Source organism: Mytilus trossulus, chromosome 3, assembly GCF_036588685.1.
Source record: "Mytilus trossulus isolate FHL-02 chromosome 3, PNRI_Mtr1.1.1.hap1, whole genome shotgun sequence".
NCBI classification, from domain to species: domain Eukaryota; kingdom Metazoa; phylum Mollusca; class Bivalvia; order Mytilida; family Mytilidae; genus Mytilus; species Mytilus trossulus.
In genome coordinates, this window is record NC_086375.1 from 21,872,674 (window position 1) to 22,016,852 (window position 144,179).

At 31.2% G+C, this 144,179-nt stretch overlaps 7 protein-coding genes across 12 annotated transcripts in view; 4 read left to right on the forward strand and 3 right to left on the reverse strand.

Annotated features, from left to right (window-relative positions):
• Positions 1-10,875: 10,875 nt before the first annotated feature.
• Positions 10,876-21,635, reverse strand: LOC134710433 (proteasome subunit alpha type-3-like). Its single transcript, XM_063570792.1, has 10 exons — positions 21,496-21,635; positions 20,140-20,222; positions 19,651-19,774; positions 19,195-19,296; positions 17,056-17,202; positions 15,749-15,814; positions 15,244-15,290; positions 12,003-12,070; positions 11,568-11,632; positions 10,876-11,053 (listed from the first exon to the last, which is right to left on the reverse strand). Exons 1-10 carry the CDS (start codon positions 21,514-21,516, stop codon positions 11,009-11,011), a joined length of 768 nt encoding a protein of 255 aa, XP_063426862.1. The 5' UTR covers positions 21,517-21,635; the 3' UTR covers positions 10,876-11,008.
• A 20-nt stretch (positions 21,636-21,655) lies between these two features.
• Positions 21,656-49,637, forward strand: LOC134710432 (2-aminoethylphosphonate--pyruvate transaminase-like). The gene is made up of 8 exons (XM_063570791.1): positions 21,656-21,956; positions 22,542-22,679; positions 23,376-23,476; positions 26,789-27,029; positions 27,933-28,097; positions 29,206-29,365; positions 32,492-32,652; positions 49,442-49,637. The coding sequence occupies exons 1-8, from the start codon at positions 21,812-21,814 to the stop codon at positions 49,582-49,584; spliced, it is 1,254 nt and encodes a 417-aa protein (XP_063426861.1). The 5' UTR covers positions 21,656-21,811; the 3' UTR covers positions 49,585-49,637.
• A 2,686-nt stretch (positions 49,638-52,323) lies between these two features.
• LOC134710435 (sodium-dependent phosphate transport protein 2B-like) lies at positions 52,324-72,656 on the reverse strand. Its single transcript, XM_063570794.1, has 9 exons — positions 72,375-72,656; positions 69,292-69,345; positions 66,905-67,004; positions 66,305-66,433; positions 65,755-65,898; positions 65,143-65,334; positions 64,262-64,377; positions 54,625-54,820; positions 52,324-54,247 (listed from the first exon to the last, which is right to left on the reverse strand). The coding sequence occupies exons 1-9, from the start codon at positions 72,405-72,407 to the stop codon at positions 53,364-53,366; spliced, it is 1,848 nt and encodes a 615-aa protein (XP_063426864.1). The 5' UTR covers positions 72,408-72,656; the 3' UTR covers positions 52,324-53,363.
• Positions 72,657-90,640: 17,984 nt separating this feature from the next.
• On the reverse strand, positions 90,641-106,945 carry LOC134710445 (trafficking protein particle complex subunit 6b-like). The gene is made up of 6 exons (XM_063570804.1): positions 106,807-106,945; positions 102,583-102,644; positions 100,879-100,996; positions 99,781-99,864; positions 91,391-91,484; positions 90,641-90,879 (listed from the first exon to the last, which is right to left on the reverse strand). The coding sequence occupies exons 1-6, from the start codon at positions 106,885-106,887 to the stop codon at positions 90,848-90,850; spliced, it is 471 nt and encodes a 156-aa protein (XP_063426874.1). The 5' UTR covers positions 106,888-106,945; the 3' UTR covers positions 90,641-90,847.
• A 174-nt stretch (positions 106,946-107,119) lies between these two features.
• On the forward strand, positions 107,120-127,447 carry LOC134710449 (pinin-like). Its single transcript, XM_063570807.1, has 9 exons — positions 107,120-107,348; positions 110,783-110,857; positions 113,214-113,273; positions 115,084-115,198; positions 121,358-121,455; positions 122,378-122,453; positions 123,090-123,245; positions 124,075-124,213; positions 125,172-127,447. The coding sequence occupies exons 1-9, from the start codon at positions 107,227-107,229 to the stop codon at positions 126,137-126,139; spliced, it is 1,809 nt and encodes a 602-aa protein (XP_063426877.1). The 5' UTR covers positions 107,120-107,226; the 3' UTR covers positions 126,140-127,447.
• Positions 127,448-136,059: 8,612 nt separating this feature from the next.
• The window catches only part of LOC134710453 (actin maturation protease-like), an 11,492-nt gene continuing 3,372 nt past the window's right edge, over positions 136,060-144,179 (forward strand). Inside the window, exons 1-6 of one of the 6 annotated variants that reach the window (XM_063570812.1) lie at positions 136,060-136,153; positions 140,063-140,295; positions 141,157-141,231; positions 141,677-141,795; positions 142,279-142,402; positions 142,907-142,977. In XM_063570812.1, the coding sequence (XP_063426882.1) occupies positions 140,138-140,295; positions 141,157-141,231; positions 141,677-141,795; positions 142,279-142,402; positions 142,907-142,977 (547 nt within the window). In that variant the 5' untranslated portion in view covers positions 136,060-136,153; positions 140,063-140,137. Of the gene's footprint in view, positions 136,154-138,409; positions 138,534-138,656; positions 138,936-140,062; positions 140,296-141,156; positions 141,232-141,676; positions 141,796-142,278; positions 142,403-142,906; positions 142,978-144,179 lie in introns of those variants that run through there. The other 5 variants (XM_063570813.1, XM_063570814.1, XM_063570815.1 and 2 more) reach the window with 5 other exon arrangements.
• Positions 136,298-137,541, forward strand: LOC134710454 (uncharacterized). The gene is made up of 2 exons (XM_063570818.1): positions 136,298-136,444; positions 137,025-137,541. The coding sequence occupies exons 1-2, from the start codon at positions 136,366-136,368 to the stop codon at positions 137,405-137,407; spliced, it is 462 nt and encodes a 153-aa protein (XP_063426888.1). The 5' UTR covers positions 136,298-136,365; the 3' UTR covers positions 137,408-137,541.

Below are 144,179 nucleotides of genomic sequence, written 5' to 3' on the forward strand. Positions count from 1 at the left end.
CATCAAATAATTTGTGAAGTTTTATGTCTCTATCGATGTCTATAGTTTGCGAATACACCTAGTCCGGGGTTACTTCAGGTCACCATCCGGACTCGGCTAGTACATGTAATTGTTTCGTTAAATGTCGGATAAATATCTTATAATTGTTTTCTGTATTACATGCTTGATCAAAGGTCCCGTCAATATACTTTACGACAATAAACAGTGTACATACAGTTAGTCGTCGTAATGCAATACACGCAGGTATAGTAAACTTCAAACTAGTCCGGGGTTATGTCAGGTCACAGTCCGGACTCACCTGTTCAACATTGTGTATTACATGGGTGATCGCTGCTTAAATGTCGTTTATTGATTTTTCCGATGACTATCGAATAATTTAAGAAATAGAAAAAGGAATAAAGGAAAAGCCAAAAGCAAAACGGGACTAAAAAATCTTTCAATTTAACAAATAATTTGGTATATTTATATACAATCCGTATACTCCCAGTCCGGGGTTATTTAAGGTCATGGTCCGGACTCGCCTAGTATTATTTTGTTGATTCTCGGGTAAACGTCTTTTATTAATGTTTCAGACGATAATCCAGTAAGCAAAAAAATGAATGACTGAATAAAAATGATAAAGTTCGTTTCATCAAATAATTTGTGAAGTTTTATGTCTCTATCGATGTCTATAGTTTGCGAATACACCTAGTCCGGGGTTACTTCAGGTCACCATCCGGACTCGGCTAGTACATGTAATTGTTTCGTTAAATGTCGGATAAATATCTTATAATTGTTTTCTGTATTACATGCTTGATCAAAGGTCCCGTCAATATACTTTACGACAATAAACAGTGTACATACAGTTAGTCGTCGTAATGCAATACACGCAGGTATAGTAAACTTCAAACTAGTCCGGGGTTATGTCAGGTCACAGTCCGGACTCACCTGTTCAACATTGTGTATTACATGGGTGATCGCTGCTTAAATGTCGTTTATTGATTTTTCCGATGACTATCGAATAATTTAAGAAATAGAAAAAGGAATAAAGGAAAAGCCAAAAGCAAAACGGGACTAAAAAATCTTTCAATTTAACAAATAATTTGGTATATTTATATACAATCCGTATACTCCCAGTCCGGGGTTATTTAAGGTCATGGTCCGGACTCGCCTAGTATTATTTTGTTGATTCTCGGGTAAACGTCTTTTATTAATGTTTCAGACGATAATCCAGTAAGCAAAAAAATGAATGACTGAATAAAAATGATAAAGTTCGTTTCATCAAATAATTTGTGAAGTTTTATGTCTCTATCGATGTCTATAGTTTGCGAATACACCTAGTCCGGGGTTACTTCAGGTCACCATCCGGACTCGGCTAGTACATGTAATTGTTTCGTTAAATGTCGGATAAATATCTTATAATTGTTTTCTGTATTACATGCTTGATCAAAGGTCCCGTCAATATACTTTACGACAATAAACAGTGTACATACAGTTAGTCGTCGTAATGCAATACACGCAGGTATAGTAAACTTCAAACTAGTCCGGGGTTATGTCAGGTCACAGTCCGGACTCACCTGTTCAACATTGTGTATTACATGGGTGATCGCTGCTTAAATGTCGTTTATTGATTTTTCCGATGACTATCGAATAATTTAAGAAATAGAAAAAGGAATAAAGGAAAAGCCAAAAGCAAAACGGGACTAAAAAATCTTTCAATTTAACAAATAATTTGGTATATTTATATACAATCCGTATACTCCCAGTCCGGGGTTATTTAAGGTCATGGTCCGGACTCGCCTAGTATTATTTTGTTGATTCTCGGGTAAACGTCTTTTATTAATGTTTCAGACGATAATCCAGTAAGCAAAAAAATGAATGACTGAATAAAAATGATAAAGTTCGTTTCATCAAATAATTTGTGAAGTTTTATGTCTCTATCGATGTCTATAGTTTGCGAATACACCTAGTCCGGGGTTACTTCAGGTCACCATCCGGACTCGGCTAGTACATGTAATTGTTTCGTTAAATGTCGGATAAATATCTTATAATTGTTTTCTGTATTACATGCTTGATCAAAGGTCCCGTCAATATACTTTACGACAATAAACAGTGTACATACAGTTAGTCGTCGTAATGCAATACACGCAGGTATAGTAAACTTCAAACTAGTCCGGGGTTATGTCAGGTCACAGTCCGGACTCACCTGTTCAACATTGTGTATTACATGGGTGATCGCTGCTTAAATGTCGTTTATTGATTTTTCCGATGACTATCGAATAATTTAAGAAATAGAAAAAGGAATAAAGGAAAAGCCAAAAGCAAAACGGGACTAAAAAATCTTTCAATTTAACAAATAATTTGGTATATTTATATACAATCCGTATACTCCCAGTCCGGGGTTATTTAAGGTCATGGTCCGGACTCGCCTAGTATTATTTTGTTGATTCTCGGGTAAACGTCTTTTATTAATGTTTCAGACGATAATCCAGTAAGCAAAAAAATGAATGACTGAATAAAAATGATAAAGTTCGTTTCATCAAATAATTTGTGAAGTTTTATGTCTCTATCGATGTCTATAGTTTGCGAATACACCTAGTCCGGGGTTACTTCAGGTCACCATCCGGACTCGGCTAGTACATGTAATTGTTTCGTTAAATGTCGGATAAATATCTTATAATTGTTTTCTGTATTACATGCTTGATCAAAGGTCCCGTCAATATACTTTACGACAATAAACAGTGTACATACAGTTAGTCGTCGTAATGCAATACACGCAGGTATAGTAAACTTCAAACTAGTCCGGGGTTATGTCAGGTCACAGTCCGGACTCACCTGTTCAACATTGTGTATTACATGGGTGATCGCTGCTTAAATGTCGTTTATTGATTTTTCCGATGACTATCGAATAATTTAAGAAATAGAAAAAGGAATAAAGGAAAAGCCAAAAGCAAAACGGGACTAAAAAATCTTTCAATTTAACAAATAATTTGGTATATTTATATACAATCCGTATACTCCCAGTCCGGGGTTATTTAAGGTCATGGTCCGGACTCGCCTAGTATTATTTTGTTGATTCTCGGGTAAACGTCTTTTATTAATGTTTCAGACGATAATCCAGTAAGCAAAAAAATGAATGACTGAATAAAAATGATAAAGTTCGTTTCATCAAATAATTTGTGAAGTTTTATGTCTCTATCGATGTCTATAGTTTGCGAATACACCTAGTCCGGGGTTACTTCAGGTCACCATCCGGACTCGGCTAGTACATGTAATTGTTTCGTTAAATGTCGGATAAATATCTTATAATTGTTTTCTGTATTACATGCTTGATCAAAGGTCCCGTCAATATACTTTACGACAATAAACAGTGTACATACAGTTAGTCGTCGTAATGCAATACACGCAGGTATAGTAAACTTCAAACTAGTCCGGGGTTATGTCAGGTCACAGTCCGGACTCACCTGTTCAACATTGTGTATTACATGGGTGATCGCTGCTTAAATGTCGTTTATTGATTTTTCCGATGACTATCGAATAATTTAAGAAATAGAAAAAGGAATAAAGGAAAAGCCAAAAGCAAAACGGGACTAAAAAATCTTTCAATTTAACAAATAATTTGGTATATTTATATACAATCCGTATACTCCCAGTCCGGGGTTATTTAAGGTCATGGTCCGGACTCGCCTAGTATTATTTTGTTGATTCTCGGGTAAACGTCTTTTATTAATGTTTCAGACGATAATCCAGTAAGCAAAAAAATGAATGACTGAATAAAAATGATAAAGTTCGTTTCATCAAATAATTTGTGAAGTTTTATGTCTCTATCGATGTCTATAGTTTGCGAATACACCTAGTCCGGGGTTACTTCAGGTCACCATCCGGACTCGGCTAGTACATGTAATTGTTTCGTTAAATGTCGGATAAATATCTTATAATTGTTTTCTGTATTACATGCTTGATCAAAGGTCCCGTCAATATACTTTACGACAATAAACAGTGTACATACAGTTAGTCGTCGTAATGCAATACACGCAGGTATAGTAAACTTCAAACTAGTCCGGGGTTATGTCAGGTCACAGTCCGGACTCACCTGTTCAACATTGTGTATTACATGGGTGATCGCTGCTTAAATGTCGTTTATTGATTTTTCCGATGACTATCGAATAATTTAAGAAATAGAAAAAGGAATAAAGGAAAAGCCAAAAGCAAAACGGGACTAAAAAATCTTTCAATTTAACAAATAATTTGGTATATTTATATACAATCCGTATACTCCCAGTCCGGGGTTATTTAAGGTCATGGTCCGGACTCGCCTAGTATTATTTTGTTGATTCTCGGGTAAACGTCTTTTATTAATGTTTCAGACGATAATCCAGTAAGCAAAAAAATGAATGACTGAATAAAAATGATAAAGTTCGTTTCATCAAATAATTTGTGAAGTTTTATGTCTCTATCGATGTCTATAGTTTGCGAATACACCTAGTCCGGGGTTACTTCAGGTCACCATCCGGACTCGGCTAGTACATGTAATTGTTTCGTTAAATGTCGGATAAATATCTTATAATTGTTTTCTGTATTACATGCTTGATCAAAGGTCCCGTCAATATACTTTACGACAATAAACAGTGTACATACAGTTAGTCGTCGTAATGCAATACACGCAGGTATAGTAAACTTCAAACTAGTCCGGGGTTATGTCAGGTCACAGTCCGGACTCACCTGTTCAACATTGTGTATTACATGGATGATCGATCGTTGCTTAAATTTTATTGGAGCAATTTCAACTTTGTATCATCCAATCAGGAGCTGCATAATATTTTATTCAGAGTACCATCTTGGGGTAAAAAATATCCCGGATAATGGATACGGCCTTTGTAATATGCCATTCATTGTATATAACACAAGACTATTTCTGTCATTCTTACCAAAGGAATACTACTGATACGGAGATTACGAGTGAATAATTCTTAAGCGAGGTATCTTAGTTCATTTTGACAATGGATGCTCAAATAAAATTATTTCACTATATTGAACATTATTTAACTTCTATACGTGCTTGATTATGATTGATAGTGTAGTCTTTGACACCTTTTCACATCTGATTGTTTAATTTTTTTATAGACTTTGTGATGACAATCCGAAATAAGCAAGTATATCTTTTTTTTGTTTTACTGTAGAAAAAAATGGAGTAATTATATACTGTGTTATTGACCAGTGAAGCGTTATTTGAGATGTTGATATAAGAATAAGAATGATGTGATGTGATGTGATTGCAAATAAGAGCTGACAAAGAAGACCAAATGACACAGACATATACAACTATAGGTCACAGTACGACCTTCAAAACTGAGCAAATTACATACCGGAAAGTCAGCTATAGATGGCCCTAATAATTACAAAAGGAAAAGAAATCGCTATAATGAAAGATATACAAATGTATTACACATCAACAAACGACAACCACTAAATTGCAGGCTCCTGACTTGGGACAGGCACATACTTAATGTTGCCAGTTTTAACTCGTTTGAAGGCGACAACCCCCTCCCCCTTAACTTGGGGCAGTGCTGTAAAATAAGAACAAACTATTAAAATCAGTTGAAAAAATATTAACTCATCAGATGGATACAAATAGATTTACAAAAACAGAGTATACTTGGGTTGGTACTAATACTTGGATGGGTACCTATACAACTTATACAGCCACACAGCATAACGACACCAACTACAAATATGAGAATGCTCGCAGTTACTGATCACAGCTAGTACATGGCCAACAACTAAAGGTAAAAAGCAATCCATCATGGTTTATATTTTGCTTATTTAAACACTGAATTACCTTAACGTATCTTGTAAGTAATTCCTGGTTGTGTCTTCTTTTTTCGTTTTCTTTCAATTAACCCAATATCCTAAAGCGAGTCTGTGTAAAACTTTGTCAATAATACAATATGAGGGACAGTAAAAGATCATAAGAATTAAGAGGAACAATTAAAAGACATACAAATTCGTAGGAACGATAAGTCTTAGAGATTATAATAACTCGGATGAACAATAAAAAGTCACAAGGCTTCTGAGGAACAGCAAGAGGTCATAAGAATTCGGAGGAAAAATCAAGTCATAAGAATTCGGAGGAACTATAAAAAGTCATAAGAATTATGAGGAACAATAAGATATTATAAGAATTTGGAAGAACAATAAGATATCATAAACATTCGGAGGAACAATAAGAAATCATAGGAATTCTTATGATACTAGTTGACCATTCTGATATGTACAACTCGCTAACGAAAGAGGTTTATATTGATGAATAGAAAGTGATATTCACCTGCAATTTACCTGTGCACAATCGGCGCAAATGAAAGATCGAAACTTTTAAAAATCGGCGTAAATGTCAAACACCCAATAAAACACGAGACTTTCATTACACAGTGACATAACAACGCTTAATTAATGTTCTCATGAAAGTGAACTAATATTAAAAGTGATTAATTAAGACTGCCAAAACAAGAAAGATCTAATTTCTTGTCCAATTGCATGTAAAGCACAAGTTAAGGCTAAATTCGTAAATTTCGATAAATATTTATGAAGAGGGAGAAAATAACCGTCATATATCATTTATAGAAGTAAAACATTGAGTCATAAGACAAAAAAGTCGTAATAACTCAAAATTTATTTATACAGTTTCTTAGAGAAACGATATAAACACACGGGCGCAGTATTTAGAAAAGCAGGAATTCTATTTTTCCCTTTATGTCTAGAAGAAGAAAACAAACAAAGAAATATAATCCTCGAATGTTTCAAACTGTTGCGCTTCACTCTTCCTTTGAATAAAAATTTAATTTGCTTTCATTGATAATAAAAAGATTTTATTAATTTCCATAAAACAATAACGACAAGGGATTTATTTTATCTCTTCCTTACTTTACTTTAATCTTTTTGGTCAATTTTGCCGTCGGAATGTGGATTTTTTTAAACTATACTATTACTTATTATATGACAGTATAAATCTTAAAAAAATATTTCTGAAAGTGGTAAAAAAAAACACAGTCCGGGTCCGGCATTCAGTCCGGGTCCGGCGACCAGTCCGGGTCCGGGTCCGGGTTTCATACCCAAGTCCGGGTCCGGAGTCCGGTCCGGTCCGGGTTTCAGTGCGTACCGATAAGTTGTCAAATTTTGGATGGTAATTCAACACAAAAGGCACCCTCTTGTTGACCTTTTTTTCTTTATACTATAAAAGCTCATCTCGGCTGATGTTGTTAGCACGAGGAAAACCTTTATCAATGTCTTTTCTTTTGTAGCCCCGATGTTTAAGGTGACCGCGAAGTTCTTGTAGACGTTTTTTTGCAATATCGTTGGTGGAGCAAATCCTTTTTATTCGTATGGCCTGGCTGCAGGGAATGCTCTTGGTGCAGTGTTTGGGATGACAACTCAAAGGAGATAGATATTGATGTTTGTCTGTGGGCTTGCAATACAGATCTGTTAATATGTTTCCATCCCTCAATTGCGTTGTAGTGTCAAGAAATGTGATCTTAGAGTCAGAGATTTCATATGTGAATTTTATTGAGGGATGGGCATTGTTGGCATGATGAATGAACAGATATATACACACAATTTACCGTCGAGAAACCAAATTTCCTAGGATTGCAACATCATCGCCAAACCATTACAGGGCAGCAAACATTGTGCTATTGCATAACAACAAACAGAAAGATAAGAGTTTGAATCATGTAGATGATCAATGTGCCTCTCTAACATACTGAATGCAAATATTTTCTTGCCTTGCTTGCAATGAAAGAATAAATTATGAGACAAAGGGATTACAATTAGGCAACAGCAGCAGTGGAAACTATTTGTAAAAAGCTTTATATTTAGAACGTAGGGAACCAAGATGCTTCATACCATATATGCTAGTACCTTATATAACAAGGTTTCTGTCTGTCACATTGTCTTATCCATTTTCCTTCACCTCACTTTCAGTGAAAGCTTTAAAAGGTAATAGTTTCTCCTTGTCATTTGAAATACTTAATTTATGATTAAAATTGAGAATGGAAATGAGGAATGAGTCAAAGAGACAACAACCCGACCATAGAAAAAAACAACAGCAGAAGGTCACAAACAGGTCTTCAATGTAGCGAGAAATTCCTGCACCCGGAGGCGTACAGATGTAATAGGACAAGAGTGCACACACTGAAATGTCTCGCCTTCCTTACTAATCCTTGATACTATCTTGATAGACTTAAATATATTAAAAGCTGTATAACATCTGTCACATAAACTCACCATTAACCAAGAAAATGAAACATTGATCAACGAACCATGAAAATGAGGTCAAGGTCAGATGAACCATGCCAGGCAGACATGTACAGCTAACAATTCTTCAATACAAAAATATGGTTGACTTATTGCTTTTAAATATAGAAAAACAGACCAAAACACAAACACTTAAAACTTAGCAATGGACCATGAAAATGAGGTCAAGGTCAAATAAAACCTGCGTAACTGACATATAGATCATAAAATATTTCCATACACCAAATATAGTTGACCTAATGCATAAAGTATTAGAAAAATAGACCAAAACTAAAAAACTTAACTTTGACCACTGAGCCATTAAAATTAGGTCAAGGTCAGATGACACCTGTCAGCTAGACATGTACACCTTAAAATCATTCCATACACCAATTATAGTAGACCTATTGCATATAGTATAAGAAAAACAGACCAAAACACAAAAATTTAACTATAACCACTGAACCATGAAAATGAGGTCAAAGTCAGATGACATCTGCCAGCTAGACATGTACACCTTACAATCATTCCATACATCAAATATAGTAGACCTATTGCATATAGTATAAGAAAAACAGACAAAAACACAAAAACTTAACTATAATCACTAAACCATGAAAATGAGGTCAAGGTCAGATGACACCTGCCAGTTGGACATGTACACCTTACAGTCCTTCCATACACTGAATATACTAGACATATTGCCTATAGTATCTGAGATATGGACTTGACCACCAAAACTTAACCTTGTTCACTGATCCATGAAATGAGGTCGAGGTCAAGTGAAAACTGTCTGACAGGCATGAGGACCTTGCAAGGTACGCACATACCAAATATAGTTATCCAATTACTTATAATAAGAGAGAATTTAACTTTATAAAAAATCTTAACTTTTTTTTCAAGTAGTCACTGAACCATGAAACTGAGGTCAAGTCATCGGACATGTGACTGACAGAAAGTTCGTAACATGAGGCATCTAAATACAAAGTATGAAGCATCCAGGTCTTCTACCTTCTAAAATATAAAGCTTTTAAGAAGTGAGCTAACACCGCCGCTGCCACCGGATCACTATCCCTATGTCGAGCTTTCTGCAACAAAAGTTGCAGGCTCGACAAAAACTATTTGGTAAATGGATTCCTTGCATAGTCTACATGTTTGTCAGACGAGACAAAAATTGCTTCTGGCAGCTGCCATTTTTCAACTGATTGGATTGAAGTAAAATGACAATTTTATGATGACAACGCTTATCCTTTACTTTTCGTTTTGTCTGGTATATATGTAGAACTCAAATCTATGGTGGGTTCCAAATCTATGGCAGATTCCTTATCTTTGGCAAATGTGACGTCATGCCATTCCAAATCTATGGCAGATTTTTTACAATCCTAATCTATGGCAAGTTGTGTTATTTCCTTATCTTTGGCAGATTTTTGTTGTGTCCAAATCTATGGAAAATGAATTGCAAATGGAACATTATACTGGACAAAAAATAAGACCATTGACTTGCATTATTTCAACAAGTGAACATGTACGACAACATAAGCATGTCTACAAACATTTTTGAAATAAACATTCAACAAAATCATGGCAGCAAAAAAAACAAACATAAATGATGAATTCATAACATAAATACAGACTTTAAGATTGAAATGATGTGCCCTGTAAAAATAAACATTTTCTAATCAGTGCATTCATTTAACCAACTAGTAATTAACATTAAGTCCCTTAACAAACAGGATAGTAGATTTTTTAATCTAAAAGAGGGATAAATAAAAATGAACAGTTTGAATGTTGAAATAATATGCAATTCATCATTATAACACCTTTATTTGATGATGATCTAAATAAAATTGGTATCCGTTAATTTCATAATTCACTTTATAAGCTTTGCCAACCGTAGACAGTAAAATGTTTACTATAATAACTCCTTTTCTGAAATTACTGAAAAAGCGGTGTCCTTGTTCATCGGGGGCTTCAACCGGTACACCACATTGTGTCACTCTTTTGGATAATAGGTCACATCTTTTTGTAAACCATTCTCAAATTGTTGTTGAGGGAAATACCTTCATCTAGAATGGTGTTCAAATCTATGGGTTCAGCCACCGTTTGTGGCGGCGACGATGTAATATGGTGTTATTCAATTGTGACGTTATATGTTAGATCTGCCATAGATTTAGAGAAAACAAAATTCTGCCATAGATTTGATTTGTTTGACGTTTGTAATGTCACATTTACCATAGATAAGGAATCTGCCATAGATTTGGAACCCGCCATAGATTTGGAACCCGCCATAGATTTGAGTCCTTCATATATGTGATTGAGTTTTATGAACTTCTTTTTTATTCAAGTACATAATTCATTCATTTTAAGTATTTATAAAACTGAAATGGTATTTCCAAAAAAAATGCAAGTTTTGGTTTTCCATACTTTTCCTACCATCATTGCCCAAATGTTCCATCGGTTGGGAATCGTGGTCTTCTTGAAATAAATTAACAATACAATGGATGCCAAGTAATAGCTCACCTGGTCTTACAGGTGAGCCAAATATTCCTTCATACTAGCTAGTCGGGTATTCAATACCCTTAAGCATTTTAAGGAAGAACTCAAATATATTACTTGAAATTTAATGGACACAAACGTCACAATTCTAACAACATGAGTACAAATTGGTAACTGTTTATGATATAGATGATGTCAAAAGCACTAATTTAACAGTTAATAATGATACAATAAGTCATTTATATCACAGATCTTCTTCATCTGAATCGTCAGATTCTTCCAGAGCCTCCTGAAAAATAGAATCATTCATTATTAACCAGCACCAATATAAAGGAGGCTCATGAAAAATGTCAATGGTCAAATTGAGGCAGTTATATATCTTTTGGTAATAAATTGCTAAAGGCAACACCTTCATTTCATTCTACATTTGATTAATAAGTTGTTGCAATTTAAATGCATTAAACATTCATGATGTCACAGAATATTTAGTAACATTGAACCTAAATGTATAGATAAGCAACTTTTTGTGAAAAATTTGGCATGAGTACTAAACAAAATATCACATTTTCTGAAAGCAATTCTAAAATGATTAAAATTGCTCCTTAATACAAGAATTGATTTGAATTTGTTACAGCTAGGCTAAAAACTCTGATTTGGCTACGCTTTGTTCGAACATTTTTAGCTAATTTTTTTTTTCTAGAATGGAAAAAAACCCTCCAAATATTATTTTTGCATATTCAAATATATCTTTTTTTCTCTTTTTTGACTGGAGAATAGAACAAATATGGACTTAATATACTCACTTTAGCGAATTTTTCTGCTTCTGCATAAACGTTTTTTGGAACAAATTCATGTTTACCACCAGTCACTGAAAAGGTTAAACATTATCACTCATTAATAATAAAACTTCTGAACGTTAAAAACAATAAACTTGAATTAAATTTTACCACAAAATATTCCTTTCCTGCAAATACATTCACATCTTTGAGAATTTTTTTAATATATAAATCATATACGAGTAATTGACAAATTATCTCCCTTTAGATGCATTTTCAGTTTCTTAAATTGATTATTGCAGACCTTTATATAAAATTCTATTTCAATTAATGCTGTGAATGATTTTCAATAAATCTATCAAATAATATGACACTGTATGAATGCTGCAGCTTTTCAGATGCAGAATACACATATAAAGATAACTTTAAAATTACACAGCTACACATGTACACAATACTTACTTTCTCCAACCCAACTTAATTCTAGCTCAAAGTTTTTATCTTTCACTTCATCATGAACAATATATATTCTAGAAAAAAAAGAATAAAGAAAATCAATAAATAAGTTTAATAAGGAGCTAAGTCATAAGAACATCACACAGTGTTATTGTGCATAATGAATAATGGGATATTAAAGGCAATTAATCAAAAGTAAATAATATGGATGTCAGAAAAAGATGCATTAGGATACACTTTGGTGTAGAAAATTATATTGTGTCAATCTATATATAAACCAGATGCTCCGCAGGGCGTAGCTTTATACGACCGCAGAGGTTGAACCCTGAACGGTTGGGGCAAGTATGGACACAACATTCAAGCTGGATTCAGCTCTAAATTTGGATTGTGATTAAAAAGTTGACACAGCATAGGTTTCTGACACAGAAATGTGTTTTAATGAACTTAAATTTTTTGTTTTCTCTTAAAGCAATTCACTATGCTGTTGAATATTAATCCTCTCAAAAAAATGTTTGAAGAATTTTTTTTTTTATTTATGAAATTTCAAATGAGAAAAATTGAACCCAATTTTTTTAATCACATCCCCCTTTCCCTTATTCCAAAACTAATCTCAATTAAAATTTCTAATGGAGTTTGCAACAATAACTTCTCATTTAAATACATCATAAAATATTAAGATGTAAAAAAACTGCTTGTTATCACTGAATGGTAAAGATTATTTTAATTTATCAGTTGGTAGTAAAAAGTGAATATACATTGTATATTGTATATAACAAAGATTTTAAGTTGATTCTGGACAAAGAAAGATAACTCCAATTAAAAAAAAATCTTGCTATTGCACAATATTGTGCAATTAGATATTTCTTGCTTACTATTCTGGACAAAGAAAGATAACTCTAATTAAAAATAATTTGCTATTTCACAATATTGTGCAATTAGATATTTCTTGCCATTGCGCAATACTGTGCAATTGAAAAGATTTGCTATTGCACAATACTTAGTATAATAATTTTAGATCCTGATTTGGACCAACTTGAAAACTGGGCCCATAATAAAAAATCTAAGTACATGTTTGGATTCAGCATATCAAAGAACCCCAAGATTTCAATTTTTGTTAAAATCAAACTAAGTTTAATTTTGGACCCTTTGGACTTTAATGTAGACCAATTTGAAAACAGGACCAACAAGAATGTGTGCATAGTACACGGATGCCCCACTCGCACTATCATTTAACAGGTTCACTGGACCGTGAAATTGGGGTCAATACTTTAATTTGGCTTTAAAATTAGAAAGATCATATCATAGTTAATATGTGTACTAAGTTTCAAGTTGATTGGACTTGAACTTCATCAAAAACTACCTTGACCAAAAACTTTAACCTGAGCTTCACACTAACTTTTTCTTTGTTCAGTGGACCGTGAAATTGGGGTCAATACTTTAATTTGGCTTTAAAATTAGAAAGATCATATCATAGAGAACATGTGTACTAAGTTTCAAATTGATTGGACTTCAACTTCATCAAAAACTACCTGGACCAAAAACTTTAACCTGAAGTGGGACGAACGAACGGACGAACGAACGAACGGACGAACGGAGGCACAGACCAGAAAACATAATGCCCCTCTACTATCGTAGGTGGGGCATAAAAATGAAGAATCTACATACACAGTTAGATTTGGCATATCAAAGAACCCCATTTATTCAATTTTTGATGAAATCAAACAAAGTTTAATTTTGGACCCCGATTTGGACCAACTTGAAAACTGGGCCCATAATAAAAAATCTAAGTACATTTTTAGATTCAGCATATCAAAGAACCCAACAGATTCATTTTTTGTCAAAATCAAACTAAGTTTAATTTTGGACCCTTTGGACCTTAATGTAGACCAATTTGAAACGGGACCAAAAGTTAAGAATCTACATACACAGTTAGATTCGGCATATCAAAGAACCCCAATTATTCAATTTTGATGAAATCAAACAAAGTTTAATTTTTTGGCCCCTTTGGGCCCCTTATTCTGTTGGGACCAAAACTCCCAAAATCTATACCAACCTTCCTTTTATGGTCATAAACCTTGTGTTTAAATTTCATAGATTTCTATTTACCTTTACTAACGTTATGGTGCAAAAACCAAGAAAAATGCTTATTTGGGTCCCTTTTTGGCCCCTAATTCCTAAACTGTAGGGACCTAAACTCCCAAAATCAATACCAACCTTCCTTTTGTGGTCATAAACATTGTGTTTAAATGTCATTGATTTCTATTAACTTAAACTAAAGTTATAGTGCGAAAACCAAGAAAATGCTTATTTGGGCCCTTTTTGGCCCCTAATTCCTAAAATGTTGGGACCAAAACTCCCAAAATCAATACCAACCTTCCTTTTGTGGTCATAAACCTTGTGTTAAAATTTCATAGATTTCTATTCACTTTTACTAAAGTTAGAGAGCGAAAACTAAAAGTATTTGGACGACGACGCCAACGTGATAGCAATATACGACGAAATTTTTTTCAAATTTTGTGGTCGTATAAAAAATCATGTTAATAAAGATCACTCTTTTCTCACTACATTTGACAACCATTGGTTACAATTCTGACCAAATCAACAATAGACTTTAAAACAAGACTAGCCTAAAACCTCAGTCATAATAATATGTCATGGTAATGTTCAAATGTCTTTCTGCAAACAGTTATCTGGGGAACTAGCATGTTAAAAACTTGCTCAGCATTTAAAAATTAACTTATTGTTCAACATATTCATGTACATATCTTCTATCCATGTCACTAAAGCATGGAATGAAAATGTAGGAAATTTTAATCTACCAAGGGTTTATTATTTCAATGTCTTGTTTTGGAGTTTTTGTCAGATTTTCAGAATCCTCTTGTTTTATCCATTTAAATGCCTTGAAAAAATTTGCTCGGTGACCTTTATTTTTCTTTTTGAAATTCTTTAACATGTATAGTGATAAGCCATCTGTAAAAGTCTTATAAAATTTTAATTACTTTTTAACAGTTTTTGAGAACTTTAACTTTTCAATGATAAAGCTATGAAAAGTCAAGAGAGAATATTTTCCCGCAAAAATTTCAATGGCTCATATCTCGAAAACAAGCTCGGTGACCTGTATATTTTTTTTGCTTTTTTGCTTCCTTTATTAATTCCTTATCAATATAAACTAGTGTTTTGAAAAGTTAATGACTTTGGAACTGAGAAGCGAGCTCCCTTTATAATATCAAAGATACATAGTACTTACATTTTTGCTACCTCCTTCACCAAATCAACTATTGGCATGTCTTTCATCTGAAAAATATTATAAATATAATTGAAAAAAATATGAAATATGGAAATACTGTTCCCTTGAAAAACTGCTCATTTTCTAATGTTATATGACTTTATTTTGTCATGTGTATACATCCATTATCATATCTTATTCTCTTTGTAAACACAGTAATTTCAAGCATATTTAATAATTATTTGTTCAAAATAACATTTATATTTACATCAAAAAGATCTGAATGGGCAAAAATTTTATAAAGTGTTAAGTCTCTAGAAAACGTTTACACATAGGAAAATCAGAAATGCAGAAACTGTAAATTCAGAAATTATAGTGATGTTTTAATTAATGCGAATAAATTGACTGGGTGAGTATCGCAAAAATAAGAACTCTCATTCTAATAACCAAAATATAGATTTTTTTTGTTCAAAATAGCAATAATAAATGCACACAATAATTTTTGAATTACAGTATATAAATGTACCTTTAATTTTTCTATTTCTGTCTTAGCTGCCTGTCTTGCCTTGCCTGTGGCACATCCATAGTATCCCTAATTAATTATAATAAATATAAATCATGTTTAACAGATGAAGGAGATGTTAGTTCAGTGAATAAATGATTTTATCTTGCCATACCATTAAAGATTATTGTGTGTATGGAAATACCATTGATGCATCATGAAATTTATATTAAAGTCTATAAGGGTAAAATGTAGGTCACAGCAACCTAATAATTATAGAAACATAGAAAGTACAATGTAAAATGGAGAGATAATATAGTTTTGCATCATTGATTGCTGAGAAATGGAACTTGGTCATCTCCAGATGTATCTATAAGCATGAAATGTTAAGTCAAATATAACTACAAAGTTCTCGTTTTTACCAATGGTCTTTTGAGACTTTACTGTCATTTTTTTTGCATTTTTCCGTGTCATGATCATGAGCATTTGAAAGTGGCGTAGCTAGGTCATTTTAACGTGTACGCCCGAACCTCGGTCAAGACATAAAGGCCTTTTTGTGTCCAGGCCAATGAACCAGCTGATGAGCAGGTGCTAAGCCTCCAGATGTTTAAAAGTTATCGAGAATGACATACCATTCCTATCATTGAAAACTCATATCAATAACAACATTCTTTTATTTATAATTTCGTCATGATGCGCTTGATACTCTTTTGACCATTAACAGTTTTTGTCTAGCTATCGTAAAATCATATGATGGTTTAACAAAGTTATTAATATCTTAAAAACTTTAACCACATACTGAACCTACATCTACAACACAGTTATAAATAAAAAAAAAAATGCAAACCAAATTTCGAATCTAAGTACATAAGGAATTGCTTTAAAAAATGAAAGCAAGTATAGCGGAATTTACGGTAGATTTAGACTTTGACAGAAAATGAACAAATATATAAATATGACACCAATTTTGTCATTTTTATTCAAAATTACAAGCCATTGAAGAAAGACTTAGAAGGTTGACCAATCGTTTTAATAATATTTAGATGGAAATATTTTGTTTTACCAAATTCAAGTGTATGCCCGGGCGTTTTGGTGTAAACGTAGCTACGCGCATGTTTGAAACAACACTTTAATTCAACTTTCAAATTTATATATTTTCCTTCAATTTATATTATAAGATAAAACGTTATCGGATCATGTATACTGCAATACAGCAGTTTAAATTTTGGGTCTAAATAAAACAATATAGCAGTTTGGAGAATTTTTACAATCAATTCTTTATGTTTTGTTGTTTTTAGTCTTCTTTTTCTTTAATCAATAATCAATTTTACCCATGAAACACCAGATGGATCTATAAGGTACATCTGAGGACCATCTTGTTGATCATATGAACCAAGGATAGCACTAACACCAAATGGACGTACTGAACTGTATAATGTGTGAGCATGAACATACATGGCAACTCTGTCTACTAAATGCTGTAAAGAAAAATAAATATTTGCCCAATTAAACAGCTCATTACACAAGAAATAAGTATGATATGTGTTTTTAAATGTTTGACTATTTCTTTTATTTTACTAAAAGTCTCTGATGTCTGCCTCTAAATGACCAAGGAGAATAATGGGACTCAAATGATAAACTATTAATTATGACAAGTTGAAAAATGTAACTGTGATTTTGCTACAAGTTAAACTATCTGGCCTACAGAAAGCAGAATTTAGGATCTGCTCTTTAAGCATGTTGAAATTATTGATTAAACAATCTTATTCAACACTATCATCATGACACAGTTGGTGACTTTTTTGGTTTGGAAATTAATATTATAGAAATTATAATATTAATATTATACAACATTTAAAGGGGCACTACATGTAGCTACGAGATATATAAAAAATATATTTTTTGTTCAATCAATAATGAAAATGAAATAGTGAAATAATAGTTCGCTTTTAGCAGCCAGTATGGGTTAATTTTCTCTAAATAAGCGAAAACGCATTGATAATGTATTATGCACTTGCAAGTGAATAATTCAACCTCATTAAATCCGTATTCATGTGAACTTCAATTTTACCCCTTAGCTAGTGATGGATAACACGTGAATTGTGTGTGTATAGTTATTCAAAGGAAAAGAATGTCAACATTGAAAGTGAAACAAAGGTAAATCATTTCATTGTCTTATTCCATCCACAAAACTCATTCTTATACAGGTTAAAATGATGATTAATATACATTTGTAATCTATAATATAAAATCAAACAGTCATAGAAAAATCCAATTGCATGAGTTCACTTTTTCTATTTATATCTTTATTTATGTTTATATCCCTAATATGGTCATCGGAAGTATTTGTACACACGAAACTTAATCAAATACTAGAATTTAAGTAAAATCGGTGACCATTAATTTGACAGCTAGTGTCCCTTTAATGTAACTAACTTAGTCTTTTAAAGTTTAGTTATAAATGATACAAAATCTTTCACCATTTCTTGTTTTTGGTAACCACTTAAAAGCATACCAAAACAAACAAACAAATATTTTATTTGCCAATCACGGCGCCCAAAATTAGCAGAATAATTACCGGTACAATATAATTTTCAAACATAATGTAAAGTAAATTAAAAGTAAGTCAAACAAAGTACATACATGTAATATGATTGATATTGATTTAATTGATTAACATAAAATATTAAAGCAATTGAAGTAAGCAATAAAAATATATATTATAATATGACCCATTGTATACCAACGAGTTGACACCATTTATTGTTTTTGACCAACCTTTAAAGGTATCAATGACTACAATCAGTGCATATTTGTTTTGTTTTTCTAACTTACTCTTAAAGGTATAGGTGAACCATAATTTGATTTCTAACTTACTCTTAAAGGTATAGGTGAACCATAATTTGATTTCTAACTTACTCTTAAAGGTATAGGTGAACCATAATTTGATTTCTAACTTACTCTTAAAGGTATAGGTGAACCATAATTTGATTTCTAACTTACTCTTAAAGGTATAGGTGAACCATAATTTGATTTCTAACTTACTCTTAAAGGTATAGGTGAACCATAATTTGATTTCTAACTTACTCTTAAAGGTATAGGTGAACCATCATTTGTTTTTATAACTTACTCTTAAAGGTATAGGTGAACCATAATTTGTTTTTATAACTTACTCTTAAAGGTATAGGTGAACCATAATTTGATTTATAACTTACTCTTAAAGGTATAGGTGAACCATAATTTGATTTATAACTTACTCTTAAAGGTATAGGTGAACCATAATTTGATTTATAACTTACTCTTAAAGGTATAGGTGAACCATAATTTGATTTATAACTTACTCTTAAAGGTATAGGTGAACCATAATTTGTTTTTATAACTTACTCTTAAAGGTATAGGTGAACCATAATTTGTTTTTATAACTTACTCTTAAAGGTATAGGTGAACCATAATTTGTTTTTATAACTTACTCTTAAAGGTATAGGTGAACCATAATTTGATCTGTAGTTTGATGCTTCATCTCTTGATGTTTCTACAATTGATCTGGCATCAGCCAGTAAACCAGCTACAGCCTGAAAATAAACATGATAAAAGTAATGGAAATAAATCTAACTTAAAACTTAGATGTATTAGTATATGTTCGATAAGAGTATTCTATGTGGTTAGTGTTTACTGGAAATTTCAGATTTAAAATTCAACAAGAAGTCAAAACAAGATAAAGTTCAAACTTTGTTTTTTATTTCACACATAAACCCTTAACTTTTCAAGGGACCACAGTTTCTCTCTGGTTTTTACAGGTGTTATATTGCTCAACCTTTATTGGTTCAAACCAAAACTTTCTAAACTTGCATTACTATCACATATATCAATGGTCATAAATTTATAAAATATCAATGACAAACTTTTATACATCAAGACAAACATACCATTCCTATATGTCTGTCTATGTTGAAGATTCTTTTATTAGCTCCAGCTTCATAAAGTTTAGATGTTACTAACTTCTCTACACCAAATACTACACCATCTTTTCCCTGTATTCCTATTGCAGTGCTGAAACAAAGCAAAATAACCCAGTAAATTGAAATTTCCTAAGTGAATACTTGTAATTGTACAATAGTTAAAATCTCTGAAGAACACCAACAAAAACCAAAGTATGTTTTGGTATTTTTTTCACACAATGCTTAAAGAAATAATATGTTGGTTCATGTATATAAATGCTGTATAGTCTGATTCCAGTTCTGATTTCCAGTTTTAAACAATTTGAAACAGAGTTTGCCCTTGCAGGCTTGCACTTTGCAAATCAATAAGCCATCAATGAATGGTACTGTTTCATAAAATTCTCTCATGAAATTTTCCAATGAACCAATAATCTTTTCAAATCCAGATTATGTTTGGTATAACATAAATACACTTACCCACTGTTTTCAACAGCCTTTAATGCATATTCCACCTGAAACACTCTTCCATCAGGTGAAAACTGAGAAGCTGACAAGTCATACTGAAATATATTCATGTTTATTTAATTAAAAATTAAAAATAAGACATCTAGTCAATAGATGTTAATATTTTGTTTTACTTTACAAAATTCATATGCTTCATGAGCATATTAAGGAAGAACTACAAGAATTAGTTACATGTAGGTGGCTAATTTAATTCAGTGCTAATTGAAGCGTTAACAAGGAACCGAATAATTACAATGAATCATACATGTACAGAAATAAAAAAAATATTTATATGTCAAATACAGATATACAATGATTTGTACTAATTTTTCTCGATTTTAATAATAAAATAGTTTTTTTGACACTCCCCTTCTATAAAGAAATATAGATAATAATATAAAAAAATAATGGAAATACATAATGGATACATGTAACATTTCATCATGTTTATTGATCTGAAGATCTTCAGCTTGTACATTGATAATATACAATGTATTTCTTTTCTTTTTTTCTTTCAAGAATTGTTGATTTTTAACTTATATGAGAACAGTTCTCAAACAAAGCTACCATTTTAATTAATTTAAAGGTAATAATTATATCCACATGATCTTGTCCATAGCAAAATTTTTTCTGAACTGAGTGTTTTAAATTTATGCCTTTAAATTATCACCGCTCTTACTACATTTGTACTAATGGATTTAATATACTTTGTCATTACTGTTGAAGACAGGTGCAGTCTGTGAGGAAATTTACTTTGTGTTCATCAGATTTAGTCATCACTAAGACTTTGTAGTGAGTTTAAACTGAATTTTCACCAAGTTTCTTCATCAATTTATTGATAGAGTTTGAAATAAGCTCTTTTAATATTGGCCTCAAGGTAATTTGCCATACTCTTTAATCTGGTCTTTATATTTATCAGATATGATTATTTATTTCGTTAACATACTATAAAACTAACAACCTTGCAGGACAAACAAGTCACAGACCAGCCTCTTATTTGTTGTCATGGTTTTCTGTTACTGTGCCTGAATTATCCCCCCTTAAATTTGAACTATCATTCTGTGCATTGATCACCCATAATCTTGTTTAGAACTGACATGAATTATGTAATTAATGACATACTTTTTTTGTATTTAACAACTTTATTTCAAAAAACTTAGATGTACACAGGTAAGGACAGAAACTTGTACGAAATTGAATAAAATCTTATTTATTCTAAAACCCAAATAAGATAAAGTACACGCAGAGCTTGAAAAGGTATTTCAGTGAGAATTTTGAAGATGTACACTGCAGTAGATAAATCACTAAATGGTGTGGTTTTTAACTTACACCAGTTCCAATTGAGCTCATGTTGTTGCTTTGTCATTTACCGACAGGAAGTTCCAATCTAACGTGGTCCCTCGGTAGTTTTCTTTAAATTTCAATGAAAAGAACCGAGAATTGATAAAAACTAAATCCCAAAATCGGGAAGGACATGACAAATATTTGTGTAGGTAAGTGCTTCAATAGAAAAGTTGAGTGGAGTAGTCACCCCTTGTTATACAAGATATGAATAGATAAAATTCAATATATATGCAATGTGTCACTGAAGCTGGTTGTTATCTTGGTGTCATTATCATTAGCACCCTGAAACTGTTCAATTAGGATGAACAAATTCACTTGCAATACATTGAGAAGTTATGTTGCTTTTACTAAGTTTCAACATAAAAGTTACCAGATACCAAATTTCCTCTCTGTTTTTAAGATGTCTCATGTAAATCATCAGAAGTGTTACACAAAAGATGCACCAGGTATGTGTACACCTGTTCGCATTTATTTATTTGTTCAATTATATTAACATGCTGACTAAATTGGTCAAAAGTATTCCTATATTCTCTGTTGACCATGTTGACTCTTTCTAGGAAATATTGCCTTAAAATAGGCCTTTAATGTTATTTTTACCTATTTGTTGTAATATATGTTTGCATATTATGCAAAAACTTTAATAGATAGAAACTGAAAACAGAAAATATCATCAGCATAAAATTATAAGTTTTTATCTAAATTCTAGTCTTTAATTTTGGAAAGAGGCCATTGTTGAACATCAACATACATCAAAGTTTGTCTGTATGACACAGGCTTTTTTGAAGCCTCTAGAGGGTTTTGACCATGGTGTCTGTCATCCTTCAGCACATGGTTTTAGATTGGCTACTTCATATTTCCATACTCCCCCTATAGAATAACAAGATTTCAATAGCATTAATGCACACTTAAATCATAAAATGGAAAATATTTTCAAGATAATGGTTATGTAAACAAATGCTGAACTAACTTACTTTGTAATTCTAATGTACACATAGTATAAAAAATAACAGAATGAAATATATATTTTTTAGAAAAAAAGTTATTTACCCCAGGACCATTATCGACCTCTCCAACAGTCAGACAAGCAGCATTTACAGAATATGGTTCTAGAGATGTGGCATTTATAGAAGCAATTAAAACTCTCAGAGCAAAACTAGTAGAGATAGCAGGTATAATAAAATATGGGTAACCATAGGTTGCCTCAGGAGAATATCCAAACATAGCCATTAATATTTATTCCATCTGTTTTAACTTTAAAAAAGAAGATGACACAGAAATTAACAACAATAGATTACTGTACTGCCTTCAACAATGAGAAAAACCCATACCTCATAGTCTAGTTCAATTTCTAAGCAATCTTATTGAAATACAGACTATGTGTCCACCATTTGCCTACAAGGAATTGACAACTCTCTACTTTCTGATTTAAAGAGCTTTCAGGATCAGCTGGTTTTGTCCTAATGTTACACACTTTCAAAAATTTGATGGCAGAAATTTCATTGGCTGTTGTAATATTTACCAGAACAGAAAGTACAACAGAGAGTTGTCAACTCCTTTTAAGTGAAGTGTGGACACTGGATCTATATTTAGGTCAGATTGACCATTTAGATAAAACTTGTAAAAATATCCCTTCATGTGAATTATATCAGCTGATCAGAATCAGAACAAGAAAAACATGAAAAGAAGACATTAATAAAAAAGATTTGACCTACAAATATGTTAAAACTTTGTAAAAATAAAGCACTTATAAGAAATGAAAATAATAGTTTTAAAATAACAGTACATTGTATATATTTGTTGTGGAATATGCTAAGGAAAAGACAACTCACTTGCCACAAGTTTTACTTGGCTTTTTTTGCTTGCAGAAGTATCCAAAGACGAGTTCACATGTGTTCCAATACAGGGCAGTGGAACCTTTGCTGTGGAGGCTGTATTCCAAACAGCTGTCCCCAGAAAGGGAGGCAAGGTACCGTAGTGTATAAGCTTTTTTTCACTTTCATGTTCTTTACTGATCATTCAATTATTATTTCTTTATCATCACTCAGAGGTACATTTTTTTATTATTTTTATTTACATCACAAACATTCTCTCTACCATTACAGTCTTGCAAAATACTACTTTACATAACCAATAGTTTCTCTATGGAAACAGTTTAGAATAGCACAATAAAACCTTTATAAGATTATGCATCTTAATGTGACATGTCTCTTATAATTCTTGCAATCAATCCTTATTTATTGAGTTAGTGAAAAAATGGAACTAACTGCAATGGCAAAGTGGCAATCACATTATACCTTTGCAAGTGCAATGCAGGTTATATGTCCACCTTAGTTTACAAATCTCTTCAGTGTTTGTAACTGTTTTTTTTATGTCCCATTTATGGGCTCTATGTTTTCTGCTACTCTCTTCTCAAATAATCTTAAGAGAAAAAAATAGTTATAAGTCATACATATTTCAGTTAAATGTTTGATTTTTTTTGTGATAAGAGTCGCTGGTCTGTGCATCTGTTCGTCCATTTGTCGTCCGTCTGTCTGTCCTGCTTCAGGTTAAAGTTTTTGGTCGAGTTGTTTTTGTTGAAATTGAACTCCAATCAGCTTGAAACTTAGTACACAAGTTCCTTATGATATGATCTTTCAAATTTTAATATCAAATTAGAGTTTTGACCCCAATTTCACGGTCCACTGAACATGGAAAACGATATTGCAAGTGGGGCATCTGTTTACTATGGACACATTCTTGTTATTTCATGTGTTCTTGGCTTTTAGTGTTTATTCCATCTCTATTTGTTGTTGTATTCCCTAACTCTTCTGATCTAGGATTTTAATGTAATGTCAAATATGTTTGTTGATGTCTTTTCAATCTCATGTGTTCTTGACTTTTAGTGTTTTTGCCACAGATATATTTTTTGTCTTATATTCTTGTGTGTTCTAAGCTTTTGATGTGTATAAGTCACATATGTTTGTTTCTGTCTGTTGTATATCTTTTTTTATGTGTTATTGGCTTTTGGTGTTTATGTTACATATGTTGTTGATGTATTTTCTATCTCAAAATTTTATAAAAATTGAAAAAGCCAAACTAATTTTAGTGAAGGTGTTGGGTACCACCTTAAAACAACAAAAAAAAACCACCAAAAATGACATTGAAATTAAAATGAGTTTTATCCTTTTTCATTAGTAGCTCATTGGGCATAATGAATGGACACTTGAACAGATAAAGATATTTAAGTTTATAAAACATGGCCCCAAAACATATGTTTCACTATTGATTATTGAAATGTAGCATTCTTTTATTAAACAGCTTAGATAAATTGATCATTGATTAATGTTGAAAGCAATTAAGGATTTATTTTGCCTTATATTGAATAAAGCTGGTGCACCACAATAGTTAAATGATTACTCAAAAGTTGTTTTTATCTTCCCTCACTTTTGTTATATCAATTAAAAGTTAAATAACTATAAATGAAACAAGAATGACGTAACATATTTGAACTGTAAAGGAGTAAGTTCGGTAAAGGCAATTATTGGCCCCGATTATCAAGTTCAATGCAACAAGATGAAAAATGGGCGAAAGTTAAATAGAACTATTTTTGTTAAAGTTTTATTCCAAAGCATTTGCTTTTTACATTAAATCAGAGATTTTGGCAATATTTGACAAAATGGGCCGAATTTCAACCAAATTTAGGAACAGGAAACATGGAGCAAGTGTCGACAAACCAAATATTCAATATAGACATGTAAAATATCTCTACAAACATTATTGTAAAAGATCTTTGTTGTCGATGTATGCCCACTTTGTTTCCTGTCCGATGGGAATTTATCCATTTTCATTGACTTTTGCGGGGAAAATCAAAATAAGTACTAATTGTGACGTCATAAATAAAACGCAGGAATGTAAATTTTCAAAAAATGTCTTATATATTTTGTGATTTTGGTCAATAAATCCTAATTTGAAATTTAAGCTAAAAAGGGGGGCCGTTTTAGGACCATACCGAACCTACTCCTTTGAATTCTCTCTGACTAGTTTTAAAGTTAGGGTCAGTTAAGAATATGACAATTATTTGCAATTGGATTGTTCATTTTAAAGGAAAGAAATTATTTTTGATGTACTTCTTAGATTATTGTAAACATGTCACAAGCTTTCAAAACGTACCGAAAAATCAATGGCCTTCACAGATTCACCTTTGTTTTCAGTGATGAGCATTATTTTGTATAATACATTTGTAGTTGTCAGATAGACAATATACAGATATTAATAACATTTTTAACCCATTTTAGATATACTTTTGTGAATTTCAGGATGTGTTATAGATATCTACTATGAATATATTTAATGCTAGTTCTATGTGACCAAAATTAGCCAGTCATTCTTTTAATTGTAGAGTACTATGAAAAAGTTTTATGATGGGTCTCAATTTTTGTCGAGCCTTCGACTTTAGAAAAAGCGAGACATAGCGATCCTACATTCCGTCGGCGGCGTCCACAAATATTCACTCTGGTTAAAGTTTTTGAAATTTTAATTACTTTCTTAAACTATCCTTGAATTGTACAAAACTTGGACAGAAGCTTGTTTATGTTCATAAGATAGTATCCAGAAGTAAATTTTGTAAAAATAAAATTCCACTTTTTCCTTATTTTACTTATAAATGGACTTAGTTTTTTCTGCCAGGAAACATTACATTCACTCTGTGGTTAAAGTTTTTAAAATTTTGATAACTTTCTTTAACTATCCTGGAAATGTACAAAACTTGGCCAGAAGCTTGTTTATGATCAGGAGATAGTATCTAGAAGTAAATTTTGTAAAAATAAAATTCTATTTTTTCCGTATTTTACTTATAAATGGACTTAGTTTTTTCTGCCAGGAAACATTACATTCACTCTGTGGTTAAAGTTTTTAAAATTTTAATAACTTTCTTAAACTATCCTGGAATTGTAAGAAACTTGTTTATGATCAGAAGATAGTATCCAGAAGTAAATTTTGTAAAAATAAAATTCCATTTTTCCCATATTTATTACTTATAAATGGACTTAGTTTTTCTTCCAGTTAACATTCCACGGAACCCTTACAAATTTTTGGTAGGTTATTGACAAATCATTGATTCTAACTGTACCTTCCTGAATTTGAGAAATTTGGTTCAGAATTGAACAAATGTTTCAATGTACTTGATTTCTCTCATAGATCAAAACCAATGAAAAATAAAATGATAGGTAAAACCATAATCTTTAGATTTTCCATTATTTATTTGATGTCAATTGTATGTCTTTATTTTTCATTTTGATAGGTGCTGATACTGCAGAATGGAGCCTATGGAAAGAGGTTGGCAAAGATTTGTGATGTAATGAGTGTACCCTATCAATTAGAAAGTTTTTCAGAGGACTCAAAGGTTGACGTCAGTAGGGTCGCAGAAATTTTATCTAAGGACAAATCCTTTACAATGACTAGTATAGTTCACTGTGAAACAAGTTCAGGTGTTATAAATCCTGTAGAAGATGTAGGGAAAATTGTCAAACAAATCATTCCAGGTATTTTTATATGTTTGCTCCTCAAGCCTTATTCTAGTTAATAAAATTAAAACAGGTCTTCTTTTTTATAAAACATTTTTATTTGCTTGAGAATCTGTAAGACATGTTACCAAAAATTTTATTCCACCATGTTACATTTTGAGTGTTCAGGGTAATTCTTATGATTGCACACCTTGGAAAGATCTTTTGGTTGCTTACATCAATGTCATTTGGATAATGGCATAAGGGTAAGCAGTTCTTTCTCCATTGTATGACAAACAAACATCTTTTGATAATTTATATTCTATGTTTTCCTAAACAAGGAAATGATAATGAGATTGAAGCTATTACAATGGAACATATCTTTGTTGTACTGTGACTCAGGTTTCCCATAATAGTCAACTAAATCAAACGTTGTGAAACAATCACAGAAAATTTCTATATTCTTGCTGCACTAATGGCACCAGTTGCACTTTTATGGACAGGAAAAATTCAGTGATAAATTATATTAGATAATTGTAATAACTAATTGATAAAAAAGGAAAGAAGAAAGGGCTATGTGTAAAATTTTAATTGAAGATTTATGAAGGATTGAAGATTTTCTGATGATTTTCAGAAACACTTCTTAGGTCATCTTCTTTTTGAAGTGCTCACAAAAAGAATTCACAAGCTAAAGGCCGAATAGTAAATTAAATTACCATATAAATGTACTGGGGATTCATTATTATTAGTTGGATACCCATTTTCGTGGGTTTTGTGGGTACAGATACACCTCAAAATTTAATGTTCAATGAATAGCAAATTTTCTATAAGATTTAAAATATTTGACCTTTTCATGACAAAATTTCGCTTTATACATGTACATTATTTGTTATTATACATCAAATTTCATTATTGTAATTCTTCTTGCCTTATATTTTTCAGATTGTATATTCTTTGTTGATGCAATGAGTAGTTTTGGTGCTGTACCACTGGACTTGGTAAATGGAAACATTGATTTTCTAGTGAGTTCGGCCAACAAATGTCTTCAAGGAATCCCAGGATTTTCTTATGCTATTGCTAAGAAATCAGTTTTAATGAATTGCAATGGTAATTTTATGAAACTTGTTTAGCGCCAGAAATTTAGAATTCAGCATTTTGGTGAAATTATTTCATGATTTTAAATCAGAACTCTATGTGTAAAATTTTAATTGAAGATTTATTAAGGATTGAAGATTTTCTGATGATTTTCAGAAACACTTCTTAGGTCATCTTCTTTTTGAAGTGCTCACAAAAAGAATTCACAAGCTAAAGGCAGAATAGTAATCTGGATATGTCCAATACATTTGTAATATGTTGAAGAGTTCATTTTTATCTTTATAGTTAATAAGGACTAAAATGCTGAATAAAAAGTTAATTTTAAACATTCTAGACTCACTGAGTTCTTGAACATTAGAGGTTTTTTTTTTAATGTAAAACTAGAGTACCTTACTGGTAAACCATAGACGGAGGATAGCAGATCAGGCCTTGAAGGAATAAAACTTTTCTCAGTGTTGGGAGCACAAAAATCATGCTCGAAATATGAAATCCAGCAATTTGATTGGTTGATTTTCCAGTCTGAGTACAAAAATCATGTTTGAAAGTTTTATGACCGTGAGGCCTGGCCTTGCGGTCATACATCCTTCGAGTATGATTTTTGTGCTCTGAGCACTGAGTAAAGTTATATGACTTCAACCCCAGGTCTTTGTAAATAATATTATATGTATGATATTCACACCAAGAAAACTAAAAGTCCTTAAGATGTCCTATATTCTTTTTCAACAACAGGAAGGGGTCTATGCAATTTGTCAAGCTCTTAGTCCCTCTGAGTCTAAAATTGTTGTTAATAAAAATAAAAGATATCAACACCAAATTTAGCAAATGAAAAACAGTAGTTTTGTTACATCTTTGCTTAAAAACTTCATCATAAGTTGGAGTGATGTTATTAGATAAATATGTAAGCATGTTGTCAAAAGTTATTTGGTTGTCACACAGATCCAAAATGGTTGCTCTGAAACAGTCTGCTCAACTTGTTTCAGAATTCGTGTTTTAAAAAGTAAGTATTTCTTTATAAAATTATATAGTATTAGGGCATATTAGATACATTTCAAATTGTTTTTTTATCAATTTAGATTGTAATTATCACATTTAATATTTAATATACAAATTTGTTTTACAGGTAATTCTCGTAGTCTTAGTCTAGATTTATTTGACCAATATGATAATTTGGAGAAAACGAATCAGTTCAGATTTACACCTCCTACACATACAATGCTGGCATTTTTACAAGCTGTGAAAGAGTTTGAAGAAGAAGGAGGAGTTAGTGGAAGAGGAGACAGGTATGCAGTAAAATTCAGAATGAAGTTTTTTAATGTCAATAATGTTTTTGGGGAAAGAGGGCTTCAAGCCCTCAATCCCCTATGGGGTTGACCAGAGTGACACTCCCTCACATCATTCATTTTGATTTTATACATGTTAAATTGTGGAAAACCCCCCAACAAAACTTACCTAGATTGAAGAGAAGGAGACCCAGAAATGAATAGTTTGACTTTAAACACTTTTTTACACATTTCCCTTCTGTTTCTCACGAAATTATCGTCTTTACACTATTTACGTTTATTTTACAATCCGGAAAAATTAGTATGACGAGATATTCTAAATATATCCAACCTACATTGTATTTTATAGTGACGTCATTCTTGGAAGAAGCAGGGATATCCTTCACCAGTTCACTGGTTATTTAAATCATTCTTAGAGATCGTGCACTAATTACAAATTTGTATTTGTTAAATCTAAACATCATATTTTTTACTGTAGATGATTAAAACATCAACATGCAATACTTTAATTTGTAGGTCAACAACTTTCAAATAAACAAAGATCGTGGGGTTACATGAGACAGGGGAAAGAAACGATTTTATTACTTTTTTCGGGTCTCACTAGTTAGAGACAAAAAGCGTCAAGAAGCGTCAAGAAGACTATTTATCGACAAGAAAAAAATATTCTTCTTGTCGCCTCTTGTCGCTAAATTTCTTCTTGTCGCTAATTAGTGAGACCACTTTTTTTCTGTAAAAATTCTGAGAATCTTCCTCCAATTCATGAGCACCTCAATTGATGAGTAATTATCCACTTAAATAAAAGTTAATGTATTTAAACACTTCAAATGTGACATTTCATTGGATTAGTAGTCTTCTATTAAAACAAAATTTTTGTTTACCTACATAATCATTGTAATGGTAAAAAAAAAATGATATAAATTTGCATTTTATAGTTTAAACATATTTATTATTTACAAATATTTCAAAATTAAGATTTGGAAACAAGCTTCACACAGTTTACATCACTCATATTGTTTTTTTATTAGTACCTGTTTCTCTGTGATGAGAGTTGTAACTCAGAACTTTTACAATGGAAATTTAAAACTGAATAGATTTTTCAGTCCACACTTTCTAAAGAAAAAACTTAAAAATCCAAGAGTACTGTCACAAAAAATGGAAAATGGCCCATGCCTGCAGTTCAGTGGTACACAATCAAGATTTAAAAAAATATTGTAGTTGTGAAATGACAGAATTCAGTTGAGTTTTAGATAATTAGCTATCAACTTTAATCAAATGTTTAGATTTAGAAGATGTAGATCTCTTCCATTGGTCAAAATTGAATCCTAAACTAAGGAAATGAAATTACATAAACAACAATTGATTTCAATATTGTCAACATTTCTTCATGTTCTAGCTGTTCTCTTTTTCATATGAAAACTATCAAAAGATACCCCCCTTTCCAAAAACATAATTAAATAGAAACAAGGGCTGTCTTTCTCCTCAGAGCTATTCAGCTCTTTGATTTTTTTTTGTGATTATGAATATTTCAAAATGAGAAAAATTATTGAAGTGTTTTATTGATATATACTAGATAGAACATGTCGAAAAATGACTAGAGTAAGCTGTGGATCAACTTTCAGCAAATAAATTTGAAATAGCCATGTAATAATCTAATGCAGAGTGATGTCACATCATCTTTTATATGTTGACACACAACACCTTAGATCCTCTCTACTTCAACCATCTGCAATAACATTGTGAGAATCTTTCTTTGTAACGTTATCTTATTTGAAACATTTATCTTGACAATTTAGTATTTTCACAACTAGCTAGTTTACTGTGTGTGTTTTTGAATGCATTTAAAGTCTTATACAGGTAACAATAATGGTTTATTTGTAACCCATGATATTTTTATATTTACTGAAATTTGTGATAAGAAATCTCAAAGAGAGAATGCAAAAAAGACCATTGTCACCAGGTTTGTGAGAACAATATTTTCACAATGACTATGGTAAACTTTAAGTTGTCTCCTGTAGTACGCAGGTATTTTTCAGGTGCTTTGGTTGATAGTTGATTCATTTTGATGTCATATCATTGGTCAGTTCCTTAGAACAAATGCCATTATTGTGCTCACAATCACAAATGTGTTCCTGGGGTCATAGAAATACAGGGTGATTGTTGGTCTGTCCAGTCTAGTTTGGCCTTTCATATGTAAAATTCTTGGCAGATTTTAATATGTTTAAATAAGTAATGTCTGTATCAGTTCAAAAATCAGTGCCAATGAAGAATTTTTTAATGACTTCTACCCTTAGAAACATTATTTTATGGAAAATTGCATCGCTAGCACTTTTTTGTGTATAATTCTTGCCAGAATTTTATGAAATTTATATTGTAGCATTATCTCCATTGAGTTCCAAAAATCAGTGCCAACAATTTTTTTTAAAGAGTTGTGCCCCCTTAATAAAAACATGCATCATTACTGATCTCATTTGTACAATTGTTACTAGATTTTTATAAAACTTATGTGATAGTTGAACATGATTGTGAGCACAACAATGACATTGCTTCTCTCAACCTATCACAATGTCATGTACGAATTAAAAAAAACAAGGTTGATTAATTATTTCAAAAGAGTTATGCCCCTTGAAAATTTTTGATTATTTTGAAATTGACTTGCCCTTGTATTTTGGATAGTTTAAATTATTGCTAGTCAGGAGACTTTGGAACTCTGTTTTTTAATTGCACTGGAAAAACAGAACAAATATATGGGAGAAACAAATGCTACTTCTGTTTCTTTTCTCTTGATAGTTAAATATATTTTTAGTAGATTTTAACATACTTGTAAACACTTACAAATTTAAAATTTAAATTAAACTTTCTTTATTGAAGAAATGGTTTTACCCATTGGCAACAGAAGGAAAAGCTATGTTTATTAATGTGCATCTGAACAGTTATATTAAATCAATGTCCTGAAGATATTCTCTGATATTACATGTGCCACAAGTTTCAGCATTTAATAATTACCTTTAAAAAAGACTGTCTTGCTTACACTTGTAGAAAATATCTGATCTTCAATATCAGTTTTTGTGAAAATTTATTTATGTATATTTTTGGAAATCGCAGCATTTTTTTTTTCTCTCTCAAAAGATACAAAAAGAACAGAACCATTCTTAGAGAAGGAATGAAAGACTTTGGTTTTGAGGAATTTCTGGACAATAGCCATGAAGGTTATATTATCACATCATACAAATATCCTCAAGATCCAAACTGGAATTTCACTACATTCTACTCAAAACTGAATGATAGAGGTATGTTCAATATTATTAACCAAACTGAAAAATGTTCACACTCAATGCTCACAGATATTTAAACATAGGCTTATTGAAGTAATTTTAAACTTATATAAATCGTGATGGCCATAAATATCCATATATAATATAACCTTTTAGTGATCTTTTGGTGTTTATTGTCCATCTATAGTTCTTTTTTAACCTTTCAGCATTTTATTTACTTATTTTTTTACAGGGCAATGCACCATTTTGTACCATTTTGCAGATTTTAGAACTTCTTATCAAATGGCAAAAGGTTTTACTGTGAACAATTTAAATAAAATTTGACATTATTTTGTTTGATATCTCTGTTCCTGTAGAGTGCCTTTTTCCATACAGCCAAATGTGTTTTGTAATTTATAGAGATGATAGATAAACTCCCATCATAGGACAAATTATTACCAAAGATGCCTTGGATGAGGTTATAGAAATTGAAATGATAAAACAATGAATTATTTTCAAAATTATCTCCCTTGCAATGTAAATTTAACATTAGAAAATTGTTCTATGTATTATCTACCTTACTTCAAGAATAAGTTGTTGAACTTTTTCTTCCAGTCATTTAATATTTTATGCAAATAAAAAATACTTTATTAAATTTTAATGGGCAGAACTAAGTTGGCATATGATGTTTTTTAATAGTAGTTTTCAGTGGCGGATCCAGGAATTTTTTTAAGTGGGGGCCCACTGACTGACAAAAGAGGGGGCCCGCTCCAGTCACGCTTCAGTGATTCTCTATATAAGCAACCAACTTTTTTTCCAAAAAGGGGGGCCCGGACCCCCTGCCCCCCCCTAAATCCGCCTCTGGTTTTATGACATATAATTATCATTTAAATTTAAATTTAAAAATAAGGCAACCACCTGGTGGAATGATTTTATCTTGAGATTTGCTTTAATAGCAATTTTTTTTTTTTACCGTTCTTTAAGTTACATTTTTTAAAGTAAAAGATTTATAAAACATCAATAATAAATAAATTAAATACTAGTATCTAAAAAAAACTTTTTAGTAGCGTTATGCACTGTGTAATAGATAATATTTTGACCTGAATATGTTCACTCCACAGAAACATTAACATATTATTTTCGAATTCAAAAAATGGTGACTGCAATTAACTGAAGCAGAAACCAAAATATTTGATCTCCTTCCCATGAATCTTGACCTATGATTGAACGATATCTCCATTTCTGAAATAAAAGGAATTGAAGCTTTTTCCAAAAGCTGGAAAATTGAAATTTATGAATATAAAACATATGGTGATTGAAGGTATTTCATTATCATTGATTTACTAGTGAAATAAAATATTAGATCACTTTCAAAGTGAAAAATCACCTTTGCAATATATTTTCACATTCTATGGATAGTCTCCAAGCCAAAAAGACAATTTCATAATTGTAACTTTGCTCAGAGCAAATGATAAAAAGGGAAAAAGTAGCTTATAAGACTACTACACATTTATTGTTTTGGTTAGGAGATGGAAATCAGAAAATTTAGCTCTTTGTATATCATGATTTGAAATTTTGTCTCTGCTCTTGTTCATTATTTACCTCTTGTTAAAAAACTAAACAAAACAAAATAATATTGTCAGTAGATTAGAAAAGTGAGTAGATTTAGTCAGTTTTTGACAGTTTTTCATGTTAATGTCACACTTATTTGTCATGTCAAATTGGTCTCTCTTAAATGGAAAACATCTGTACTTTATTCATAACAAATTTAGAAGAGGAGAAGATGGCTTGAGATATGAAGATTAATGAAGCACACTTTTTAAAAGTACTGTTGTATAACTTTTCAAATGAAAATAGGTAATGACCTTGGTAACATTTTTTAAAAGGTGTAAAAGGTCATTGACCTTGTTATGTCATGCATGTCCATTAAGGACTATATACCATGTGGAACAATCATGTGTTCTGTGCATGATGTTTATGCTCACTTCCACAATGCTGTATTTGTTATGACGCATTTAGTACATTTTTTCTGTAAATAAGTTTGATATGATCTTCACGTGGATGCATTGATAATTTGTTGATTCATTGATTTGTTTTGCCATTCATAATAAACAAATTGTTATTTTATTGGTACAAAACATCTTTTTGATGATAGAAATTCTCTTCACCTTACTGTCAATTCAATACACCCTATGACTATTAAGTAATCAACACCAGTTGAACTATAGCTGAGAAAACGTAGCTCTATTGTCCTTTGATTTTTTTTTTGCCATAGGTCTATGGTCCGCAAATATCAAAAATCATCAAAAGGACCTTAAGAGCTACGTTTTTCGCAGCTAGTTGAACTATTGACTCATACAACAATTACTTTTACATTGTGGTGTCATATATTTTGTTTTATGACGTAAAAAAATTACGGGAACCTTTGTGTTATCCTGAAATGGCGAACAAATAGCGATGAGGTGTATTGAAAATCTTAAAATTAAATCAAATTCCTGAATAATTTCTTAGAATAAATTTGAATCCAAAATATGAGAAGTATATAATTATACTTTAAATCATTGGGACACATACAATACTGTAAATATAAAGTCTTCAAAAATCATATTTGGTTTATATTTCCCATTTAAATAAAAAAAAGTCAGGTAAAATACCATTACATGTATTTCTGTATACGAAAAAAAATAATGAAAGTCCTAAATAGTTTCTTAGAACTAAATTTGATACCAAAAACTTTAATCATGTTTGAGTCATGAAAATTGGGACATTACACATCATGACATGTACTGTGAATCTTAAGTATTCAAATTCATATTTGGTATAAAGTTATATTTGGCATTTATTAATAAAATAATAAAAATATTTTAGTCATAATAAAATAAACATATTCCAATATATGTATATGAAAAAATATCTTTATTTTGGGGAGGTTGTGTTTGGGGGGATTCAATACATAGCTACATTCAGTTGTGCTTCTTTTAATATACTTCACAAAGTTTTAGTTTACACTTCCAAATAATAAATGAGAAACAGAAATTTCATTACAAAAAGGCAAATTGTTCAGTTTCTAATGAATCATTATAAGCTACAACTGCAGATTTACATAACATGTTTTAAGTACTTGTCTAAAGCCATGCATTGTCTCAGTGGTTGAATTTCTTGTCATGTTTTTGTCTGTTTGGTATTGATAATTTTATGTTTATACTTAAGGGTCAAATATTCGACCTGTTTCTGATGAATTTATTTTACAATTTATGTTATGTCTGACAAGAAAGAAGACCTCATACCTATTAACCTGTAGCACGTGTGTAGAGGGAATCTCCCCCAATTTCTCTTCTCCAGCGGTGCAATTTATTCACATATAGGTACATTTGATGTTTATTGACTGAGCATGTTATAAAATTAAGTTACATTATTTACAGAATGTCTATCGTTTAAATTGATTTTATTAGTGGAGAAGAAACTGTTTTAATAATGATAATAATAATATCTGTATCATGTAATTATGATAATAACTGTCGAGAGTGATATTATAATATTAATTCTTTTTCTTCTTCATATAAATGATACCACAGTTATTTGTACGACTAAATTCAACTCTTCCCTCAGGCCCACAGGAAATACAATAAGTTAATCATAACATGCAAAAAATTCAAGAAAACTTAAATAAAAAGTTGTAATAAATGTTAAGTTAACAATGTAAAATAATAGAATTTATACATAGTATACATTTTTTGTACATATATAAAAGGGACATTGATTTAATTATGTTTTCTATTTATATTATTTGTTCTGTTATGTAATGAGGAAAAAAGTTTCAGTGTGACAAAATACATATGATAATTTAAAATGTGTAACATTGTACTATTATCATCAATAAGATATACCCTTTTTAAACATTTTTGTATGAATGGGGTCATTGGGGGGGGGGGGGGGGGGGGGAGTCATATAGGACCTTGTGACGTGAAGGTTTTTGTTGTTAAACTCAGTTTTCTTCATTAAGATGTATTGATTGTGTTTGAGGTTGATTTCTTCAAGGATGATACTATGGCAGTGTTCTAGAGAGAAGATCCTCTCTGATTTGGGTTTTTGGCTATTTCTAGTGATTGGAAGATCTTGTATTATGTATTCCATGTAGTCTCCACCCACTATCACCTATCATTCTAGAATGTTTGTATATATATATATATATATATACATTGAAGATGTACATCTGATTTTGTGTAACATTTTGATAATATTTGCTTGTTTCCATATGGTGAAATTAGTAAATTTTCTGCAGCATTTTTTGATTGAGAGTATAATTAAGCTCCTAAAGATTTCGACCAAGAACTTTCAAACTTTCTAGATTGGTTGTATATATACTAGTTTTGAAAAATGGCATTTGATTTTGTTTACACTTTTTGATGATTTTTGTCAAATTTGTCTGTCCCCCTAATGCATCAAATACTGGATCTTTGCCTGCTAACCTTTCCTTACTATTATTTCAATTGATGTTTCTTAGATCATATCACATACCAGACAGTATTGCTACCAATGTCACTATCTTAACCATTTAAGGTGGTACCTAACACTACAGGGATATAACTCTGTAAAGTCAGTCAAACGTTTTAATTACGTTGTGTTGTGAAAGGAATTTTAAGCTTCTTAATGATCAAAATTGGTGTTTGTCAAACTGCTATATAACCAGTGTAATTTTTCTGACAAAACGGTTGGTTCAACCTTTTTTATTTTTTTTATATTTTTGTTTAAGGGTCAAAGTAAATACTTTGGCAAAATTTTATGAAAATTAAACGAGCCAAATTAATTGTAGTGAAAGTGTTGGGTACCACCTTAAATGGCCTTATTGCAAACCATTAGTATTGCATTCAGGCCAAATTTTAGTCTTTGATGATTTTTTTATTCAAATTTGTTTAGATTTTTTATCTGTATTGTCTGTATATTTTGTGTGTTGTCATCATGCATGAAGGTCAGGACACATTTATTTAGAAAGTTGAATTTTTTTTGGAGGTATAGAGCACATTTGTCACCATCAAAGACCTTTTCACATAATGTTTGTTATAACATTTTACATATCTGAATTGCATATTTATTATTAAGTTTATCTTTGCCTGTGTACTATGTTTCCTAGGCCTTTAATTTGAAAGTATCAAACTATACATGAATTTTAAGGAAATCAACCAATAATTGACAAAAAAAAACACTGTTTTTTGCTGAGTTATCTCCCTTTCCAATGTTCATTTCCATAAGAAATTTGAAATGCTGATTTTGAGTTTTCTTCAAGTTAGATTTTATGGGACATTTTTCTGTGAGTATTTTGTTTTTAATGCTAAAGATTAGAACTAAAACATTTTCTGTTGCAATTAATTAGAGGTTCAAACTTAGAATGACTGCACTAACTATATATGTGTGGACAACGGACATCATAGGACAATAACTGAAGTCTCAGACTACTTTCTATGCACTCAGTAAAAAAATAAAGGATAAAAATCATCACATTTTGACAATATATCCAAATTGTGATATATGAGCCCTTTGTGAATTATGTACTTAGAAATTTGTTATACCTTGACTAATCATACATTTATATATATATATTTTTTTTATAAATTTGAAATTCAAGGCCATACTTGGCCAAAAGTTAACCTTGCCCTTCACTTTCCTTCTATACTATAATATATTCATAATACCTAGAATACCCTAGGTTAAAATGACTACGTAATGAGGAGATTGAATTTAATTTGGGGATGGTTTACAGATATGCAAGGAGATCTGTTAAAATATTTTAAAACCATAGTCAAACGTTCTTTTGTTGCTGATGAATAAGATTGAATAGATTCTCAGTATGTCAATAATTAATAAGAATATAATGTCTTTAACAGAGAAAGGGAAGGATATTTAGTTTTATGATTTGTAAGTTAAATTTTCCCCAAATGTTTACCTTTTTACATTGTATTGAACCTACGAGAACTACTTTTATGACAAACATGGATTTAATTTGAGTTCATCTTTTTTTTATTATATTTAAATGTGTATTCTTAAAGCAAATACATAATACTTTCCTAATATGAAATTTTTCAATTAAAAGTTTATTTTTTAACTTTTTTTTATAAAACCGTTATGCCAACATGATGTAGTGTCAATTAGTCTAAGTAAACACATATTATACAACATATTTCAAGATTTTATTCATAACCTCAAACACATACTTGTGTACAAGAGGACATGAGATCTTTTAAGAAAAACTTATTTTGTTACTGTTTACATAATCTTTAAAAATATCAATCAAATAGGCGACACATCTAAAATATTTGTCAAATTAAGGTTTTGAATCTGATTTCAAAATACCTTCTTGTTAGTATGTTCTCTTGTTTTTCAACTGAAAGGTAACTTCCAAAACTTGGTTGCATAAATGTTATTGTGCCTGTCCCAAGTCAGAACACAGAGGTTTCACAGTCTCTTCCTGATTTGGAGGGGGTACTGAGATTTTGGTATTTGTCTTATCTTCTCTGTAGACCCAGGAATTTTATGTTTTATCTTAAGACCCGAGCAGTAGTCCTGTTTAAATCTAAAAAACTTTTTTGAAAAAAAAAAATATTCTTAAAAAAACAAAGTTTTATATTACTACTGTATCAAATGTTAATTCATCCAAGTCAAACTTTATAATGTAAGTGTTATAAAAAAAATTATTCTGAACAATAAAGTAATGTTGGGAAATATGTTAAGCAAATAGTTTTAAGTCCATTGTGAAGACATTTTCTTAAAATTATGTGTCCTTTATTCTTTTTGTTATGTTCTCATTTGAATATGCAAAATGTTTGTTCACAGCTATAAAATTACAAAAAGGATAGGGCAGTAGGTCATTTATTCTTAATATTTGTAAGTTAAACTTTCTAAACTATTGCGACTTCATTCTGTTTGAAACTCTTTGAACTGTAGGATAATATTTAATTTGAAAGACAAAAGTTCTATTTGAATTTATCATTATAAGAGTATGAAATTGCGGTATGATTACCAATGAGACCACTATCCATCAGAGTAAGAAAAAGTGGATATAAGCAATTATGATTTCTTTTCCCTAATGTATTTTTCACATCAATGTCTACTCATAAAATTTAGGTCTTTACCAATAGATAAAAATTCGAACAGGATATTGGTTATACCTCATGTTAAAATGTCAGATTTTGATTGGTTAATATAAGATAAGTGTTATTTATTTAAAAAATAATGTAATTGCTATTTTGAGGTTTAAATGGAGATTGAAATTGATTTTTTTATAAGACTCCTGTATAATAAGGATCAATAAGGGTTTTTGATAACGATTGGTTAAAAGAAGATTATTTACTACCATTTATGAAGTCTCCAAGGAAATTTTATGATAGGAAGACAGACAGCATACATTCAATTTTGTACAAAATATGACAGAAATTGCATATATTAACATATTTCATATGAGCAGGAATTTCAGTTAATAGTCATACAGGGGTGGATAAGTAATATTCAGTGAGTTCCTGCTGGAAAAATGTCAACAAGTATGTTTTATAAAAAAAAAAGAAGATCAGGTATGATTGCCAATGAGACAACTCTCCACAAGAGAACGAAATGACACAGAAATTAACAAATATAGGTCACTGTACGGCCTTCAACAATGAGCAAAGCCCAAACCACATTGTCAGCTATAAAAGGCACAGAAATAACAATGTAAAACAATTCAAACGATAAAACTTAGGCCTTATTTATGTACAAAAATATGTATGAAAAACAAATATGTAGCACTTAAACAAACAACAACCACTGAATTACAGGCTCCTAAGTAACTATCTGAAGTTATCAAAATATTTTGTACTACGCAGTTCATTTAGCATAACCATATCATATGTGTCTTGCATTTTTAGTTAATTCCTTTACAGTAATTTAGTTTTAAAGTTCATCTTTTATTTTATGTTTAAAATGAAGGAAGTACGTACTTAAAAAATAAGCTTCTTTGGATTACATCACAGAAGATTCATTGAATTATTTGCACCACGATTCTGAGTGACATTACCAAATGCAATATTTGATATATATATTGAATTCATAGCTGAATACAAATTGTACATGTTTTTGAAATTCAATGGAGTTTGTCAATTTTTAACTCTAATAGGGTGTAAACATGCACTTATGACATGCTTTCTTTGATTTTAGTGCAATTTGTGGTTTAGATATACTTTCATAGATCAAAGATCATCTATTTAAAAGCTTCTTTATTGCACTTTATACAAACTGCAGCTTTAAAATTCTTATATTGATATGCACTATATTATTTAGGAAATCAAGCATCCAGAAATTTGTTCATTTGAATTTTTTTAAAGAATTAATTTTATCCTCATTCGTAAAGATTTCATGGTTTTGAATTCTGCATAAAAGGCTAAAGGAAATTTCTGTTTAATTGTACACTTGAAAGCCTGGTTCATCTTTCCTTATAATATCCACAAAAATTAGTAGCCTCAGAATGATAATGAACTCTGCAGTATTATCTAGGTGTTATTTAAATATATTTGACAAGGTTAATGTGAAAAATATGATGATAATTTAACATTAATGTTTCTAATCTGCTTTTACTGTGACTGGACTGTAACTTGTAAATGTTGACGTCAACTGCAATTATTGCAGTTGACGTAAACAATTTGACCAAATTGTTCTACTGGTCAGAAATTTGAGCAAACTGCCAAAGAAAACTGTCAAGTCAAGTTGTGAAAGTGCAAAGTGATAAAATAAAACAGTTGAACATATAAAAAAGAAGATGCATTGCAGCAATATGATTGTCAATGAGACAACTGTCCACAAGAGACCAAAATGATACCTGAACATTAACAACTATAGGTCACCATAAAGCCTTCAACAGTTTGGTTTGATAATACAATTAGCAATTTGGTCCGAATTTTTAGTAATTTAACTACAAAAAGTGGAGAGTAGAACACTCACAGTCATTTCACAGTAAAAGTTATTATTATTTTCTGTATTCACTTTGATTAATTGAAAAATCATCAAAAGGTTTTTTGATTGTGAATAGAAGAACAATAAAATTCACTATCCTAGAAACAGTATACATTTAATTTTGACACAGAAATTGATTCATATGACTTGGTTTTAAATTGAAGGCTAAGAAGCTGTTAAATCATCTAGCTAAATGTTAATTAATTCAAGCTATCTATATAGAAAAAAACTTTCTGGAATTCTTCATATTTTAAACTTCTTTGTAGTTTCTTTGCAGTTTAATAATGTAAGGTTTTCTGCTTACAAGACATATTTAGTAAAACATTTCATGAATTCTAATAAACTTACAGTAACTTTGATAAGTCAGTAGATATGAACAGTTGAACTAATTTCTGAGATGTGACAGTTTTTACATGTTCTGTAATTATATACACTTCTTTAATGAATCTTTTCTCACCCATACTAATTGTGTTTATTTTTTATTAATATTCTAAATTGAGGTAAATGAGCCGAAGCGAAGTTTCAGAAAGCTACATTCATACAAAGTGAAACCTTGGAAAGATTGTAACATTCCAGTATATATGTACTGGCCTGTAATGAAAGTGACCCATGTTACAAATTTATGTATATGTGGTCACCATGAATAATTCAAATGTGGTTAACATATTTCATTAAGGCTGTTTCGTAAGAATTATATTTATCACCGAGGACATTCATGTGTCCTGTAGTTTACATGTTTTATGTTCAGATTCACAATGTCTTGCTTGTTGTGTAATTTGTTAAATGTACAACTACCTTTATATGTGAATTCCAGTTTTAGTATGGGTCAGAAAGGTTGGTTCGTGGTTCTACTTGTGTGGGGAAAACACACTTTTAAGATATTTCTTTGATCGAAACTACAAATTGCACTAGAAGCAAACATGTCATGTCAAAAGTGCATATTACATGGGCATAATTACATATTTGTAATATACATATCAATATTTATAAAAGAAATATCCTTAAGGAGAAAAATTGATTCACCATTGATGGTTTTGTCTTGACTGAAAAATGAATCACAGAATCTGGAACATTAAAGTGACATTATAAATCTGTCAGTGTTGACCGCCTTAATTAAAATATCAGAAGAGCTGGTTTTTATATACTGCATGTGGATTCATTTATTTTAGTGGGTATCAATTTTTGTGGATTGAAAATTGGTATCCAACAAATAATAATGAATCCACAGTATGCAAGGCTTATTGTCTAAGTTTCTATCTGGTATCTGTTGAATGTCCTAACTGGTATGACATCATTTTTGTCGAGCCTGCAACTTTTGTTGCAGAAAGCTCGACATAGGGATAGTGATCTGGCGGCGGCGGCGGCTGCTACAGCGGCGCGGCGGTGTTAGCTCACTTCTTAAAAGCTTCATATTTTAGAAGGTAGAAGACCTGGATGCTTCATACTTTGTATATAGATGCCTCATGTTACAAACTTTCCGTCAGTCACATTTCCAATGACCTTGACCTCATTTTCATGGTTCAGTGACTACTTGAAAAAAAAGTTCAGATTTTTTGTAATGTTAAATTCTCTCTTATTATAAGTAATTGAATAACTATATTTGGTATGTGCGTACCTTGCACGTTCCTCATGCCTGTCAGACCGTTTTCACTTGACCTCGACCTCATTTCATGGATCAGTGAACAAGGTTAAGTTTTTACGTGGTCAAGTCCATATCTCAGATACTATAAGCAATAGGTCTAGTATATTTGGTGTATGGAAGGACTGTAAGGTGTACATGTCCAACTGGCAGGTGTCATCTGACCTTGACCTCATTTTCATGGTTCAGTGGTTATAGTTAAGTTTTTGTGTTTTGGTCTGTTTTTCTTATGCTTTATGCAATAGGTCTACTATAATTGGTGTATGGAATGATTGTATGGTGTACATGTCTAGCTGACAGGTGTCATCTGACCTTGACCTCATTTTCATGGTTCAGTGGTCAAAGTTAAGTTTTTAAGTTTTGGTCTATTTTTCTTATACTTTATGCATTAGGTCAACAATATTTGGTGTATGGAAATATTTTATGATCTATATGTCGGTTACACAGGTTTTATTTGACCTTGACCTCATTTTCACAGTCCATTGCTAAGTTTTAAGTGTTTTTCTTTATTTATAAGCAATAAGTCAACTATATTTGTTGTATTGAAGAATTGTTAGCTGTACATGTCTGCCTGGCATGGCTCATCTGACCTTGACCTCATTTTCATGGTTCATTGATCAATGTTTCATTTTCTTGGTTAATCTTGGGTTTATGTGACAGTTGTAATAAAACTTTATATTTAGGTCTATCAAGATAGTATCAAGGATTAGTAAAGAAGGCTAGACATTTCAGTGTGTGCACTCTTGTGAAAGTTCATATGACAGGGATAGGTTTATTAATTACTTTGAGAAATTGGTCAAATCAGGAAGTGTTATACTCCTAAAATGCAGAATTTTCATTTTAGGCAAGATTTTTGGGGAATTGTTTTGATGGAGACTTTTTTTTTTTAGTAAATCCTTTTTACTGGGAAAAATCATACATGGTACCCAATTTCTATTCTTACCCTTAATTATCATTTATTATTTTGCAGACCTAGAATTCAATATGTAGGTCATGAGGACACATAAGAAACTAAATACCAATGAGGACTCTACTTCTTCCATTTTAGTTAGTATAACCATGCACCAGAATCCCCTCCCAAAAATCCTTTTAAATTCTTATTCTGTGAAGAATAATGCATGAACCCACAATAACCTTTAAGTTTCTTTGTGAAAATTGAACATAATGTTAGCTTTTGCAATTGTTTGATCTCAAGAATATTTGTTTTTGTTAAACATACTTAAAAAACTTTGAAAAGATCTATTTAAATTTTTTTAATTTAGATTATGTTGAAACTTTTGATTACGTAATAGCAATTGTGTACATTAGTGTCTAACGATAAGCTTAATACATTTAAATCCATTGGGGAGCATAATCAGGGTGGACAGTCATGAGTGTATAAATTCACTTTCACGATGTCATTTCTTCTTTTGGATAGTGAATACAATTTAAAGAAAAGAATTGTTTAAACTTCATAGGAAGGAGGGGCTTGATATAGGATTTGGATGTTATGGCATGATAGCAATACATTTATATAAAGTTTAACTAATTTATGTCATCCTGTCTTGCAGTCATTCTGAAATCAAATAGTTATTGATATAATATTTTAATGTCTGTAAATATTGAAGAACATGTTAAGGATTGAGGTCAGTTTTGTTTTGTGTGACCTACTAATCACTGACTTATGACCTTTAGAATTTTGAAGCAGGCAATGACAATTTATCTTATAGTGTGGTAACAGTCTAGACAGAATTAAAAAGAAGTTCAAATGAATAAAATCTTGTAGATGTAAATGAGACATCTGTTTGAAATTCCTGATGGTATTCAATATGCTTTACTGGTTTTAACACCAAATTAACTCCTCAATCTGAAAATAACATCATTATCATCAAAAGCTCTTTTTGAAAATTTTCAATACATTTAAATTAAGGAAAGAAAATAAATTAGTGTGTGTAAGGCTATATGCAATGTGAAGTATTGCCATGATCTTATGGCAACTGTCTTCATCCTCATCCATCATCGTGAACTTTTTTTGTAATCTTCTCCTCTGAAACTGCAGCAACTTCAGTTTTCATGCTAAACTGCAGGCCCAGTAGCTGGAGGCTTGTGAAATGGTTTTTGAGCTTATAAAAATCGTTTGTACAAGTCAACAGTCTAACTTAAAATTTTCAAAAATTGAGCTGCAGGCCTTTAGGTTTAAAAGTTTGAAGTGAAGACTGCAACTTTTTCTATCAAACTTGACTTTGAATGAGCCACTGACCTTCTTCAGTTTCTTTAATCAATAACCTTTTAAACAACATTGTAGACATGTCATTGTCACAAGTTTAGATGTTTTACATTTTGATCCTTGCAAGAATCAAAATGTATAACATCTTTATCATTGTGTAAGTGACATGTCCAAGATGTAGTTTAAAGGATTATTAGGAAATGAAGAAGGCCAGTGTCTAAAAAAATCCTTAAAATTACTTTTATTTCTCATTAATGTAACATATTTCCTATTGGAATTTATAAACGAGAATACAAATATTTAGTCCAAAGAAAAAAAAATGTCATTCATTGGTATAATTGGTATAAATGAGTGAAGAATTTGACAAAAAATTTAGAATTCCTTCATCACATATTGATAGACTTAGGAGGGCAAAGCTGAATCACTTAAGCATACCACTCATAGTTTGGTTGTAGGTAGAGATCCTAATTTATATTGTCTTATTTCATAATAATTATTTTTGTTTTGCCTCTGGCTATTTAACCACATCTATATTTACTATGAAATTTATTGTTGTTGTCTGTGGTGTTTTTTCGTGAGGCTATTACTAGATGTACAATATGTAGGTAGATCAGTGCTTTTAGTTATAAATGTGGATTTCCTTTAAATTAAACAATCTTAAACGCTTGAGGTTTTAGTTTTTCTGCATTGAGTCATGTTTGTCTGTGCAAACTACAAAGGATTAAATATATGTTTCCTTGGTCTATTTCCTTGTTCATCTGTATAAATGAAGGGTTGGATGAATAGAGTATAATGAGCCAAATCTGCAGAAATATGTACACCAAAAAAATAGGGCAAAAAATTTAAGATGAAGAGAATAATATGGTTCTTAAAATAAAGAACAGAGAATTATGTGGTACTTGATTATAAAGATTAGAGAATTATAGACAAAATATAAAGAAGCGAAAATATTAGACAAAAAACATGAAGAAAAGGGGGAAATTATAGAATATAGAAAAAAAGGACCCTATCTAGACCATCGTTCATTGCACCCCTTACAGCCATCAATTATACTTCCATATGAATAAATTGTAAATTCTTGACCTTCTTGATGGGGTTAAAAGATATTTGTCAGACCTTGTGTATTGTAATGATTCTTAAAAGATTATAAAACTTGTCAAAAATAAAATGTTGAAACTCTTTTGAGAAAATCTTCTTTTAGTTGTGAAAATACAAACACTATATGCTATAAGATCAGGTTTGTTCTCTTGAGAAGTTGATGGTCAAAATCATTTGGAAAAGTATTTAAAATTTTATTAGAATATCCTTTGTAAAGATGCCTAATAGCAAGCTTATCAGGTCACACACATTAAGGCATTTGGTCTTTATACAAGCCTAATGCAACATTAAAGGAAAGTATATTTCAGTCTTGTGTACCAAAAAAGATTGTTAACTTAGCAGGAGTTATTTAATTATATATCAGATGAAAAACATGACTGCACGAGAAATTCTTAACTGTAAATTGGTTAGTTTCTACAAGTCAGCTTATTTTTACTTCTTTTAATGCCATAATGTTAAATTCCAAGTGTGGTATTGGTTTTACTCATTGTTGAAGGTGTACTCTGACATATAATTGTTAATTTTTGTGTCATTTGGACTCTTCTGTAGAGTTGTCTCATTGGCAATCATACCACATTTTTTATATTTTTAAACTATTCAGTATTTTATTTGTATCAGTAGCAATATTATTGCTTAATCATGTCTAAATATAAAATGATTAGATATTTACATTAGGTGAGTGACACCGACTCTTTGAAGTCTTTTTTTAATGTAATTGAATTTTATTATCAGTTCCATGTTAAAATGTTATGAATGATGATTTTTTTTTATGGTTGTTCTGACCTTTAAAAGGGACAGATAAACATGCTAAGTATTAGCTGCGGTATCGTAGCTCTTTAGGTCCTTTTGAAATTTTTTGACTATTTGCAGACCGCAAATAGTCAAAAAATTTCAAAAGGACCTAAAGAGCTACGATACCGCAGCTAGCTAAGTATTACCTTAAATAGGGACAGTCTATACAAATTTTGTCAGGCTGAACTGAATAGTTTCAGTCATTATAAAATTAAAAAGAAAGTGGTATGATTGCTAATGGGACAACTATCCCCCATTCATGTTGATGTACAATGATGTAAGAAACAAATTGAATGAACAAAACCCATTTCATTTAGATATAAGTTTCGACAATAAAGACAACAACACTCATGTTTTTTTACCGCATAGTATCTGTTTATTGGGTCTACATGTTTCGCCTAGTAGATAGGCATCATCAGGTCCTGATGATGCCTATCTACTAGGCGAAACATGTAGACCAAATAAACAGATACTATGCGGCAAAAACATGAGTGTTGTTGTCTTTATCGTCGACATATTCATTTTTTTCAAGATGGCTGTGAATACCTAGCGGTATCCACTCGTTTTTACCCTACCGCACAATCACCACACAAGGTGTTGGTTCACTTATATTTTTATTTTTAGATATAAGTTTGTAAAATTTATTAATGGGATCACCTTAATCAATACATACAGTGAATTCAAGCGTGCTTTTATGTTGTGTGAAACTTTTTTCTCAATGTAAACTAACTGATTTATTGAGAACTATCCTATAAACTATTATAAGTGTTGATTGAGTTACACAGCAGTTACTGTCTACTGTTATAGAAATTTATGCTGATTTTTCTTCTTCAAATTTATAGTTTTAGAATTTCACTAATCTACATGCAATTATAATATAAATCTGCAAAAGGCTGAAGCCCATTAACAATCTTTTAAAAAAATGCCTCAGACATTTCTATTATCAAGGCCACACCAAAGGGTTCTTAAGTTTAAAAGCACTAAAACTTAAAATGCCTCGACATATATATAATCAAGGCCACACCAAAGGGTTCTGCACTAAAACTAAAAATGCCTCGACATATATATTTTATCAAGGCCACACCAAAGGGTTCTTAAGTTTAAAAGTACTAAAACTAAAAATGCCTCAGACATATATATTATCAAGGCCACACCAAAGGGTTCTTAAGTTTAAAAGCACTAAAACTTAAAATGCCTCAGACATATATATTATCAAGGCCACACCAAATGGTTTTTAAGTTTAGAAGCACTTAAACTTAAAATGCCTCAGACATATATATTATCACGGCCACATCAAAGTGTTCTTAAGTTTAAAAGCACTAAAACTTAAAATGCCTCCGACATATATATTATCAACGCCACACCAAAGGGTTTTTAAGTTTAAAAGTACTAAAACTAAAAATGCCTCAGACATATATATTATCAAGGCCACATCAAAGTGTTTTTAAGTTCAAAAGCACTAAAACTTAAAATGCCTCCGACATATATATTATTAAGGCCACACCAAAGGGTTCTTAAGTTAAGAAGCACTAAAACCTAAAATGCCTCAGACATATATATTATCAAGGCCACACCAAAGGGTTCTTAAGTTTAAAAGCACTAAAACTAAAAATGCCTCTGACTTATATATTATCAAATATTTTAACTTAATGAAAACCAATTTAGAGTGGAAAGATACTGTTAAAGATGACATGCTTAAACTTAAAATAATACTAAACCCCACATCTCACAGTCAAATCAAAAATACAGTTTCCTTTATAAGACAGTCATTAGAACTGAGGACGGGAGACCCAAAACAATAGTTTGAACTGATACATTTTATATTTTAATATTGTACTGTGTATTTTTGTATATATGTTATGTTTGTCACAGATCATGTTTTTGATTTATATGGCAATACAATTATTTGATTTGATTTGATATATTATCAAGGCCACACTAAAGTGGTTTATAAGTTTAAAAGTACTTAGAATTCAAAATGTCTCAGACATATGAATCATTTGATAATATCTTCAGTCTAAATGCACTTGATTTAATGTTGCCTTTATTGGTTTACATCTTGTTTGTAATAATTTGATTTTAAGTTGAAAAGTAAATGTCTATTTCTATTTCAGGTTACGTTATTTACCCTGGGAAAGTTTTGAATGCAGACTGTTTTAGAATAGGAAGTATAGGACATATATACCCAGAGGACATGAAAGGATTGTTAACTGCAATTAAACAAGTACTTCAAGAAATGAATATCAAAATGAAATAATAAAAAAAAAAAAAATAACGATTTGGTTGTTTAAACTGATATTTAATGTAGAGAAACGCCATTCAGATTGGTGAATTAAGGATCATTCAAACAAAATAGTGCAAATGAAATTGAGAATGGAAATGGGGAATCTGTCAAAGAAACAACACAACCAAATAGCAGAAAACATCTGAAGGGTCTTCAATACATAAAGTTGGGGAGCATATTATTTCACAACTGTCGTTTATATGTCCTATTTATGGGTATTTACATGTAGCTATTCCAGAAAACTCTTCTTATAGTTTGAATGCTAGGAAATTTTCACTTTGCTGGCTGTTTGTACACATATTGAAGGTGTGCATTTTATCAGGGTTTCGATTTTTATTGATATTTTCTCTTATGTGGGAAAGTTGTACATGGAATGTGTGGGCATCCCCTTGTTTAGTTTTTCAAATGGGTTTAAAAAAAAGGTCTTTGTAATAAAATAAAATTGTTGAGAACAGGAGTCGAAAAAAAACCACCAAGGAGAGTATCTTCAATACACATGATCTGCAATCATTTTTACTTACATCTAAGATAAGTTGTAAGTCTACTAAATTGTTCATGACTTACGATCAATCCAAGTCATAAGTTTTTTAAGAAATAGATTACAAATCATGTGTATTGAAGAAACTGTCCTTGTTTTTTAATCCAATGGAAATTTTGGTATATTTTTATGAATATGAGGTGTGCAATAAAGTTTTCTATTAATAGCTTCTAGTTTCAGTTTCAAGATTGATATCTGAGCTTCATTGTTCGAGTTAATGGTAGTAGGAATGTCCTTACTATCCCCATTAGCATCTGGCCACAGCAATATGGTAATGCCCTTTGTCCAAAACACATCCATTATCAGATATAAGTTGTAGTTATATTCTCTTCACCCTGCTATGCCATCAGTTTGATTTGACCAATTTTACAGGAGTTATTGGGCTTTGCCATTCTTTTTAGTATTGAAATTGAATCACCTTGTGAATGCAACTTCACTAAGACCATTTGACAGAAAGCTCTCATACTTGGTAGGATTGTTTGCCATAATGTGTAGCTGACCATAGTAAACTGTTGTCTTGATTTGATCATATTGATGGGAGTTATGCAACATTTGCCATATTTTGACTATTGTACCTCAATGACACTTTGGGACACACTTTTCCCTCCATTATACAGTGTGGGAGTACAGCCTAGCAATTTTTTCTTTTTATGAATTTTAAATGCATTTTGGAAACAAAATAAGGCATTAAAAAAGGCATCCATTACGTCAATGAGGTGCACTCTGGTGCAGTGTTTTAACTTAAACTCTACAATATTCATAATGAGTTTACCGATTTCTTTGCAATGGTCCATCTTTTAACTTATAACCAGTACCTAAATGCTGTTTTAAATTATCTCTGATGTCATGAGATACAAGAAAGCTGAGATAAAACTTGTCTTCAATTAATATGTCACCCGATTGAAAAGCAATTGAAAAACCAAGTCAATTGATTAAAACTGGTTTATACTGTAACCCATCTCATGGATGTGTACCCCAAATCTCCTTCAAGTCAAATTGTTCACTGATTGGCCATATTATTTTATATTTGTTATCGCTTTGATCTGTACCCAGATCTTTTTTTAAGTCAAATTGTTCACTGTTTGGCCATATATTCAACATCAAATAGTTTGAAAACCTATAAAGTTTTATTAGAAACATATATGGTTTTTGTACAAGTACAACCAGCATACTTAGAACTGCTTAACTTTAAAATTACATAAAATTAGTAAAAGTAGATAAAATATCTACATCAATAAGTGAAATAATTTTATTTATAAAACTCAAGATTGCACAGATAAAAAGTTGCATATAACAAAATGAAAATTACACTGTTAAAAAAAATGTTTAATGCCAAGTTATGTAAAACATTATTTGTATATATCCTTTAATTTAATGTACCCTGAATGGAAAATGGCAGCATAGTGATGAATGTATAATGTACGGTATGTTACAAAATCTAGGTAAAAGAATACCACTTTATACAGTAATAGATTTGGTGTGTCAGAACAACTTTCTCAATTTTTCTTCACTAGGAACGCCCAAATTTAAAACTGAGAAAGCAATAAGGATGTATCAATTTATGATAGAAAAAAATGCATCTCTTTAATATAAAAATACATGTTATGTAATAAGCAACACCCTTCATCTTATTTATTTTCTTTCATAAGAAAAAGTTAACAAAAACAAAATAGATTTTAAAATATAAAAGCGAGTGAAAAAATAAATAAATACAGAATGCATGTAAAAAAAGTAATAAACTAAGTAATGTAAATGAATTTTTTGGTCAGTGGTCCAGTCTTTTTACAAAAGATTGACAATGTTTAGAATATACATTATTTAATCTATATATAAGGACCTTTTTGATAACTGAACTTTTTACATCTTGGCACTATATACACAGCATTTTTCTTTATATTTACACAGATTTTCATAATACTCTCTAGATTTTTGTTTACACAAGGGAAAGAGAAGGTTAGGTCATACATGTGCCTTAATTGGTCTGTTTTTGAAGTAGCAAAGTATCTTTTCTGAAGCTTAATGAACTATAGTTTGGTGCCAAATGAAGGAACATGACCTGCCAGCAGGGTATCCATGGTCTATCTTCATTACCCAAAAAGTTTACCGTCCACAGGAACTTCCAATAGATGTTATTTTTTTACTTAAAAAAATTGCATATATTCACAAAAAAAAGGTTTATTTTGCATAGAGATAAAACTATGAATGAAATAGAAAAGAGACTAACAACCCATCAATAAACTATTTAAAAGTATACATAATACATGCAAAGTCCCAGTGGTTATACCAAATGTTCTAGGTCCCTTTAAAAGATTTTTAAAACACCTATCTATCACTACTGATTCAATTTGAACCTGTCAGTCATCAAATTAACCAGTGTTCTTTGTCTCTTAAAAAGTTTTTTTAACTGTCTATAGATCTAGACTTACAGCAATTCAATTTGTAACTGTCTATCATCAAATTAATCAGTGTTCTTTGTCTCTTTAAAAGATTTTTAAACTGACTATAAACTTAAAACTTATTCAATTTGCAAGTGTCAATCATCAAATAACATGGTTGTATTTTATGTACGTCTGTCATTGTCCATCATCTAGATGTACATGCCCATCATCATAATGTGTCATTGCTTAATTGACTTGTAATACCTTTGATTTACACTAAAGCACTGGAATAAGAACTTGTGTGACTGTAAGCTATGTAATTATCAATTTCAGTATGGAAAAAGGTTCATCTTGTTCCAAACTTGATGTAACAAATTTTAAAGTTTGACCTTAAAAGTAGCAGATAAACAATTATAAAAGACCAATTATGGATTCAAAAGAGATTCAACATTTAATGGTGGATGTCAATTTTAGAGCTTTATAATTTTCTGCACTTTCAATTCAGCAGATATACAAAGACGATATAGGCCATCAAAATGTTTTACCTTGAGGGAAGTCCTCAACAAAAACAAAAACAATATCACATTCTTAGTTTTGGCTTCTATCATCTCTGAAATTTATTAAATGCATTATGATTGGTCACATTCACCTTTTTGCACCAGTCTTAAATAAGAGTATAATATATCTACACACATGTTCATAGAATCTGTCAGTTCTCTTGTAAAGTTTTTAGTTTTGTAGGTTTACAAGATGGCCTGATCTCAAACTTGTAACAGGGCAAAAATGTCTGAAATTCATGTATTGATGAGGGATATTTCTTTAAATGTATGTTATTGTTACAGTTTTGTATCATCTGAACGAGTTGGTATTCCATTTTGTTGGTTGGTTTCAAATGATGCTTCTTCATCGTCATATTTACTATTACAGCTTTTGCAGCAGGTAAATTGTCCACAAATAGTTCTGTCTATTGGTTCCAAGGAACGACAACACACAGGAAGAAATTTCCAGTTCTGTAGTGTCTTTGGCAAGCATGATTGTTTTTTATGTTGAATTACTTTTATTACACCCACAAATATTACCAGGAGAGCTATTGGTAATAGTACTGCCAGTACCACATACCAACCGGCGATGGAGAGAGCAAACACACCAGCAGGGAACAGGCCAAACATGGTAATTAAGTAAACCAGAGCAAACCATCTATACTTGGATGTCACCATACCCAAATGTTTGGCCATTGGAATTGGAAATCGCATGAATGTTAGTGGGTAGAAAATGAGAATTCCTGATAAATTGAAGAAAAGATGGCACATTGATACTTGTAATGGCAGTCTTATATCATCTGTTGCCAAGGCTGCAAGAATGGATGTTGTTGTAGTTCCAATGTTTGAACCTAATGTCAGTGGGTACATTCTTTCCAAACTTACTACTCCCACTCCAACAAGTGGGGTCAAAGTTGATGTGAAGATAGAACTGGATTGGACCAAGAATGTCAGTCCTGTACCAACCAGGATAGCTATGTACCCTGTGAAGTAGGACCATCTTCCTGGAAATTCATAGTTGATGAATTTTCTGATAGCTTTACGGATATTTCCTTTCAAAACTGAATTCATAGTTTTGACAATTCCTAGTAAGCAGACACACAGCATAACTAAGGCACCAACAAGAATTATAGCACCAATTTCATGATCATTCAGTCCAGAGTGTTTGAAAGCAAATTCACCTAAAAATAGAATACAGATCTTAAAACTATTTTTTAAATTTACACAAAATAGGATGTGCAAAATATAATGTAATACATATTTTTTTTTTAGTTTTCTTCTTTTTATTTTTCAAATAATGGACCCTGCTGAAATGTAATTACTTTTATATAATCAACTTGAATGACAAAAAGTTGTGCTGGAAGGAAATTTCTATGTAAAATATCTGTCCTTTTATAATATTACAAAATTTGCTTTAACTGGTAGAGGTGTTAAACATCTATATTAAAATGATGCATGTATGAGCAGCAAAATACTCTGGACTCTTTTAAAATTATTCAATGCATTTTATAATATCCCCTCAGTAAAATTATGTGGTATTATTGCTATAAATACTTACATTTTTCTACACACACTTTGACTTTTTCCAAGCCCCATTCTGTTCGATTCACCTCCACAACAGTGGACATAATTGTTTCATTGACTGTTACAAGAGATGATACATTCTGCATTACAGTGTCTTTAACACAACAGTCTTTCAATAAAGTTTTCACATCTTCACCTTTGGCAACATTTGTGATCTGTTTTGAGTCGAGCTGCAATTGAAATTGGTTTTGATTTAAAAATACAGATGGCTTAAAAATACTATTGAAAGTCTAATGATCAATTCAACCAGATTGTTTCTTGTCAATGGTAATATACTTACAATTAGTAGTTAATAGTTTGGTGATATTTACTTTTGGTTGATAAGTAGATTTAAAGTGACAATGCATTTATCTTTATTTTATTGTAAATTCTTAAATGTTCCTTTTCTTATTCCACTGATTGAGATGATGTTTGAGAAATAAGAAAAAGTGTTAATCTGCCTGTTCCAAGTCAGAAATCTCCTCAGTTGCTATCTTCACTCTTATCCTCTTATCTAAATGAATATATCATTGGTGAAAATGAAAGTAATTATTTTATGCTCACCAATTTAGAGCTTGACATTATCCAGACTTAACTAATCGATCAGATCGGTAATCGAACACTAATCGATCATATTTGATCAGTAATCGATTGATGACATGAAGTCATCGATCAGTAATCGATCAAACTCTCTCGGGAGTTTGATCGATTAGTGATCGATTAGATTACTGATCGATTTAAGATCGATTACTGATGGATTAGTGATTGATTAAAGACATATTAGTGATTTTATTATTATTGGGAAAACAGTGCTATTCCAGAAATAAGCCACCCCCTTATGGAAGACATCAGTTGTGAAACAAAAATTCCATGGAAATATTTTCACCATTGCCAAAATTTTCTGGAATTCCAGGATTTACTCAGTAATACATGTTTATACAATATGCAGTTGTAACCAAGAGAAGGGTATCTAAAAGCTTAGTCCTAACATATTACTGATTAAAAACTACATTTTTGTAGGTTTACCTGTGTATATTAGTACAATAACTATGAGGTCTTGAAAGGCTATTGTATTTTTTCTTTTACGCCTTTCATTTACGAACGGCATGGGTTTTTTTTTCTGGACAATTTTTAGCTCACCTGTCCCGAAGGGACTTGGCGTCCGTTGTCGTCCGTCGTCTGTCGTCTGTCGTCCGTCGTCTGTTGTCGTCTGTCGTCGTAAACTATTTCAAGAATCTTCTCCTCTGAAACTACTGGGCCAAATACTTTCAAACTTTAACTGAATGTTCCTTAGGGTATCTAATTTATAAATTGTATCCGAAGTTATGATCTATCAACAAACATGGTCGCCATTGCTAACCAGATGCTCCGCAGGGCGTAGCTTTATACGACCGCAGAGGTTGAACCCTGAACAGTTGGGGCAAGTATGGACACAACATTCAAGCTGGATTCCACTCTAAATTTGGATTGTGATTAAATAGTTGACACAGCATAGGTTTCTGACACAGAATGAATGTATTCAAATGAACTTAAAATTTTTGTTCTCTCTTACTCTTAGAGCAATTCACTATGCTGTTGAATATTAATCCTCTCAAAAAAATGTTTGAAGAAATTTTCTTTTTATTTATGAAATTCCAAATGAGAAAAATTGAACCCAATTTTTTAATCACATCCCCCTTTCCCTTATTCTAAAACTAATTTCAATTAAAATATTCTAATGGAGTTTGCAACAATTACTACTCATTTAAATACATCATAAAATATTAAGATGTAAAAAAACTGCTTGTTATCACTGAATGGTAAAGATTATTTAAATTTATCAGTTGGTAGTAAAAAGTGAATATACATTGTATATTGTATATAACAAAGATTTAAGTTGATTCTGGACAAAGAAAGATAACTCCAATTAAAAAAAATTCTTGCAGATATTTCTTGCTCACTTTACTGGACAAAGAAAGATAACTCTTAATTAAAAAAAAATTAGCTATTTCACAATATTGTGAATTATATATTTCTTGCCATTGCACAATACTGTGCAATTGAAAAGACTTGCTATTGCACAATACTTAATATAATAATTTTAGATCCTGATTTGGACCAACTTGAAAACTGGGCCCATAATCAAAAATCTAAGTACATGTTTAGATTCAGCATATCAAAGAGGCCCAAGAATTTGATTTTTGTTAAAATCAAACTTAGTTTAATTTTGGACCCTTTGCACTTTAATTTAGACCAATTTTAAAACTGGACCAAAAATTAAGAATCTACATACACAGTTAGATTTGGCATAACAAAGAACCCCAATTATTCAATTTTTGATGAAATCAAACAATGTTTAATTTTGGACCTCGATTTGGGCCAACTTGAAAACTGGTCCAATAATCAAAAATCTAAGTACATTTTTAGATTCAGCATATCAAAGAACCCCAAGGTTTCAATTTTTGTTAAAATCAAACTAAGTTTAATTTTGGACCCTTTGGACCTTAATGTAGACCAATTTGAAAACGGGACCAAAAATTAAGAATCTACATACACAGTTAGATTCGGCATATTAAAGAACCCCAATTATTCAAATTTGATGAAATCAAACAAAGTTTAATTTTGGACCCTTTGGGCCCCTTTTTCCTTAACTGTTGGGACCCAAACTCCCAAAATCAATACCAACCTTCCTTTTATAGTCATAAACCTTGTGTTTAAATTTCATAGATTTCTATTTACTTATACTAACGCTATGGTGCGAAAACAAAGAATAATGCTTATTTCTGCCCCTTTTTGGCCCCTAATTCCTAAACTGTTGGGACCGAAACTCCCAAAATCAATACCAACCTTCCTTTTGTGGTCATAAACATTGTGTTTAAATTTCATTGATTTCTATTTACTTTAACTAAAGTTATTGTGCGAAAACCAAGAATAATGCTTATTTGGGCCCTTTTTTGGCCCCTAATTCCTAAACTGTTGAAACCAAAACTCCCAAAATCAATCCCAACCTTTCTTTTGTGGTCATAAACCTTGTGTCAAAATTTCATAGATTTCTATTAACTTAAACTAAAGTTATTGTGCGAAAACCAAGAAAATGCTTATTTGGGCCCTTTTTGGCCCCTAATTCCTAAAATATTGGGACCAAAACTCCCAAAATCAATACCAGCCTTCCTTTTATGGTCATAAAACTTGTGTTAAAATTTCATAGATTTCTATTCACTTTTACTAAAGTTAGAGTGCGAAAACTAAAAGTATTCGGACGACGACGACGACGACGACGACGACGACGACGACGACGACGCCAACGTGATAGCAATATACGACGAAAATTTTTTCAAAATTTGCGGTCGTATAAAAATAGAACATAGGGGTCAAATGCAGTTTTTGGCTTATAACTCAAAAACCAAAGCATTTAGAGCAAATCTGACATGGGGGTAATAATGTTCATCAGGTCAAGATCTATCCGCCCTGAAATTTTCAGATGAATCAGACAACCCGTTGTTGGGTTGCTGCCCCTGAATTGGTAATTTTAAGGAAATTTTGCTGTTTTTGGTTATTATCTTGAATATTATTATAGATAGAGATAAACTGTAAACAGCAATAATGTTCAGCAAAGTAAGATTTACAAATAAGTCAACCTGACGGAAATGGTCAGTTGACCCCTTTAGGAGTTATTGCCCTTTATAGTCAATTTTTAACCATTTTTCGTAAATCTTAGTAATCTTTTACAAAAATCTTCTCCTCTGAAACTACTGGGCAAAATACTTCCAAACTTTAACTGAATGTTCCTTAGGGTATCTAGTTTGTAAAGTGTATCCGAAGTTATGATCTATCAGCAAACATGGTAGCCATTGCTAAAAATAGAACATAGGGGTCAAATGCAGTTTTTGGCTTATAACTCAAAAACCAAAGCATTTAGAGCAAATCTGACATGGGGTAATATTGTTTATCAGGTCAAGATCTATCTGCCATGAAATTTTCAGATGAATCAGACAACCTGTTGTTGGGTTGCTGCCCCTGAATTGATTATTTTAAGGAAATTTTGCTGTTTTTGTTTATTATCTTGAATATAATTATAGATAGAAATAAACTGTTAACAGCAATAATGTTCAGCAAAGTAAGATCTTCAATTAAGTCAATTCGACCAAAATTGTCAATTGACCCCTTAAGGAGTTATTGCCCTTTAAAGACTTTTTTCACAATTTGTTCATCATGTTGACTTACTTTAAAAAATCTTCTCCTTTAAAACTGCTGTATCAATTTCAGCCAAACTTAGGCTAAATGAGTTTCAGAGTATCTAGTATAAATTTTATATTTTATTTCCTTGTATGTCAAGAAACATAGCTACTATGGCTAAAATAGAACATAGGAAAAAATTATTATTTTTTTTGGCTTTTGAAGAAAATAGGACGATCCAAAAAACATTTAAATAAATTGAAAAGCCAAAATAATCATTGATGAGAGATTTAACCAAAAGAATTAAGGTGAGCGATTCAGGCTCTTGAGATCCTCTTGTTTTTTCTCAGAATCAAAAACAAATTTATTTTTTTCTACAAAAACTGAAAACAAACTTTTTTTTCCAAAAAATAAAAAAAATGACCAACAGAAGGGTTGGTCTCTGCTGAAAGTTTCTCTATAATCAACATATCCCCCCCCTCCAGAAAATCAAATGGTTGCTGCCTAAGTAAATGACCTTTGTTAACACATGAAAATTAATTTTGACATACAATATCAGCTTCAGACACTTGTGATGTGAAAGATGAAAATTTAAACCAAGTTAATATATATTTAAATCTGTATTTTTCATAAATAAGGATTAATCAACACAAATAAATTGTGCAATTTGAAACTTTAGATGAGATTTAGGTTTTGTCCTAAAACATTATTTACAAATGCCAGATTTTAGGTCACAACTAAATAGCCAGAAAATTACCAATTAACAGAAAATTGATACATCATTTATTCAAACACACTTGTTTGTCTTCACAGCAGGATATTGTCTAATTACCACAATATTGTAGAAGACTGACCAGAAATAACCAGCTGTGGACTATTACTCTACTATGGATTGCAAAATACTGATAAAAATAAATAGATTGTTATCAGAGTCAGGAGTCAGTGGAAAACTGTCTATTGACTTTTGAATTTACATACAGAAGATCCCCCCTTTTTTCTAAAATTTTAAAATAGTCTTAATACAAGGCAATAGTGGAGTATTTGTAGTTAGTGTTTTATTTTCACATGAAAGCATATATAACTAAAGATATAAAGTAAAATGATTATAAATAAGAAATTAAACATGTTTTTAAAAAGAATTGAGTATGTGCCTGCTGCGTGTGTCTGTCACAAGTCAGGAGCCTGTAATTCAGTGATTGTCGTTTGTGTATGTGTTACATATTTGTTTTTTTATATAAGTAAGGCCGTTATATTCACCTTTGATTTGTAGTTGCATAGTGAAACTACAAATCATTGTTCTGGCCTTTCATTGATATTGTGTAGCAAGCTTAGAGTTTTTTTCTGAAAATATGTTGATTAAAGAGAAACTTTTAGCAGAGACCACCCCTTCTGTTTGTCATTTTTCTATTACTGTTTTAGTTCATTGATTTTTTTTATAATTTTGAAAAATTTGTTTATTTGAATTTAGATTTTGTGGTTTTTTGATTTTCTAACTATTTCAACCTATTTTAATAAATGTTGAATTAAGTGTTTCCTGGTAGAATTTTGTCTTATAAGAATATCAGTTTATATGTGAGGTTTACTTGATGATGGTCATTAATTAGTTCTGCACAGTGAAATGTTTTGAAGGAATTGTGACCTTCATACAAACTATTTTATAGGTCATTTCATTAATTCACCAATGTTCTATTCCTTTTGAATCCTCTGGATAGGTTTTAATGGGATATGATACACAATGTAGCACCTATTGAATAATCTGTTTTAATAAGATGCCAGTATTTTCTGAATACTTTTTGAAGTTATTCTGCTTGAAGATGATATGTAATAAATGATACATAACATCTATTTTAAAGTTTTTCCTTTTTCTTAATTTTATCTTTTCTGTCATGGAATTTGATAGAATTTGTTTTACCAATTTCAGTTAATAGAATAGTCTTTCAATAAAGAGTTTTCTTTCAGGTTTGTGTTTTTATGTAAATGAATACCTTTGTCTGTAATATAGAATTTAAAGTTCCAAATGGGTTGGTTTGGGTTTTTATGGAGATGTTGGAATTTTTCTGTAACACCAGTATTTTCATGTGTTTGTCTTTGAATATTTCAAGGTCTAGAAATTTTATGGAATGATTATTGCATTTCTGAGTAAACTTTAGCAGGTAGTGTTGTTGAATAAATTGAGTGGTAGGGATGAGCTGGTCACCATGGTCACTATTTTGAGCTCTATTACATATTTCATGAAAAAATCTTGAAATTTAGATGGAGGTGAAGTTTTCAACCTGCCTATTTATTTCACAAGTGTCTGAAATTAATTAGATGTCAGAATCTTATGATGTTTGTTAATGTTTCCATCAGTGTGGTCAAATCAATTATCTCTAAATCAATTTTCCCATGCAATCTTACAAGCTATTTATTTGCTGTTTGTGCTTTTGATCCTATTATTTTGACATTTTAACCTATTTAACATTAACAATATATAATAATGAAACATTACATTACTACAAATGTATCCTGAAAAGAAATTCTGATGTGTTTAGAAGAAATGGCAATGTATCTTTCATCTGTTAAATACATGTATTATACTTTAATTTTATCTTATTTTCATAAAAAAAACATTTATATGCTTTCATGACAGATTTACATTTTTGATAAGTAAAAATGTGATATGGGAACGGTTGGGTACATGCTGGATCCAAATTCTCATGGAAATAATGTTGTACATCATATATAATTATATAAACGGTAGTCCAAATAATTATGACATCTTGGAAGGCTATTTTAGATTTTGCTTTAAACCTTCCGTCATTGAAAGGCGTAAAAGAAAAAATACAATAGCCTTTCAAGACCTCATAGTTATTGTACTAATATGGCGTAATCAATTCCATCTAAGATTTGATGGTCAGTTCTTAATCAGTTTAATGATCTTTCATCTTGTTTAATGTGACACTTTATACGATACTTTAGTTGCACAGTTAACTGCAATAGTTTATCCAAATAATCTAAGACATTAATCAATGCCTCACATAAATTAAGAACATGTTTATAGTACGACCTTGTGAGAAACTTTATAGATTTGGTCAGTTATATTAGCTTGAAGTAACACGTTGTTTTTAAAGTGGAATTTAGTAACGTTTTATATTGGAAGTTTTATATGTGAACCATCAAATATATATTATATATACATGTACTTTTATAAATACGATTAAACATGTGAACATTAACTCTGTGACTTTGTGGTGATATATATATATACTACATGTATAGCTAGTTCCCTATATTAACAGACAAGATGCTGTTCTCGTTCCCGGATAATGACAAGTAGTGCCAACACACAAAAACACACAAGAGAAAGCCCCGTTATATCAATATACACGGGTAAACCTACAAAAATGTAGTTTTTAATCAGTAATATGTTAGGACTAAGCTTTTAGATACCCTTCTCTTGGTTACAACTGCATATTGTATAAACATGTATTACTGAGTAAATCCTGGAATTCCAGAAAATTTTGGCAATGGTGAAAATATTTCCATGGAATTTTTATTTCACAACTGATGTCTTCCGTAAGGGGGTGGCTTATTTCTGGATTAGCATTGTTTTCCCAATAATAATTAAATCACTAATCTGTCATTAATCATGCAATCACTAATCTGTCATTAATCATGCAATCACTAAACTGTCATTAATCATGCAATCACTAATCTGTCATTAATCATGCAATCACTAATCCATCAGTAATCAGTCTTAACTTGATCAGTAATCTAATCGATCACTAATCCATCAGTAATAATAAAAATATATATTTTATTATAGTGTCACATATTGATTGACAATATTTACAAATCACAGTATACAATAAAACAATCAATACCCAGTCATAAATTTGACTTATGAGACACTTAACACATGTTATATACATTATTAATATAGTTTAACGGTAAAATTCATAAAATTATCATCAAAAAAGTTAAAAAGAGTTTATGCATTTAAAAGCATATATACTTGAGCAAAAAAATAAAATCCGAAATGAATATTGTTAAAAAAAAAGTATGGGAATAAGTTAAAAAGAATAAAATATATATTCTTAGTTTTAAAATAATTTCATCTAAATAATAACGATTACATATATAATTATCTTATAAAAAATTAATTGCAGTGACTTTAAAATTATAAAATAGACTTTTACAACTAGTATGTTATTAGTAATAATTAAGAAAATAATTTTCGTCTCATAAAACTCTTATGTAAACATTTGCTTAAACATTTTTGAATATCAGAACATTTCATTATTTCAACAAGTTTGACATCATCATTTAACATTAAGAAATTGTCAATATATTTTGAACATTCGAACAACAATTCAAACCTAATGTCATCATATAAGGAACATTGCAAAAGAAAATGTTTTTCAGATTCAACACTATCTAAGGAACAAAATTTACAAAGTCTATTTTCTAAAGCTGTAGGCGGCCTGGTGTACCTGCCAGTCTCGATGGCTAACGGGAGCGAGCCGGCGCGGAACAAGGCTAGAGTGCGTCTGTACGAGCGTGGTATAATTTGGAGAACGTATGTCTCGGCAAAATTGTTAGTTTTAAATAACCTGTATGTTCGAAGTTTGTTGCCATTTTGATGTCCACGATCATTGAATAGTTCACTTTGCCATTCGGTATTGTCTAAAACCTTTATTTTGTCCGTCACAAACTTCATAACTGTTTTCGTAGATAAAGATAGATCGTTTACGGTGTTTCGAATGTTTAATAACTCGGTAAATTTATCCACATCGCGGCACCAACCTTTGCGTCTTCTTGAGGCCCACTTCCATATTTTGAACACGTTCCGATTTTCGTCTGTTCTTGTGATTTTACACAAAAGTCTGATACATGATATACGCTGCTTATTTAAACATGAAATCCACCCCATGTCACCCCGACTTGCGATATTGGACGTGTTTTTTCCCACAGATAAAAAGAATTTACATGCTTTGTTTTGAACTGTATTAATGACATTAATTGATTTAGTTCCCCACACTGCACTTCCATATATTAGAATTGGATCCACCATAGAGTTATAAAGTAATATATCAGTAATCGGTCTTAAATCGATCAGTAATCTAATCGATCACTAATCGATCAAACTCCCGAGAGAGTTTGATCGATTACTGATCGATGACTTCATGTCATCAATCGATTACTGATCAAATATGATCGATTAGTGTTCAATTACCGATCTGATCGATTAGTTAAGTCTGGCATTATGGATAGACACTTATCTATAATTGAAAACAGTATATGGACCTACTATTGGTTTGCTCATTGTTAAAGGCCATGTGGTGATCTATAGTTGTTATAAGCAGATGTGTAAATGGTTTTGATGACATAACATGAAAGCTTGGTAAACATTCTTGCAACACTATTATGGTATTATTATTAAATAGTTTTATGACATAAAATTTAAGCTCATTAAACATTTCTGGTGACATACTTACTATGATGATGAGGTTGGTAAATGGTTTGGTGATTTTTTTCAGAAATTCTTGTTTTTCAAAATCTTGTTTCATGTTGATAGAATTTACTATTTTCTCACTGAGAATATATAGATAACCTGAAAAGAGCATTTATGTGTTATACATTTGTTTTTCATTCATTTTTTGTACATGAATAAGGCTGTTAGTTTTCTCGTTTGAATTGTTTTACATTGTCATTTTGGAGCCTTTTATAGCCAACTATGTGGTTTGTTTTTGCTCATTGTTGAAGGCCATAATATGACATGTATAGGTTAATTTCTGTGTCAATTTGGTCTCAAGTGGAGAGTTGTCTCATTGGCAATCATACCACATCTTCTTTTTTATATCTTGTGGGGATTTCATTGCTTTAAACTTCCAAACTTAACATATTACTAATAACAAAGTAGAAATAAAGTTGATTGAGAATTTTCAAGGGCATTTTAAGTTGCTTCTTTGTTCCTTGATTTACTGATTTGAAAATAATATTTTAACTTGTTTTTGTGCAAATAGTTGAGAACTGCCAATGCTTTTAAAATTGTGATGACAACATTGGGGTCAAGGTTGATATTGGCAACTTTCACTTTACCATTTAGGAGTAATGGCCCTTGATTGCTTTAACAAATGTAATTATGTCATTATGACAGCCTCTTATTTTTCCTTTAAGTAATATTTTATATCTGTTAGACGTATCAATGTCCTTAGGAATATTGATAAAATTGAGAATGGAAACGGGAAATGTGTCAGAGACAAAAAACTGACCAAAGAGAATAAAACAGCCCAAGGCATGTTTGAAATTATATTCATATTTATCTATCTGTTTTGATATCTAAGGTGAAAAGGTAAAATGTTTACATAATATGTACCTGTTATTACTTCTATAGGTAAAAGTATAATAACTGTTAACCAGTTAAACATATCATGGACTGTTGCTCCAGCAAAGGCTCTTCGAAAGTCATCTTTATTGGCTATCTGTCCCATGGAAACAATAGTATTTGTAACAGAAGTTCCAATATTAGCACCCATCACTATAGGGATAGCTGTCTTGACATCCAAAACTAAAAAATAATTCAAATTAAGTAAGTACTGGAAAGAAAAAGATATGATATGGGGTAGCCATCCATTACACAAAATGGGTATATGCATAGCAAAAATAGCAAAGGAACATTGCATATATTGCTGTTCTGCCTCTTAAAGTCACAGTGAGGCCTTCTAGATAGAGCAAAAAAATCTCTTCTCACTGCAAGTTAAAGACGCCCCTATCCCCAAGTGGAATTCTTTGAAAAAATAATTTAAGTTGTCTTTGTACAATGTAACACCACCAACTTGGGGTCATGACAATATTTCAATGCTAAATTAATTATTATTTAATGACATGTCTTAAGATTTTAATTCTTTAATACATGTTCTATAAACATTTATGATGATTGATAATAATGATGATTGATAATAAATGAGCAAATTATTTGTATACATACGTTGTCCACCAACCATGCCAACAACTATGGAGGTTGAGGTAGAAGAACTCTGTACTAGAACTGTAGCCAGGACACCAATCATTACACCAGCCACTGGATTGGATAGAATTTCATTCTTTCTGAAGATTTCTCCTGCAGATTTACCTAAAAAAATGCATATTGTGTAAATGTTATTTGCTGAATGTCCAGTGACAAATATTTCATGAATGTCATGAATATATCAAGGACAAGTTTTAGCTGCTTTGAAAAATAGAACTGTACAGTAAACACTGTAAAAAGCTCATGAATTTCTGTTTCAAAAATAATTATTTGTATACAAAAAGGAAGATTGAAATGTTAACTTATAGTTTCACATGTTATACTTGATTCAATGAATATTGTTGCTTCTGAAACTTTTTTTTTTTTTTAAATATATGTAGATATCTTTTTGTTTTTGTGGTGCTGTCCCATTGATGTATATATATCCCCCTTCCTTTTTTTACCATAACTAGTATATATTATCTGGTTTTTTTTATCTTGTAAAAATTGATAAGCTTCTTTAGTGACTTACCTCCCACCAACTTGAATCCATCACTAAGGAAAGTGAGAGAACAAATAAAGAAATACAGGAAGGCCAGGAACATTATAATCCTTATAATAAGCCATGCCACTCGCAGTATTTTCCCACATGTATCCAATTCTGAAATGATTCAAGATGTTACTAAACATACATTTATTTATACACACATTTATATTATTTTCTGAATTTTGATATACTTGAAAAAAATATGAAAGATAGCTGTCTTTAATAACATCCAGAATATGCATCAAATATTTGGCACTGGACAACAAGGTAACAACACTGAATAAATTAGTTTTAACATAAAATGTGATTACTGTTTGGTTAATACCTTGTGATAAATATTACAACAAATATTATGAACAACATGCTTAAAGTGAATTTCCTTTAATTAATTGGTATCAACCACAATAAGTGTATCAGAAATGTTTGAAATGTAACAATTAACCCTTCCTCTTGGTATATATTTTTAACCAAGTAAAAGATTAGATAATAAAAAAAGCACAGGCCCTTGTCTCTGATTTTTTTCTCTCACCTGTACACTCTAGAGACAAGGTTCTACATGAGAAGAATGTTTAAAGAAATACGAACCTCCCCATGGTGTTTCTGTATTTTCCAAATCAGGTAATGCCCAAGGATCTTCCAATTCCTTTTCCTTTTGTAGTTTTCTATTTTCTTCGGATTGTCTTCCCTGTAAAGTAAGCAATAAGTTTTTGATCTACGCTTAATTAGAAATGGATAAAAGGCTCCACAAAAGGGAGTTCATTTTATTTGTATATATTGGAAAGTTTGTATATTGTATATTGGAAAGTTTGTATATTGTATATTGGAAAGTTATGTCTTGTTTAAAAGAGGTCGAAAGATACCAGAAGGACAATCAAACTCGTAGATCGAAAATAAACTGACAACGCCATGGCTAAAAAAAGACAAACACAGACAAATAATAGTACACCACATACAACATGCAAAACTAAAGACTACACAACACGGAAAACTAAAGACTAAACAACACGAACCCAGGCACTTTCTATACTAAGTAAGTATAGAAAGTCCCTGACGAAACTTATCAAAAACAGGGGATGATCTCATGTGCTCAGGAAGGGTAATCAGATTAATGCTGTTGTGGCATTTAAACTACGATGCAAACCATCACCCTCTACAGAAAACAGTGACCATGGTATCTTCCTATTAGATTTGGCATGAAAACCCTTTAAACCAAAGCCAGTGGGAAGGAAAATATGACCTGGGCCATTTCAACGGAACTTTCGAAATCTTCTTATGCAACATTGATTAATCTATCATGTGTGGGAGGCTACTAAAACTCCATGGAAAATAAATATCACACAAAAATGTGTCTTAGAAAGGAAGACACATACATCATGGGATACATAAACACTACAAGTCTATTAAACGGAAAATAAAAAAAAGCCCACATGAAGACCATGTCGAAATAAAATTAAAAAAAGAAAAACGTATAGATATAAGAGATTCACACTAGAAGAACGATGGGAAGTCATGCAGGCTTACTAGAAGTCAAGTACATCGAAGAAGTCTGCACAAATTTATATAAAGGTTACTCGACAAAAAATTTCGTTTGTCACATCAAGAGCACAAGTTGTGAATTCCAGGAGTAGCACCATTAAAGAATTGGCGTCAATTATTTAATGGTGATACTCCTGGAATTCATTACCAAAATTGTTCCGAGGATAATGAAATAAAGACCTTGAGATTCATTCGCCAAAACCTTAAAGATTCGCTGTGAAAGCAGCAGCATATGTAGCCATGGCAAGAACCACAATGGAATATAGCTGCACAGTTTGGGATCACAAAAAGATCTAGTCAATAGAACAAATGCATCTTCTTTCCCCTAAGGCCCTTGCAAGGAATCGATCACACATGCAGAAAAATGACAATATAAGACTACTGTAATATATGGTAGTCTCAGACAATACATATCTGACAACAAAATATTTACTATAAGGTGTTAATCAATACCTTTAAAATATTCTCTTAACGCAGGTAGATGCACTTTAATATGCACCATTTATGTGCAGGGGCGGGGCTGATTATTAATTTTACGGAATACATAAGATGATTGTATAAATAATTCGTTCAAAATTCAATTTTATTTTTTTTTAAATAATCTCTTTCTATTGAAAAGGCTGTTGGATTTTATGTAATCTTATTTGTTAAATCGAACTACAACTATATTGGGCAATCAACACAAAAACATTTCAATCATAATCACAAAAAAGTCCAGGTTGGTTTTCTTATAATTAATTTTCAGATGTAAATTCATTTCTTTATCACCTTTGACAACTGGTGCGACAAAAGGAGATGTTTTGACAGAATAATACGTGTTATAAAATAGACATGGTCTGCCAGATGACGATTATATAGTTTAAAGAAAGGTTTGATTTTTTTTAAAAGAAATAATTTATATAATGCACGGCCTCATATTTTATTACCAGCAGAAACAGTTGAAATGGATACCTTATGTCCAGAAGTAGACATTAAATTATTCTTATTGCCACCACATACAGAGTCCGTTAAATAAAGTGGCTTTAAAAACCACACATTTAACTACCATTAAAGAAAATGCCCTTAAACAATCTGGATTAGAATACAATGAATGACTGTAGAAAAAGAATGGACTCTTTATTTGTGTGCGATAAATGTATGTAATGTGACATTTTCTGTTTAGTACTAGAATGTGCGGTGTTTTTGCATCAAGTTAATTTACGGACAACAAACATTTACGCCCATGTTTTAATTGAATTATAATTGAATTTTACTTTCAAATCAAACATTAACTAATTATTAGTTTTTACATTAAACAATTAATTAGACAATCAGTTGTCAAACATTGTCGTTTTTTATTGCTTTGCAGTCAATTATAATTTACAGCACATGTTGTGAATTTTTAAGTATAGTGTTTAATGCGTATACAGTATGATTTCAAAGATGTCCAAACTCACCTCAAGTTGAGCAATGTCTAATGATCCATCATAAGCCTTGTTGTAGAAACCATTCTAAGAAATAAATAAACATAATTTAGATGAAAGAAATGCATCAATTTCACGAAATGACGATAAAACAAAAGTTAAAATAAAAGTTTAATTCAGACTGGCGAAGCATTATGTATACTCTAGCAAGTACACAGGCCGCTTAAAACTCGGGAAATTGAGATATGACTTCATTGATTCACCTGATCGATTAATCTCGATGACTGCATTGATTCATCTGATCGATTAATCGCGATACTATATTGATTCATCTGATCGATTAATCACGATGACTACATTGATTCATCTGATCGATTAATCGCGATATGACTACATTTATTTTATTTGATCGGGTAAGCGCAATTACAATAACCTCTTTGATTTCACTTCATCCTACGATAATCGCGAAGTGACTGCATTAATGTTTTTGCCTGATATGGCTGGTGACATTGAAGTAAACGCATGCCTTATCTTGGACAATTATATTCAAGAAAAGTATAGTTCTAAGCCACAAGAAATTGTTTTCTTAAGCCTTCTTTTTTTTCCAAAATCAGGGATTTATCTATTACTGTTAATTTCAATTATTTTCGCGTTTTTCTGTTTTATTTAAACTTAGATATACTAGAAATAACTTGTATTTGCTATTTTGATACTAAAGTTTCCATGTATATAATCAACAGTGGTCACTGATAAATCATGTTATAGAATCGAAATTAATTGAAATTAATAAATACAAAAAAATAACGGATTTTGGAAAAAGTGCGAGAGCTGAACAAATTGTCCTATCCCATATATATATGATGTTCGTTGTGTGTTAGTGCGTATCTTTTCTTCAGGGGTTTTGTTGTGAGTGAGGTTTGTTGTTCGGTCTGATTTTTTTTGTCATTTTACTGTTAACTTATTGATAAATATGTATTACACACCACATCTTCCTATATCTAATTACTGTTCCTATACGATAAATTTGTTTTCACACTTGCAGGGCCTTCAATTTGTAATTGTCTCGAAATAAAAAGAATCGAGAAGACAAGTCATTCCCCTTTATGTGAATTATATTGTGTCACAGATGAGCTGACGAATTTGTCACTCTATCCTAAACTTGGAATACGTCGGGGTCAACGTGCAACTTTACATTCCCGTTAAGTGTTTGTTGACACTTTCCCGCACTATATCTGAGACGTGGTTAATCAGATGCATTGGTGAATTGGTGCAGAAAGAAAAAAATATCAAATGAATTCAAATTGCGCCATTTAAAATCTGTTGTCATCTTTTTCATGTGAACTGTGCTATTTAAGGACAGCTTTGGGTCTAACCTTTTAAATATTTGATAACGTCTTTCAGTTTTAACTACATTTTGGCGGTTCCATTGGAGTATTTACTAACAAAGAAGCGGAACTTAAGACGAACCCTTATAATCATCCTTTTACACATAAAACGTGTTTATAATCTATAAAAAAAAACCGGTGTTGTTGTAATTGGTATCATTTTCGTATTTGTCATAATTTGACGACTTCTTTTATTGCGTAGATTACCCACAAACAGCTTTACATTGACGGTCTTGTGTTTTACTATGACGTCGGATAAAGTGATTGTCACTCTGATATTACATGTACATATACGTTTTCTTTCCCTTTTACATACTTTTACATACTTTAACATTTGTATTTCAACACATGCTCTGTGTCATCGTTTTATTGTTTTATATGTCAAGTAAAATGAAGCATCCGTTACATTAAAATTAATTAAACATGTCATCATATTAATGGTAAAATAACCATTTCTTTTTCTTTACATAATTTATATTCTTTTGTGAATGACTAAATATTTTATAGCTGAGAATTAAATTTGACCAAAAGTCACATTGATTTGATGAATGACCAATGCAAGATGAGAAATGTTCTGGTCGGAATGACCACCCAATTAAACTGTTTGAGAAATGATGTATCATCTTAATACTGTGCAATAAAGAATACAAATACATTTACATCGTACGACGATTAACTAGTAGATTGACGAGTCAGTGCATCACTAAAAGAAACTAAAGAATTTTATTACTTTGGAATACAAACCTAACAAAGTAATTATCATAACAATTTATACAATAGACCCAGATAAGTTTATTTACATGAAAAAGTAATTATTTATTACAGACATTCCTATTTGCCGAAATTACAAAGTTTAACGCTCACAAATTGTTCGATTGATTGTTTGTTGCTTAACGTCCAGTGGCAAATATTTCATGCATATTCAGAACGATAACAGAATGACTATATAATAGGAAGGTCTTGTAATAGAGGCCATCATGGAGGATGGTCGGTTAATTTGGATGGTCACTGACTGGAAAATGAGGATATATGTTGGATAGGGTGAGAAATTTTGTCTTGCAACAGGACACCTATGGACTCCTTAAAAAGTTGTCGTTAAAAAACGGGAGCCTGATACTGGTGATTCTGAACAGACTTTACCTAAAGGTTCCTTAAGATCTTTAATTTAATATTTCCACTGAAATACATGAAAATTTGGTACATACAAGGCGGTTTAACAGTTGTAACGGTGAAACCATTAGGATGACTGGTCTTAACCGGTTAGCTTAATACTGATTGTTGATAATTGTGTTCATTGTATTTAGCAACAAGCTAGTTCATGCTTTTAATTTTATGAACATTATTATTTCTACTACTATTAGCAATAAATAAACAACGAACATAATAAATAGCACAAAATGATATAAATCCAACATTTGAAAATCTTGATAGAAATACATGCATGAGTGTTGTAGAATGTGGACAAAGTTTTCGGTATAATTTTATAATTTCATCATAATTGTATGCTTTAATTAGTATTAGAATTTTAAAAATTGATTTGAAAAAAATAAGAGTTTGATTCATTAGAATCTTGAAGATATTATTTTATTTGGTGTTCGCACCAAAAAAGTAAACAAAGGACATCTTTGCTATTACGTGAATTTAAGAATTAAGGAAAAAAAGAGATAATTAAATTAAATTGGTATATTGTAATTACTTAAGACCAAAGTAGGCCATGTATGTATTATTTACCTTTTCGGAATATGGTGGTGGTTTGTCCTCCATCGTGTTCACCAGAAAATAATTGTCCAAATATTGTATTCAGTCAAATGCTTTCGGCTTTATATTATATACAGGTATGAATTTGATCACTCATGTCACTTGTGACAGGTATTAATTGTATTCACTTGGAAGGCCTCGGACTCGGAACACACCGCCGTGATGTTAAAAGGATTTCTATTGTTACGAAAGTTTGTTTATATTGCAATGAAACATGCCGTTCACTTATTGACAATCATATCACATCTTCTCATTTACATTTACTGATTGATTTCAAATGGGATTTGGAAAAGGACCCCACTTTTTTTCAATAGAAGTATTTGTTTGTGTTGTAAATGTTTTTTTTAAATTCTTTAATGCTTTATCTTATTTTCATTTAGAAAAATAAGAAGGCATAGACTATCGCATTGACTGGTTTAGAATAAGAATCCATTTCAAGTTAAAAAGAAAAGAATACTTACTAAAACTAATTTAAATATTTAAAAACATAATTAGAGAATAAAAAGTCCGTAAGATGTCAATCGCCTTAGCGCCTTTTGTTGATTTGAATGATCGTTTGTTGTGTTGCACCAGAAGGGGACATATTCCGGCCAGCAATGGACATTACGAGTTAAGTCTGATAAGGGACATTTATGGTCCCTAAAATCAATGATTCATATAGTACGAGGCAAATCCTTGCTGACATCAATACTATTTTTCCAGTCAGTTCCAAACGAATTTTTATGTTTATAATCAATACAATAATAATCTAATTATGATAGATATAATAAGATGTGGTATGAGTGCCAATGGGACAACTCTCCATCCAAGTCACAATGAGTGAGAAGAAAACCATTATAGGTCAAAGTACTTTCTTTAACACATAGTCTTGGCTCACACCGAACAGCAAGAAATAAAGGGCCCCCAAAGATGACTAGTGTAAAACCTTTCAAACGGGAAAACTAGCGTTATAATCTGTATATAAAACGATAAACGAGAAACACTTATGAACAACATCAACAAACGACAACTTCTAAATAATTATAAACCGATTATCAGTTTGAAAAATCTTATATAATAAGCTCACAATGTATATTCCACAAAGTGATGCGGAAAGTACCAAGGGGACAACCAAAACTCATAATTCGATGAGAAACATGAAAACACCACGACAAAAAGGAAGACGACGACGAAAAGACGTGGTCAACAAATCGGAATGGGAAGCAGCCGGATCTTGCTGCATTAGTGACACCTTTCATGTTGCCTGTGGCAAGAACAAATTCGGAATGGTAAGCAGCCATGCTGCATTAGTGACACCCTTCATGTTGCTCGTGGCAAGAACAAATTCGGAATGGTAAGAAAACAAACAGGATGGAGGTATCGACGATTGGGACATTTCCATGATCACATGTGACACAGATATCACATATCGGTCAACCCACTTATGATGCTGTCCGTAAAAAAATCAAATAGCCTTCGATGCTAATTTTTACAATAAAACTTGTATTGATTGATTGATTGTTGGTTGTTTAACGTTTAGTGGCAAATATTTCATGCATGTTCAGAATGATAACATTGACCTTGTAAAATTACAATAAAACTCGATGTGTTGTACTGAAAAAAACATTTAATTTTATGAAAATATCTAAAATCTTGACAGCCTAGTATAATGATTCTTTATCATCAATTTCCGATTTATAACCCTCTGTGCGAAGGTCACTAAGCGTATAGTCTAGCCCTACCTCGAGTTTTTTTCCAACAAGATAGATATTTTTTAAAGTCAGTTAACTTTTTGTTCGACATATTATTTTTTAAGCGTTTTGACTTATTTTAGATTTAGTATATTTGTGATTTTGCAAATTATGGCATTTAAACTGACGAATAGTTACAGAATTTAAACAAAATAAATGTGTTATATTAACCTTATAATAAGCCCAGGAACTATATGATAGTCGCCTGGCCTGCTCAGAAAGAAATAATTGGTTGGGTTACGGACAACCATTTATTGCGGGCGTTTATAGAACAGGTGCTGAATTCGGTCTTTACCTTCAGAAGCTACCACAGAAGTGCAAGTCATTGAAAGCTTAAATTTCATATATATCAACCAAGAATAACAAAGATAGAATAACAACCATCAGTGCAAAAATTAAATGCAGATTTCTAATCACTAATGTTATTTCTAAAGAAAGTTATTTTAAAGTGACCCAATTGTTGATATAAAATTATTTATAAAGAATATCTTATGTATGGGTTGTTTTATCTTTTAGGCTATGAGTCCGGACCAGTTAAGACCTTCGTCATAGTTACCATTTTCACATTTTCACGACTCTTTAGGGCTACACGTTTTAAGTTGGAATTTCATTGCCAACAGTGAAAAGAACACACAAGAATCTTGATTTTGCAAAACTTCGGTTAAAAATTTGTCAGCAACTGTTGTTGCCGTAAAAGTCCACATGCACGCGCTTGTTTAGTTTATAATTTTATTTTTGTATAAACATGAATTATCACAGAAAAAAAACATAATTTAAGGAAGGAACACATATATAACAACAAAGTTGTGGAAACTAGTTTTCTCGTTTGAATTGATTAACATTTGTTACTTCTAGTCTATGTGGTATTATTTTTGCTCATTGTTGAAGGCTTACCTACTACACCAATTGATGCCTGGTGGAGAGTTGTATCGTTGACAATCGTACCACATCTTTATTATTATACAGAAACTCCACGACAGAGGAGTCTAAATTGCTAAACTAGATCAGAATTGCCTATGTAGTTGTCGTATTAAGCTACCATGAATGTTTTATGACAGTCGTGGATTTGCCAATTATAGTTCATAGTCCTTCATAGAGGAACTTGTCCCACAATTTTCCCGGAAATATAGTTGTCATCAGACATCAAATGAATTTTGTTTTTTTCATATTGAGAATTGAATTCATATTTCAACACCAAAAGCTTGATATAAAATTTTGTTATTTAAATTTTCATGAATTTCAAGAAGGGACTGCAGATGAGATCAAGCCAAGTAATGCCTCTCTTATATTTATAAATTCCACAGTTTAGATATTCTGGACATAAATTATTGTGTCTTGTGTACTATTATTTGTCTTTTTTTCATTTTTAGCCATGGCGTTGTCAGTTTATTTTCACTCTTTCGCCCCTCTTTTGTTGTGTTTAATATTTTTTTTATATATAGTTTTGTTTCTATTTACATTTCATATCGAGGAATTTTTATCAACATGTTTTGATATGCTATTTTAAAATTCTCCGTTTGGACTTCCAGTTATATGTATGGTCATGTTTTAATCTGTTAAATCTAATTAGAAACAAGTTATTCTTATCTGTCTTTTTGTCTATGTTCTTTTTTCATAATCTGATTATCAATATTTAAATTTATTTGTTCCAAGTTATATGAATGATATAATCTTTTACTGTGAACAATATCACTCGGATTAATAGGTTTTTTTATATGTCTGCGACGAATAGTTCAATGTATTAGTCTAAATTATGATAAGTAAAACAAATGGATATGAATTGGAGTCATTTTTTTACATAAATAAGGCCGTTAGTTTTCTCGTTTGAATTGTTTTACATTGTCTTATCAGGGCCTTTTATAGCTGACTATATGCGTTATGGGCTTTGCTCATTGTTGAAGGCCGTACGGTGGCCTATAGTTGTTAATGTTTGTGTCATTTTGGTCTTTTGTGGATAGTTGTCTCATTGGCATCGGCGCGATAAAAACCCGTTCTCACATCTCTTACTTTGTCTAACTTGTATTATTTATTACTAAACATTACATGTAAACTATTTTTCTTCATTTTCTACAAATATCATAATTTTTTCGTCTGTTTATTTACCATTCCACATCAGAAATGCATGGCATATACAGTGCAAATGGTATTTTAGGATCTTTACATACTTTACTTTACTTTACCTACACTGAACTCGTGCAGTTAAATTGACTCCTTTGATAATATTCTAAATTTGTGACTTTGTATTTGGCGGATTATTTTGGTTTGATAAATTAAAAAAGTTATGCAACTGAATTTCATCAAAATACGTCAAGCGAAATTAAGTTAATAACATCAGATCATCAGATATCGAACGGTGTCACATTTGTTAAAAAAAAATGTTGCATAAGTGCAAACTTTAACGAAGTAAAACTAGTTCATGTATTCGGTTTATATAAGTGAAACTCTTACAAATCATTCATCTTAAGTAATACTCAATTTAACACGCGAGATTCTGACATACATTTTAAATAATTCAATTTCAGGATATGTCAGATTGAAAGTCATAACATAAGTTATCTATATACAAAGAACGAAGCTTCAAGGTCTTTCACCTTTTAACATATAAAGCTTTTAAGTAGTTAGTTAACACTGCCGTATCCCTACATGTCGAGCTTTCTGTGAGGGAAGCACGTGGAAGGAAGTCGCAGGACTGACAATAAAAATCATTACCAATCAAAATTTAATGTTCACAATTTTTGTTTTACTCGCTCTATTATAAACAATGTAACATCCGTGAACATGAAATGCAGGGTTACCTTCCCACAACTGTCAAATTCAAGGGAATATTTCATGTGACGTAATATGAGTTGGTGGTATTAAAAAATGCAACCGTAGTATACCGCTGTTCTAAATTCATAAATCGATAGAGAAAAAACAAATCCGGGTTATAAAACTAAAACTAATGGAAAATTATCAAATATATTATATTACACCTATAGTTTCTGATATACAATTTTAAACATGAAACTAAACCTTGATCACTGTCTGATCGATGAACGGAGTGTCATGAAGGGTGAGTGAGTCCTTGGCTATCTGACAGACATGTAGACCTTGCAATGATTTTATATGATAAATATAGTCACATGATTACTCATAATAATTAAGCTTTCGCTGTACCATTAAAAGGAGGCCAAGGACAAATTATGGACGTATGACAGACAGAAAATTGGTCATATAAGCCATCTTTATACAAGGTATGAAGCATCAAAGTCCTCTACCTTCTGAAAAATAAGGCTTCGTGCAAATACCCACCACAGCAAGAAAGTAAACCATATATGTCTCAGTAAAAACATTTGAGATTTAAAATATGTGTTGTCTTTATAATAGTTATCAAAAGTACCAAGATTATTATTTAGTACGTCAGAAACTAATGATCAAAACCAAGAAAAAAATTGATAAATTTGTATTTAGAATGTTACATAACAATTCTTCAATTTAAAGTTTTCGCCACAAACATCCTGTTTCTAACATGTTGATATTAAGCATAAATTTATTTAAGCTCTTCCTTGAGGTGATGACATTGAATTTAAATCACAATTTGCATGTTATTATAAGATATGCATAATAAATGAAACAAGGTAATGGCAAAACAGAAGCAATATTATATGACATAATCTAGCCAAGTACCTAATTTCCATTGCAATATGTATATATATTAAAGGTAACTTGGGTGAATATGACAATGCTACAGAAACCCTATGACATTGTTTGACTAAAAACAACTCTTGTTATTTCCCAAATGCACTGTTTTTTTTATTCGAAATTGATACATCTCCATGTTTTTTTGTGAAATTATTTTGTATATGCACATCGCTTTTTCTCGAATATCTTTCTCAGGTACACAAAACTGCAAATAAGCAACCTTGCATATTAAGGGCAATGAATATTACTGCTTACCCTTCCGGAGCATCTGAGAGCACCCCTAGTTTTTGGTGGGGTTCGTGCTGTTTATTCTTTAGTGTTGTGTCATGTGTACTATTGTTTGTCAGTTTGTCTTTTTCATTTTTAGCCATGGCGTTGTCAGTTTATTTTAGATTTATGAGTTTGACTGTCCTTTTTGGTATCTTCCGTCCCTCTTTTACAGTATAATTATGATAAGGAGGCGAATAATTATTAAAAAAGGGACATTCAAACTCATAAGTCGAAAATAAAAAGACAACGCCATGGCAATGACTTTATACAAACAACAGTTCATAAAACGTCAATCAAACCTATCATTGTTCAATAGTTTGTTTTTAATTTTGCAATAAGAAATTAAAACACGAAGCTCACTATAACTTTTTGAATAAAGGACCATATGAAAAAATAATCGCAAAAGTTTTCAGTTTTCTTTGAACAAATCTAAAATCACCAACTCTAAAATGTAAATCACGAAAATGTTTCAGTCATAAGACGATTTTTTTTAGGGAGGCCAAATCATCCTCAAGGAATTGAGATGTGATAATCGGCTAATACAAATGCATGCCAAATACTATTGACTTATAATTAGTAATTCTACCTAAATTGACTTTATAAAAAAAAAATATACTTACCACAAACAGATTATGTGAGTCGATGCATTTTGTTAATGTTTACTAGCAAACCATTTCAATTTAGGTAAAACTCTTTCAAAAAGTCTGATTTTCATTTATTAAGTACATATAGGTGGTAATATTTATTGTTTTGTTTTAAAAACTGTTTTGTCATAAATCAGGATGTTAATTTTCTTATTTGAATTGTTTTCTATTTTGTCATGGTGAGGCCTGAATACGGTATGGAGTTTTCAAAGTTGAAGCACATACAGCGACATATTGTTGAATAAATCTAGGTCATTTGGACTCAAGTGAATAAGTGTTTCATCAGCAATCATATCTGCCTATGATAAAGAAGAACGAAAAGCAATTATCATTTGCAGCATTCATGAATTATAAATCACTTTTTAAACGTCTTACACAGAATTCATCACCATTTAAACTTTTATATACAATAGATATTCAGATATTCAGACGTTTGGAGCTAGCTAGTACGATCAACAATCAGTTCAGTTCTGTCACATTATGTATATCACATTATAATTTAATTTTGGATGTAACGCATCTTCTGATTGGCTGACGTTATTTTGTTATGAGCCCATAGACATAATTTAGTCATGTGACCGTGACGTCATCAACGTTTTTTCATGGTTTTCTACTGTTTAAAATGGAATGTAGATTAAAATTATAAGAAATGACTAATATTTTTTCTGTCTATTCGAAATAATATAAAAAATGTGGTGCCCACTGTTAAATAACCCGCTACGCGCGTTATTCAGTGTGCACACATTTTTTTTAAATGTTATTTCTTCATAGACAGAAAAAATATTACAGTCATTCCTTAAGTATTGCACAAGTGTTGTTAAAGGTTTCATCAAGTCCTCTGCATCTGTAACTGAAATTTACCTGAAATATAAAAAAAAGTATGATGTAAAGATTATTTCCTAGTCAAATAGTTAAGATTTTTTGTTATAATTGAATTCATCATTTTACTGAAACTACTATTACTAATGTATATAAAAATAAGATGATGTGGTATGAGACAACTCTCCAATCAAGTCACAATTTGTAAAAGAAAACCTGTATGACTGTTTTGTCAGGAATATAGCCATGTTTATATTATAGTTCGTTACAGCACTGTATATTAAGATTTTGTAGGTATAACTTAATCAGGTTGGTGCTACATATTTCAGAGGAGGCAACAAAAATCATCAACGATGAATCAAACAAATTCTAGGCTATATTCTCTCAACTCTGCATCAACCTACATCGATTCCTGCATCTAATTGTATTTTTGATAATTTAACTTGATTTAAATTCCTGGTATCTATGGTGAGTTTATTCGCTGGAATAGCAAAGAATTCAAAATTGAGTACTTGTATTTAGAAACTCTTCCAACGTATAATTCTATGAATAACATAGACCTACACACTTTATATATTAAAATATTTTTAACATCTTGAGACAGAAGAAAGATGAGAGGAAAGATAAGAAGTTAGCAATATCCTTTAACTCTACTTTCTGCTATATAGATGGTGTTCTTTCACTAAATAATTCAAAATTTGGTGACTATGTCGAATGCATCTATCCCATTACACTAGAGATAAAGGATACAACAGATACAGTTAAGTCGGCCTCATATCTGACTTACATCTAGAAATTGACAATGAGGGTCGATTGAAAACAAAACTTTACGACAAAAGAGAAGATTTCAGCTTTCCAATTGTGAACTTTCCATTTCTAAGCATCAACATTCCAACAGCAGCTGTATAAGGTGTATATATCTACCAATTGCTACGATATTACCGGGCTTGTATTTCCTATCATGATTTTCTTGATAGAGGGTTGTTGCCTACAGGAATTTAAGCTATTAAATCAAGAGTTCCAAATGGTGAAGTTAAAATCATTTCTTCGTAAATTTTACGGACGCCTTCATGAGTTGGTTGACCCTTATGGAATAACTGTTTCACAAATGATATCTGATATGTTCCTTATGTCGTAACTACAGTCCCCTTCCCTTTCATAAATATGACCTACCGAATTAGACTATTTACCGGATTTGTTATCTCATAAGCAACACGACGGATGCCACATGTTGAGCAGGATCTTCTTACCCTTCCAGAGCACCTGAGATCACCCTTAGTTTTTGGTGGGATTCGTGTTGTTTATTCTTTAGTTTTCTATGTTGTGTTTTGTGTACTATTGTTTGTCTGTTTGTCCTTTTTATTTTTTAGCCATGACGTTGTCAGTTATTTTCGATTTATGAGTTTGACTGTCCCTCTGGTGTTTTTCGTCCCTCTTTTACGGGTATCAGAGCGAGTTATCTGATGGTCTTTTTGGATTTGGGGGAAATAAACTTACTAAAGGTAAAAAAAAAATAATGACATCAAACTAATAAAATCACTGAACCAAATCTACATATAAATCATGTAGCCAGTATAATCAGTTTTTCATTTTAAATATTGCTGATTTTAACTTTTTGTACTGACTTTTTAGATATGGTATTTTTAACTGTCGTTATTTGTAAAGTCATCAAAGTAAGGAGATTTAATACCAAATTTTGAAGACCATAAAAGAATGTCTGACTGCCTACTTTTGTTAACCTTGCTATTACCATTTGAATTAATTCTAAAAAAGTATGATATCACAATATCTCTGTTTAGTGGCCTTACTATCAATATAAAGAATAATGATTGAAGTTCGGGATGTCTGGTGACCTTAAACCTTATAAAACTATTTTATTCAATAGTACTAGCTACTTTTTCTGTTAAGTCTGTTTTTTAAGATATAAATTTGACGTGAAACTGTACTTAATATGTATCCCGGCATACTTTGAACCACACAATTATTTTATTTATAATTATTACTTTTACTGTTAAATCTGTTTTTGTTATATTTACTTTACTTGACTAAAGACATTTATTCTAAAAACAGTTGTTGGCATGACACGGGTTATGTTCTTCTCATATATGCTATGATGGTATGATACTAAACCCCTAACGGGAAGGATTGTGCCTGATGTTCATATGATGAAATCATAATCTTTCAGTCAGTTTAATTGAAGTCTGGAGCTGGCATGTCAGTTAACTGCTATTAGTCTGTTGTTATTTATGTATTATTGTCATTTTGTTTATTTTCTTTGGTTACATCTTTTGACATCAGACTCGGACTTCTCTGGATTTGGGGGAAATAAACATACTAAAGGTAAAAAAAAAATAATGACATCAAACTAATAAAATCACTGAACCAAATCTACATATAAATCATGTAGCCAGTATAATCAGTTTTTCATTTTAAATATTGCTGATTTTAACTTTTTGTACTGACTTTTTAGATATGGTATTTTTAACTGTCGTTATTTGTAAAGTCATCAAAGTAAGGAGATTTAATACCAAATTTTGAAGACCATAAAAGAATGTCTGACTGCCTACTTTTGTTAACCTTGCTATTACCATTTGAATTAATTCTAAAAAAGTATGATATCACAATATCTCTGTTTAGTGGCCTTACTATCAATATAAAGAATAATGATTGAAGTTCGGGATGTCTGGTGACCTTAAACCTTATAAAACTATTTTATTCAATAGTACTACTTTTTCTGTCAAGTCTGTTTTTTAAGATATAAATTTGACGTGAAACTGTACTTAATATGTATCCCGGCATACTTTGAACCACACAATTATTTTATTTATAATTATTACTTTTACTGTTAAATCTGTTTTTGTTATATTTACTTTACTTGACTAAAGACATTTATTCTAAAAACAGTTGTTGGCATGACACGGGTTATGTTCTTCTCATATATGCTATGATGGTATGATACTAAACCCCTAACGGGAAGGATTGTGCCTGATGTTCATATGATGAAATCATAATCTTTCAGTCAGTTTAATTGAAGTCTGGAGCTGGCATGTCAGTTAACTGCTATTAGTCTGTTGTTATTTATGTATTATTGTCATTTTGTTTATTTTCTTTGGTTACATCTTTTGACATCAGACTCGGACTTCTCTTGAACTGAATTTTAATGTGCGTATTGTTATGCGTTTATTTTTCTACATTGGTTAGAGGTATAGGGGGAGGGTTGAGATCTCACAAACATGTTTAACCCCGCCGCATTTTTGCGCCTGTCCCAAGTCAGGAGCCTCTGGCCTTTGTTAGTCTTGTATTATTTTTATATTAGTTTCTTGTGTACAATTTGGAAATTAGTAAGGCGTTCATTATCACTGAACTAGTATATATTTTTTTAGGGGCCAGCTGAAGGACGCCTCCGGGTGCGGGAATTTCTCGCTACATTGAAGACCTGTTGGTGACCTTCTGCTGTTGTTTTTTATTTGGTCGGGTTGTTGTCTCTTTGACACATTCCCCATTTCCATTCTCAATTTTATGCTTTCATACTTTGAACGACAAAATTATATTTATGTCTACCTGTGCGAATTTCAAACGCACAATTTTACACCAGTACAGAAAACCTTCTATCCTTTACGGGAAGACTTTACATACATAGATTTAGTCGTATAAGAAAAACAAAATTAGTATGATAAATTTGATGTATGCCTTTTTGTGCTGCTTCGTTACATTTTTTGTTTTTACAGTGATATTAAGATGATAACACATTATTGACTGCTGTACCCCTATTTTTGACATTTTTACTCTTTGAGTATGTTTGTTTTGTTCATTCATCGTTGACAATGTAATGGAATTTGATGCGACTGTCATAAAAGTGAGAGGTTTAGCTAGCTATAGAACCAGGTTCAATCCACCATTTTCTACATTAGAAAATGTCTGTACCAAGTCAGGAATATGACAGCTTTGAGTATGTTTGTTTTGTTCATTCATCGTTGACAATGTAATGGAATTTGATGCGACTGTCATAAAAGTGAGAGGTTTAGCTAGCCATAGAACCAGGTTCAATCCACCATTTTCTACATTAGAACATGTCTGTACCAAGTCAGGAATATGACAGTTGTTATCCATTCGTTTGATGTGTTTGGACTTTTGATTTTAATTTTTGATTTTCCTTTTTGAATTTTCCTCGGAGTTTAGTATTTTTGTGTTTTAATTTTATATGTCAAAGAACTCTTATAAAAAATATTATATCAGAATCCCTATGTTCAACACCCTACAAGTCTGAATAAAAATGTATCTAGTTTGGGACATCAGACTTGTGCCTAACGCTGCAGACTGCTTACATTTCTTAGATGATACATAATAGTATGGTTAAATCATCCATTTTCTACATAAGAAAATTCCTGTGCCAAGTCTTGATTATAACAGCTTTTATCCATTCGTTTGATGTGTTTGAGCTTTTGATTTTGCCTTTTTATTTTTTACCGTTTTGAATTTACCTCGGAGTTAGGTATTTTTGTTATTTGATTTTTTCATATTTGGTCAGCAGCTCAACAGTAATGAGAAGTAAAGTGTGTGTTCTTATATAATCTGCCGACTTCCAGTTTTCATATACTCGATATGCTTAGCATGACTATTTGTGCGTTCTTGTTTCATTTTAGTCTTCTATTTTCTCACAAAAAGTTAGACTGAAAGTCAGAACAAAAAGGATTAAACCAGAAAATTAAAATGTCAACCACGAACAATGCAGCTGTTCATACATGCTGTCCAAGGTCCACTGGCACATAGTTTTATGTAATTAATACCCATTCTTACGTATACCAATAATTTGAAGATTTGACTTACTACAACGCTGAAGTTTTATGTTGATATCTGACATAAATTATATCAACATTTCCTAATTGAAATGATGACCAATCAACTATAAAATTGAAGTTAACTCATTCTTTGTATTTTTTACATTTTACATATGCACTAGAGGACGTTCTTGTTTACATCCAATAAAGGTATACAATTCCATGTACACGATTGCATAAGAGCAACATTAACAAAAAGAGGGACGAAAGATACCAGAGGTGTCAAACTCATAAATCGACAATTATTGACAACGCCATGGCTAAAATTAAAAGGACAAACAGACAAACAATGGTACACATAACACAACATAGAAAATTAAAGAATAAACAACACGAACCCCACCAAAAACTAGGGGTGACCCCAGGTGCTCCGAAAGGGTAAGCAGATCCTGCTCCACATGTGGCACCCGTCGTGTTGCTCATGTTACCCCAACTTTTATAACTGAATTCATTTTGTTATGAAAAATATTTAACTAAAATTCTTGACACTGAGAGGCATTTGAAATATAGAATTAAATCATAAGGAATGACTGTAATATTTATTCTGTCTATTCGAAATATCATTAAAAATGTGGTGCACACTAAAACATGAACCGCTACGCGAATAAAATTGACCAAAAAGTCCCAACGAAAAGATAATAATCAGTCAAATACTAGTAGTCAAACAAACGATCAGAAGACAATTTTATTTATTGCCGAACAGTACACGTGAAATATGGCATCCCATATTCCAAACATTGTTTACCATTGGGGTAGTTATTCTATGCTTTCCCCCAAATTTTATTATTAAGAATTCATTTTGTTATGACACATATTTAACTAAAATTCTTGACACTGAGAGGCATTTAAAATTTAGAACTAAATTATAAGGAATGACTGTAATATTTTTTCTGTCTATTCGAAGTATCATTAAAAATGTAGGGCACACAAAAAAAAAACGATATGAGAATACCAAAACGATACTCGACTAATCGAAAACCTCTTTCGGAAAATTTAAAAAGCATCACTGATTTATCAAAAAAACTATCTGAATTAAGTTTTTTATCCTACATTGAACTTTTGATGTCGTCCCTTACCATCAAAAAAGATATTGTCGTCAGCAAGACTGTTCTGTTCTGTTTGGTTGGTATATACCTACGTTTTATCGGAGCACTCCATTTGTCGAATGAGTAATAAATGAACAATTAAGAAAAGAATTTTTAAATGAAAATAAATATAATAACTTAAATGATATAGATAAATTAAAACATATTCTCAATCCTGAAACAAAACATGACACTTGCAAATTAGGCTCCTTTTTAAAAAAGTCACTAAGACTGAGGGCAGGGAGTCCTTGATATAATTTGAATCTCTTATATATATATATATATATTGATTTAAAAAAAAAAGACAAATTATAGTTCAAAGTGTGTCCATTGTTTATTTTCATTGTTTTATGTAAACTGTATATTATGTATAATGTTTTAAGCCATTGGTCCATATGGGCGTAAAGTGCTTTTCAAATAAAGATTAAAATTTTAAATACTTAACGAAAAAGCGGATATTTTTATATTTACCATATGAAAAATATAATTTCAATATTAGTTAGTTAAAGGGGCACTAGCTACGAGATAATATAAAAAACTAAAGTAAGATTTTTTTGTTCAATCAATAATAAAAGTGAAATAGTGAAATAATAATTCGCTTTTAGCAGCCAAAATGGTTCAATTTTGTCAAATTAAGCGAATAAACATTGATAATTACTCATTCACTTGCAAGTGAATAAGTGGACCTCATTAAATCCGTATTCATGTGAACTTCAATTTAACACCTTGCTAGAGATTGACAACGCATGCATTGTACGTGTACTGGTTATTTAAAGAAAAAGAATGTCAACAATGAAAGTGAAACTACGGTAAATCATTTGATTACTGATTTGATGCATATAAAATCATTCTTATACGGTTAAAAACAATGAGAAACATCTATTTTTAATCTATAAAATAAACTCAAACAGACCTAAATAAATCCAATTGCACGTGTTGGTTTAATCTATTCATATCTTTATTCATGTTTACATCGCTTATATGGTCATCTGATGTCAAATCGATAGTTAATTAGATGGCGTCGGAACTAAAATACACAAGAAACGAACCTACATATTATATCTACCCCATGCTCTGTTAACTGTTTATTTTAGACTTTTGATTGTTTGAATAAATGTTTTACATTGTTATAAATCAAATATGAAAACTTAGTTTGAGTCAAATCGGTGACCATGAATTTGACAGCTAGTGCCCCTTTAAAGTGAATTAAGTAAGGGTTTGAAATGTCTTTGATAATATATTAAAAGATATTAATAAGAAAAATTATGCACACATCACAAATTGGGGCACTTTGATTTACCACTATGAATAAACAAAATTTTACAACCTAGTAATTTCTAGTCAATAGGTGCCCTGCCAGGGCAAATGTCAAAATTATATCATATTATTTTGTATATTGATATTCATAGACTGAACTAGTTAGCTTGGCATCCAATGCAGACTGTATAGACTATACTTGATATTACTGTTATATTTTCATGACACTGTTATTTACAAATGTGCAAACCGACTGTCCCCAGTTATAATTGACAAGAAAATGTCTCAATATAAAATTAATTTGTTATATCCTGTGGGGACCCTCGGTGAATAGGTAAACTTCTTATCCGTACCTATACGCCTTTGAATTAAATGTGCTTTTTAACTTCGTTTCATCCTATGGGGACCCTTGGTGAATAGGTAAACTTCTTATCAATACTCCTTTGAATATATTAAATAAAGGCAACAGTAGTCTAGTATACGGCTGTTTATTAAGTCATATATCGATTGAGAGAAAACAAATCCGGGTTACAAACTAAAACCGAGGCATACACATAAACTATAAACTATAAGAGAAAAAAGAAGAAAAAAAACAGACACACAGAAACCACTTTAAGATAACAACAAATTTTCCTGACTTGGTAAAGGACATTTTAAGAAAAAATGGTGGGTTTAACCTGGTTTTGTGGTTAACCAAACCTCGCACTGTTATGACAAGGTGTAAAATATAGCACTAAGATGTGTTTCAACAGTCGTGAATCCTACGGTGACCCTCGGTGATTAGGTAAACTTCTTAATCATTCATTAATTTTGTTTCTTAATGATTACCAAATATTCAGATACTTTTGTAGATACAGAATGTAAAAACAGCAACACAGTCCAGATACTAGTAGCCCAACTTGGTCGTCACTTACAGTGACAGAAAAACTGACCTGTTTAATAATAAATAATTTGAAGTAAAGTAAGATGAGCTGGAACCTACCATCAAAACAGGCATTGAACATTCTAGACTTAATTATGTTTAGTTAGGATTTATAATTACTTGAAACTGACCAAATAAGAATTAAATGAACGCTGAAATAATGCCAAAGTCAAATGTTCTTTTAAGCAAATAGATTCGTCTTGTCCAACTCGATCAAATATAACAAATATATTTGAAGCAGCAAAACTTAAACAAAAGATTCAACACAATTTTTGGGAATTGAAATTCCACTTCAATTTAATTGACAAGAGCTCCTATTGATTTTGTTTTAGTATTGTTGGTATTCATTTTCCCATAAACAAAAAATAAAACTACTTAAACTTCACGGACTCAGGTCATTAAACCATGAAAATGAGTTCAAGTTAATTAACATGTTACATGACCAACAAAAGCATCAAATCTTTAGACCAAATGTCATACTTATATGCAAAAAAAAGATTGTCTTTTTACATTAGACAAGGTTCAACCCATACTTTTTTTTAATGTGATGTTCCAAGTATAAAATATGGCAGTTGTTATCAAATAGTTCGTTTTTATGTGTGTTGGTGTTTGTATTTGTTGCACTTCGGTGTTTCTGTTCCCTTTATAGTTGATGTGTTACCTTAGGTTTTGGTTTGCAACCCGGATTTGTTTTCTCTCAATCGATAAATGACTGTTAAACAACGATATATATCTGTTGCCTTTATTCACCTATACATTTATTAAAATATACTGTACAAAAAATCTGGACTTCAACTTTTATTGCCATTTGGTGACAGACAATAACATGAATAATATGGTCTTAAGCTAAAGAAATGTATGCTGACATGTCTCTCCTGTTTTAGTAATCATGATTGAATTTATGTTGAACATCTGAAATATGAACGTTTTAATTACTACAAATATCATATAAACCCAACATTATCAAAATTTCCTGTAAAAAAGGTCAAGGTCAGATGAAACCTGAAATATGATATGACAATCAATCCATACACCAAATATGTAGCCCCATTGCTTATAGTTTCTGAGAAACAGACCAACCCATTAAATCTAACATTGACTAATTAGTCCGAGATTACTCCCCGGCCCCAGCATGTCTGACAAAACAGCCGTCGGACGTCAGAGTAATCTCGGACTATGACCAATGAACCATGAAAGGTGACCGAGTTCATATAAAAGATGACGGTGGACATGTACACCCTACAATCATTCCATAAATTAAATATAATTGAGATATTGCTTAAAGAATCTAAGAAAAGAACTTGACCATGAAAACTTAAATAGAGTTGAAGGTTTTGTGAGCTCTGTCAGATTGACATTCCCGTATAGATCTTGCAATGATCCAGTATACCAACTCTTATATAACTCGTAATAAGTGAGTATTTCACATGACAAAATTTTTCTTATCGATTTTTAAGCAGTCACAGGTATAAGACATATAAGTAATTAGGGGCTGAAGAGTCGCAGCAGTCCATTCCATTAATCAAAAATGGCTCTTTCTTATTTTTTATTTTGGCATTCATGCTCTCCATAACCCCTAATATTGTTATTAAGTCACTTACTGTGTATACCCATTTTGTTCCATTATCAACAAGCTTTTAAAAAGTTTATTTACTGTTCTGTATATAGGCGCTAGAGGCTCGCACCAGTCAATGCCATTACTCAAAATAAGCAATTATACGAGTTTAGGCGTATTTCGACATTTAGGTTCTCCGTTACTCCTCTCATATGCGTTGCGGAACAAATTTATTATATACCTTTACACCTTGTGTACCTCTATTGGTAAGCTTTCCAATGAGGTATAAAATACATCTGTAATTATGGCCCTAAGTGCCACAGCAGTCCTTTTTGTTATTCAAAGTTGGCTAATTCTAAATTTACATGTGTATTTTGGTATTCATGACCTCTGTAACCTTTCTAATAGTCATTGCGGCACATATTTATCATATTCATGCATGTTGTTCTTCTATCAACACGCTTTCTAAGGGTGTATAAACTTTTCTAACAAAGGGACTAGTGGGTCGCATCAGTCCATTTCATTATTTAAAAGAAGTTATTTCTGTTAATGTTCACGCGTATTTCGACATTTAGGTTTTCCGTGACTCCTCTAATTGTGGAACATATTTACTATACACCTAAATGTATATATTTTTTGCTCCTCTATTATTTAGCTTTCGAATGAGGTGTAAACACTATTTTCTAATTATGGGATGAAGAGTCGCAGCAGTCCATGCATTCTATTATTTAATATATCCATTCCATCATCCAAAATTGGATATTTTTGAATTTTCATGCGTAATTTTTGGCATATAGGTCCTTCGTAACCCCTTATTGTCGTTGCGTCACATATTGTTTATACCCATTTTGTTCCTCTATCAACAACCTTTCAAAGGGTGTACGACATTTTCTGTATCTAAGTGAAAACTGTCTGAAGGGTATGATGACCTTACAAGGTATGCGCAAACCAAGTATAGTTATCATATTACTCATAATAAAAGAAATTATCATTACAAAAAAATCTTAACTTTGAAAATGAGGTCAAGGACAATGGACATGTTACAGACAGAAACTTCATAACATAAGGCATCTATATACAAAAAATGAAGCATCCAGATCTTCCACCTTCTTATCAATTACCATTTGATATCAATGATATCACCACTGATGGCATATGACAGAATTCAGTTGTTGTTGGTTTAGGACTCTAATATTTGTTTATTTAATTTAATTTTATGTCATAAAACAGGCTGTTGGTTTTTTCTTGTTTGAATTGTTTCACATTTTGTCATGGCAAAGCCTTTCTAATTTGATCTACCCTATGCTTTTAGCTCATTGTTGAAGTCTGAAGACTACCTGTATAAACATACATCCAGGTCATTGTGACTCTAGCACAAAGTTGTCTCATCTGCAATAATATAATACTGCATATTTTCATGAAGAAAAAGTAAAACCAATTTAGATTTTCAGCATTTATGAATTCTAAATCACTCTTTCTCAGTCTCACTCAGAATTCCTGTCATAATCTTTCATCATTTAAAACTATTATATACAATAGATATTAAGAAAATTGGAGCTGGCTAGTACAATCAGCAACCAGTTCAGTTCTGTCACATTACGTTTATCACATCAATTATATTGCACAAGTTGTGTTACAGGTAGTATCAAGTCCTCTGTATCTGTATTTGAAATTTACCTGAAATGGAAATAAAATTTATAATGTAAGAGATTGTTCAAAAGTATACCCTAGTCAAATAGTCAAGATTTTATATAGATTTGCCATTTTACTGAAATTACTTTCATTGTATGGCTCTATAATCATTCTGTAGTCGAGTGTAGGGTAATTTTTCAACTTAATTTGTAAACATTTATTAAAATACATAGTTTACTCTCGAACCTTAAGAAATTCTAAAATAAATAAGAAATAAATCATACATTTTTTTTAAACAGAAACTACCAAAAGAGTGATAAATACCAGTACATCTGTTTACATTCAATATGTACATGTCATGTACAGTAATGTCTAAGTTTTCTAGATATTCATCAGTCAACTAAAATACCTTTTTTTCTGTACCTATCATTTTTATGCAGTTTAATATTTTTTTTACACTAAAAGTCTTTGACAAAAGCTATTTACTAGATAGTCAATAAATGATGTTCATTTGATAAATTTATATTCACATTCAATGTTCTAGACATATACATACATGCAGGCATAGCTGTGACCTCTGCTGTCACAATACTGTTGATACCAAGGTTAGCTAAAGCGCCTCTCATTAATCCACATGGCAATGCAAGAAGCTGAAATACAAAATCAAATTTGGACAAATAAAATAATTTACATCAATTTCAGTATAGACTGGATTAGCTTATATAACATTTGGTTGAGGCTTATTTGGGATGTATGTACAGACAAAGGTAACACTCAGTTCCTCCTGTGATGCGGAGGGGCATAGAAATATTGTTTGTGACCAGCTCAATGGGTCTCCAAAAGGTAATGAAAGAAATTTCCAGTTCTGTCAATTTTTTAATTTCTTAAAAATTACAGATCAGTGTCTTCAGAACCTCAAATTTAGGATGGTGTTTAAAATTTCAAAGGAAAAATTATTAATGATAAAGCAAAGAAATTCAAGGATAGATTGTCTTCACTCTGCAACAAGCTATGGTGATTCCTGCATCTTATTATTTTATATAATTCAATTTTGATTGATTCACTGATATGGCAAATAATCTAAAATGAAGTACATGGTACTTGTATTTCGAAAATCTTCCAACATACAATTATATGAATTAAATGCTGAATCTGAAAATGGCCAACTTCTGGAGACAGAGCGCCTTTAATGGGTAATAGAGGAAGATATTTGATGCTATCATGGTCTTACTAAACTAGGGAAACAATTTACATAAAAAATGTATGTTTTATTCAATATTCTAATACATGTACAATCACTGAACCAGAACTACATTCAAATTATCATCAACAAGCCATTTAAAACAGTTTTATATTTTCATTATTGCTGATTTTAACTTTTTGTGCAGTGTTTTACGATGTGGTACTCTTTATGGGGGTGATTTGTGAAGGTCATCTAAGTAAGGAGATTTGATACCATCTTGGATACCATATTTTGATGCTCATTAAAGAATGTCTGATTGCCTACATTTGTTAACCCTACTTACATCATCATTTGAATTTATTAACTCTAGTGACCTAACTACATGAACTAAGAATTTTAAAAATACAGATTGAATTTCAACCTCCTTTACAACTACCATTATAGGTACCCGTAATCAAAGGGTGTCTGATGGCCTATATTTCAATGAACTCGTATAAAAATATAGTATCAGAATTCCTTTATTTAACATCCTACAAAAATTTTAACATGATGTTGATACCAACACTTCAGGACTGAAAACTATAATACAATCACCTTGTCCATCCTTCCACTTGGTCTTACAAATATTTTCCTCACACTTTCAAATTTCTCAGCACTTTGACAGTAAAGACTAGTTATCATGGTTATGTGTGACCCTTTTTGGGATTTATCAGACACATACTTTCTGTTAAATTATATTACAGATACTTAGATATTGTCAATCATGCAATATGTTGAATGAACAATACAAAAAATTCAAACACCATAATCTTTTCCAACTGACCAATATTCAGAGATTTCTTATTTGTCTAAACAAAGTTTTGCAAATACTTACTTAAGTCTGGGTCATCACACTAGTGGCTAAAGGTGCAGACTTGTTTTAATACAACAGAATAGAATGGTTTCATATTTCTTCAGTAGCTGATCAGTGATGAGAAGTAAAGTGCAGCTTCTTTTCTGATCTGCCTACTTCTAGTTTTCAAATACTTTTAATTATGAATTTAAATAATCTTAGCAAGACAATGTGCATTCATAATTCATTTAAATCTAATATTTTCTGATATTTTCTCACAAAAAAATGGTTTGAGGGTCAGAACAGAAAGAATTAAACAATGATCAGAAATTTAAAATGTCAGCCATGTACAATGTAACTGTTCAGAATTGTTACTGTATCACAGGGGGTAACTTCAATATCTTTTAGGTAGGGGTGTGCCATTTCTGCCTCAAAAAACGTACCCATTTTTATATAACATTCACTGAAATTCAGTACCTACAGTATAGTTATATAAATGTTTAAGAAAGAATGACCTATACTTATACATGTATACAATATTTAAAATATGACCCATGCTTACATTAACGTTATTGAAGATCAAATCAGGAAACAAATTTCCAGGGTTCATTTGGGAACTTATTTGAAAGGTGAACTTTCAAATGAGTTGATTTAATTTAATATAACAATTGACCATTAATAATGTAAGATTCTCAATAGCATATTTATATATGATATGTAGATTATACCCCAAATCAATATACAGTTATCAAACGTAAATGCATTTTAATATACATGTAGTATGTTATTAAAAAGGAGGGCCATTTTTATATAAAATCTCGCAAAATTATGACCCAGACTTTTGGCACATCCCTGTATACCCAATAATAGGAAGTTTTCTGCTTTCAACATTCTGTATTCAAGGCTATAGGGACACTATCAACAGAATTAAAAAATTGTGAATTAAAAAAATCACTTCAATTAGAAAAATAAAAGTAATGCAAAATCTTAGCATTCTCTAATTTAACTTTATGAGACTTAATACAAGAACCTAAATATATCTCTAATAAATACCCTATGAGTTCTTATTCTTGTTCATAACTTGTAAACAATCTGTTATTTATCCAACCCTTTTCAAAGCTCTATAAGTATTAAAGATGGAACCTTGGACATAAGTTATAAATTGAACATATTTCATATCAAAGATGAAAGCAATGTTCACAAATGGAAACAATTTTCAAACTATAAAGTGTTCATGTAAAAAGTTATTAACATGATCAAAGGTACAAGGATTATAATTTAATACGCCAGACACTCTTTTTGTCTACATAAGACTCATCAGTGATGCTCAGATCAGAATAGTTATAAAGCCAAACAAGTACAAAGTTGAAGAGCATAGAGGACCCAAAATTGAAAAATTTGTGCCAAATACGGCTAAGGTAATCTATTCCTGGGATAAGAAAATCATGTAAAAGTGACAAGTTGTTTTGACATCTGCTGAGGCAATTTTCTTTCATTTACAATGTATCGTTATAGATACATTTGTACAAGGAAACAATTAACTAAATTTGTTTTTAATTAATGGCTTCAAGGTTATGATAGATTCTCATAAAAACACATGCTGGTACAAAAGTAACATGCATTAGAATGATACACTTGTCAAAAATGGAATGAAATTATAAACAAATCTTTATTCATATACCTTAATTATAAGATTTGATTTAAAAGTACATGTATATCGGAATTAAAATAAATTCTAATGATACATTTGCATTGTAAATCAGCTGTATATCACAAACATGGAAAAGCTTATCTGTGAGTGAACTCTCCCAAGGATATCCCTGACCATTAATTGTATTAGATCTTGACATTCACATGGCATTCTGATATTATATTGCTTTATGTTCATCCCCAGCTTATATTTTTATAACTCTATATTTCATCAATAAAAATCCAGTCTGACATTTAGAAGGAGTTGTGCTTACAAGGTGAACAGACGAAAACACTGATGGAAAGGGTGGTTGCTATAAATCTCCCTCCTCCTTAAATAATAATATAAAAAAACATTGGGATGGTGTCAAAGATATTGATGGATTCTGAAATCTAAATGTCCATGTCAAATACCTCAAAATTAATAAGAGGCAGATATAGAACAAGGTAAAAATCTACAGCTGGTCAACAAATAGACTCAAACACATCAAACGAATGGATAACAACTGTCATATTCCTGACTTGGTAAAAGTACAGTTCAAGTAAAAACTAAACCTATTGATTTTTTAAATATTTTATATAAACTAAACAGGATTATTATCAAAAAATATAAATTGCATTTAAGTCTAAAATGACAAAATCACAATAATAAATGCATGCAATAATTTCTGAATTTACAGTATATGAAGCAATAAAGTACAGTCCAAGGGAAATAACTGAAACCTATTAATCTTTAAATATATGAAGCAATAAAGCACAGTCCAAGGGAAATAACTGAAACTTATAAATTTTCAACTATATGAAGCAATAAAGCACAGTCCAATTGGAATAACTAAAACCTATTAATTTTCAAATAGATGGAGCAAAAAAGCACAATTCAAGTTAAATAACTGAAACCTATTAATTTTTCAATATATATGTTCCAAAAGCAATACAGATGGAAGGAAAATAATTAAAACTTATAAATTTTACAATATATGAAGCAATAAAGCACAGTCCAAGGGAAATAACTAAAACCTATTAATTTTCAAATAGATGGAGCAAAAAAGCACAATTCAAGTTAAATAACTAAAACCTAATAATTTTTCAATATATGTTCTAAAAGCACAGTCCAAGAGAAATAACTAAACCTATTAATTTTCCATAGATGAAGCAATAAATTACAGTTCAAGAATAATAACTAAAACCTTTTATTTTCCAATATATGAAACAATAAAGCACAGTCCAAGGGGAATAACTAAAACCTATTAATTTTCCAATATATGAAGCAATAAAGCACAGTCCAAGGGAAAAAACTAAACCCTTTTAATTTTCCAATAGATGAAACAATAAAGTACAGTTCAAGGATAATAACTAAAACCTATTAATTTTTCAAAATATGTTCTAAAAGCACAGTCCAAGAGAAATAACTAAACCTATTAATTTTCCATAGATGAAGCAATAAATTACAGTTCAAGAATAATAACTAAAACCTTTTATTTTCCAATATATGAAACAATAAAGCACAGTCCAAGGGGAATAACTAAAACCTATTAATTTTCCAATATATGAAGCAATAAAGCACAGTCCAAGGGAAAAAACTAAACCTTATTAATTTTCCAATAGATGAAACAATAAAGAACAGTTCAAGGATAATAACTAAAACCTATTAATTTTCCAATATATGAAGCAATAAAGCATAGTCCATGGGAAATAACTAAACCCTATTAATTTTCTATAGATGAAGCAATAAATTACAGTTCAAGAATAATAACTAAAACCTTTTATTTTCAAATACATTAAGCAATAAAGCACAGTTCAAAAGAAATAACTAAAACCTATGAAATTTTCCAATATATGAAGCAATAAAGCACAGTCAAAGGATAATAACTAAAACCTATTAATTTCCCAATATATAAAGCAATTAAGCACAGTTCAATGGAAATAACTAAAGCCTTATTGCTTAAATTCATTCAATATCTTTTTTTTTTTTTAATTTACTCATGTTTTATTGATAGTTTTTCACATTTGTTAGTTGATACATCAAATACCGGTACCTTATCCCGGCCTCGTTAACCGTTAGTAGTATATAATAAATTTTGTTAGTATTTCTTAGTTTAATTTGTGTTTGAAACATACATTTTTTAATTATAATATAATCTGACTGATTGTTAGTCAATTACAAATAGAAAAAAAAAATACAATATAAGCATATATAATTGCAAATCATTCACATTTTTTCTGTTATTTTATTCCACAAATCTTTTAAAAATATACAGTCGATAAAAAAATGTTGATAATTGTCTGTGCATTTGCATAAAGTACACTCTGACGTATTATATATTTTCCATTTAAAATGATTTTCTGTGTTCGGCAATATATAGCTAAATAATTTCCATTTATAAACTTTAAGTTTGTTTGTGTATATTTCTTTGTTTGTAAATGATAAGGAGTGTTTAATTTGTAATGGTTTTACGCCTAAAAATTTTTGCCATTTTATTAATCCTATGTTTGGAGTTGTTTTGTTTTTTAAAAAATATTGATACGGTTTTGTTATCTAGATCTGCTAAATTTATTTCTGTTTCATTCATCCTGATTATTTTTTCATTAATATTAACGCGGGTTTTAACAGATTTATTTGTTTTCAGGATATCTATCCAACATTTTGGAATAGGTTTTTTTAATATTGATAGTTCGGCTATCCAGTTGTGTTTTATTTCTAACTTACGCAGTATTGTCTTTTCGTTGATTTGACCGTTTTCGTCAATAATTTCATTAATAAAGATTATATTGCTTCCGATCCAATTGAGCATCAATAATGGTTTATTTTTTATTTTTATGTTTTTATTACCCCATATAATTTCTTTGCGTATTTCTCTAAAATTAGTGGGTGATTTTGTTTGACCTCTACCTTTCCGTATCCAACAATTTACAATATCCAGATAAAATTCTGGTAGTTCAGTTGTAATTTTAAGTGGTTTTAAATTTTTAAGTTCTAAATTCATTTTGAAGATAAGGAAGTTTTTCCCGTACTTATCAAAAAAGAATCTCGGAATAATTGACCAATTTTCATGTTTTGACTTCATTAGTCTTGATACCCATTTAATTTTAAGTGTGTTGAAGTAGCTGTCGATATCTATCATATTAAGTCCTCCCGTACTGTAATCTGCTATGAGAGTTGACCTTTTTAATTTATCTTGTTTACCGTTCCAGATGAAATTAAAAATTTCTTTTTCTAGATTGTCACTGTACATTTTATTTATGACCGTCATACTTGCTAAGTATGTAAATTGTGGGATGATAAGTGATTTGATAATAAGAATTTTACCGATGATCGTAAGATGTCTTTTTTCCAAGATTTCATGAGTTTTTTTGCTTTTTCAAACTTATTTTCCCAATTTAGTTTTGCGCATTCTGCTTTATTTGTGCCGAAATACAATCCCAACACTTTAACGGGTTTATCTGTGAATTTTATTTTATCTACCTTATCTTTACAATTTTTTAGTTTTCCTATCCAAAAGCCCTCCGTTTTATTTTTATTTAATTTAAGACCAGAAAATGTTCCAAATATTTCAATAACGTTTAATGCTGCTATAATTTCATTTTTTGATTTAAGAAAAAGAGTGGTATCAATATCTTTTTTTAATTTTATTTAACATGTTTAAAGGAAGACATTACAATATCCTAATAGTATTTTTTTTTATCAGGGGTTGATAAAATCAATCTACAACAGTTTGAAATCAGAATCAAACATTGCCTGTGACAGTTATACTTTCAAGCTAGAAAAAAATGAGAATTTCTAACAAATAATCTTCAAGGAATGGATTTCTGTTCAATTTGACACAACACTTATAAAATTATAATCCTGGTATCTTTGATAACTATTAAGACAGTTAGTCTTATTCATACAAAAACGTTTCTGGTAAGGAGTAGGTCCAGTAAGACCCCTTTTTGGCCCCAAAATATAGCAGTTTTACAAAATTGTTAAAATGTAAACTTTAAGTTACTTATTGAACAGTAGAATGCTTCTGCTACATAAATATGGTCTGTTTTAGACTAAACAATGCACATATATTGGGTACTAGCACCATTAAGTCATGCTAAATTACTGAAATCTTAACAATTTTAGTTAAATTGTAGACGGTTTTTATTGTAAAACAAAAGTGGCCGCATTTGTGTTCATCCTTAATATTGAAATGTAAGTTGTATTTCATGATAAAACATAACATAAATAAAGGTTGAAGATGAACATGGATGCGGCCACTTTCATTTTTGTCAAAAAAACATCTAAAAAGTGACATTTTTTCGGCATATTTAGTAGATTTTTCTTATGTGAGCCTGAATCCGATAGGTTTTTAAAGATTAAATCAGTTAAACTCTTTCACATAAACTAATTGATTCAAATGAAATAAGACACTTAAGTTTTTAAAAAGTGGTCATTATTGTTCATCAGATATATATGCGATGAACCTGAAATTTGAGGCCAAAATTGGTCCTTACCAGACCTACTCCTTTTTTTATATTAAGGAGTTTATCGAACCATGATATGCATACATTAATTACAAATCCATAATATATCATAGACAAAAAAATCTTATGCAGTGATTTTTAATCATAAGAAAAAGGCTGCTACTAAGTACTAAGGTTTTGGTAAGTTTACAGATCCTGGCCTTGATAAACAATCAACACAGAATTATGGAGCATGTGTCTAATAAGTGAGCTGAAAGAGTGACGTTTATTTGATGTATTTTATTCCCATTTGTTTATAAACTTTCTATCACATTTGTTAATTGATTTGGTGTCTTAGAATATTTCTTTCAAAATCAGTTCTTCTTTTCACATTTGTTTACTTTTGTTACATTACAATTTTCCCCAGATAAAGACTAATGAATTATCTCCCCTTAACAAATGGTTTATTTTGCATTGTTTAAGATTTATTATTCAAATCATGAAAATGAATCAAAACTGATCATTAATGTTGTGCAGAAAAGAAAAAAAAGAATTATGGTGTATAAAATCATGGCACAAAATCCTAATTTGCTCTTGACCAAACCAAAGGAAAAGTAATTGTAATTTGTTTCTAATAAAAAATCATGATAAGATTCTGTGCTGTCAGGTAAAATTTACAATTTTAAGAAAATATGGGGAATTCTTACATTTGTAGAGATTTTGCATGACTGGAGAAAAAAGGTCTTGCAGGGGATTTTTCAATATAAATCAAGAGAGGTAAACAGATATGTTGTTGTTGTACATTTGTACTTACTTTTGGTGCATAATCCATATATTGTTTACCATTGGATAGTTGTGTTAAAAATCGAAATTTATTATCTTGTAAAACATAAACACCCTGCAATAAAAATAAGTAGCATTGATTGATAAATATTAAACATGTATACCGGGTAATTGAATTGAATATTATACAATTCTCCACTCAGGACAGTTTAATTAATAAATCTTTAAACAAGAGTGCACATGCTGAAATGTATCAGCTTCTTAATAATTTCTGACCATTGATTTAATGATAATGCATGAAGTCATAAATAGAAAGCTTTACTACAAGTATCACAAAAACTAAACAAGTTTTCTCGTTTGAATTGTTTTACATTGTCTTATCGGGGCCTTCTATAGCTGACTATGCGGTATGGGCTTTGCTCATTGTTGAAGGACGTACGGTGACCTATAGTTGTTAATGTTTGTGTCATTTTGGTCTTTTGTGGATAGTTGTCTCATTGGCAATCATACCACATCTTCTTTTTTATAAGATCCAAGGTATTGAAAAATACATGTACACCTTTCAATTATTCAATACATTAAATGTAGTTGACCTATTGCTTATAATATCTGATAAATGGATTTAACCATGAAAACATAACATTGTTCACTGATCCATGAAATGAGGTTGAGGTCAAATGGATACTGACTGATGGTTATGGGTACCTTGCAAGATATGCACATACTAAATATAGTGAACATATATATTTCTTATATATTTCAGTTATTGGTTGTTTGCCTGTGAAAGAGCTTTCACATATTTATTTGGATGGAGAGTTGTCTCATTGGCACTCACACCACATCTTCCTATATCTATATATTACTCATTATAAGAAATAAAAAAACATTACAAAAGATATTTAATCTGCAAAATTTGTATTTCATTAGTAAGACATGTAATGGTTTCCTTTTTTGGTAATTGTAATACAGCAAACTCAAAAAACACAGACATCATCATTGAATTGTAACAATGAAGAAGAGAGATCAAGTGAACCAAATGTTACTTATACAATAATAAGAAAGTTAAAACCAGAATTAAAAAAAAAATGCATTATATAACAACTGATTCTTGACAAGAAGTCCTTCTTACCTGATGATTTGTTCTAAGGTTATCAATTTGTTTTTTATACACAAAGTTCCATAGGTCTTTACATATAAACTTCATTGTATCTAATTCATCTTTAAATCTGGTACCATCTTTTGTAAATCTAAAAAAAGAGATTTAAAATTAAACTTGTAGTGGCACTTTATCATATGATTTAGCTACCCCATGTAAATATATAAATCAACATAATGTGTTTATGTGATATTTTACTATTGTTTCAGAAAGAGGGAGAAGGTTTGGTACCATTAAAATGTTTAATCCTGCCTTTTTTGCACCTGTCCAAAGTCAACTGATGTAAAGAAGTTGTCGTCTGTTTATGTAGTTCATTCATGTTTCTTGTTTCTCGTTTTTTATAGATTAGACTGTTGGTTTTCCCCATTGAATGGTTTTCCACTAGTCATTTTTGGGGCCCTATAAAGCTTGCTGTTCCGTGTGAGCCAAGGCTCCATGTTGAAGGCCATACCTTGACCTATAATGGTTTACTTTTAAAAATTGTTACTTGGATGGAGAGTTGTCTTATTGGCACTCCATACCACATCTTCATATATCTATTGTACAGACGATTTCAATATGACCAAAACATATAAGAATATAGCCAATTAAAAAAAAAGAAAATTCTATCAAGTTACTTTCTACTTAAGTGAAACATTTTGAATTGGAATAATAAACCAAGAAGTGCATCATATGTTATTAAAATTAGGAGATAAGATGTAAGCTTAATTATTCTTTTCATTTATAACTGTTTTCAGATGATTGTTGTTTACAATTTTAGCAGTATTTCACTAGATCCACATCCTTCCAGTTTTACACATGCAGAGTTTGTGAAATCATGGCAAGCCAATGACGTACAAAATGTAGTTTTCATACAAGAATGTGACGGATGCCCCACTCACACTATCATTTTCTTTGTTTAGTGGACCGTAAAAGTGGGGTAAAAACTCTAATTTGGCTTAAGAAATTAGAAGGATCATATCGAACAGTCTGCACCGTTAGCCACTAGTCCAATGCCACTGACTAGTAAAATTTTATTCAGACCAGTTTTTGAAGAAATTTGTTAAGACCTATAAGAAAAATGTTGGAATATTGGTCTTCAGACTAGTAGTTGAAAAAGTTTTTGGTGCAGACTGATAATTATCATAAGGAACATGTATACTAAGTTTCATGTGATCGGACTTCAACTTCAATACAAAAAGGTTAACATGAAGTGGGACGGACGGATGGCCGGCTGGCCAGCCAGCCAGCCAGCCAGACGAAAGAATGGACACACAGACCAAAAAACATAATGCCCATGATTGGGAGCATAAAAACATGTTTAACCTTGCCACATTTTAGTACCTGTCCCAATTGGTGAGCCTCTGGTCAATGTTATTTTATCTTTTTTTTTAATTTAGTTCATTTACATTTTGTACATGTTTTGGAGTTTGGTGTGATGTCCATTTTCATTGAACTAGTACACATTTTGTTTAGGGGTCAGCTGAAGTCCACCTCTGGTTGCTTGGTTTTCTCACTGTGTTGAAGACCAATTGGTGGACCTTTGATGTTTTCTACTCTTTGGTCATGTTGGTAAGGTTATTTTGCAGTTAAAAAACACAAGCTATAATTTCTTATGCAATGAACATGTACATAAAAATTGTTGCATTAAGGGAACTAATTCTTCTTAAACCTAAATGGTCAAATAGAATCAAATACCTTTCAACAAGGCTTTGTCCTATTCTGTATCCAATAGATTCCAACTTTGATAAACAGTTATCCTGAAAATAAAATATAAAATACATGTATGTTATTAGACAAAAAGGTGTAACATGTACCATCATTGATTTCCCCTATATAAAGTCCTTGTTAAATTTGCAATTTTTAAAAATAAGTGCAGAATTAATTGTTGTTTCAAATAAAAACAAGACTGTGTCCCAAGTACACTGATGCCCAATCTGCATTATCATTTTCTATGTTCAGTGGACCTTGAAAATGGGATAAACTCTCTAATTTGGCATTAAAATTAGAAAGATCATATCATAGGGAACATGTTTACATCTTTTGACATCGTACTCGGACTTCTCTTGAACTGAATTTTAATGTGCGTATTGTTATTCTTTTACTTTTCTACATTGGCTAGAGGTATAGGGGGAGGGTTGAGATCTCATAAACATGTTTAACCCCGCCGCAATTTTGCGCCTGTCCCAAGTCAGGAGCCTCTGGCCTTTGTTAGTCTTGTATGATTTTAAATTTTAGTTTCTTGTGTATAATTCGGAGTTTAGTATGACGTCCATTATCACTGTACTATTATGCATATTTTAGGGGCCAGCTGAAGGACACCTACGGGTGCGGGAATTCTCGCTACATTGAAGACCCATTGGTTGCCTTCGGCTGTTGTTTGCTCTATGGTCGGGTGGTTGTCGCTTTGACATATTCACCATTTCCTTTCTCAATTTTATTACTAAGTTTCAAGTTCCACTTCATCAAAAACTACCTCGACCAAAAACTTTAACCTGAAACTGGACAAACTGGCGGAAAGACGAACGAACGAAAACAGACGGAAGCACAGACCAGAAAACATACTGCCCATAAATGGGACATAAAAATACCTGGAATGTGTAAAGTTTTATCCGGTCCAGTACTTTAGACAAAATTTCACATAACATTTCATATCATAATCCATACATGTATATATATCATAAATAAACCATCAATTGAATTTGAATAATCAAATGTTCACCCCTTTTTTAACCTGTGTACAAGCTTTAGTAACCATGTAACCTCAAGTTCACAAAATATTCTATTCAATAACAAGAGGCTGTCACAACGACAGCAAACCGGATTAATTAGCATTTATTTGTGTCCTGGCAATATCACAAGAACCATTACTGATGATTGGTGAAAGTGAAAATTGTCAATATCAACCTCTATTTTGTCATCAGTATCAACATATTAAAATTTGAAAAGCTTAGATTGAATGGTTTGTGAGTAAATGCAACAACGTGAATGGAAACACCATTTTACGATCTTTCAAGAACCATAACTCCTGAACGGTAAAAGTCAAAATCATCATTATTGAATTTGGCTTCTTTTTTGTCATCAGTAACAACATATTAAAATTTGAAAAGCTTTGGTTGAATGGTTCATGAGAAAATGCACGGACACAACTGGAAACACCATTTTTCAATGTTTCAAGAACCATAACTCCTGAACGGTAAAAGTCAAAATCGTCATTATTGAACTTGACCTCCATTTAGTCATCAGTAACAACATATTAAAATTTGGGAAGCTTTGGTAGAACAGTTCATGCGTAAATGCACGGACACGACTGGAACACCATTTTACGATCTTTCAAGAACCATAACTACTGAACGGTAAAAGTCAAAATCATCATTATTAAACTTGAGCTCTATTTTGTCATCAGTAACAACATATTAGAATTTAAAAAGCTTTGGTTGAATGGTTCATGAGAAAATGCATGGACATGACTGGAAACACCATTTTTCAATCTTTCAAGAACCATAACTCCTGAACGGTAAAAGTCAAAATTGTGATTATTGAACTTGACCTCCATTTTGTCACCAGTAACAACATATTAAAATTTGGGAAGCTTTGGTAGAACAGTTCATGCGTAAATGCACAGACACGACTGGAAACGCCATTTTTCAATCTTTCAAGAACCATAACTCCTGAACGGTAAAAGTCAAAATCGCCATTATTGAACTTGACCTTCATTTAGTTGTCAGTAACAACATATTAAAATTTTAAAAGCTTTGGTTGAATGGTTCATGAGTTAATGCACGGACAACATTTGATTGCCCGCCGAGCATCCCCAAATCAATAACCGACATTTTTGTCACAAAAATCCGGTTAAAAACAATAATCCTGCTTTGAAACACCAAAGATATATGTTTATAACCTAGACAATATTTATCATGTTTATTGTAATGAAATATAGGATTAATTTTCTACAACTGTCAAATTCAAAGATTTTTTCTCTGCCTTTTTCATACATGTATGTTGGATGTGACTATGATCATGATGATTTGGTGATATTACATTTAAAGGTCATCCATTGATAATCTATAGCTAATCATAACTTATGCAAGTTATTTTCAGACAAAATTTTTCATTCGCTTATTGCAGTTTCTCTAAATTTGTGCCTCTTGTACAAAATATAATATGCAGAAACACAGTTTTATTACAAAAAGACAAAAAGAATATTTTATTTAATAATCTTTAGAAACTACAAAAAGAAAATGATTTTACATTTAATTTGTCATTTCAAGACAATTCATAGCAAACAGTACTGTATGGGCTCTGCTCATTGTTCGGTGTTGTACATGTACACTGTACATGTAAAGTGACCTATAGTTATTAATTTCCGTGGCATTTGGTCTCTTGTAGAGAGTTGCCTCATTGGCAATCATTTAATATTACCTCATCTTCTTATTTTTATATTTTAGAATTAATGTATTTAAAATAACATTAACATCACAATTGCAATCATACATGTCATAGTTCAAATATAAAAAAAGGAGATTTGGTATGACTGCCAATGAGACAACTCTCCACAAGATACTAAAATGACACAGAAATTATCAACTACAGTTCACCATACAGACTTTAACAATGAGCAAAATCCATACCACATAGTCAGCTATAAAAGACCCCGAAATGACAATGTGAAACAACTAAAACGAGAAAACTAATGGCCTAATTAATATAAAATAACGAAAAACAAATATGTAACACATAAACAAACAACAACCACTGAATTGCAGGCTCCTGACTTAGGACAGGCACATAAATACATAATGTGGCTGGGTTAAACAGGTTAGCGGGATCCCAACCCTCCCCGTAACCTGGGACAGCGGTATAACAGTACACCATCAGAGGTATCAGGTCCATTCGCGCCCAATACATTTTCGCACCCTACACGTTCGCACCTCGCACATTCGCACCCAATTTCATAATAAAATCAAATTTCAGTTCAATTATTTATTATGAGAAAACCAAGATTTTTGTTTGTAATTGATTTGATGTAAATACTGCATGTATTTAGCTTGGTATGAGTAAAACTTAGAAGATTTTAAATGAAAAACACAAAAGATTTTAATAGCTTGGCCATCAAGTAATGAAACATAAACATGATAAAGTTATACAATACACTAACCAAAACATGATTAAAATTTATTCAACACAAAAAATACGTTGTCAGAGTATTTCTTTATTTTGGAACAATGAAATAAAAGTTAGCAATACACAAACCAAAACAAGAATAAGATATATTCAACACAAAAAAAACAAAGTTGTCTCACTTTAATTTCAGACAATGACAACAAATATACTTATATGAATACACTTGCCAAAACTTGATAACAAAGTTATGTAACACAAAAGCAATAAAGATTGGGCGCGAACGTGTAGGGTGCGAAAGTGAATGGGGGCGAACGTAATCGGGTGCAACGTGAATGGGCGCAAACGTACCCGGATTCACCATAAGAACAAGGTCTACTATGGCTAAAAGTCGTCAATTGGTTTGTCAATTTTCAAATGGTTTATACAGTCTCCATCCAATCCCCCTCCCTTGATTCTGATAGTGATACTGCTTGATATCATACTGTATTATTGACTCAGTGACTGGGACAGTCTCAGAGGGGAGGGGATTTTTCTAATGAAAATACAGTAGAAATTGACATTGTGGCTCCTTGCCCCACGAAACAAATACATTGCACTTCTCTTTACTATCAATGGAAAGGTTGACTATCAATGTATAGATTAAAGGATATGTTGTTAGAACATGTAGAAGAATCCTGTTTCCAGAGACCAGTGACAGTGTTCTACAACTATGAAAACCACAGGCAGTATACAATACAAAAATAGAATTTAAGGATTCCCTGTAGTATGATAACAATAACAACAACAAAACATGTTTACTTGATCTGGTTTCTCGCTTGATCGGTAAATATAGTTAACTATTTCCATATGAAGATATTCTAATATCACTTCGTCTGCCATCTCTGTTTTCTACAATAAAGTGTTCATCTGGCATTTGTCTGGAAACAAAATTATAATGTTGATGTTACTACAATCAAAATTCCTAAAGTTGTTTAATCGTTTGGAATTTGTTTGATATTTTAAATAAATACAAAATTAGATATTGCTTGAATTTTACATTAATATAACTGTAATTTATTGTGAATAGCCTTTAAAATATCCGTATATTTATACGTATCGTAGCCGAAAAGTACCTGTCATTTATCTTTTATTTTTATTGAACTGTTTTCTTGTTTTGATTCGTTTTGTTTTCTTTGCTAGGGAAATAAGAATTGTGACAGGAACCAGACCAAAAAAGCGATGGCGTCAATGGAAAGTGGCGTGCTGGCTTTGCAAAATGAACTTGAAAAGGCAAAGGAAAACCTTAAAGATGTGGACGAAAATATCAAAAAATTAACAGGACGTGATCCATTTGAACAAAGGTTTCAATATGAAATATATAACTCTTTATTGCCTCATAACTACCATTTATTTATAAATTGTATAGACTATAGTAATCCTTGTGTTCCCTACCCCTGTACTTATACTGACAAAGTTTATTTATTGGTAGGACTAGTATTAAGAAAATATAGCTCAAACCCAATAATATAATATGAATGAACTACCAAGTCAGTGTCATTCACAGCATAGAAACAAGATATGTGACGCAGGATCTGCATACCAATGACGGCATAAGGTTGGGTCTAAGGGGACGCGGAAATGCCAATATTTTTGTAAGTGTGACACATGAAAGACAAATTAATGTGCCGTTAAAACGAGAAATGAAGTCTAGTGAAACACCGGAAGTTAAAAAATATGTGAGAATTGCTTATGTGTATAGTGTAAGCGGGATACTGGAATCTGACTAAACATGAAGCCGGATCCAGGATCAGAATTCCCTATGAGACCTCCAAAAGGGAGGGTTATAAAGGAGGCGGAGGGTACCTTCAGGACAAATAACAGTAAAAATTCATGTCAAATAAATTTAATTGCGACCTTTGGTGCATGACGATAGAATGTACACAAGATAATAAAAAAATCAGCTGATTTAAATTATATGAGTCTTCTCATTTATCACAATAAGGATATTTTGACAAAACATGGTAAAATTTTAACCATATTTAGGATAATGGTAGCCAAAAAATTACCATTTGATGCCTGAAGTAAAGAACATTCCCACCCTCTTATGTGTCATGTGTCACCTGACATTACTGAAAGCATTGCAAGGGACATCGAAATATTGTGTGTCAGTCCGTCTGCTCTTGTTTTCACTCTCAGGTGTATTGTTCTTGACAGAATTTTATGACACGTAAATCATATATTTATTTCAGCAATTTCTTGGATAAGTTCAACATTGTCGAAAGCATTGAGAAACACTCGACTTCTTCTAAACTTGATTTTGCAATAACTGATACCGAAATACTTAAAGCTATATCACAGCTGAAAAACAATAAAGCTTGTGGCTTAGATTTTATAACTAATGAAATGCTAAAGGCAAGTGCCAATAGTTTAGTTCCATGTTATAGAAAATTATTTAATTTATGTCTTAATACAGGAAAATATCCTGAATGCTGGGCTGAAGGATACACTCTACCCCTTTTTAAGTCAGGGGACCCAACTGATCCCTCAAACTACAGAGGCATCTCAATTACATGTGCAATTGGTAAACTTTTTAATACAATCTTAAATGATAGACTTGACAAATATTTATTACAAAACAGTCTAATTACTGAGTTTCAAATTGGCTTTGTTAAAAAGTCCAGAACATCTGATCATATGTTTTTGCTTAAAAATCTAATTGACTCGGTACTTTCCACAGGTAAAAAATTGTATGCCTGTTTTATAGATTTTAAAAAGGCGTTTGATTCAGTCATACATAGTGGTATTAAATATAAACTATTACAGATGGGATTAGGAGGAAATTTTTACAACATTATAAAGAACATGTACAATGTAAGCTCAACTTGTGTCAAATCTGGGAAAATTTTAACTGACTCTTTTAGAGTTAAATTAGGGGTTCGACAAGGTGATAACCTAAGCCCTAATCTTTTCAAAATTTTTATAAATGACTTTCCATCATATATTGATAATGTTGATGATGATCTGATTTTGGGTGATACTAATATTAATTGTTTAATGTATGCTGATGATATTGTTTTGCTCTCTACCACATCATATGGTCTTCAATCTAAGTTAAAAAATGTTGATAAGTTTTGCTCTGACTGGTGCTTAAACATAAACACCAATAAAACAAAAATTTTAGTATTTAATAAGCAAGGTAGACTTATCAATGAAAAGTTGAACTGGAATGTGTACAGCACTACAAGTATTTAGGCCTTATATTTTCGGCTTCAGGAGTCTTCTCTCATGCAAGACAGGAATTGTACAAAAAGAGTCTAAAAGGCTATTATAAATTATGCAAAGATGTTATTCGTTCACATCCAAAAATTACTACCAGTCTACATCTATTTGATCACATGATCAAACCTATTTCTTTATATTCCTCTGAAATTTGGGGTACATTTAACCCAAAGAGTAGTAAATTTAGAAATGATATAGTCTTAGATAAAATTTATTCAGATCTTGAACCAGATAAATTACACATGAAAATAACAAAATTTATTTTGGGTGTAAACAGAAAGAGCAGCAATTTTGCTGTACTCTCTGAACTAGGTAGATTTCCTATTTATATTAGTATTGTGAAAAATTTACTGAATTATTATTTTAGAATTGAAAATATGCCTGAGGACTCTTTATTATATAAAGCCTTACAAACCTCTAAAGATTTAGATGATAAAAATCACAATAGTTGGTATAGCAGTGTCAGACACTTATGTAAAATTATTGACCTGCCTAGTAACTTCATTTATTTTAGTAAATACAAATTCAGAAAATGTTTACTTAATTGTTTAAAAGTATCCTATGTTAAATCTTGGGAAAATGCTTATAGCCAAAATAGCCAAGGAAAACTAAGAACATATTGTCAGTTTAAAACATCATTTTGTAAAGAAAATTATTTAAATATCTTGAAAAATTTTGATTTGAGAAAAGCTATCACAAAATTCAGGATTTCATCTCATAGACTTAAAATTGAAACTGGGAGATATTCCAAATTAGAAGTTCATCAAAGAATTTGTGATAAATGCGATTTAAATAAAGTGGAAGATGAACTTCATTTTCTTATAGAATGCCCTGTATACTCTAAGGATAGAGATATGTTATTTGATCTGATATTTAAAGAATGTAAAAATTTTTACTCCTTGGATATGGTCAATAAATTTATTTGGCTTTTAAACTGTGAGTCTATTAATATTTTAAAACAACTTGGCTATTTCTTATCAAAACACCTGCCTTGAGTAAACATTTATAATATAACACTGGGATACTGTAAGTAATATTTAAAATTTCTAACTTTTTAAAGCATACTGTTTTGTTGTTTTGCTTTATTGTATTTGTAATTGTTTGTAACTATATATTGTCATGAATGTATATGCACTATGCCCCTTGTGGGTACCTCTTATGGAAATAAAAGATATTCTATTCTATTCTATTCTATATTTGTGAAAGACTTAGGCCCCTGGCCATGGGAAACAATAATTATAAGCAAAATTGCATTGTTTGCGCTCATGTGTACAATTGTTACCAGATGTTTTTGAAACTTGTAATGTATCATAGGTTTATAAAAACCTTATTAGCAATGCCTGTGACAAGTTAGAAAAAAGGTGCCAATATTTTAAACAATGTTAATTTATGCCCTTGGAAATATTGATTCTCTTTTAAAAATTACCCCTCTTCAATTCTTTTATATGCACAAATTGTCATAAGTTGACTCTTTTAGTCAATAATGTTCTAATCTTGTATTGTTCTGATATTGCAGACAAGGAGGAAATAGACGATTGTCTCAGTCAGGGGATTCGAGGGGTCGAGGACGTCCATTCACACCTGGTGGCAGGTTAGTACAAAAATGTATTGTTATATAGTTAGGTTGAATGTGAGGTTGTTTTCTCAGCATGCTTAATTTATAGACTTTAATGAATAATATCAGTCAATTGGAAGAGTGATGATGCAAAATGAACATCAGATGTCTTTACTTTGTTATTGTGGTTTTGGGTTGCTGTCTCAATGATAGAATGCATTTCCTTTCACTTTAATATATTAAAAATTCAAAGCTCAAAGTGCAGTTTAAAATTTAGACAATTCATTTTGCCAAACATGTGTACAATCAAACATCAAAGACAAGGTTCATTGAACAATGAAACACAAAATGTTTGGCAACAGATTAGGCCAACCTTAAAAATATGTTTGTTTGCAGTTTTCCGACTGTACCTTCAGACTGAAGGGTCGGTAGGTAGGAAAAATATTTTATTTTATCAGCCAAAATACAGTTTAAACAAGCAGTTACACTAAACCAAGTTTCTTGAGAAGAAAAAATAAACCATTTTAAAACAACAAACACTGGACATGCTGAAAACCAACATCATATGAGCAGGCATTTTCAGATAAAAAAAACTTTTTAACCAAAACTGAAACTTTAACACAGTGTCATTATCCAATTTATGACATAAAATATGGTATAATTATTAAATACTAGAACACTTATAAACAAGGAATGTCATTATGACTGGAACTAATTTAAAGAAATATATTCAGACATGTGTGCTTCTTGACTAGAATGTTTTCATGAGTAGAGTATTTTCATAAGATAAACGTAGATATTAAAGATTTATAAGACAATGTATTAAAGAGTGTATTTTTAATAAAAAAAAATAACCATTGAATCTTCCTCAATTGAAAAAAAGGCAACTTGAAAAAAAGTATTAAGACATCCGACTGTTTTCATATTTCTAACAATATTTAAATATATGTGATAAGGTTATATTTTTGCCAGGCTTTAATGGAAACCAAAGAAATCTAAAGTTTGGGGTGAAATCCATAGCACCCAATTAAAAGTAAATGGTCTGTACTGAAATGCTTTTAATGCATAAAAAAAATTGGCAGCATAGCTCCTAAGGACATGTTTTAATTGAACTGACACAGGCCACACAGTTTGGGTATATTTAATATTGTAAGAAAGAGAATAATTGCAATGAGTGGGGCAGCCCCCCTTATCCTAAAGGAGCATACTCATTGCAATCGAAAATAGATTTAACATAGAGAGAGTATATTTATTTTTCAAGCTAACCATTCATTTTCTCTACATCTTTGTGTAGTTAGGGTTGCTTCTTATTAATTTGTTATGATCTATATCCATTTAATGATTAACATTTCAAATGAGCCCTTCCTCCGTACAGGCGTGTTTACAGATATCCATGTAGATTTAAGTCAAGGAGGAGTGGTTTTATATTTGTCCTCTTCACAACGATTTGAAGAAAAATATGCAATACTTCAAGCTGCTGTCGAATTATTTAACCACTGAAATTGGTTCCATAAGTCAGGCTCCACAGATTCTTAATCCGATTTCTTTGAGACAGAATGGTTATTGTGTCAGTTATGAATATCCGCTGCATCATCGTCAATGATATCATCACACATCATTACATGTGCCTGAATCTGTATAAACAGTTTACTAATAATCTTTTTTGTTTGTTATTTGTCTTAAAATTGACACGAGACGACAGCGTAAAGTACTCCTCCGTGACTTCATCGATACCTGTAAACAATTTCCATGTGCTTTATCATTAAATGGTCACATGAACGCTTGGCGGGAAGCTAAGAAAAACCGAACTTGAAATGTGTAATTGACCCAGACTTTAAATCATTTCCGGAAAGGACCCAAAGTTCCGGATCGTGTCAATAGAAGTATTAAAAAAAAATTCTTCAAATTTAAAGCTATAAAATTTTCACAGTCGGGAGGATTTTCAAGGGTCGGTCGGTAAACTGCAAACAAACAATATTTTAATTTAAGCCTTACATTAATAACTCAGAGCATCAGATACAAGGACTAATGATGCAAAAGCATAAAGGCTACATATATCATGATATATACCCCAATGGTAAACATCAAATTATTCAGTAGTTGAAGCCACAGTTTGAGAACTGGAAGCAAATAATAATTGTTGCCAATTTAATAGCTATGTCTCTTAACATCAATTTCATGTAAATTTTACAGTGCAGGAAGCTACATGTATACCAACATTAGATATTGTAGTAATGCATATCAAGTATAACAGAAATGACCAGAGTATGACAACTATCAATACCATAATATACCTCATGTGTCTTACTTTTAAAGTTAAATAATTGTAAGTGCATGTTCATAATAACATGTTCGTCCTATTTGAACTATTATATTTTTTTAATGTTAATAGGAGATTTCCAGACAATGAAGGACATGCAGCTCGTAGACTTGTTGGAGGAGCCTTCTCAAGGTATGAATTAGTATTTAATTATCAATTTACCCACTAGAATTCCTACCAATCCCAACTTTTATTTTTCAAATGCATTCCATTAAGCATCCTGGTAAATAGGGGACATTGAAATACCATCTTTTTAGCTCACCTGGCCCAAAGGGCCAAGTGAGCTTTTCTTAACACTTGTTGTCTGGTGTCGTCGTCGTTGTTAACTTTTTACATTTTGAACTTCTTCTAGAGAACCACTGAATAGAATGAAACCAAACATGGCATGAATGTTCCTTATGAGGTGCTGACCAAGTGTTGTTACTTTGTAGCCAATCCATCATCCAAGATGGCGGCCAGCGGGGGACTTAGTTTAACATAGGACCCTATGGGAAATGCATACAAATGACTTCTTTTATAGAACCACTGAATGGAATGAAACCAAACATGGCATGAATGTTCCTTATGAGGTGCTGACCAAGTGTTGTTACTTTGTAGCCGATCCATCATCAAAGATGGCTGCCAGCGGGGGACTTAGTTTACCATAGGACCCAATGGGAAATGCATTCAAATGATTTCTTTTAGAGAACCACTAAATGGAATAAAACAAAACATAGCATGAATGTTCCTTATGAGGTGCTGACCAAGTATGTTAATTTGTAGCCAATCCATCATCCAAGATGGCCACCAGTGGGGGACTTTTGAATGAAATCAAACATAGCCTGAATGTTCCTTTCCTTATGAGGTTGTGTTGTTACTTTAAGCCAAATTATATATTTTTTTATATGATTTCAAAAACCCAAGTAGAATCAGGTGAGCGATACAGGCTCTTGAGAGCCTCTAGTTTCAAAAAGTTTTAGCATCACATCCGTAACATACATGTAATCTTTAAGAAAACCACTTCAGAGAGCATCAAATTACCATGATGATAAAAGGCCCTGGGGATAACACCATGCTCATATGATATTATGAGACTAACACCACCAATGTCACTGTGATAGTGTAAATTTTGTATTGTAATGTTTTTATTAATGAGAAAAATGGGACAGTAATTAGGTTCACAATAAGAAAGACATGCCCTCTATTTTTCAATCAATAAATCTTTTGCAAAATCATAATTTTTTCTGACATTTTTGCTGGTGGTCAAGGATCCCAAATAAAAAATGCCTGTATTAAATTCTGAATTTACAGTAAGTAATCTGACCTTTTCTTTTCTTATAGTTGTTAAGCACCTCCAACCATGCATTACTATTTTTTTTAAACCTTCCTTTTACCCCTTATTATTTTTTTGTGGAGACAGTATACACCTATTGACTTGGTGTGAGGGTAATAGCAAGTTTGTTGTCCCTGAGATACCAACTATTGCTTAAGGCAAGTGACTGGCATATAGTCTGTGGAATGAAATAGCACAACTATTTCATTATTTTTTATTGAGAAAAAACATACTGTCAGAGGTATAATAATCAGTAATATATGATAATAATACTTTATATTATACAAATTAGAGGTTTGATTGAACTAACATATGTGTATCTTGGTTATTACATATACATATAAGAGACTTATATTTTAAACTGAGACTACATCAATGGCTAATATATATATTCAAAGAAAAGAAATGACTAAAAGAAAGATGGAGCTTATGGGGGAGTTGATAAAAAAAAAGATTTATCATTTAGTCAAACAATGGCAGATAACATCTGACATTTATGGTTAAAAAAAAAGACAAACAACAGTTTATATAACATTACACAGAATTTACAATAAAGATTGAGCAACATGAACCTAAGAAAATCCTGCAATTGCAACAGAAAAAAATACTTTTACAATGTGTATTTTCTAGGCTTGGTATCAGTCCCAGGGCTGCTGGAAGAGGACGAGGAAGAGGATTCGGAAGAGGAATTGGAAGAGGAAGGAGGACTGCTGATAGTGATGAAGAAGAGGAACTTCCCAATAGAGTAAGATATTACATACACCAAATGGAAAACAAATAAACAGTTCTTGATTACTGAATTATTGATTAATAATCCCTTCAAATGAGTAACTGTATAAAAATTTAGAAACTTATGCAAATAGTTTTTAATAGGATAGGTGATTCACTGCCTGAAAATGTGAAATAATGAAATTAGTGAAATTTCAACTGAAATTCGAATAATGCTTTATAGGGATTATTAAAGATTACCAGAAAGGCAATACATAAACTTATATTTATTTTAATTGGAAATAAAATTTGTCCTTTTATAAAGTGTTTACTACACTTTTTATACGACCGCAAATTTTGAAAAAAATTTCGTCGTATATTGCTATTACGTTGGCGTCGTCGTCTGTGTCGTCGTTGTCTTCGTCGTCGTCGTCCGAATACTTTTAGTTTTCGCACTCTAACTTTAGTAAAAGTGAATATAAATCTATAAAATTTTATCACAAGGTTTATGACCACAAAAGGAAGGTTGATATTGATTTTGGGAGTTTTGGTCCCAACATTTTAGGAATTAGGGGCCAAAAAGGGCCCAAATAAGCATTTTCTTGGTTTTCGCACTATAACTTAAGCTTAAGTTAATAGAAATCTATCAAATTTTGACACAAGGTTTATGACCACAAAAGAAAGGTTGGGATTGATTTTGGGAGTTTTGGTTTCAATAGTGTAGGAATTTGGGGCCAAAAAAGGGCCCTAATAAGCATTATTCTTGGTTTTCGCACAATAACTTTAGTTAAAGTAAATAGAAAATAATGAAATTTAACCCTTTCGCGGCGAGTGTATCCTTGAGGATACACAATGCGCAGGGCGGATGTATCCTTGAGGATACACGATGCGCAGGGCGAGTGTATCTTTCAGGATACATAAATGTTGTCCCAACAAAAGCCGCAATTTTCCGCTATTTACCGTTCTTAACAGTTAAAATCAATGTTTCAATTAAAATCTACGATATCTGAGGGTATTATTTCAGTTCTTCAACAGCATTAAAAACATCGTGAAAAGTAAATAAATCAAATCGGAAAATTTTATTTTCTAAAATTAGAACCGGAAACACGTTTTGAGGTCATGTGGGGTTTCAAAATGTAAATATTGGTGGAGGATATTCTGTATAACATTTATCATACACCGTACTCCGGGTACCAGGAGGTGTGCCTTAATTGGCAGAAGATATTCAGATAGATAGATAGAATGGCTCCTCTCGATAACGAGGAGTGGAAGTACAACTGTTTTCTGTGTTTTGATGAAGCCCTTTATAATTCTTAGGTAGTTTTAAATATATAATAAAATAAATGATTCAATATATCTTAAATACATATGATGGCGATCTTTTTAAAGCCTTTGATTCCCCCCAAAAATCGGAACTAGACAAGTAAGTTTCTTCGCGTTCATGGCTTTGCTACAAAAACAATTCTCGATTTCGAGGGAACAGAGATATGGCTTTGAAATGCTGGTACTAGGGTGACACAAACACTTTGATTTAGTATCGGGTGAAATAAGCGGATAGGGCTGTGAATGTACGGGAGAACAATGAACGAAATGGAAAGTAGTTTAGGAAGTGAAACTTCGTCTGCTAGTATTGCAGTGTGAAAATGTTATCAGACGAAACTAAAATTTGCAGGTTCAGTGAAAATGATGTAATTATAAATGCCGGACAAGAGGTCTTACTTTATGGGGAAAGGTTCAGAATTGGCAGGGGAAAGATGATAGTGAGAGCTATAGTGAGTCAAATATAAATGAGAAAGCCAAAGGGGAGCAGGAGGTTAATATTAATTGGTGAGGAGATGGTGGTGATTGGTGGCACAACCAATGAGATTAGTAGTGTTGAAAAAGGTCTTCACATATTATTTGTCTTTGTGGGAATACTGGGCTAAGTCATGTCATGGGTGCTGAAAAGGATGTGTCAGATTTCAGGCAACTTTATATGGACAATCCTTTTCTTGAATGCATTCTAAATTAACAAAACTGATAACTTTAAACTTTCCCCTGATACTTATAGGTGCTGTTATGACATTATCCCAGATAAGGGGGAAAGGTTGACCGCTCACAAAAACGTTTAACCCTGGCACACTCATTATGTGCCTGTCCCAAGTTAGGAGCATGTAGTTAACTGGTTGTTGTTGGTTCACTTCTGTCATTTTCATTTTAGATGATTAAATTGTTTTGTAATCAAGTACATGTAGCTATATATATAGACAGTTAGTTTCTTGGTCGAATTGTTTAATATTTCTCATATCTGGCGGGCCTTTTATAGCCGACTTTACATTATGGATTTTTTCTCATTGATGAAGGCCATATTGTTGCCTTTAATTGCTTACATCCACTGTATTTTAACTTTGTTGTATAGTTGTCTTATTGCCAATCATACCTCATCTCCCTATTTTCATATTCACTACAAAGACAAAGGCCAAATGACAAAAAAATGCCTTGGAGCTACAAATCAGAAATGAAAGCATTTCTTGGTCTTGCATACCATTTACTAAGTTATATTGGTTAACAGATCCAATAATGGTCACTTCAATATTTTCTTGTACAATGATTAGGGACAGCTAGGTATACCCATAGTTTATGGTACCTTCATTTCTCTGACCATCATGGTAAATGAAACTTGATTAAGTGAACAAATTGTTGATCCTTTCTGTAATATTAAACCTGTTGTTTCATTAGTTGAAACTCTAAAGATCAAAACAAATGTCTTGTTAATTTAATATATATATTGGTCAAGTTAAATGTGTAATAAATGTTGACCAGTTTGCAAGAGGTTAAACTACCTCTTTGCCATTGTTGACTACACTTTAAACAGGGGTGGCTGACCAATACATCTAGTATTAATTATTGTTATTATCAAAAAACCTTGCAAGGGCTCAAAAAAGTATGTTTCATTTTACTTGGGATAGTTAAATTTGTATAATGCCTACATAATTATTATTTACCATTCATCCAACCTAAAATTTCTTCAGTTGTCTTGTTTGCTGGTAAAAAGGATTGATAAATAGATATTTTGTGCTGGGGTAAGCAGGGGAAGGCCATTTCTAGACATAAGTTCACACACATGCCTTCAAACTGGAACAATAAAGAGAAAAGTCAAGTTTGCTGTATTTAATTTGTTCTTGTTGTTTATTAAAATTTTATTGTTGAAAGTTCATGATTTAGTTATCAAATTCTCTTAGTTAATTGTAATACTGATTATATAAATGGGAAGATATTGCTTAATTTTTTATCAAAATCTAAAGTTTTGTGACTTGATATGTGAAAAATGAAACTGCACTGAATTATCAAGAAAGGATGAAACATATGACAGACATGTGTAAAGAAATCCATTGTGAAAGTGATTATTCTTCACATGCTTACAATGTATATATATATATATGATAACTATTCTAAAGTATCTATCATAATTAAAATAGTAATTTAATATATTGTATATACTCAGTGATTTAAGGTTTTTCAAATTACACAATCAGAAAATCTAGAACAAAGCTGTTGCATATTGGTAATAGAGGAAGTTGAAAAAACACCAAACCTTTGAAAAAAAGACCAACTACAAAAGTACTTGTATATATTATAATGTTTGACCCTGGTCAATTAATTAATCTATTTTGTTTTATCTACTTATAAAAAGATCATGACCAACTATATTCTGCTTTTTTATTCTTCTAAAATAGGCAGCATGTACTAATTGAACCAGAGACGTATATGTCTGATTGCACTAAAAATATTTTTTTCAGCAGATTTTTTTTAATTTTTTTTTTATAAAGTATTGTAATGTTTACCAGGGAAAATGAAACAACAAACATATCTTGTTTGTTTAAAAACACTCTTTAATACCAGTGTTTTCAATATCAACAACGTATCCGTAAATGATCGTAAAACTGATCTATCACTTTGAAAACGAGTAGTCGTTCGTCGATTGACAGAGTTGTCTTTTCATCAATACAAATGGCGGTCGGAAACGAAAAGTCAAACGGTCAATTTATGAGAGATAAAAAGCTTCGGTTTTGCTATAGACGATGTTTAAATGACAAAAACGAGTGATAAGATAAATAAGAAGTCTCGGTAATAATGATTTGCTGAATATTATCCGTTTAAACACATTTTTAACGTAAACAAGTACATCCGAATGTCGACATTTTGGCAACATTGAGCTAACAAGGTAACAAAAACCGATCTTTCAAGCAATGTAAAGACATTATTCTTTGTTTTAATTTTAATTCACTTGGAAAATCTTTTACAGAGCAACCTTTTGAACTTCTGTATCAGTTGTTTAGACGATCTGAGACTGCGTTCTCGAGTAAGAGCACGTTTTTCAATTTGCAACTTTTCTTGAGGCACCGGTCACGAAATTAATTCAGGCTGGGGAATCTGAGCGTGCAAATTTGCCTCGGCCACAGAAACCCGCGGAAAAAATAAATTCAGTAGTGAAAGTGTTAAACACAATGTTTATGACCACAAAAGGAAGGTTGGTATTGATTTTGGGAGTTTAGGTCCCAACAGTTTAGGAATTAGGGGCCAAAAAGGGACCCAAATAAGCATTTTTCTTGGTTTTCGCACCATAACTTTAGTATAAGTAAATAGAAATCTATGAAATTTGAACACAAGGTTTATGACCATAAAAGGAAGGTTGGTAATGATTTTGGGAGTTTTGGTCCCAACAGTTTAGGAATAAGGGGCCCAAAGGGTCCAAAATTAAACTTTGTTTGATTTCATCAAAATTGAATAATTGGGGTTCTTTGATATGCCGAATCTAACTGTGTATGTAGATTTTTAACTTTTGGTCCCGTTTTCAAATTGGTCTACATTAAGGTCCAAAGGGTCCAAAATTAAACTTCGTTTGATTTTGACAAAAAATTAATCGGTTGGGTTCTTTGATATGCTGAATCTAAAAATGTACTTAGATTCTTGATTATCGGCCCAGTTTTCAAGTTGGTCCAAATCGGGGTCCAAAATTAAACTTTGTTTGATTTCATCAAAAATTGAATAAATGGGGTTCTTTGATATGCCAAATCTAACTGTGTATGTAGATTCCTCATTTTTGGTCTTGTTTTCAAATTGGTCTACATTAAAGTTCAAAGGGTCCAAAATTAAACTTAGTTTGATTTTAACAAAAATTGAAATCTTAGGGTTCTTTGATATGCGGAATCCAAACATGTACTTAGATTTTTGATTCTGGGCCCAGTTTTCAAGTTGGTCCAACTCAGGATCTAAAATTATTATATTAAGTTTTGTGCAATAGCAAGTCTTTTCAATTGCACAGTATTGCGCAATGGCAAGAAATATCTTATTGCAAAATATTGTGAAATAGCAATTTTGTTTTTAATTAGAGTTATCTTTCTTTGTCCAGAATAGTAAGCAAGAAATATCTAATTGTAAGAATTTTTTTTATTTGGAGTTATCTTTCTTTGTTCAGAATCAACTTAAATCTTTGTTATATATACAATATACAATGTATATTCACTTTTTACTACCAACTGATAAATTAAAATAATCTTTACCATTCAGTGATAACAAGCAGTTTTTTTACATCTTAATATTTTATGATGTATTTAAATGAGTAGTAATTGTTGCAAACTCCATTAGAAATTTTAATTGAGATTAGTTTTGGTATAAGGGAAAGGGGGATGTGATTAAAAAAATTGGGTTCAATTTTCTCATTTGAAATTTCATAAATAAAAAGAAAATTTCTTCAAACATTTTTTTTTGAGAGGAATAATATTCAACAGCATAGTGAATTGCTCTAAGAGAAAACAAAAATTTTAATTTCATTAGAACACATTCATTCTGTGTCAGAAACCTATGCTGTGTCAACTATTTAATCACAATCCAAATTTAGAGCTGAATCCAGCTTGAATGTTGTGTCCATACTTGCCCCAACCGTTCAGGGTTCAACCTCTGCGGTCGTATAAAGCCTCGCCCTGTGGAGCATCTGGTTTTCTATTTTGAATTACAATTTCATAAACAAACTAAGTGCCTAACATACAATTACCGCAAAGATCCCCTGTAACATAACTTGTGTGTGATTTGCTGTCAGACATGGTATTAAGCTGTTTTAGACAATCGGCTGAAATACATTTATTCATGTCCCAATTTAGATATTATTCCTGATAATAATATTGTATTAATTTACAGATCTATGTTTTATTTATAGCCCACTATCCAGTCTTCTGTTGTACTGACCCCTAAAGAACCCAAATCAAGACAAGTTAGTATAGATGAGCAGAAACCAGACAAAAAAAGCACAGCAAGGTAAGAAGGTTTATTTTTTACCTGCCTCTGACAGCAAAGACGGAAGCAGCAACTGCTCAATTCAATGTGTCTGTCTGTCCATCCGTCCAAAAGAAAATTTTCATCAAAAGTTTTCTTGGTTTTTATGAAAGGAAATGATTTAATATATGGCCTGCAGCTTTTTAATGTTGATTTGTAGTGAGCAAGAAATTTGAACATCTGCCATCTAGCACTTAGTTAGAAATTTTACAACAATCGTTGTACAAGTATCTTTTTAAATCAAGTTTGTTGGCTCACTCTAGTTATCTTCTAGGTTACATCAAAACACTCCAAAATGAAAACCACAGAGAACTGGGGCAACAGTTGGAAATCTAGGATTACTAGTTATTTACCATTTATACAGTTTCCTTTTGATCTTACTGCCTAGTATTTTCAAGTTCATAGGCAGGACTTGATACTCAAAAATATTAAGCAGTAAGGTCATGTATATATTAGAGCAGCAACAACAGATGTTCATGTCTGTTTTTGTCAATTTATCAATGAAATGCATGTGACTTCATTCATACAACCCAACCACTATCAGAAAGTTTTGTAAGCATAACTTTTTCATTTGATTTCAAATTTTCAATGGAAGAAAAACATACTGTCATACAAATTGCTGATAACAATAATAATGGCATTTTCATTTTTGATACTGACTTTATCAGCTCTCCTTAGCGGGTCCCTTGGTATTCTTGCTGATTAAGTGAGTATTAAAATTGAAAATGTCATTATTTTATATTTATCCCTCTTGACTATAAAAAAAAGGTGATGTGTGAGAGGCTGATTTTTTCCTCCTGATTATCCACTGTTTTAAACTCTGATCAGATTAGTGTTGTTTGAAGAGCCTAATAGTATTTACGATCAGACCTATCTTTTAAACACTTAATTTTAATGATTTCAGAAATAGAAGAATGTTTGGATTACTACTTGGAACTCTGCAGAAGTTTAAAGATGAAGCAAAAGAATCAAAGGACAAGGTACTGTGTGCTGACCCTTTTAAATCCATCTAAATCTCTGTGTTTCGGAGACCAAGCCAAAACCAAGGCAGTTTATATCAAACCAGTATATAACGCCTGCAGAATGGTTAGCCCTGTCTGTTCATCACTTAATTTTTTTTTTAACAATTTGTCTAAGGAACTACAAACCAAAGTTTCCTGAAATTTGATAACAAGCTTTGTTTGAATATGCTTTACTGTGTGATTTTTCTTTCAAAACTTTCAGTCTAGCCAATACTTAAAGCTGGAGTATCGCTCACAATTCCAATTGCAGATGATCTAATTCTTTCAATGGAAATTGGCAGTCATGATTAATTTTCAAAACTCTCTCATTGGCAATCTATGATATCGATACTATTGAAAAAAGATATAATACTAGTAATTTATGTAATATCAATAATGAACCTAGCTAAGCATACATTATGTGAAGAATAAGGTTTGAATACAGTGGTTTGACATTGTAAAAACAAATTATCATAGAATATAGAAATTTACATAAAAAAATTTAATTCTTCTTCAGTTGCTATCAATAAGAATCACTGTTTCTTCAATATGAAGTTTGTTAAATGCATTAGAATGATTAAAAGACATTAAATATATATTACTTTTGATTTACAGGAAGATCAGAGAAAGCAGATAGAAAACAAATTAGAAGAAAAAGCTAATGAAGAAAAGGAAGAAATTGTTAAAGAAAAACGCCAGCTTTTCGAAGAGAGAAGACAAACCCAAGTCAAATTACGTAAAATTGAGCAGAAAATTGAAATTGTAGAAACAGTGAGTTTAATGAGTTTGTCATTATCAAAAATAATTCCATTAGAAATACCTAATCATGTGAAATTATGTCTTTTATGTAAATTTCTTGTAGAAAACTCTTGAAACATATTTTTAAAAGGGAAAATGGATGGTCAATTCCACAGGAGGCTCAAATAATGAGAAAAATAAGCAAAATTGATTTATTGGATTTTATCAATTTATTTTTTTATGAATTTCATATTTACAAAAATAGATTAAAAGATTTGATTAAATAAGTATCCCTTGCAAAGTGAGTTATTCCAGAGGACAGGAAATTCTGTAAAAAGAGATATTTGTAAAGTGGCTGAAATTTGTTAACGGACTCTTCATGACTGAGGTGGCTTTACTGTTGTTTAAGTTATATTTCCATGTTTTATTTATTGTAAAATGAGTCTGACACCAATACCTATTGGGAAAGAGGGATTTTTGGATTAGGCTCTTTTAACAAACTTAAGCCAGAATTATGTGAACTTCGTAAATGTGGTCAGTTGTACTTTTCAGTATGTTTCATGATTCCTGTTATCAAATCTGGTTGTTTTAAGTAGCTATACACCTGAAAACTCTTGTCAAAATCTAGATGATATGTTTAGTTTTAAATGGATAAAACCAGAGTTATACTGTACATTAGCAAATTTAGAAAAGCTGTACAATTCCTTTCAGCACAGAAAGATAAAACAGTTCATTTGAATTTTTACACTGCAAATTATAATCCTAAATTGGACTTTTTCAGAAATGCAAAGAATTTTATATTATACATGTATATGCATTTGCCTTGAAATTTTATTGCAATTATTTGATTTTTCTATTTCAGAGTCAAGAATGTCAAGCTGAGAGATTGAAGCTAGCTAATTTTATACGAACCAAGGCAAAACCACCCATTTTCTATCTGCCTAAAATAATGAATGAAAGTCTAGAAAATAAAAAGAAAGAAACAGCAACAGCCATAAATGGTTTGTATTTGTTAATTTATGTTAAATGTGATTTTAGAAACACTTTTATGCTGCCTCAAAAATTGTTGTATATTGGTATCACATCGTCGTTGTGGTCGTCAGCGTCATCCAAGACAGATGGTTTTCAGATAATAACTTTAGTACAAGTGAATAGAATTCAATAAAATTTCAACACAATGTTTATAACCAAAAAAGGAAAATTGGGATTGATTTTTGGGGTTATGGTCTCAAAGGTTTAGGAAATTATAGAATCAGTGGCCAAAAAAGGGGCCCAAATAAGCATTTTTGTAGTTTGCAGTCAATAACTTGTGTTTTAGTGTATAAATGGCGTCCGAATACTGAAAATGTTGCATTGGAGTTATCTTTCTATGCCCAGAATAGTAGTTAAATTAACTTAAATCATGACTGTATGACATTTTATGTTTTATGATGTATTTAAATGGGTAGTTATTGTTGAAAACTCCATAAGAAATTTGAATTAAGATCATTTTTGGAATAGGGGAAAAGGGGAGGTGAAAAAAATTGTTGGGGTTTAATTTTTCTAATTTCAGATTTCAGAAATGAAAAAGAAAATTTCTTCAAATATCAAAGGATTAATATTCAACAGCATACTGAATTGCTCAAAACCACAAAAAAACACCATTTTAAGTTCATTAGACCACATTCATTCTGTGTCAGAAACCTATGCTGTGTCAACGATATATTCACAATCCATATTCAGAGCTGTAACCAATTTTAATGTTGTGTCCGTACTAGTCCCAACCGTTCAGTGTTCAACCTCTGTGGTCGTATAAAGCTGCGCCCTGTGGAGCACCTAGTTGTTATTGCTGCACCTATTTTGTTGCAATTTTGAAGTAAATACCATCGCCAAACTTTCTGAATTTACAGTATGTGCTAAAACAAGTAAGATAACATATTTTGAACAGTTCAGATTTATTGCACTTCACTTTAATTTTAGAAATGATTACCCAGAAACAGAAGCAGCTTGATGAAGAGATAGAAGACTTGATGGCGGGAGGTCATGATCATGATCATCCAGAGGAAGAAGGAGAGAAACAGACTGGGGAGGGCGCAGGGGAAGGGGAAGGTGATGGGGATAAAAACAAAGAGGAACAACCAGACAAGGAAAACCGTGTTTCCAGACATTATAGGTCTAAAGCAGATGAAATTGCAGAACAGGAAGAAATCCCAAGTAGAAAACGTAGAAAATCTAGTGGTGATAGGGGGGATAGGCATAAATCAAGCGAAGACAAGGATCGCAAACATAGAAAATCTGATGAACATCATAAAGATGTTCATAAAAGTGAATCAGATAAAACAAGTGACAATAAACGTAGAAAATCTGAGCACAGTGGTGATCGAGCAGAAGGTAGGCATCGGAGATTGAGTCATGGGGAGGGGGATAGGAAAGGGAATCGTGATGGTGATAGAGAGAGAAGCCGTGGGGAGGGGGAAAGAAGAAAAAGTCATAGTGAAAGAGATAAAAGAGACGGTGAAAGAGATAAGAGAGATGGTGAAAAAGATAAAAGAGATAGTGAAAAAGATAGGAGAGATGGTGATAAAGATAAAAGAGATAGTGAAAAAGAAAGGAGAGAAAGTCATCATGGTGATAGTGACAGACGCAGAAGTCATGGTGATGATGGACACAGAGAAGATAGAAGAAGCCATGGGGAAGGGGGTCATGAACATGATAAGGAGGGAAAGAAGAAAGATCACAGAACACGGGAACCAACAAAAAGGACAGAAAAGAAAGAGGATGGCGTTAAAGTGTCAATTGACTATGATGAGCAAGAGGGGGAGGGAGAAGTGAATGAAGAATCAAATAAACCTGTGGAGGTACCAGAAATTAAACCAGAAATTATGGACTTCAGTAATATGGCAGACATTCCAATGCCAGATGATGTGCAACTTCCAAAAACAACATGATGAATTCATCAGTTAAAATTTTTAAGTCTTTGGAAAGTGTGAATTTTTTTATTATTTTTTTTATAGATGCACAATAATTTATTTTTGGGCTAACCTGGGTCTGTTTCTAAAACTTAAAACCAGTCAATAACAAGTTTTAATTTTTTCAAATATCTGCAATGACTTGGTAAAGTTGGACCAAAGCTTGTCTTAATCATCTGATTTAAAAATTACAAGGATTTCCCCAAAATTGACCTCAAACATAAAGTGTCATCGTCATTCAGAGTGCAAAAAAGGACCATCTTGCCCTTGTTTGCCTTGTCAGCATTTTATAGCAATTAAAAGTTATATTATAGTTTTAATGTTTCTTTCTCTGCCTTAAAATATTCCCAAAATATGTTCAATTTTGAATGCCTACACAAAAATGGTTATAAGATTAAAAGAGCATTTTCTCGATTCACACTTTCCAGTGACTGCATTTTCATATTTTCAGGAAATACTTCAGCTTGTAGTTGGTGATAGTGTCAGTTGAATTGATCAATTGAAATTAGTGGAATTCATTTTTCATTTAAAATTGGTCCTTTTATTTTAAAAATGTTGATTATAATCTTTCTTTTAAATATTGACCAATTTTTAAATTTGAATATAAAGAGATAAAGACAGTTGAGGTCTAATAGTTTAATATTTTTTTTATGTTTTACCAATTAAAAATAATTCAGAACACTTGAAAATAATGGATTTTAATTTCTGTATTTAATATTGAAAAGTTTTGTGTTTTGGAAACAAGTGATAAAGGTCATTTAACAGGTCATAAAGGTAAGTATCATAATAAGACCTTTATCAGTTGTTTTCTTTCATAAAAATATTTTATACATAAAAATGCAATGTTTGAAATGTGAAGTGTCTTTGAATCATGTAAATGTATCTAGTATTCGGAAATCTTATTAAATCATGTGTTTGCAATGTGAAGACAAAGGATATCCATGAATTATTTGTTTCTAATGAAATTGATATATATTTCATACTAAATATATTCAATTTAAAAATGACAAGTAGTTAAATAATACCTTGCTGCTATATTTCAATACTTTACTAATTTTCTATGTGAAATTGTTGTGATTTCTTTTAAAACAATTTATTCCAAACTTCATAATCATGTTTAACATGTATACTCATTAAACAGATCTAAATGTATACTTCTATGTTGAAATGTTAAAAGTTATTTGTAATTTATTATGAATTGGAAAATCAAATACTTACTGTAAGTTGTTTGTTAGTCTTATAAAATGTTAATATTCATAATTTTATAAATGACATTTTTAAACCTTTCTTTGTGTATGTTTTTTTCTTTTCGTTGTCCATTGAAACACATCCAATTATGATGGTAGAGGAATGATAAGAGCTAAAATGAAATAGCAAGAAAAGCTCAATTCCTCAATCAATTCAAAAGAATGTTATTTTGTATGCCCCATGTAAGGGCATTTTGTTTTCTATAAGATGTTGAAGAAAAACATATGAGTTGCACATGTCACAAACTAGATGCCCTAAAAATCATTTAATGACACATATATGACTTAAATTGAACACATACATAGGAAAATTGAGAAAACAATTTAAATATTATTTTGAATTAGGACAATCCTATGAAAGAAAATTTTGATGAAAACTGGAATTTATACACGTCACAAACTAACTTTAATCACTTAATTAAGCTTTTAACACAAATTGTCAATCAGTGTTTATTTCTTCACAAACGTGTAAGCTGAAGGACGCCTCCCCGTGCTGGAATTCTCGCTGCATTAAATACCTGTTGGTGACTTCTGCTGTTGTCTGTTCTATGGTGGGGTTGTTGTCTCTTTGACACACTTCCCATTTCCATTCTCAATTTTATCATTGAATTATTTGTCACCCCCATGGTAACTGTGGTATTACACATGCTATAGTAGTCTCAGAGAAATTGTAATGTGGTTACTTTGGTTTTCTTCCAATCGCTCAATCAGCTTACCTTTAACTGAGATCATACCTATTGTGTTTATTGTTATGTTTCTCTTGTCATAATATATAAATGTAATATTTGCCACTGGGTGAAAGCATACAACAAATGCAACATCAGTAAATTTTATCAACTTGATATTTAAACACAAATAACAAATTATAAGCCCATTTCACAGAATACTGATGAACATCAATAAAACAAATGCATTATATAAGAGCTAAACAACATGAATAAATCAAAGCAAGCAAGCCAGAAAAAAAGAAAGGCACATTTTTCTTTCAATGGCACAAAGACAAAAGCTATATCAAATAATTAATTGTAGTAAAAGCAAACAATAAACAGAACACAGATGCCTAGAAGAATTCAGATGTGGGGCAGCAAAGTTATTGCCTACTTGAGCTACAGAAGAATACCATTTTGGCATAAAGTTTTTGAACTGTTCCAAAGTCGAGAGGTTCCGTACATTGTTATATAGGGAGTTGGACAACTTTGCTGCCTGAAAGCTAAAGCTCTGTTTGCCATACCTTGTAGTTCTTGGTTGTGGTAAAAATATTTTAGAAGATGTAAAACTTGGATGCTTCATACTTTGTATATAGATGCCTCATGTGACGAAGTTCATGTCTGTCACATGTCCATTGTTATTGACCTCATTATCATGGTTCAGTGACTACTTGAAAAAAAAGGTTAAGGTTTTTTATTTATAATGTTAATTTCTCTTTTATTATGAGTAATAGGTATGTGTGTACCTTGCAAGGTCATGCTCGTCTGACAGTTTTCACTTGACCTTAACCTCATTTCATGGATCAGTGAACAAGGTTAAGTTTTGGTGGTCAAGTCCATATCTCAGATACTATAAGCAATAGGTCTAGTATATTCGCTGAATTTTGTACTGAACCGTATGTTAAAAAGTTCTTGTCCAGAAAACAGCTATCGAGTATAGCTATGATTCAATGTGGTACACTACCTTTAGAAGTCGAACGAGGTAGATATCGAAATATTCCAGCCGACCGAAGAATCTGTAAAGTGTGCAACTCCAATGAGACTGAAGATGAAATCCACTTTTTGTTTTTTTGTAACTGTTACTCTGTTAGAAGGAAAGAATTCAGACAAGAACTCACCTCAGTTAACTTTGACTCCCAAGAAGAAACACTAAAAGAACTGTTCACCAGCAACCCCAAAACAGTGACAAACTTTATCATAGACTGTTTAAGGATAAGACAAGATGTTATATAAACATTTTTACTTTAACAAAACTACATGATGTAAAAACTGTAATACTTAATATTTTATATCAAATCAAATGTAGCTATACATGTATAATTATGTTTTAAAATGACAGTGCTTCGTAAGCCTATAAGGCTGGCTGAAAATAACAATGTTCATATCATATGTATTATATAGTGGCAATTCAGGTTGCACTTTAATAAATTATTTATTCATTCATTTATTCATGTATGGAAAGACTGTAACGTGTACGTGTCCAACTGGCAGGTATCATTTGACCTTGACCTCATTTTCATGGTTCAGTGGTTATAGTTAAGATTTTGTGTTCTGGTCTGTTTTTCTTATACTTTATGCCATAGGTCTACTTTATTTGGTGTATGGAATGATTGTAAGGTGTACATGTCTAACTGACAGGTGTCATCTGACCTGGACCTCATTTTCATGGTTCAATGGTCAAAGTTAAGTTTTTGAGTTTTGGTCTATTTTTCTAATAGGTTAACTATATTTGGTGTATGGAAATATTTTATGATCTATATGTCTGTTACACAGGTTTTATTTGACCTTGACCTCATTTTCACGGTCCATTGCTAAGTGTTAAGTGTTTGTGTTTTGGTCTGTTTTTCTTAATTTATAAGCAATAAGTCAACTATATTTGTTGTATTGAAGAATTTTTAGCTGTTCATGTCTGCCTGACATGGTTCATCTGACCTTGACCATGGTTCATTGATCAATGTTTCATTTTCTTGGTTAATGTCGAGTTTATGTGACAGTTGTAATTAAGCTTTATATTCAGGTCTATCAACATAATATCAATGATTAGTAAAGAAGGCAAGACATTTCAGCGTGTGCACTCTTGTTGTGTTTTGGTCTGTCTTAATATACTGTATGCAATAGGTCTTCTATATTTAGTGTATGGAATGAGTGTAATTGGTACATGTCTAGCTGGCAGGTGTCATCTGACCTTGACATCATTTTCCTGGTTCAGTGGTTAAAGTTAAGCTTTTGAGTTTTGGCCTTTTTCTTATACTATATGCAATAGGTCAACTATATTTGGTGTATGGAAATATTTTATTATGTACATGTCAGTCTCAAAGGTTTTATTTGACCTTGACCTCATTTAACTTTCTCTGTAGATACTATTTAAATTTCCTAGCGTTTCAACTCCAGTTCATTCAGTACATTTTAAAACTCTTAAGGGATTGAAGCTTCATCTTGTAATAAAATAAAATTCAGACAGAAAATTTCGAAGTTTAGTAAATTCACAGTCTTGCTATAAATATTTTGGTCACTTTAATATATCCTCAAATAGTGTTAGATTTTAACTCGCCGCGATATAGCCTTTTTGTGCTAATGCGGCGTAAAGCAACCAACAATCAATGTTAGATTTTAACTTACAAAGTTTCACGCCACATAAGCACGCGTTTGTCATATATTTGCCATTATTCTACAACTTAATATTTTTGTGTTCTTTCGCTCTCTTAATTTTCACACTGATACATACTTATTTTTTAAACCAAGAAAGAGTTATCAAATACAAAAGATTTGGGGTAATCAAATGTTCAAAAGATTAATATAAGACAGGAAGTCAAAGGTTAAAAAGAAGACAGGAAGTTAAAGGATAAAAAGATCACTGTCAAAAATTCACAATTCAGTTTTGTGGTAATTTTTTTCATATAACCTCCTTGCTTGAAACTAAAACGAATGATTAAATAATTGAGAAAAAACTCCAAATGGCTTTCTACTTAAATAGCTTTATGGTGCCAAGAAACATTATCATTTATCCAGGCTCACCTTTACAATTTCAAAAACTTTTAAATGGATATTTGTAATTAAAGGATATTATTTCAAGAACTTCCTCTTTTATATTTAACAAAATAAAATAGTTGTGACTTTTAGAATGTAGGACAGAAAGTCACAGAACAAAAAGTTACGGACAAAAAAGTGACAATTCATTTTTGAGATTATTTTTCTTTGAACAGAAAACACTTATTTTGTCCCAGTGGCGGATTCAGGGGGGGGGCGTAGAGGGTGTACGCCCCCCCCCCCCCCCTTTTTGCTCGGACTTTTTTTTTCTTTTTTTTTTCGTAAAATGATTAATCAGACTAGACTTCGTGAACTTTGCCATTTCCCCGAGTATTTAATTTTTATACGACAATTCTTTCCTTATAAAGATATTTTTCGCTGGTATGTACTGATTGTCAAATTCCTGTGATTTGCTATGGTGGAGTTGACCAGTGCGTTGAAAAAACGGCACTCGGTCATTTTTAAATTCAAATTACAGTAATACACAAGTCATTACTTAGACTGAGGATGTCATGACAATCAGGAAACCTTCAAAGCGACACAGGATTGAGCAAGAACGTACTGACTTCTCATGATTTCACTATTCTACCAAACAGAAAGTAAAAGTAAATACTCTATAGACCAGTACACTCTCATGAAAAAAAAGTTCCACAATATTCATGATATTATTTACCTACGAAAACATGTTAAACCCCAAATGCCCCAGCTTATTTTATAAATAACACTGTTTAATGATGATCTCCTGTCACCCCGACGCATTTTTTGCGTCTGTTCCAAGTCAGGAGCCTCTGGTCTTTGTTAGTCTTGTACTATTTATTTTAGTTTCTTGTGTACAATTTGGAAATAAGTATGGCGTTCATTTTCACTGAACTTGTATATATTTGTTTAGGAACCAGCGGAAGAACGCCTCCGGGTGCGGGAATTTCTCGCTACATTGAAAACCTGTTCGTAACCTTCTGTTGTTGTTTTTTCTATGGTCGGGTTGTTGTCTCTTTGACACATTCCCCATTTCCATTCTCAATTTTATTATAAGCTCTAGAAAAATTTCAAGTCTCAGGTACGAACCATTTGATTTGAGGAGGCAGTCTTATTTGGGAGACAAAAAAAATGACTCTGATTCTTGCCTTAAACAAAAATTCTGGCCGTATCTGGATTGAAAACAAGTCTTGCCCACTTTTTGCTATGAAAAAGAAAATTTCAACAAAATTATTTAGCATGAAATGAACATGATGAATAAAAACGGGCGTATTTTTTTGTGGCCGGGGTTTGCATGTCTGACTGGAATGCCTGTTTCGCCGGACTTGTATATTGAATACTTTTTTCAAGACCAGACTGTAACCTGCCTGCTGGGTGTGACCTTTATGTCTCCATTTGTCAACGGGTACGTCTAAACACCGCTCAGGACCTCCTGAGTGCACTCAGGACATACAAAGTGCACTCAGGACCCTTTATAGTCATCGTATTTGCACACAGGATGGATGTATATATGCGTTTCATGCTGCTTATTTAAGTATTAAATTTTGGTAGAATTTGAAATCGAACTTAGATAGATATGCTATTTTTTTTTAAATAATGAGGGCACGTGTCACTGATTACACAACTACTGAGACGTGAATCATCCAATCAACAAAATTAATTGGATTATCTTTATTGATGTTTATGAATTGTGTTGTTTGTACAAACGTTTAAAATATTTGAGATTGTTTAATGTAGTGAAATTTAAATAAGGCACTGTGAAAATAGTGAATTGTATGTTTATGGAGAAAAAAAATAGATAACCCATTCGATGTTCTTTTTAAGTCTATTTTTCATTTTTGACGGCTAATTTGTTTTTTGTGTTCTACAGTTTATGAATGAAGAAAATAAAGAAATCTGTAACACGTTCTATTTTTGTTTTTCCTTGTAATTTTTTCTTTCTCTCCATATCAACTTAATAAACAAAAACAATGTTTACTTAATATCAAATCTTATTCTTAATAAACAATACACATAGTTAAAAATGGAGAAAAAATTATTTCTCAGAATTTATTTTCACATTGGAATTCGTTCAAGGCTTGTATTACTGGACAAGAACGACTTTAATGAGAAATAAAATCTTACTAAATGCGGATTTATTCAAACATTCGTATTACTCAGGAAAAAAATTAGTGCACAAGTCCGATTTTGATTGTTTGAAAAATTTATTTTGGTCAGTACGGTTTCTATAGTTAAAAACGGGCTCCATATACAAAATTAATTAACTTAATGAAAAGTAAATTCATTTCCGTTTAAACCTCGTTCAAGGAATGTATTACTGGACAAGAACGAGTTTCAATAGGGGAATAAATTTTACAAAATGAAATTTTGATTGAATCTTAACCACAAGAAAATACATATATATATATATATAAATATTAAAGTATTAAAAAACGCAATGATACCAATTTAAAAAAGAATCAACGCTTTTATTCGTAATTGTAACTGTTAGCTAGGAAATAAATTATATATAAAAAGGTGTATCAAAAATTCATTTTTACTACGAAACAGTGCAATTAAAATCTATTGTAGTATATCTAGAGATATGAAAATACGAAAGAACTATTCATCTTAATTTTTGAAATATTAAAGAATAAAACTAAAACTTTTCCGTATATTGAACGAAATTTGATAAAATAAAAACAACGCTACTTTTTGTGATTAACTGTTAGCTTAAAAGTAAATAATATATTCTTTTTTTCACGATGGAACAATGCAATTAAAGTCTATTGTAGTATATCTAGAGATATGAAAATACGAAAGACTTATTCATCTTGATTTTTGAATTAAGAATATAACTAACACTTTTCGGTATTGAAAAAGAATTATATAAAATTTGAAAATCTATACAAAGAAAATTTTTTACGATATATTTTTATCTATTAAATTAATATACCTTGCCCAATCTCTGGAAACACTCCTCGTAGTTGAAACGGCGTTTTGATCCCCAAGGACGCCACATATTTCAATAAATTTTATCTATATTTTTGAACGTTTTCAAATGAGGTGAATTGAAAGAAAATTTCCCAAATATATGTAGATTTCTCAACCAGCTTCAATTATTACAAACAAAACGAAAGGTTTATTTAACATTTTTTTCCAAAACAATTTATCTTCTTTGTTCTATATTTTTCAAAAGACATTTTGGTTTGTTTGTTTGCCAAGCTTTCATGTATGAGGTTAGACCCCTCACTAATCACTTCTAATTATTAAAGATCAAACGACCTAATCAACATGATAATTGGTATTCAATATAATCATCGGTCATGCCTGACATGTTTCATAAAAACGGCGCGTGCCGATGAAAACCCAAATAACTTCTTAAATATTAAATTGATTTTATAAAAACAAAAACTATAAGATGAAGAATTAAATTATCTATCGAATGCATACCTTCGCCACCCACTAAAACATATATTTCATGTCCTAAGTGCACTTTGTATGTCCTGAGTGCACTCAGGAGGTCCTGAGCGGTGTTTAGACGTACCGTTTGTCAACCGTCATTCATAACTTCATTGTCATTTCAGACACTTTCGTAGTCTTTTGTGGACTTGGAACTCGGTTCTCTAAGATACGTTGGGTGAAACATATCAATCAAACATTTTGATAAAAACTGCTTGTTTGTCTTTTTCAACTCGTGTCGGTCGTATTGTAAACTTCATCGAATTTCCATGTTTATTTTTTACTGACGAGTCCTACATCAAATATATCAGTAGTACATAGCTTTAGATCAATACTATCATTTTATGATAGACAATTAATAAGGAGAATACAGCATAAAAATGTCCAACCCTTACACTTTACAGCAACTATAAATTATACATGCCCCAAACATGGAACCGATTAAATAGTGCATACATTTTACACTTATTTTATGTTTTTTAGTCCAAAAAAGGTCCCAAAATTTTAAAATCTTCGCCCCCCCTTTCCAAAATCCTGGATCCGCCACTGTGACCGATTACCGAAACAAAATCAGTACTACACTAATAATAAAATTAAACTGTAGTCATTTTTTTCAAATTTTTTGCTCTTAATTTATAATTTCGTGTTCATATTAAAAGCTGCATTCCATAGCGAATAGATAAAAAAAAGCAATAAATGTGAACAAGAAGTCCTGTCGGATTTCAAGAAGATTTCTCATACCTTTTAACAGATTTTTTTGGGGTGATAATTACGATCATTAAATCATAATTATGACAGAGACATATAATACATAATATATGTCTCTGATTATGATAAAGAACAAGGTACGATAAGGCCTGTCCCCCCCCCCCCCCCCTATCCCATTTTTTTCAAATTCTGTTTTGGAAAACTACTAATTATTATGTTTAAACATTCCCTGAGGTTTGAAGTTTGGATGAACTTCAAAACCACTAATTTTCGCAACTGGGTGGATTGAGGGGGTGTTAACTTTCATTATTATTGAAATATTGTAATTATTATTCATTTTGCAGGTGATTTTACAACTTTTTAATTTTTAGTGCCTACGCTAACGTGACCCAGGAATTTTTTCTTTCCAATGTCATGAGAATTATTTTTGCTGTCTAAATCGCCATATTTTTTTTCCGGGTCACATAGGCGAACATTATTAAATTTTAAGAAACAATGGTAAAAAATCGTGAATTTTCGCTCTTTTGACGTTTTTTTGTGCCTTTTTACCCACATTACCTCAGTCACCCATTTTCTGAAATTAATGGTTTTGAAGTGCGTCCCAAAAAAAATTCAAACCTAAGGGAATATTTTAACGTGAAAGTAGCTTTTCAAAACAAAAGAAAATAAGAATATAGGGGGGGGGGGGCAAAAAAACGGGCCCCATCGAACCTTATTGTTATATTTAAATTCTTAAAAAGCATTAAGTAATTAACATCTGTTTACACAGTCTAAAATCTTTTATACACATGAAATCTTAATGACCCATTTATGGTTTAATTGCAGGTTTATAGGTATTTGATTAGGTGTGATAATTAGTGTCCAGGAAGCCATAGATTAATATACAGGTAATTTAACCTTTGATGTCCGAGGAGAGTAGCATCTTGACAATAAACAAGGTACAATTAAGATCTGGATACTTTAATATACAGAGTTTGACAGCGTCCTGGCAGCGTGTAAGGGGGCGGGGAAAGTAAAGGTATATATTACAGTCAGCCTTTTGGAAATTATTCAATCTGCCTTATACCTCGAAAAAATACACTGCTAAATTGTTGTTAAAATGGATCGTTTTACACAAGAGATGCACAACTTCATAACCCCTTGTAACAAATACAGTCAGGTCAACTTCTTTGAATATGGTATGTATATCATTATGTTTTTGTAATGTTTTATCTTTCTAAATCAGTTAAAATTTTGATAAAAAAAAGTAGAACACATTTTTTTTTTAACAATCAAAAGTCTCGAAATAACAAAAAAAAAAACTAGGACCACTTGAATATGTATTGGTCCCGACTAAAACTAAATAGATAATAGGAAAACGAAAAAGGTTACAATGCACACATTAATTTTTAGAATTCTGATTTATATCATGATAATTTGAAACCAAAGGAAACGGCATCTTCTAATTTTATAAAGAAATAGATTTAGAGTTCTATCTTCTTTATACCAGAGACATATAATACAATGTATTATATGTCTCTGTTTATACTAATACAAACTAGAATGCTAATTTCAAATAGTGAATTGCATTATAAAATCAAGTTATAAACGCAAATAAATTATGTTTTTACAAGATAAACTTATGTACATTTTGTGTAGATTTTTTGGCACAAATGAAATACCAATTGGCACTCACCAATAACAGAGACATATATCTAATACAATCTTGACAAGTTTTATTTGCATATTTAACTATATATTTTTTTTCAATAATTTCAGACTTCTTGGACCAAATACTACAAGATCTACAAGAAGTTTTTACACCATGCCAGCTAAGTCTTGCTGATGATTGTAATACAGGAACAAACTCATTGTACGACGATTTGTTTTATTCCCCGAATTCAAAGAAACAACAACCCACGACTCCACAGCTAGAGCTTACTCGTCTTGATGAATTCGTTTTACAAGAACTTGACATTATTTCTGCAGAACTATCCGTTCACAATAGTACCCGAAGAGGTCAAAGGGTCAAGAGAAGGTTATTTAGCTGTAGTGGCGACGACGACGAACCTGCGCCAAAGAAACGCTGTACAATAAACCTTTCACACAGCGAATCTGACGATGACTCTGAGTTTACGTGGTCATCAGTTTGTAGAATTTAAACACTCTCCTATTGGAGGCAATATAGAAAAAAATATATAATTGTTCAATATTATACCTTTGTTAGTTATATTCTATGCATATTTTACACTTGTAATTATTGAATATTAGTGCTTATTAAAAATTTTGAATTTAATTTACTTTGTATTATTATTCCATTCAGTGATATAGTTATCATATTTCAATTATATCGACCATCTGACATGCACGACTAGAGAGTTTTTGGTTTTCTGTTGAAATCTATAGTATTAGGATTTTTACTATGAACTTCATATAAAACGAGTACTGGGTGCAACAATTTGTTACAAGTATCAAATAAACACAAATTACACATATAACATTAGAGCAATGAATATTAAGCATATCTTAAAAATCAAAAAGGCATAATATGACTAATATAAGCTAACTGCTATAAGAAGAATATGAAAACTACTACGAGCTGTTATAGCAGCTTTGGTAGATAAATCACATGAAAACATTACTGTTTAAAAATACTATACAAGCAACATGATATATAACTTAATAAGAATATTGAAGCTTTTTCAATATAAAGCATGAGCTAAAATAGCTAATTTAAAGGCACTATTAAAGTAAAGAAGAAGCGAAGCAACCTATATATATGTACATCATCAGACAACTCAAATTACATCAGCAATTGACACACGGTCGTCGTAATATTCAAATGTTTACATCCGATGTTAGACCCTTAATCGACATAGGCTTAAATTACACTCGGAGAATCTCTCCCTTCAGGATTTTTCTATCATTGTCTGTGGATTAAGAAAAGAGGGACATCATTTTTAAAGTTCATGTTATTTTTTTATATTGAAAAGATAAAAAAAAAACATGCACATTTATGAAAAATCAGTTAAAAAGGAAGAAAATAAGATAAATATCATTTTTCTGTGTGAGTGACTCCTTGATGCAATGTTGAGCATATTTTATTAAAATCGTAAAACCATTCATATGGCGGGAAATAACTTTTCGGGTCTTTTTCGGAAACTCTCGAGATTGTAGGTAGAAAAGTGAAAGTAGGAAATCCTCTGAGAGAAAATCCTGTCGGTAAAAAAGACTTATATTTATATATCTCTTACTTATACGTCAAGTGCATATGTATATATCAGGCAGGTACATGTCGCGGACTATAACTATTTTAACAACTATGTAAATAAGCAACTGTGGTGGACTGGTCAAATCATTTCCTGTTTCCTTGTTTTGATCATAGTCTATGACATATATATTGACCAGCTAGTCCTATAACATATGACTTCGCATTTCTAATTCAATTTTTAACGATTTTATACTGATTTTTTTTTTTGAATGCTCGGGTGGCACATTGGTAGTAAAAAGAAAATATCAGAACAGCAAATAGAAATAGTGAATAATGCCCCCGAGGTCTAGGACTAATTGACCAGCTAGAGACTTATATGTCTCTGTTTTGAACAAGAGGCGTTAAATGATTTGTATAAATGAATAAACAGTCCTTCAAGTAATGGGAAATATACAAATTAAAACAGTGGATGTCACAGTGTAACACTATTGCTTATTTAGCTATAAACATGATAAAAAAACTTAAATGTCTCTGATTGCACCTATTAAACTTCACAGAGCTTGTTCATTCAGCACCATTAGTTTTTCTCTTAGTTTTAGTCTAAGTAATCTGGGACTTAACAACACTGCACTACTGTTACCTTTATTTACAGAGTATCCATGCAGTCATGTTGTGCAGGTGCTCTGACATGTCTAATGGATATGTCATCTTGATCTAATGCCTTTTTTTTTTTTTTAAATCTACTGGAATATTTTAAGTAAAACTGAAAGGAGATGTAGAGTATACACAAATAAAAAAAAATCCTAAAGAAAAACACACACTAGAATCAATGATCATTGTCAAAGGCATTACAATAACATATATACACTGCAATATATTTACATTTACATGAAAATAAAACAAAAAACACTCCAAATGTCCATAGGGCCTCATGGTTTCACTTGTTGGTTTTTGTATGTACAAGATTTTAGTAATCTTCATAAAAAAATTATTTGTATAGTCAATTCCCCAATTTACTGATGAACAATAAAGGGTACAATGAAGAAGACTATAAAATGCAGTTGAAAAATTTCTGACTCAGAAACCTTCATTTGGTCAGCAGTTGTCGCTAAAGAGATATAATGTGTTAGCCCTTTTCAGTTCTGTCAGACACCTATGTCCTGTTACCAGATACCAGTACTTAAAAACGATAAAAATATTTCTGAAAGTACAACTGTTTTGAATAACTTTATATCTGATCCACAGATTGACATTGATGACTTGAAATATGAGACTGCTTTTGAATCTCCCTTAACTCTATTTGGTTGAGTTAGTTTCCATTAAACGTTTCTTATCAATTTTCTATAATTCAAAATTATTCCAAGGTAGCCCCTTGTATACCTTGAATTATGAGAAGGTGTATGCTAATCATTGTATGAAACTTCTTGTTTGACCCTTGATCTGTGATCCAATCCAAAAGACCAACTTAAGGTTGCCCATAATTGCTTACATCCATTTCATTTGAACTTTGGTTGATAGTTGTCTCATTGGCAATCATACCTCATCTCCTTATTTTCATGTTACAATCATTTGAATATAAGTTATTCTTTTTTTAAACTTTTTACAGACATCATCAATAAAGAAAGTTTGTCTGTGATGGAAAGATCATGAGTGACAAAGTTCAGGAGTTGTTAATATTGAGATGTCATGGAGTTCACCTGTACCACCTCCCCCACCCCCTGTACTTCCATCCTCATCTTCAACTCCACGAAAGTTAACCAGACAATCAACATATGTCAAACAGATCTGTGATCAAGAAGATGTTAGAAAATCATTTCATGAAAGATTGGAGAAAAATGTGTATGTAATTTATTATAGAATCATGATTACTGTTCCTTGATCATGTTTATGATTTTCTTCATTTATAATTGCCTTGTCAGTATAAAGCTAGTATGTAGATACTATCTGCATGTGGACAGAATCATATTTATGAAATTTCATATATATGACATAGAGATTGCATCTGGATCTAAACTTGTGTTTTTTAATTGTTTTTCTTTATTTAACTGATAAATGGGCTTATCATATACTTGTATGAAATATTACTAAAATTTTACAGTTCAATAACATTTAAAAATATTAAAAGGTTTTTAAAGGTTTGCTAGGTTTATTGAACAGATTCCTAAGAACTTCCCAAGCGGGCTGATAAAGGGACCTTTATGTACTGCTTTCGGAATGTTATCACATGCCTTTCCATTAGTTTCCGTGACTTTTATCACATGCAACTTCGTGCATTTCCGGATTTTTTTTTTCAAACGACAAAACAGCGCGGAAAACCGCAAGTGATTGAATACATTTCACAAAATAGTTGAGGAGCAAATATATGTTGTGACAAGATAAATAAAATGCTTTTAATATTAATAAAAACAATTAACAGACAACCAAATATATTTTTTGAATTTAATTATTGTCTTAAAATTCGTAGAAAGACAAACTTAAATCAATAGTTCTTGTCTGTATTTCTTCTGCTGAAGTATATGATAAAAAGATCAATACATGTCATTTTTCATATCAGACCCTTTATCGGCCCTCGTTCATGATATCATCCCTCGAGCCTGCGGCTCTTGGGCTGATATCATGACCTAGGGCGGATAAAGGGTCTGATATGAAAAATGCCTTGTAATAATCTATTCTTATTGTCTATGTTTTTTCATTTTGTAGGTTAAAAAGAGATGGGAAGAAAATTGTTATCTCCATGAACAAAGAAGTTACCCCAGTCTTACAAGATGGTCCTAGGTTAGTTATAAATGGAGTAAACAATAATAAATTTTAAATTATTTTAATCCCAACTGATCTCTTTGGGAATACATGTACTACTATTTTTTGCAAATAATTGAAGACTGGCAATTTATTAATAAATCATTAAACAGACAAGAAAATAAATAACCATTTTTAAACTTGTATAATAAAAAAAATATTCATAAATTCTTACATATTTGGGTTTTGTAAATCATTTTCTAAAATAAAAGATAAAAAAAAAAAAAAATCAATTTTGTTTTGATGTTAAAAATGATGAAGCAAAATATCACATAGGATGCAATTTGACAGATTTAGAAATCAGTAGAATATGAAATGTGACCTACATTTTATGCACGAGTGAAATTTCCATTAAACTTTTCTCATACCGGTATGTTTATTTCTGTGTTTTATTAATTATCTGTTTATATTTCTATAATTTTAGCTGTGGTTTAGTAGCTGTGGTGATGGCAGCACAGTTATTTGATACTAACTTTACATTTCATAGTATTTTTGATGCAGCTAAGCAAAAGGGATTCACACGACAGGGAGAAATGTTCTCAGGTAAAATTTTGAATTAAAAACATTCTATGCATGACGCTGTGTATTGCATGTGATTTAAGTTGTAATATATTTAATTATTCCATTAGGTTTGAAAACATCATTTGAATTGATTGTTACCACCTGCAAACAGTTTTGCCAATGTGAGATTTTGCTTTCTGTGGAGTCATTTATTTGGCTGGTATCAGTTTCTATGGTTTGATGAAAACTATTTTGATGAAAATTATTGTATTCATGAATATTCAATTTATTATTTTTAGCAGTCTGGATACATTAATACTTTAGAAAATGTGGAATTTGTTGAACATTTGAATTCCTTTTTCTACAGTATCCACGAAATCCAAGATACCTAGTATCAGTAGTCTTAATAATAACAGTATGTATTATTAAGAAGTGCAATTTTGACTGACAAAATCAAAGTTGACCATTGAATAAAAGATCAAAGTATAATTAGCCATGCAAATAAATCTTGATTTTTCTTTTTAGCAAGCAACATGAAACAGTTGGTGGAGGACATGATCCCTGATGCTAGAGTTACTTCCCTTGATATGGATACTGGTCCAGAATTGCTAATCAATCATTTGGTAAAAGGAGATGTTTGTCTTATACCGTATCCTTCAAGTGTATAAAAAAAAAACCCACAAAAATATGAAAAATTTATATACAATATATTATTATACAAATTGCTCTCTCTTTGCTTTTTAGAAATATTGGAAGCACATTATACTAAAGATGTGCGCAAGATCTTTATTTTTACAACCCTATAAAATTACAAAAAGAATCATTCAATTTTTTAATCTACATTTTGAGGCAACAACCATGAAATTAAGAGTTGTATAAAATTTTTGTTTGTTTTTCTATGGATTTAAAAAAAAAACTTTATCATGGACAGCACATGCAAACATAGCTGATGTATTTTATACAAAATATAAAATAAGATATTGAAGTGCTTTGGGATTGTTTTCAGCCAATCTTAATTCAGGTTTCTAATAAACCAACCATGTGACTTTATTGTTTAAAATATAAAACAACACTTGAGAAAAACCCAACATAAATATGTTATTAAAACGTAGGTGTTTTTAAAAATTTAGATATTGTCCTTAATCTTACTCAGATATGATTCAGATTTTAATTTCGAACCCTGTAATAAAAAGGGTCATAAAGCACACTGGGCTTTACTCACAGGTATGTCCAAGTATTGAACTATTTACTTTACAGCAGATTTTGTTTTTTATTTGAAAAAGGAATGTGTTCTCTTTCCTATAGTGGAGAAGTGTACAAAATCATCTCCCCTATGGTTTGATCCAAGGCTAGGTTAAATTTTGATACTCTAAAGTAGATATATCTATCATTGAGAGAAAAGGCAGTTTTGCAAGGAGCCATGATAATTTACTGTAATGATATATCTTCCTGGAGGATGCTACTAGTAAAAATCAACATACTAGTAATAGCTTTATGGGATATATACAATTGGATATCAGTTCATATGTAAAATGTTTCCAATTTACAGATACCATTTCTCTTCACTGGAAATTTTATTTTCTAACATTTGTTTATTCAACATATTTTAAAATGCTTTATAATTAATGTTGTGAAGAGATAACTTCTATTTTAACATATACATTTTCGTCATCTCCCTTATTTCTTTATTTCATTAGTTTCAGCCAAATTATCTCCCATTGTAGATTCTTAATTTCACTAGTTTCAACCAAGTTATTTCCAAGTTTTGATTCTTAATTTCACTAGTATTAAATGGGTTATCTCCCATTATAGATCCTTAATTTCACCAGTTTCAACAGAGTTAGCATCTTATTGTAAATTCTTTATTTCACTAGTTTAAGCAAAGTTATCTCGGTCCGTGTAACACTTATCAATTCAAAGTTTTAAAAAGTTTTGAAATTTTAGATTTTTGGAATTTTGATCAAAGTTTTAAAATATCAAAATTTCAAATTGTGTCAAAGTTTTGAAATTTTGAAATTTTAACCAAATTATTAAAATATCAAAATTCTAAATATCGTTTATAAATTTGATAGTTTAGAAATTTGACCAAAATTTTAAAATACTAAACCTAACGCGCAATTTTGATTATTTCACTTTTTGAAAGTTTGATTTTTTAAATGTTTGCTTAAAATATCAAAATAGAAAAGGGGCAATAAGAGGGATACCTGAAAAAGCGAAACGAAATAAAAGCGGAACGAAACGAAATAATATGAATTAAAAACATACTGATACTTAAAAGTTTTTTGTATGAAATAAAACGGACAGTTGAAAGCGGTGAAAAATTGGATGACAAAATTAATATTTCTTAAAAGAAGATAATTCATTTAAAAACCAGACGTACGGCTCTGATATTGACCATTTTACCTGCTGGTTTTTCTAGCACCCAT

Excerpts from the sequence above, each read along its gene's own strand:
- LOC134710445 (XM_063570804.1), bottom strand. The coding sequence starts at position 106,887 with ATGGCAGACGAAGTGATATTAGAATATCTTCATATGGAAATAGTTAAC. Across the intron at positions 99,865-100,878 it reads ACCTTAGAACAAATCATCAG|GGTGTTTATGTTTTACAAGA; the intron begins GTAAGAAGGACT and ends TTTTTATTGCAG. Across the intron at positions 90,880-91,390 it reads GGTCACAGCTATGCCTGCAT|GTAAATTTCAAATACAGATA; the intron begins GTATGTATATGT and ends TTTCCATTTCAG.
- LOC134710454 (XM_063570818.1), top strand. The coding sequence starts at position 136,366 with ATGGATCGTTTTACACAAGAGATGCACAACTTCATAACCCCTTGTAAC. Across the intron at positions 136,445-137,024 it reads GGTCAACTTCTTTGAATATG|ACTTCTTGGACCAAATACTA; the intron begins GTATGTATATCA and ends CAATAATTTCAG.
- LOC134710435 (XM_063570794.1), bottom strand. The coding sequence starts at position 72,407 with ATGGAGGACAAACCACCACCATATTCCGAAAAG. Across the intron at positions 66,434-66,904 it reads TACAGAAACACCATGGGGAG|AATTGGATACATGTGGGAAA; the intron begins GTTCGTATTTCT and ends GAATCATTTCAG. Across the intron at positions 54,248-54,624 it reads CAAAGTGTGTGTAGAAAAAT|GTGAATTTGCTTTCAAACAC; the intron begins GTAAGTATTTAT and ends TTCTATTTTTAG.
- LOC134710432 (XM_063570791.1), top strand. The coding sequence starts at position 21,812 with ATGAACAAATTCACTTGCAATACATTGAGAAGTTATGTTGCTTTTACT. Across the intron at positions 21,957-22,541 it reads TTACACAAAAGATGCACCAG|AAAAAAAGTTATTTACCCCA; the intron begins GTATGTGTACAC and ends TATATTTTTTAG. Across the intron at positions 28,098-29,205 it reads AGTTTTAATGAATTGCAATG|GTAATTCTCGTAGTCTTAGT; the intron begins GTAATTTTATGA and ends TTTGTTTTACAG.
- LOC134710433 (XM_063570792.1), bottom strand. The coding sequence starts at position 21,516 with ATGAGCTCAATTGGAACTGGT. Across the intron at positions 19,297-19,650 it reads TAGACAGACATATAGGAATG|GCTGTAGCTGGTTTACTGGC; the intron begins GTATGTTTGTCT and ends GTTTATTTTCAG. Across the intron at positions 15,291-15,748 it reads CAGAAATAGAAAAATTAAAG|ATGAAAGACATGCCAATAGT; the intron begins GTACATTTATAT and ends AATATTTTTCAG.
- LOC134710449 (XM_063570807.1), top strand. The coding sequence starts at position 107,227 with ATGGCGTCAATGGAAAGTGGCGTGCTGGCTTTGCAAAATGAACTTGAA. Across the intron at positions 115,199-121,357 it reads AAGAGGAACTTCCCAATAGA|CCCACTATCCAGTCTTCTGT; the intron begins GTAAGATATTAC and ends TTTTATTTATAG. Across the intron at positions 122,454-123,089 it reads CAAAAGAATCAAAGGACAAG|GAAGATCAGAGAAAGCAGAT; the intron begins GTACTGTGTGCT and ends TTTGATTTACAG.